The 144,179-nt window shown below is 38.4% G+C and overlaps 2 protein-coding genes across 2 annotated transcripts; both read right to left on the reverse strand.

The window, feature by feature from the left end:
• Positions 1-1,040: 1,040 nt before the first annotated feature.
• On the reverse strand, positions 1,041-115,929 carry CERKL (ceramide kinase like). The gene is made up of 13 exons (XM_058549362.1): positions 115,633-115,929; positions 68,933-69,175; positions 37,660-37,791; positions 31,272-31,335; positions 25,526-25,668; positions 19,745-19,819; positions 18,796-18,973; positions 18,653-18,712; positions 18,024-18,049; positions 17,820-17,928; positions 8,706-8,802; positions 2,935-3,113; positions 1,041-1,403 (listed from the first exon to the last, which is right to left on the reverse strand). Exons 1-13 carry the CDS (start codon positions 115,868-115,870, stop codon positions 1,322-1,324), a joined length of 1,626 nt encoding a protein of 541 aa, XP_058405345.1. The 5' UTR covers positions 115,871-115,929; the 3' UTR covers positions 1,041-1,321.
• Positions 115,930-132,755: 16,826 nt separating this feature from the next.
• Positions 132,756-133,826, reverse strand: NEUROD1 (neuronal differentiation 1). Its single transcript, XM_058548648.1, has one exon. The coding sequence runs from the start codon at positions 133,824-133,826 to the stop codon at positions 132,756-132,758; it is 1,071 nt and encodes a 356-aa protein (XP_058404631.1).
• Positions 133,827-144,179: the final 10,353 nt, after the last annotated feature.

The raw sequence follows: 144,179 nt of genomic DNA on the forward strand, positions 1-144,179 counted from the left end.
TATCTTTAAAGGCCTTTTCATTTGAAAATACAATCATTTTTTGTAATATTTATTCATGCATATGAACTAGATGCTGATAACTGCAGAATATAATTTCATCTGAGTTGTCTTATATCTGTCTTTATATGTATTAGAAAGTTGTGGCCAAATTTTGAAAATGTTATAGGAGGTGATCAAATAGGTAAATTAGAAGGCAGTCTTTACTATTACAGAAAAGATTTTTTTATATGAAGTTCCTGTCAACAGCTGTCTTCTTCAGACTGCCTAACTCCTGGCTGTTAGCCGTTCCCAAGCTTGCTGTGGGGGATTGGTGGCTGGAGAGTATGGAATGCACGGAGACTTGTGAAGGCATTTGAGCAGCAAAACATAATCACAAGGAGCATGAAACCTCCTGAACTTGCTGTGTACTAATAGAAATTAAATTTATATAATATTTTTAAAGAACTTTTTTTGAGCAAAAGATATTTTTATGTTTTCTCATTACAAAAAAAAAACAAGTAGCAAGATCTTTGGTGGAAAAATCAATCCCAAATTTAGAATCTTTCTAAAGATGATCCCTGAGGAACTTTAAATTTAGTTCTTTCCTATTTAGAAATGATGGCATTTCAGATTGCTGGATAATATGACTTTCAGGAGCAAGGGGAACACAGCTCCCTGTTGGGCCCAATTCTGCCCAGTTAGATATTTTGCATAGTTTAAATTAAATTTGTTATAAACTTTGAGATTACCTGTATTATGATTTTTAAAACCCTACCACTTTAATAAAATCAACTTTCAGAGAATATTCATAAAATTGGAACCATAACTTTAAAAAAAGTAAGGTTGGGTTTCTTTTTGGGCAAGTAGTCTAGGGTATTGGAGAAATTTTGAAAAAAAAAAGTTCTATTTCTGGTTATATCATTAACTAGCTGTGTAACTTTGAAATTTAATCTCACTGGATTAGGTACTTCCTCAGGAAAATCAGGGCATTCCTACATGAACTCTATGGTCTGTTTGTACCAGGCTATAGGAAATTTAACATTAGAATTGATAGACTCAAATCCTGAAAAAAATCAAAGAATCCAAATTATTTTATTTTGGAATTATCTAGCTAAATATTGATGATGTGTAAATTTTAAGTACATGAAACGTTTATTTTCAGTTCCAATAAATACCTTCTAAAAAACAAAATTTAAATTGTTTTGCGTATATTTCATATCTTTTTAGTAACATCAAAAATAGCAATTTTAATTTCTCTAAAAATAATTTTTTTCCTATTAGGATATCTGTTTAAAGCATGACTATATTCCTTCATATTAAACTTCTAGTTTGCATATTTCTTTCATAAACAATTACATGTTACTTTGGAATCATTACTTTCTTCCATGCTTCCTCCATAAAGATTGATAAGTCTTGGGTGCAATCTGTAAAGAATAATATGTATAACTGGTTATTTCATCAACCTATCATTCTGTTATTTTTCACACATACATGCATACACCTATTGAGTATGGTGCATAATACCAAATACAAATCTAACGATAGCCAACAAACATACATTCATGACAGACCTGCAATCAATTTAGCACCAGTAATTACTATAGAGCCTTCTTAATTGACTTCCTTGACTCATGTTCTCCATTGCCTCCGTCAGTTGTGCCTATACCCAGTCAGTTGTGCCTATAGAAAGCTCACATCTAATGAGCTACCTAGGGTGCCCCTGCACACTTCTACCCATTGAGTCATCATGTTTACCAAGAATGAGTTTGCATGTTGCTAAACCTGTTTATACCAATTGCTCTTGTTTTGTTGTTAGTGACGTGGAGTCTATTCCAACTCCTAGTGACCCTGTGTACAGCAGGGCGGAACCCTGCCCAGTCTTTGTGTCATTCTCTCACCTTCCTGAGCTATAGCAGACAATGCTCCACTGCTATTCATAGGGTTTTCTTTTTTTTTTTTTTTAATAATTTTATTTATTTATTTTTTCCCCCAAAGCCCCAGTAGATAGTTGTATGTCAGAGCTGCACATCCTTCTAGTTGCTGTATGTGGGACGCGGCCTCAGCATGGCCGGAGAAGCAGTGCGTCGGTGAGCGCCCGGGATCCAAACCCGGGCCGCCAGCAGCGGAGCATGCGCACTTAACTGCTAAGCCACGGGGCCGGCCCTCATAGGGTTTTCATGGCCAATTTTTTTAGAAGTGGGTGGCCAGGTCCTTCTTCCTAGTCTGTCTAGTCTGGAAGCTCTGCTGAAACCTGTCTACCATGGGTGAACCCTGCTGGTATTTGAAATCCCGGTGGCATAGCTTTCAGCATCACAGCAACATGCAGCCACCATAGTATGACACCTGACAGATGGGTGATGTGGTTCCCTGACTGGGAAACAAACCTGGGCCATGGGAGTGAGAGCGCCGAATCTTAACGACTAGACCACCTGTTGTGCTTGTTACCAAATTAAATAATATGCAAAATTGTTCCTATGTAAAGTAAGCTGAATGCTTTAGAAAGACATAATAAAAGCAAACTGCTGAACACAAGTGTTATGTACTAGTTATGGGTGAAAGGGTATTGTAAAAGACTGGGAAATTAAATTGTAACAATCTGCTACTCAGATGGCTTCACAAAGTTTAAGATCTTGGTCCATTTTTAAAAATCCAAAATGGAAATTGTAGACATGTATTATCTATATAGTTTATGAAGAACGGTAATTCAGAATGCCAATGTAGAGATTCATGATCAAAGAAAATGCTTTGGTTTTACATAACAATTAGTAAGTAAATGTAAAGTTATACCTTTTTATTTATTAAAATTGTACATATATCTTTCTCAGCTTCCCTGATTTACTAATTTTTAAAAAATTAGCCAACTGCCTGCTAGATAGTTACGAGAAAAAAAGCTTCCATTATACTATTAGTTTTGTGTCTACTGTGGACACAAAAGGTGATGAAATAATTACTTACCTAACATGGACCTCTGATGCAACTTCCATTAAATCACCATCTACATTCCAAGGAAAACTACTTTCTGAAGCAGTTTCATGCGGTCGATCCTGCTCCTCTGGATTATGTCCACTAGTATTATTCCTTGGGTGAACTTTTACTTCTTCAACAGTATAAGTCTCAATGAATGGAAAATTGAACTAAAGAAAACAAATGCAAATAATCATAGTACTTGCCTTATCCCTAACTGCTAATACAAATTAATAAAGTTCACTGTGCTGTCTCTTGCAAGTAAATATCAACATGTATGCTGATATTTTTATAGCTTTGAAACTATGACCAGGGATCCCTAATTTCTTTGGAAGCAGCCTCTTTTCTGAAGCTTTCCAGCTCATTTAGATCTAGCAGCTGGCAAACTTCTTTTATGACAAATAATACATGTCTATGAAATTGCATACAATAATGATATCATAGAACTTCCTATTAAAGACTGAATCTTTAATACTGTTCTGTTGATACAGAAGATTTCTATAATCCTGATTTGATTATTAACTTGTCAACTAGTTTAGCTGATGTAAAGCAAACTCTAGTGTAAGTTTCACAATTGGAATTTAATTAGGAAGATCCTAGGTCTAAACTTAGAAAGGTGAAAAGAAAAAGTCAATCAAATGTGACTTTCACAGGTGTTTGCCTGCCTCATCTCCACTTGAAAGATGGACACAAGTTGCAAGATGATTGTGTTGCCCTACTGACCACTCTAGAATGGTGCAACGTAACCTTCAAATTTCAATTTTTCTTATTTGCCTAGGAAAACTATAGTGAAAAAAGATGTATTCTCTGAAACAACTGAGCCGAATAACTTTTTAGTAGAAATGCACAATAATTACTCATTTGTTTTCAGATAAACAGCATGAGGTTTATTCCTAACGTATTATCTACATGTTTGTTCCCCCTTCTTCCACATATAAACCTCAATGAAGCACAGAATTTTAAAAGTTGACAGAAAACTAATATTTTCCCCAACACTCTTATTTTACATATGTGGAAATCAAGGTCCACAGATTTTAGTTTATACTCTATAATACACTGGGTTCCACAGTGGATCACGCTGGGTTATACAGAGGCACCAGCTGTTCTGACTGAGGTACAGAGTTAGAGGGCCCCATGCAGCATCCTGTGAAATTGCTTAACAGTCCCTGCGTTAGACTTCCCATCTCAGGTGTCAAGCCTTGGGGACATCTTCCATACTGTGCACTTACAAAAATTTCTATATAATAATTTATTGTAAAATTAATGTGTTTTAAATGAGTCATTGATAACTAGCTATTATGGGTTAAATTGTGTCCCCCATAAAGATACAAAACTCATAACTCCTAGTACCTGTGAATGTCACCTTTGGACATAGGGTCTTTACAGAGGTAATCAAGTTAAGATGAAGTCATTAGGATGGGCCCTCATCCAATATGACTGGTGTCCTTATAAGAGAGGAGAATGCCATGTGAAGACAGAGTCAGAGACTGGAGCGATGCAGTTACAAGCCAAGGAATGTTGAGAACGGATGGCCACCACCAACCAGCAAGTCTATTAAATCATCAGTTTTCATGTGCATACATCACAAAATGAAATCCATCCATCCACATAAATTTATTACCTATGAAGCCACAGACATTGTTAGAAGGGACTTTAGGGAGCCAAGAGCTTAATGTCATGTGTGAGGGTGTGTTTGGGGCATGAGGAAGAGAAGTAAACAGCTACAATTGTGATACATATAAGTGCCATGATGGTGTAAGCAGAGTTAAGTGAGAGAAAGGAGAAGAGGCAGAGAGGCTCAGGATGTTGGGTCAGCTTTCCATTTAAGCTGAATCTTAAAGAACACAGAAGAGAGCCTGGGAGAGAAGGGAAGAAGTTCTGGAGAGAAAAAACATTTGCAAAAGTACAGAGATATGTTACGGTCAAGAAACTACAAAAAATTCAGCATACTGTGATACTGATTGCAATACTGGTATTTTGGCATTTATTTTACAGAATATATAAATGCCTGAACTTAATTGTTAAAAATAGACATATATGAGGTACTGGCTGAATTGCATTCCCCTCTCCCCCCACAACAAAATTTCCTATGTTGAAGTTCTAATCTCCAGTACCTCAGAGTATAACCATATTTAGAGATAAAGTCTTTAAGAGGTGATTAAGTTAAAATAAGGTCTTTAGGGTAGGCCCTAATCCAGTATGACTGATGTCCTTATAAGAAGAGGAAACAGGGACATACAGAAAGATACCAGGGATGCTCACACACAGAGGAAAAACCATATGAGGACGCCGCCAGAAGGCAGCCATCTGCAAGCCAAGGAGAGAGGCCTCAAGAGAAAGCAAACCTTCCAACACCTTCTTGCACTTCTAGCCTTTGGAATTGTGAAAAAATAAATTTCTGTGTTTAAGGCTCCCAGTCTGTGGTATTTGTTATGGCAGCCCTAGAAAACTAACACATGACAAAAACACAGGAAATCTGGTAGAGGATGGCAAGAGGGGAGGCTGTGACATAGCAAGGGCCAGAAAACAAAGGGCCATGTATTCCACACTGAGGAATCAGATGTTACCCTGACAGCAATGAGAAAGACATTGATGAATTAAGCTGAAGAGAAATCAGATGTGTGTTTTAGAAAAATCCCTCTAGAAGGAGGTGTGGAAGACCAGACCAGAGAAAAGGAAGACCAGAAGGAGGCTATTGCAAGCAAGAAGAGATTAGGGTTTGAATTAAGATGAGGGAGAAATTTCAGAAACATTTAAGAGGAAAACCAATAGAACTGCTTAGTTGGATGGGTTGTGAGGAATGAGGGAGTGAGAAGAATACAGAGTAACTCCTGGGTGGGTACAGAGTGGTGCCATTGACTTGGGTAGGGAAACATGGAAGGAGTAGCTTGAGGGGGAAAGATGATAGGGTCAGCTATGGATATGCTGGACTCAAGATGCCTGTGAGTTTTATAACCTCCTCACACAGGAAGGCACAGGGGTCCTGCAGACCAGAAGAGAAGATAGAACCCTTGAAGTGTGCAAAGCTCAAATAGCAGTTCCAACAACCGGGGGGGGCAATGAGATCACCCAGGAGAAGTATCATGAGAAAACAAGAGGGCTGCAACCAATCCCTAGGGAAGCACTAACATCCATGGGCTTTAAACTTCCTACTAAAAATGATGGTCAAAGTGAATGTAGAAATGTATGGACAGTGAAAATAGAGGCCAGCTGCAGGATGGAATTTAAAGGACTTGAAAGGTAATTTTTTGTGTGTGTGTGAGGAAGATCGGCCCTGAGCTAACATCTGCCAATCCTCCTCTTTTATTTGCTGAGGAAGACTGGCCCTGGGCTAACATCAATGCCCATCTTCCTCCACTTTATATGGGACGCCGCCACAGCATGGCATGCCAAGCGGTGTGTCGGTGCACGCCAAGGATCCGAACCGGCGAACCCTGGGCCGCTGCAGCGGAGAGCACTTAACCACTTGCGCCACCGGGCCGGCCCAAAGGGTAATTTTTATCTGTTTTACACAGAGATGGGGAAGGCAAGATGAGTCACCCCACAAATGATTGTTTTCAATATGTCCTACAATTATTAAGACATATGAACATTCAGTTCAACCAGGTAAAGATGGTTCAGAGACCTAGAATGTTGCTTTCCTTAGGCTGAAGTTTTCCTTCCTGGACACCAGAACAGCTACTAATTAGATAGTAGATTATATAATCTTACAGTTATCTGGTCTTTATAATATTACACAATTTATATAAATTTACATTTTTGAAAATGTCAGCATGAAGAAGTATACACACACACATGTATATGTGTGTATGTGTGCCTATAAATTTTTAACAAATATATCAAATTAACATTGCTTGAAAGTAGTCACCTTGGAATCAATCTAACTATTCTTCATCTATACCATTATGCAAAACATTTTAGAATTTCTTCACAAGAAATTACAGAGCAACGGCATGGACTTTAATTTTTATAAAGAGCTAAGTCAATCAGAGTTAAGCCTAATGAACCACACAGACACACACACGTGTGCACACACACGCATGCGCACACACACAGAGGCAATATTTCCCTGCATCAAAAACAAGATGTAACTGGTAAAGTACATAGGAAAAATACGTTATAATATATCTTGCATAACATGATCTCATTTTTTAAAAACAATTATTTTCCTGTAGATATAGAATTATATTCACTAAGTCTTTATTTTATAGTAAGCAGCTACTACTTTTAAAATCAGAATAAAGCTATTTTCATATTGAAAAAAAGGAAGTCTACCAAAATTGCCTTAGAAATTTGCCCTTAGGCAATTCCAAAAGAGACCTTCCATAAATAATTTGTGCAATAGATACTTCCCTAGAATAAATATAGAGCTTCTCAGGGTAAGTACTTTAAGGTTAATATTCATTTCAGCTCTCATTTAATAGAAAATGATTAGGAAAAATTTCCACCAAAGTAAAATATGATTATCTCTTGGGATACGGAATTTTGCATGCCTTTTATGTTGTTTTTTTGTTTCTGTTTTCTTACTTAGAAAAAAATGAACATACACTACTTTTGGATTAAGCAATAAAGTCGGTTTTAATGTTTAAAACTTGAGTAACATCTGAAAAGGCATCCATTCCTTTAAAAATCAATAAATCACTATATTTCCCATAACACACACACATAAATTTATTACTTAGGCTCACAACCTACTTTTTAGTTGCTTTTGTCTACCACGTCTCCTTAGACACTTATATTGAAGGAAAGTGGGACTGTATCTAATTTTTATAATAAAATTTCCTAAACACTTCAGTTGGTTGCTCAATACACATTGATCAAATAATGTACTATGCAGTAGAGAAGTGAAACTTCATGAGGACTTCCCGAGAAAGTTTAAAATTATAAAGAGGCAAAAATGGGAACTTTGCGATAGCGAACTATGGAAGCAAGAAAGCTGCTAGTCATTGGCTAGATTTACTCTCCTCCTCCTCCCGTCTGGTCTCTCCCAACTACATCCAGCACCATTTTATACCTTTAAGAAGGTGTGAGACTTTAGGGTTTTACAACCATACTATGGACTTCAAGACTCACAATTTCGGAAATTCACATATTTCCAGCGTCAGTTTCCTAATAACTGGGTCAAAATATCTGCCAAAAGAATATCGCTTGTAATAATGGTTACTGCTGCTCTTTAAAACAAATCCTTTACGTAGAAACATTTTATCTATCTATCTCCATAAACATCACCACACATTCTAGTTTTGAATAAAATAATGTCTATATAAAAGTGGTGTATTTTTAAATATATATCTGCAACTCTATTTCAATCAACGAAGGTATGCAGATCTGTAAACAAACGGTAGGAAAATCTAAAGTTCATAACTAGAGAAAGTCTGCTGTCATAAAATCAAGAAGGCTAAATATCTCTGATTTAACTTTTCATTCTAAAGAACAGCTGAGTATGTAATTTTATCGTTAATTTACTTCATATTTCAATATAACACTACATTTTCTACTGTCTCTTTGTGCGTGCGCACACGCACACACACACATACACGCACAGAATGTATATAACCACCAACCCATTGTTCAAAAAAGACCAATTTATATTAATACTGATGGATACTTTCGAAAATTTGGAGAAAACACAAATTGAAAAAAAAAAATTAATGTATTCAGAAGAAAATAAAGTCTTCTTATGAGGCAGGGCTTGATGTCAACTTCTTCTCTCTCCATGACTAATAGCTTTGCATGTAAGTAACAAAAATAATTTACTATACCTGATTTTTAACACTGGCATATCTTTTCAGGTGTTTTATAAATTCTCGTCGAGAAGTGTTTCGCGCAATTATAAGAGCCATACTTCCATTATTTAATCTGAAATTAAATATTTGTATTTGACATTAAAAAGTTTAAGAGACTGCATCTGAAATTACCAGTATATCATTCTTTCTAACAAATATAATGTTTACCAGAAGTTTTAGGCAAGATAGATAAATTATCATCATCACATTAAATTTACCTAAAATTCTTACATCATATCTTGCTGTGCTGTTTTTTAAATGACACAGCCTTTCAAGTTAGTTTTATTAAACAATTGGCCTCCTTCTCAGCAAGCTCTTACATTAAGGGCTTTTTAAAAAACAAGCCATCATGCATCCTATTCACATATCAAGACACAATTTAAAATCCAATGTATTTAACTTAGGGATTCTAAATGGGAAATCATATATGTTTTTTAAAGATGTACTGTAAATAATAAATACAAATGGTATAACTAATTCAACACTTTCTAAAATCTAAAGTGTGATTTAAATATTCCTTTACGGGTAAGTCTAAGTGACACAGGAAACTAAATAAATCAAAGTGGCCCTTGGATAGATGAAATGGAATGAATAAATGCTGCCAAACATGTTCAGTTAAATGACCGAGTATTTTAATCATGCATAACTGTTCAGTTCAATATAAGAGACTGTAAATTTAGAGGTGTGATTTAGTGCCAAAAAAGCCACTCACAAATGCATCTAGTTTTAGAAGGTAGTTTGCAGAAATACGTGTAAATGACTTCTAGCTCGATTTCAGTCAAATATAAAGTTATTCCAAGAATAACAACAACAACATAAAGAAGAGCTCTTTAAATCTTAGGGAAGCTCAGGTTAGAGCTCTAAGGGACTATGGAGATTTTCCAGTCATTCACTCAGTCTATGTAGAAGGAAAAGACAACCCCAAGTTTAAGTGATTTGTTTAAAGGCACATGGAGAAAAACAAAATGCTCACTGGAACCAGAGCTCGTAATTCCCAGGGTCCAATGCTCCTTTTACCCATCATGCCACTTCTTCCCAACTGGAAATAAATGGTACCCAAATGTTCAGAGTAGTGTTTTGTGTGTCCTTTATTTTTACTGATAAACATAAAAAGCATTTCATATGTCTACTTTTCAATACTTATCAGTAATTGAAACATACCCTATGTGCCTGGCACTGTTCTAAACGTTTCACATATATTACTGCACTTAACGTTAGATAACTTAGAATATAAGAATATTAGCGCCTATCAGCAATCTGCACTAAGGTATTTTGAAGTAAATTATACCTTATTGTGAAAAAATAAATAAAGCTGAAAGTTGAAACTCTTGTGCAATTGTCGTGAGTCATGCAGAAGATAAATCTCTGAATATCTCTGGTCAGCTGAGGCCTGGTATAAAGGCCTTCGTAGAAATGGCATGACTGATTATTATCCATAGAAGAAATATCTAACTGGTTCTGAAAAATTCATAAATACTGATAAAACCTGGAGAGTAAGCATAGGAATTCAAGGCAAGCTGAAAAATGTATGGAGTGGCTTTGAAGGAAGCATGAATCAATGGTTTCTGGAAGAGCAGGCTGGCTCTCATGGAGGTCCTTGAGCAAACACAAGAGTAGGAGATGGAGTAGGGTTAGAGAAGCATTGTCGCAAGTCCTCAGAGCACAGCTCTAGTCCGCTAGCCAGGTCTTCCCTTTTACTGGGAGAAACTACCTTGGGGAGGCCCGCAGCTATCTAGGATTTCTGAGGGTTTGGTGAGGACACAATCAGGCTCCATTTCTAAATCACACAAGTTTCAAAAGATTCCTTTCAAGTTTCAGCACTAGAGATAATTAATGAGGACCCTGTCATCTGGATTTTTAATAACGTTTGTAGTTTCCCCTTTTTTCTCTAACTTTAGATACTTCCCTGTTTATTACCTTCATATCAATCGCCAAGAAAAAAACTTAAAATCAATCCCCTTTGCTAGCTGTTAATCACTCTGGTTAAATATTTTGCAGAGAAGTTGAAACTAATCATTAAAATGATGTTACAAATCATCAAAGTACATAAGTCATTTTTTTATTCCACTTTTGGGAAAAATCAAGATTTGACTATATTACACAACATTTATGATCCTTTCTTCTATGCTCTACAGGAATGGGAGAGAAATATTTTCAACCAATAACGGACAGCTGCTTGAAAAGAATGTGCAAGAGGCAGAATAGCTATATCTTGTGGATAAAATGATATATAAAGTGCCTCATGAAAATGTGGGCAGTAGAGTGACCTCAGCGTCATGGCAGAGTGAGCTTTTCCATAAACTCTTCCCCCATAAGATACAACAAAAGGAACAGTCACAGACCAACAATGGAATCCTAGACAGTGAAAAGCAAGATCGGAAAGATGCACACTGCCACACATCTGAGAGTGGAATGTGCTGGGCCCCCAGAGGAAGTGAGGAGAGGTAAGGAGAACTCCTCTCCCTCCTCATCAGATCAGTGATCCCGGTCTGCGTGGCTCCCAGAGATGGGGGAGGGGCGGCCCTCTGCGGGGAAACCGTAGCTCTTTGGGCTCTCTCAGTCAGTGGGAAACTCCCACACAGAGGACTCAGAACTGCTACGGGGTACCATCAACATCTGAGCACCCCAGAGAGCAGATAACGAGGGGCGAACGAGAAGCCCCCCACGCCAGGGACCCAGTGGGCAAAAGAGAGAGCCTCCCTCCCTCCCTGCAAACCGGACCCTGCAGCTCAGCCGACCAGACCAGACCAAGCCACCCACGGATCCCAGCGAAAAACCACAGCAGAGCGCAAGAGGCTAAGATTACACAGCCCTTTACCCCCACACAGTGGCTGCGGGTGGAAATTGCAACCAGAGATTTCCAGGATGAGGAAAAACAAAGCCAATACAGGAACCACAATGCAAAGATACATGAAACCACCAGACCAGAAGGAAAATGACAAGCACCCAGAAACCAACCCTGGAGACACAGAAATCCATAACCTAAATGACAGAGATTTCAAAATAGCTATCATAAAAACACTCAACAAAATACGAGACAACACAGACAAACAATTCAATGAGATTAGGAGTTTCTTCACAAAAGAGATTGAAATCACAAAGAAAAAACAATCAGTGCTGATAGAGATGAAGAACACAATGGAGGAGATAAAGGAGAATCTGGAATCTTTAAAGAACAGAGCTGACAATATGGAGGAAAGAATTAGCATTTTAGAGGATAGGAATACAGACATGCTCCAGATGGAGGAGGAGAGAGAACTAAGACTAAAAAGAAATGAAGAAAATCTCCGAGAAATATCTGACTCTATTAGGAAACGTAACATAAGAATTATAGGTATTCCTGAGGGAGAAGAAAGGGAAAGAGGAACAGAGAGCCTATTCAAGGAAATAATAGCTGAGAATTTCCAAAATCTGGGGAAGGAGCAGGAAATGTCAGTAAGCGAAGCCAACAGGTCACCTAAATATGTCAACAGGCAAAGGCCCTCTCCACGACACCTCGTGGTAAGGCTAGCCAGAGTCAATGACAAAGAAACAATATGAAGGGCAGCTAGGCAGAAACAAAAAGTAACGTACAAAGGAACTCCCATCAGGCTCTCAGCGGATTTCTCAACAGAAACTTTACAGGCTAGGAGAGACTGGAATGATATATTCAAAATACTAAAAGACAAAAACTTTCAGCCAAGAATACTCTATCCAGCAAAAATATCCTTCAAATATGATGGAGAAATAGTAACTCTCCCAGATAAACAAAAGCTAAGGGAGTTCATGGCCACGAGACCCCCACTACAAGAAATACTCAAGAAGGCCCTCAGGCCTGAAAAAAAGAAGAGAAAGGGAATACAAAGCTTGGAGCAAGGAGAAAAATAGGTAGACAAACTCATAAAAATAGTAGATCTTTATCGGAATAGGTTAGCAACCACTTAAATACCAAAATCAAAGATCGAAGGAAGGAATTCACCAAAAATAAATTTAACCTCATCACTGTAAACACACAACCACAACACAAGATAGAATAAGGTATAACAAGAACGACTTAGAAGGGGAAGAGGAAAGTGATTGAATTGACTTAGTATAAGGAAATAGGAGGCCATCAGATAATGGACTATCTCATACACAAGATTTTTAACACAAACCTCAAGGTAACCACTAAACAAATAATCAAAACAAAATCACATATGATAAACAAAGAGAAAACTAGAAAAGTCATAAGACAGAACAACCAAACTGAATTGGCAGTCCAAAACAAATGGGACAAGAAACAAAGGAAATGCAAAAGAACCATAAAATAAGCGACAAAATAGCAACATTAAGCCCTCATATATCAATAATTACCCTAAATGTAAATGGATTGAACTCTCCAATCAAAAGACACAGAGTGGCAGGATGGATTAAAAAGCAAGACCCAACAATGTGCTGCCTCCAGGAAACACATCTCAGCTCTAAAGACAAGTACAGGCTCAGAGTGAAAGGATGGAAGACAATACTCCAAGCTAATGGCAAACAAAAGAAAGCAGGTGTTGCCATACTCATATCAGACAAAGTAGACTTCAAGATAAAAAAGGTGAAGAAAGACAAAGAAGGAAAATATATAATGATAAAAGGGACACTCCACCAAGAAGATTTATCACTTTTAAATATATATGCACCCAACATAGGAGCACCAATGTACATAAAGCAACTATTAACAAACCTAAAAGGAGACATTAACAACAACACAATAATAGTAAGGGATCTTAATACCCCACTTACATCAATGGATAGATCATCCAGACAAAACATCAATAAAGAAATAATAGACTTAAATGAAAAATTGGACAAGATGGACCTAGTAGACATATACAGAGCACTCCATCCAAAAACAGCTGACTACACATTCTTCTCAAGCACACATGGAACATTCTCAAGGATAGAGCATATGTTGGGAAACAAAGCAAGCCTCAGTAAATTTAAGAAGATTGAAATCATAACAAGCATCTTTTCAGACCATAATGCTATGAAACTGGAAATGAACCATGAAAAAAAAACTGGGAAAGTGACAAAAATGTGGAGATTAAACAACATGCTACTGAACAACCAATGGATCATTGATGAAATTAAAGGAGAAATCAAAAACTATCTGGAAACAAACAAAAATGAAAATATGCCATACCAAACCACATGGGATGCAGCAAAAGTGGTCCTGAGAGGGAAATTCATAGCGATACAAGCCCACCTTAACAAATAAAAACAAGCCCAAATAAGCAACCTTAAATTACACCTAACAGAACTAGAAAAAGAAGAACAAACAAAGCCCAAAGCCCCAAAGTCAGCAGAAGGAAAGAAATAATAAAAATCAGAGCAGAAATAAATGAAATTGAGACCAAAAAATCAGTAGAAAGGATTGATGAAACAAAGAGTTGGTTCTTTGAGAAGATAAACAAAATTGACAAACCCTTAGCGAGGCTTACTAAGAAAAAAGAAGAAAAGGCTCAAGTAAATAAAATTAGAAATGAAAGAGGAGAAATTACAATGGATACCACGGAAATACAGAGGATTATAAAAGAATACTATGAGAAATTATATGCCAACAAATTGGACAATCTGGAAGAAAGGGATAAATTCTTAGACTCATACAACCTCCCAAAATTGAACCAAAAAGAAATGGAGAATCTGAATAGACCAATCGCAAGTAAAGAGATTGAATTTGTAATCAAAAACCTCCCAAAAAATAAAAGTCCAGGACCAGATGGCTTCTCCAGTGAATTTTACCAAACATTCAAAGAAAATTTAATACCCATCCTTCTCAAACTCTTCCAAAAAATAGAGGAAGATGGAACACTTCCTAAATCATTCTATGAGGCCAACATCACCTTGATACCAAAGCCAGACAAAGACAATACAAAGAAAGAAAATTACAGGCCAATATCGCTGATGAATATAGATGCAAAAATCCTCAATAAAATATTGGCAAACCAAATACAACAATACATTAAAAAGATCATACACCATGATCAAGTGGGATTTATACAAGGGACGCAGGGATGGTTCAACATCCGCAAATCAATCAACGTGATACATCACATCAACAAAACAAAGAAGAAAAACCACATGGTCATCTCAACAGACGCAGAGAAGGCATTTGACAAGATACAACATCCATTTATGATAAAAACTCTCAACAAAATGGGAATAGAAGGAAAGTACCTCAACATAATAAAGACTATTTATAACAAACCCACAGCCAACATCATACTCAACGGGGAAAGACTGAAAGCCATTCCTCTGAGAACAGGAACGAGGCAGGGCTGCCCACTCTCACCATTCCTGTTCAACATAGTACTGGAGGTTTTGGCCAGAGCAATTAGGCAAGAAAAAGGAATAAAAGGAATCCAAATAGGTAATGAAGAAGTGAAACTCTCACTATTTGCAGATGACATGATTTTATACATAGAAAATCGTAAAGAATCCATTGGAAAACTATTAGAAATAATCAACAACTACAGCAAAGTCGCAGGGTACAAAATCAATCTACAAAAATCAGTTGCATTTCTGTATGCTAATAATGAACTAACAGAAAGAAAGCTCAAAAAGATAATATCATTTACAATTGCATCAAAAAGAATAAAACACCTAGAAATAAATCTTACCAAGGAGGTGAATGACCTATACAATGAGAACTACAAGACATTATTGAAAGAAATTGATGATGACATAAAGGAATGGAAAGACATCCCATGCACGTGGACTGGAAGAATAAACATAGTTAAAATGTCTATATTACCTAAAGCAATCTACAGATTCAATGCAATCCCAATCAGAATCCCAATGACATTCTTCACGGAAATAGAAAAAAGAATACTAAAATTTATATGGGGCAACAAAAGACCCCGAATAGCTAAAGAAATCCTAAGAAAAAAGAACAAAGCAGGAGGCATCACAATCCCTGACTTCAAAACATACTACAAAGCAATAGTAATCAAAACAGCATGGTACTGGTACAAAAACAGACACACAGATCAATGGAACAGAATTGAAAGCCCAGAAATAAAACCACACATATACGGACAGCTAATTTTCCACAAAGGAGCCAAGAACATACAATGGAGAAAGGAAAGTCTCTTCAATAAATGGTGTTGGGAAAACTGGACAGCCACATGCAAAAGAATGAAAGTGGACCACCTGCTATTGCCATTCACAAAAATTAACTCAAAATGGATCAAAGACCTGAAGGTGAGACCTGAAACTATAAAACTCATAGAAGAAAATATAGGCAACACACTATTTGACATTAGTCATAAAGGAATCTTTTCAGATGACATGCCTACCCAGACTAGGGAAACTAAAGAAAAAATAAACAAGTGGGACTTTATCAGATTAAAGAGCTTCTACAAGACAAACAAAACCAGAATCAAGATGAACAGACAACCCACCAGCTGGGAGAGAATATCTGCAAAACATACATCTGACAAGTGGTTGATCTCCATAATATATAAAGAACTCACACAACTCAACAACAAAAAAACAAACAACCTGATGAAAAAATGGGCAGAGGAAATGAACAGACACTTCTCCAAGGAAGATATACAGATGGCCAATAGGCACATGAAAAGATGTTCAACATCACTAATCATCAGGGAAATGCAAATCAAAACAACACTAAGATACCACCTCACGCCCGTTAGAAAGGCTATAATCACCAAGAAAAAAAACAACAAATGTTGGAGAGGATGTGGAGAAACAGGAACCCTCATACACAGCTGGTGGGAATGCAAACTGGTGCAGCCTCTATGGAAAACGGTATGGAGATTCCTCAAAGAATTAAAAATAGAGATGCCCTATGATCCAGCCATCCCATTACTGGGAATCTATCCAACGAACCTGAAATCAACAATCCAAGGAGGCTTATGCACCCCTGTGTTCATTGCAGCATTATTCACCATAGCCAAGAAGTGGAAGCAACCTAAGTGTCCCTCGACTGACAACTGGATCAAGAAAATGTGGTGTATATATATATAAGGGAATACTACTCAGCCATAGAAAAAAGACAAAATCGTCCCATTTGCAACAACATGGATGGGCCTGGAGGGTATTATGTTAAGTGAAATAAGCCAGAAGGAGAAAGACAAACACCGTATGATCTCACTCATATGTGGAATATAAACCAACACATGGACAGAGAAAACTGTATTGTGGTTACCAGGGGCAATGGGGGTGGGGGGTGGGCACAAGGGGTGAAGGGAGTCATATATATGGTAATGGACAAACAAAAATGTACAACCCAAAATGTCACAATGTTAAAAACTATCAAAACATCAATAAAAAAATAAATAAATAAAATAAATAAATAAATGTGGGCAGTACATTCTTATGTAGCATTATTCACACTAAATATAACTGAAATGTTTCTTTTGACTAAAGGTATCATATATAGCCACATACACGCTTTTCATACTAAGGATATTTATGTCTGCATCAAAACTGGAAAGCAGAGACATTCATAAGAAATATCAGAATTAAATACAATGTTCCCAATAACTGGTAAACAAACATAAATAAATAAAGCAAGCAAGTAGGCATAAAATAACACAATAAAACCATGTCAATAAAACGCAAGGGATATTATTTTAACCTCAGTGATATTAAAAATCAGAGTAGGGGCCGGCCCAGTGGCACAGTGGTTAACTGTGCGTGCTCCGCTTCGGCAGCCCGGGGTTCGCAGGTTCAGATCCCAGGCGCACACTGATGCACCGCTTGTCAAGCCATGCTGTGGCAGCGTCCCATATAAAGTAGAGGAAGATGGGCACAGATGTGAGCCCAGGGCCAATCTTCCTCGGCAAAAAGATTAGGATTGGCATCAGATGTTAGCTCAGGGCTGATCTCACAAAAAAGAAAAGAAAAAAAAAAAATCGGAGTGATTGTCTGATAATTTTTCCAGTTTAACAGTTGTTCTTTACCTACTCTGATGACAAATACCTTAAAATCTCTAATATTATACAGTCAAAGAGAAAATATCTCTTAATATTCTAGCTAGCCAAGAATTAGGGGGGTTTTCTGAAAGAAAATTTTGTTTTATAGAAAAATACCAATGATTCAATAAAAAAGCTTACTAACCTGGTATTAGGTGCCAAGCCTCTAGGTGCCACTGAACATAGGCAAGGAATTGCCATAATGCTGATATTCAAGAACTGACCCTGGATCATTTGCCACTGTTCATTAGGGTCTAAAGGTAATGGAAGTGATGGGTTACTTTCCCTCACCAGAGCAAAATGTCAACAGAGCCTGGCTCAGTTCTCAAGGAGGTCTCTTTAGACTCACCAGATTTGGGAGCTTCCTGTGCCCTCCTAAAAGAAAACAAAACAAAGAAACAAAAACACATCACATAAAAAAGAGCATCTATTAAATATCAGAAAATTAGAGAACTCAACATTACATACATTAAATATTTTTAATTAGACAGTAAGTGAAAATATGTGAACAACGCTGCTACTGCATTTATGATGTTGATTCATTTAAAGGTAGCATCATCGATAACAATGATTTTCAATTTTTTTTTTTTAAAGACTAGAGCACTTCCTTTGTGTGGCTCTGATTAATATTTGTATTTCACACTAGACTGAAATTCTCATGACAGCAGAAACTATGAATTTTGTTTGTTAATTTTTGGGGCTTATTTTTGTATGCGAAGTGCTTGGCATATAGTAGGCACTCAATAAACAGCTGTTGAATGACTGGGTGGCTGGCTGGCTGGAGGGAATGGCTGTTTCTGAGGACATAAGCCAAACTACATGGCCTACTAGAATGTGTAGGACTCCACAATTCCATATTCTTCACTAGTATGTTAGAAAAACAACCAAAGATCTCGTCTAATAAATTGTTTATATCAAACTGTTTTATGCTTTAAAGAAAGATAAAGACGTCTAAAATACTTTGAGCTTTTTACCCACCTTTCTTGTAGATCCCGAGAGCTGTTAAATGGTAAAAATGATATTTCACAGTCCTCTGGCCTAAAATATAATGAAATTTGTTATTAACAGGTCATTGACTCTGGGATACAAAATATTTGGTTTAAGAAAAAAAAAAGACTTACTTAAGTTTTGCCAATGCCTTAATTACAGCAAAATCCCTCCGTTGGTTGGGGGACATCCACCGATGTTTTTCTGCCAGAGCCAAAGTCCTTCCACCAAAGCCAAACATGGCTGAGAATCCAAAGCGAAGAAGCTTGCCAGAGGTGCTGAAGGTGCAGACATCGACCGGTTGTACATGCCCTTGAATATCATATTCAATATTAGTCAATCAGTGAGAGAAGTAGGGCCAGTTGTCAAAATGGCAAAGATAGAGGAGCATATTTACTTATAGAAGAACTTTATACCACAATGAATATCCTTGCTTCCTTTCATCTCTCTTTACCTACTATTGCAATTGCTATTTGTGACTTTCTCAGGTACTAAGAGAAGAAACACAAAGCAGGAAATTCTTCAGCTTATTTCTAGGTCATATGAGACATGGTTAAGGAAGTGAAATTGAAGTACATGTGCAAAGTAAACTCAGATTTAACAGTAGTTTGGCATTCCATTTATCTGAGCTTACATACTTTCCATCAATTGGGATAATGAAAGGTCTAGTGGACCTGCTCTGGCTTAAAAATTTTTTCTTGTGTTTTATTTTAATAACATAATTATAGCCCTAGAGTCTTGGTACAGTCAAACAACAGTATCTGATACACTTAGTACACATGGATTTTCTTGATCTGGTTATAAAATTGTGATCTTGAACATCATTACAATATTTTTTTTTGCTGTCAAGATTAGAGTAAAATTTCATTTACTGCTCTTTATAGCAACTGTATTTTGAAAAGACAGGCAGTCCAAATAGTGAAGCTTTGCCCAACTGACTTTTGGTTTTCCGTCAAACATTTCTCTGTTTTGAGAGACAAGAACCTGTCTTTCCTTAGTCAAGTCTGACAAAAATAAAATAGCCTTCCTCATATAAATAAAACCTTCCTTATAAAACACAAATTTCTTTGCAAGACTTCTTACCCATTATAATGTGCAAAGTTGCAGTTACCACATGAGGGATTCCATGAAGAGAATGTGCCAATACGTTAGTAGAGCCTGCCAAATCAATTTTAAAACATGTACAATCAATGTAGTATATATTTTAAATTAACTATTTGCTCTTACTTTATACAGATGTCACTATGCAATGTTCAGATGTAAATTAATGGAAGTTTATAAGTTTTCATTCACAGTGTAGATGCACATCAAATGGTTGTTAAATTATTGTTTAATCTTTAAACAATTTAAAAATTAGAAAATATTTCATAGTATCTACTTGCTCCCAGCTTTTTCCATCATGAATATCTATTTTCTACCAAAAAATATTAGCTATATCAAAATCTACTCCATCCCACTTTAATGAATGAGCTTCTAACTTCTATACCAAAATGAGTACCAACAGAAGGGTGTCTCTGGTGAGCAGAGACAAATACATAAATAAATAATAAAAATCCAAATAACAACTAAGAAAGATTACAAATCACTATAAAGTACAAAAGACATGCTTTAAATACATTTAACGAATCTTAGAGATAAGCTTTCATCCAAACGAGTATTTCCCTCTATTATCTGACAAACGGTATCTTAGATGAAGAAAATACTTAATTCCATGGTATTTGCTATGGTATGAAAGTCTGTACTGGTACATTATAGATTTCTGATTTTCATAATCAATTAGGATAATTTAAGGGGCACATGAATTTTTCCCATCAGCCTCCAGAAGGAAAGAGCTCTCTCCAGTCAGGCCCCTGTAATATCTATGTGTCTCTGAGATCTTGGGGTAAAGGCTTGCTTCCCAAGGAGAAAATACCAGCTAGTGCCTCACATTCCCAGGAGGTAAAAAGGGTTTAAAATTAAGAAGCTACAATTTTTCTTGAATTAAAGAATATGACAAAGAAATCCAGTAACAGCCGAGAGCTGTAAAAGCATGGATGTGTTGTGTACTACAGATATCAAGGCAAAGGCTAGCCCCCTGGATTTGTTGGTCAGGAACATTCCTGTGTGGTCAGAGATAATCTCTTCAATTTGTGTCACTTTGAACAGATGTGTCCTTGGGTTGCTCAGTTGGAGAAGCTGAGGCAATTCAGACATTATCAACCAAGACTGTCACTAAAATAACAATAATTACTAGGAACCTAGCTAAGCATTAATGATTTCCAGACCTCTAGTAATAACAATACAAAGACAAGTTCACCTTAACCAATTGGTAAACTGGTTCTGACTCATCAAAAGACAAGTTATGGCCTGACCCTTGTTACTCAGAATATGGCCCACTGTCCAGCAGCAATGACAATACTTCGGTGATTTTTTTTTTTTTTTTTTTGCTGAGGAAGAGTCGCCCTGAGCTAATGTCTGTTGCCAATATTCCTCTTTTTGCTGAGGAAGATTTTCCCTGAGCTAATATCTGTTGCCCATATTCCTCTATTTTTTTTTTGTATATGAGCTTCCGTCATAGCATGGCCACTGAGACAAGTGGTGTACGTCCACGGCCAGGAACCAAACCTGGGCCGCTGAAGTGGAGTGTGCCAAACTTAACCACTAGGCCACCACGGCTGGCCTCCAGGGCGCTCATTAAAATGTTGACTCTCAGGCCCCACTCCACACTTACTGAGTCAGAGTCTGCATTTTATAAGAGCCTCAGGTTATGTGTATGTACAGTAACTTGGAGAGGCTCTCTTCTAGAATGTATGGTCCAGGAATCAGCAGTACCCGGGAGCTCGTTAAAAAGGCAAATTTCTGGGTTCCACCTCAAACCCATGGAATGGGAATGTCTGGGAGTGGGGCCCAAGCATCCAAGTTTCAGCAGGTTCTCAAGGTGATTCGTATGCACCCTAAGGTCTGAGAACAGGTGGTCCAGAAACCTGTTACTCAGTAGATCTTTACCTAGGAGTCAATTACCTAGGCCTTTCCAATTATCCTTTGACCCTCTAACAGCCTGCCCTTTGGCCATGTAATTGCTAATTAATCTGAAATGGGTGGGAGGAAAAAGAGGAAACAAATCAATCTACTTTGCTTCCCAGTCAGATTTATGGTAAAGGTTTCGGAAGAGGCCACATAATTAGAGTGAGATATTTAGGATTATCAATGGATTACAGTCCTCCATGAAACACATTTCCTCCATTACCATGGGTAATTAGGAGTAGACCATAAAAGCATTCCTCTAGAAAGGCTATTAAAAAACATAATGTAATGTTGTCATGTGCAATAGAGAATGACACATATCATGACTCAAGAAAATAAAGACCATTTATTCCCAGTGAGTTTGAAGTATGCTAAGCATGTCCAAGCACAAATCCTTTTAGAATGCTAGAGATCACTTTTTTTTTTAAAGCTCCCTTTTATTCTTTTTATTTATTTATTTTTTGGCTGGGAAAGATTCGCCCTGAGCTAACATTTGTTGCCAATCTTCCCCTCTCTTTTTTTTTTTTGCCTCATCAAAGCCCTTAGTACATAGTTGTATATTCTAGTTGTAAGTCCTTCTAGTTCTTCTATGTGAGCCGCCACCACAGCATGGCAACTGACAGACAAGTGGTGTGGTTCCGCAACCAGGAACTGAACCCAGGCCACTGAAGTGGTTAGAGCACCAAACTTTAACCACTAGACCATCAGGGCTGGCTCTAGAGATGACTTTTTAATTTTTATGTCTTTTCAGGCTTTGCAACAACTTTTCATTAATTCCATAGAACTTGGCAGTGATGATAGGCAGGACCAGAAGTCAGAAAATTACTGGAGTCATCTTCTACTCTGATTAACCTGTACCTCAGTCCTTAAGAACTATTGTTTACACTCTGAATTAAAAGGAAAGTTCATGAGGAAAGTGGATGTAAAATTGTAAAACTATAGGTTGCTCTTTTTGTTTGGATAATCTAAAAGATAGATTACAATTTCCTGAAACAAAATGTGATCCATCTGAAAAGACGTCTACGTGCCAAAAGAACATGCTGCTTGCATAAATAACAACCATGTAATTTTAGCATTCTCACAAAAGCTATAAATGTTCTACCTCAAGGTAAACATTTTAATTAGCCTGAAAAGTTATTTTTCCTAACACTACCAGCAACTTTGCTCACCACCACCTCCCCAGATCTGCTAAAACGTGCCAAATACAAAGAGTAAAGGACAGAAGTAGCAGTTCATGTAAAAAATGACTGATGAAAGTACTAGGTGGAAACTAGAGAGACCAAAAAAAAAAAAAAGGAAAGAAAAAAATTGTCCTTGGAAGTGCAAGCACTTCTGCAGAACAATTAACTTAATTAACCAGACATCATGAATATTCATAAGGCCGTTAATGTCTCCCACATCCAAACAGATAAATGTGATGTAATGACCTCCCAGTCAAGCATATCTAAAATTCTCATGGAAACTGCACCTACACTTTGGTTCTTTGCCTGAAATATCATAGAAATTAACAGTCCCTTGGCAATATTTTATTCTCCTCAAATTAATTGGAAAGCATGAATTTATTTATGTGAACTCTATAGGAATATATGGTTCGCAGCCATCAGTATGTGGATTGAGCCTTGTTTTACAACAACTCGATTGCTTTTTTATTTTTATGTCCTCTCTGGCTTTTTCCCCTGTCCTCCCCAATCCCTTTAATAGGAATCTCTCTGTATAGTTCCTTAGCACCAGTTCCCATAGCAACAAACACCACTGCTAATGGCCAGCAGTTCAAATACAGGCTTCCCCACATCTGATCCATCTGAGTCTGACCATAATTCAGCAGCTTAGTCTGTTGGCTCAGTGGAGTAATTTACTAAACACTCTCCCTCTGGGTGTCTCTCTCCAGGAGGCAAATGGCTTCAAAGGCAGACTATCTTCTGTGTTCAGCTTGGAAACTTCCTGCCTAGCTCTTGTTCCCATTCTCTATCAAAGCCTTGACTAGGCACAGAGTCCTCATATTAAACACATCCCGTACACGACTTCCTCCTCCTGTTAGATAGAGTTCATAAGCTGGAACTCCTACACAATGACCAGAGTTTTGGCAACAGGCTATACCTTCTAAACAAAAAGTATTCAAGTGGCATTTCTATATATCCACTGTATATAGAAAATGCTTTCAAAATCAGAGATATGCTTAAAAAGTATAATAATGATAAAACTCAATGCTATTCCTTCATAAAACCTGAGTTACAATTAAAAAGATAAGCGTAACCACCAGTTTTTCTAGCCAACTCTTCATTTTATGTTGAATGCCTACCTGTGGGGACAACCATGTTTCCATTTTTGATGCACGGCAGTTTATGAGTAACCTCGGGAGTGTAAGTACTGATGAAGAGAAACAGTGACCTACTTTGCATGGAGGGAAATGTTGAAAGAGTTGCACCATTATAGACAGAGCTACTTGAAAAGGTCAAAGTGGCTGGCCCCCAGTGCATCCTTTTTCCTTTTCGAGTTGAGGTTATTTTGTTCTCTTCTACTTAAAGACCATCACAGGTTTTTCTCTATACACTTTACAATTATCAGGATATATCTGGATATCCCTCCCTTCTTTTAAACTCTTGTTTTTATGAAAGCCTTTATACTTTAAAAAGGCATTTGTATATCTTTTCTTCTTTGTCAATTAACAATACTAAATATACTGAAATCCATACTAAATGAATGTGGTTATCAACTGGATAGAATGTTGAATTTTTGTCAACAATGTGCATTATTTTCTACTTTCATAGGAAAGAATAATTGTTTCTGCTTCTCTTGTCGAGATAAATGAAAAGAAATAATCACTTTCCTTCACTATCATTTGCTTAAATAATAATTTGGGAAGAGCAACTCCTATAACATAATAAACTTGTGACAGATGTTTTCCTCTTTTCTAGATCCCAGTGTTGCTTGAGGGGTACCTCCTGGCTCTGATCTCCACTTTTTCCTGCTCCCTTCCCCTAATCACAAATCCTCCTTGAAGCAGCTCCCAGCAGATTGCTCCCTTGCTTTAGACCTCCCATTGACCCTTACTGTTTATCAACTGCAATTCAGACCCCTTCCCGTGGCATCCAGAAGCCACCACGGTTGGAGCCTATTTTGACACCATTATCACCCAACAAATGGCTCATCTTCTATTCCTTAACACTCTTGGGTTTTGCCTTGGCATTTATCATTTTTTGCAGCCAAGAAAATAACTTATTCTTGTCTTTTTAGGCCAGATCCTGTCCATTTTATGGCCAAATTCAAGTGTCACTTACTCTGTAATGTTTTCTTGACATTCATTCACTTAATAAATTTTACTGAGCATCCCTGTGTCACAGCCTACTCTTTTCTAGCTTCTGGAAATACAGCAGTCAGAATGAATCCTTTTGGCATTCTTACGGTTACCTGCTTATACTTCGATTATGGTAGTTACCACATTTTACCTTATATGGAATTGTAAGCAGCTTGCCAGGAGTGGCCCTGTTTTGAAATTTCATATCTGGTACTGTGTGACCATTAGACCTTTATATGGGAAGGTAGAATAATAAGCAATCAATGAATGGGATTATTAACTATGTATTAAACCTTCCACATATACTATCTAATTTAATACTACAATAACCTTGAAATGAAGTGAATATTATGTGTGTTATCTTTTACAGATTAGAAAAAATGAGGCTCAAAGAAATTAAATAACTTGTCCAAAGTCTCACATTTGCTAGCCGTGATAGCAAGCTTGGGTCTTTCAGACTCAAAGTCTGTGCATTTAGCTCTGTGTTATACTATCTAGGTTAGGAAGTAAATAGGGAAAGATAGGAGGAGAACTGCCAGTTAGCAGATCCATGGCCACTCTCTTGCCTGCTGGTATTACACCAAGCGGAAGCTGTGCTCGCGCAGGAGTCAGGATGCTGTCTGTTTCCACCCCAGTATTCTTCTGGGCTCTAAGAAGCAAAGCATGGGCTACTTCACTGGCAGATCCATCTCCACCAACACAGACGACACTAGAAAACAAGAAATTAAGTAAAAGAATGCAAAACTTCAAAGTAATTGGTAATAATTCACGAAATCTAAACTTCAAAATATTAATCTTATATATTCTATGTGCATGATTGCTCTCACACACCTCAAAAATTTTAGTATGTGTCAGTGGATAAGAAGACACTAGCACTGCACTGGTAAAGTTTACTTCATAAATATAATACCAAGATGATATCCCACAAACAAAATATTTTTAAATGGTTTAAGAGGCATTAAAACATTTGAACATGTTAATTCACATCTGACTTGCATTTTGCTCTGTTAATATCCAAAAGCATATTATTCTCATTTTGTTTACATTAATAATAGTCATGGGCAATTTATTTAATTAATACAAACCAAAGACATAAAATCCTGCTCATTTTCAATATAGCTTAGAAAAGACAGACAGCAATAAAAATCATGTAAAATATGAAGCTTTAATTTAAGGAATTGCTAATTATCATTAGTATATGAATATAATAATTGCTAATGTGAACTGGTTTTCATCTCCTGCCACTATATGGCACTTTTAGAATTAGTGTCACTACACTTTGACCCTAGTTGGTACTGCTAATATTTTTTTTAGACCTCATGATAAGTAGACTATGGGAGAGCGGGGGTGGGAATCCATGAATATAATACATATCAGAAATTGGTTTCATAATCATTTGTATTAGAAGGATGCAAAATAATCTTATGTATCAAAATCACATCAATTTACCCAAGAAAGAGGAAGATTTTGCGTTATTGAAAGCAGGTGTCACAACTCAAGGCCTACAAGGGCCCAGCAGGAATGGAAGAGTACAGTCAGTCTAAAGGAGACGCAGCTTCTCAGCTCCAGCCCACTCACATCATCTGGGAGGCAGGCCTAGAGGACCACATCTTCTGATTTTTGTAGTGAAGCCACAGATCCTGATTTTTGGGTGAGTCTCCTAATTTGTAAATACTAGCAACTCGCATTTAATATAGTCATGTGACGCTTAACCACACGGACACGTTCTAAGAAGTGTGTCATTAGGCAATTTCGTTGTTGTGTGAACATCATAGGGTGTACTTACACAAACCTAGATGGTATAACCTATTGCACATCTAGGCCATAGGGTACTAACCTTACAGGACCACCATTGTATATGCAGTGCTTCATTGACTGAAATGTCATTATGCAGCGCATGACTGTATATTTAAAAAGTCTACGTGCCAAACAAAACAGTCTATGGGGCATAATCAGCAGGTGTTACTGGTTTCCTAAGATTAAAAAGCTCCAGAGGTTGATGAATCCAGAGGCTGAGGGTATTCTTTTCCATCAGCTCCCTCCACCTTGCTCTCAGCCTTCCAGCTCCTGCACCTAGCCGAGGTTCAGCTCTATGGGGGCACATAGTTAGAAGTGACTCCAGGATACGGCATATGACTCAGGTCCCACTTTTGGCTAGGGGTATTATTTCATGTCTGAATTGATTCCAGGGATTCATAAAGTGGCCACTGATTCAGAGAAAAACAGTTATATTTACTGAGGGCCAACTTTATGTCAGATAATACATTGGCTCTTTTCTATCAAATACTTAGAATTCTGTAAATAGGCTTTAGCCTCATCTTTATAAATGGGGAAGCCAAAGTTTGATTCGAACCTTCTCTGTATGATTTCAAAGCTCTCTATGAGCAAATTTCCAAACATTGTGTGAACTTAGTTATAACTCCCAGATCCATGCCTGTCTACCTGCTGTGGTGTGTGTCCCTAAAAGGAGCACATAAGTCAGCCAACAAAGGAACTAACTTAGCACCAAAGAACTTGACTCTTCCATAGAGTATGGCAGCATGTGACCCCTGGAATCCTGCATCCAGTTATAGCATCGTGGACATGTTAACCCACTGCTCGAGTTAGCAGAGATGGCCTGTCTATGAACATGCTCCGCTACAAAAACCCTTGAAATTTTGTCATAATACATGATGTGTTAAACATTTTGAAACTATAACAAATGATGATAATAAAGTAACATTTAGTGAATTACTGTACCAGGCACTGTACTCTGTATATTAACTCATTTAATTTGAACAATAACTGTATGCAATAGATACTTCTACCCTCAATTTACAGATTAGGAACCTAAGGCATAGAAAGATTAAGTAACTCTCCCAAGGTCGCACGATCATAAGTGATAGAATAAGGATCTGAAGCAAGACAACTGGCCTTAGAGATTGCACTCTATTCAATATATTATACTCCTTTCCTATATATGAACCCTAACGAAAATAGCCTTATGAGAGTTTTATTATTTTGAAAATCAGTTTACCAGTAGAACCAATGTGGAAGTGAATGAGTGAGGAAGGAATACATTTATTTTTGGTGACAACTACTAGGTCATTAAGATTATCTCCAGGTATAGTTATTCAATCTAGAAAATATACTTCATATAAACATATCACAAGTGTCTGGATGCTATAAGGTAAAAAAAAAAAAAAAAAAATTCCAGCTTTTATAATAAGTTAACTTAACCACACTTAAGAGTTACCCTAAAATATAAACTTCAGTGTAACTAATCCTTTGCACGTGGTATATCTTATGTTTTCAGAATAAGTAAACTCCTTCTTGCCATGACCCCATGTAGAATGATTCTGTCTAGAAAAGTACAACTAGGGGCTAATATCTCATTTCTCTTTATAAAAAGTGATTAAGAAAATTTTATGTGGGTGTTTATCTATCAACCAATATCATCTTTGAAATGTTTAATATATTATTGAATTTTTGATTTAAACTTTTCCTTTTTTGAAAAAGGACACTTTTTTTTTCAACCTTACTTAGTAATACAAATATCATGGTCAAGGTGATAAAATGTCAATGTTAGCCAAAAAATGTCTAGATTATTGTGGGTCTAGTTAACAATGAAATTAACAAAAGAAAAAAAAAAACTGTGTAAATCAACCAATTCAAATTTAAAAAACAGTGTGAAATAAGAAAGGAAAATATTAGTATATTTATAATTACATAAGAGCTATAGATGAACTTAACTGTATTCACACTTATAAATTCAACTGTTTCAAGTCTATGCACCTGCTATTACACTTTCTCTTGCCTTTACAAAACTTTTTGTTCATGCCCAGTATGTAGGAGGCAATATGGAAACTGATACTCCTACAAATTTTTGCAATGGATCTGAGAGTGTTTACTAGAACACACTGGAGTTGCACACCAACTGTCATGAGTACTGATATACTGTTCCTGTTGGCTTTAGAAATATGTCACAATATGTCTTCACAGAAACACATGTAACTCATTAAAAAACTCCAAGATCTTAACAAATAACATTTTTTAAACATTATTTACCTAATCATTTTGCCCTACTGAATAATGTACATAGAATCTTTCTTGGACCTTAACCTCTCTGGTGTGTCCAAAAACCTTTAGATGATTTTCTAATCACTCCCTATCAATAGCTCCACTAGAGTCAGGCAGAGATGCTTCAGGCTTGAGTCCTTGAAGGAATGTGAGCCCCTCTCTCATCCAACAGAATCTTGGGGTCACCTTATCCCATCCTTGAGTCTCTTGTATACACTTCTCAAAAAGTACTTCTATAGCCACTCTTTAAACAGATTCAAGTACAGGGAACTCAAGAATGCAGAGAATTTCATTTTCAAACAATTCTATTTGTTAGAGAATTGTTCTTTTGAAGTGCCTAAAGAACCAATGTTTCCATTGTTCTCCTCAAATATCTCTCTATGTAATTCTAAATAGAGTAACTTGAAATTACCATTTTATTAAGATAGTTATCCCCAACCACCATATCAGCTCCTACTCGAAAAACTGGGCCCGTGAAAATAAATGAACTATTTAAAGGATCTTAGAAAATACATGACTTTCAATAGAAATTTTAAACTATCATATGTCCTAAATACATTAGCATGCTAGAGTTCAGAAACAGTTAAGTCTTTGAAACTCAATTCATACAATGGTTAGGCCAAATTATTTGGTTAAAAAATATATGAGTAATAAGTCAGGGATCTATATATTACATAACTTTTAGTGCCACACTGCAAATAACAACACGTGCCACATGAAATAAACAAGAATTATGCTCAGATAAAGAGAAAAATATTACTACACTGCACTTGAGCAATCATCTTTCATCATTCTGCAAAGTTGTTCTTAATCCTTGCCATAGTATAATTACCAATAGAACGCATTTATAGATATCACATTTAGTGGAACATTTCATAATGTTGAAGGGCAAGACCAGGTCTCATACCTATGATATCTGTTATTCTCATTATTTATATAATTTTGCTTTGAAGCTAAGACTTATTTGCAACGCAGCCACCCTCATATAGTCAAAAGCTGTGGTTCAGGACTATGCATCATGTTAAGGTAGACAGCTGGTGGGCATGATTTCTCCAATGACTTTTCTCAAATTGTATACTTGCAAGATAATTTCCTAAGTGTAGCCTATGAATCAATTTGTCTAGCTCTAAGTATAAAGCTGTGAAGTAATCTCCTACCTCACACTCTTCAGCCTCAATATTTATATAATATTGCCATCTAGATCTACCCCCGCAATTAAATTCCTTTTTGAAAAATTGTTTTACTTACCAAACTTTCTTCTTCATCCACTATTATTTTTTCTCTCCAAAAAGTATTAAGTAGTTATGAAAAACAACCCTGCTAATGCTCCATTTTGATTGCGTCACTTTCCTCCCCAAAACATTCTAACAGCTCTTTGGGAAGAGTAAAGCCTTTCACTTCGGTTGAAAGACCCAACTGCCCTTCCTGATCTTGAGTCTTTTTTTGACCCCTGCCCAACACCATGTGACATGAATAATTCACATACTTGCCACCATTTAAAATTCTGAAATATCCACCCTTGCAACAATCCTTCCCTACAAGAATATGTTTTTGTCTTACACATTGATTCAGCACTATAGCAAATTGATTCACCTAATTTCTACAAATAGTATTAAAGGATATGTCACTTGCCTTGTTTCTAATGTTTGCATGCCAGTGAACAATTTCTACACACTCCAGCAATATATTGCAAACAACTGTGAAGAACACACTTATTTGGTAGCACTACATTATAGAAGATAATTAAAATTAGCATCTTTTATTCATTCTGAAAATAATATATTTATTTTTATAAAATATTTATCCTCTATCATAGCCAAATTAACCAGTGGGTAGCTATTAATACTATCAATAAATTTGCAAATGACAATCATAGTACAGTTATGCCATATGAACAATATAATATCTTCCATAAATGCTTTCCTAGCTACTCACATGGTTAAAGCCAGGAATTAAGGACTGTAGATGCAAATGTATGCACATCAGGAAGGCATAAGGTGGTATCCTGTGATTTGCCAGTACTTATAATTAGATCTCTCCTTTTGCTTTCCTACCCAATCCTGAGCGTGGATGACTATGCCATATTATCATTATTATCGTTAATTGTTATTACACAAGTATGAATGAAATAGAACCTAATTACATACATCACAATCTTTTAAGAATTATAGGTCCCAAATATGTGGCTAAAAACTAACGAAAACATTTAATAACATAAGCTATATGAAGATACAGATTAATAATATAACCTACCCATCAAATCCCTGTAGTTCACATTCCTTTAGCAGTGACAGAGCATGCCCTTCATATTGTGTTACTATTAAAAAAAAAAAAAACACAGAAAAGTGCAAGTTTTAAACAATAATCTACACTTTTTAACTTGGTTTGGCAAAATAATATGATAAACATATGGTCAGGTCATAAAACAACATTTATTCTTGAATATTTATATTTTAATCATGGGAAAGAGAATTAAGTGTTACTTGCCTGATGTGTTTTATGGCTTTATGTAAAACAGGGTTATATATTTGTTCCAACTACATAAGTCATTTGGGGATATCCCACACATAGCAGTTAGATCATTTATCTTGGTGCCTGTCTGTTTAGTGTTCCCTAAATAAGACACATTTCCTTTAAATCAGAAGCTTAAGAGCAGCAGTATTTTGAAAATAAGGCATATTAGCTGGCATCAAACAGTCAATGTTAAATTTCTTTGGCAACCTTACATGAATAAATTAGTTGAAAGGTTAGTGTAAGATTTACATACTAGAAGAATGTGTATCTGGAACTGCTAGACTAAAAAGAGGAGGAGTTGGATGTGAAAATATGAGGCAAAGCCAACACCAATGATAACAGACCCAACACCAAGGAGGAGGGTGGCACAGGCCCACCAGAGCCAGATCCTCTGAGGAAATGAATCTGTCACTCCCTATCGCTGTCTCTGCAGTTCTGATGCCCTATGCAGTATTGTAAATGCCAGTGAAGACGGGATAAACTGGCACACTGCAAATGGCACCAAGCATCCCAACCACATTTAGCATTTTCTAGAGCAACTCTGCCAGAAGAGACAGCCCAGCTGTATCCACCCATCAAAGATTTCTGCTGACTGACATGACACTGTAGATGGATTTTTTGTGTAAGAATGTGCATCATTATATGCAAGATTACATTAATCTTTCATGCCTGTCTGTCCCTGGTGCCAGCATGGTTCAAGCTTTTCCTACAATGTTTTTAGATATTGTTAAAAATTATTAGTCTTGGTGTCTGAAAGAATCATTCTGTATCCAGCAGCATTATACTGTAATTCTCCCATAGTTTATTCAAATGCCATCAATATTCACATGAATAAAACCTCTCTTTATTAAATTCTAATCAGAAGAAAGCTACAAAACTAAATATAAAATATTAATATTAATAAACTTGGAAGATTAAGTTATCATAAAGGATTGTGTACTGATCATTCATTTATAACCTCAGCAAGTAGTTGCAACTTTAAAAAGCAAAATAATCAAATGTCTTACATACATACATTAAAAATGATTAAGGCTATTATGGAGAAATATTTATGCTGAGAATCAGGATAAATTCTGATTTATCAAGTCTTGCTTTTATACCAAAGCTTACTTTGGTAAAGCTTTTTAAATCCAACACAAAATTAGCTTTAAAATTATGTTGCGGCTGAATGCTATTTTTATTTAGGAAAAATTTGAAATAGTTTATTTTTCCTCTTATACTGCAGGTGGAAACTGTCTATACATTGGTGCAAATTATCCAATAATAGTCATCTTATAAGTGACATTGTAAAAGTTAAATAAATGACTTATCTGGAGCAAAGAGTTAGAAAAGATGAAAGAAACCTGACCACAATATGTTAGGACAATGAACAAAATGAATAAAGTCCTTGGCCTCAGAAAGATTACATTCTGGAGACAGATAAAACACACTAATTTAAAAAAAGAGTGTACAATATAAAATAGTAATAAGTGATTATAAAGAAAAATAATGTAGGGAAAAAGGATAGAAAGTAATCTGGACCACTAGTTAGATATAGTAGAAGAAATCAAAATTTGTATTCAGATAGGATATAATGTGATCTGGAATCAGAAAGCCAGATTCAAATCATCCCACACTAGACAAACATGAAGAGTGAACTGCTGACAAATGCAGTTTCAAAAGAAAGTTACTAGCCTTTTCTTTCATCTACTTTCCTTTCCCAGTGAGATTGACATCTTATGTCCCTTTTAGGAGTTTCTATTATTTACAAGTCTTTGAACACACAGTTCTCACTGCTGGGACCCCCCACCCACCCCAACCTTCAGTTTAAATATTACTTTCTGAGGAAGACAAGACTGGAGGAGGGTAAAGTGTTGAGGTTGATATTGAATGTTGATGAAGAAATAGACTTAAGTAAAATCAGATGAGAATGTATGGGACATAGGAAACATTTCTTGGTCTGGTGATAAAATTCTCTAATGAGATAAGATATTAAGATGTCATTTTCTTTCCTGTCCTATAGGTACTTCAAACTTAGTAAGCTCAAAATGGAATCCATCACTTCCACCTTCACATATATCGCCTCTCAATTATATTGTTCTTTTTGTGTTCCATCATCCACTCCCCACTGCCCAAGACAAGAAAATGCCCTCTTCCTAGAGTAGCCTCTGGCAACCACCAATCTGTTCTCTGTATCTATGTGTTTGGTTTTTTTCTTTTTTGGTTTTTTAGACTCTACATATAAGTAAGATCATACAGTATTTATCTTTCTCTGACATTTCTAGCATAATACCCTCAAGGTCCACCTTTGTTGTCACAAATGGCAAGATTTGCTTCTTTTTTATGGCTGAATGATATTCTGGTGTGTGTGTGTGTGTATCACATCTTCTTTATCCATTCGTCCATCCATGGACACCTGTGTTGCTCCCACGTCTTGGCTATTGCATATAATGCTGTAGTGAACATGGGGGTGCAGATATCTTTTCAAGTTAGTGTTTTTGTTTCCTTCAGATAAATGCCCAGAAGTGAAGTTGGATCATACGGCAGTTCTGGTTTTAACTTTTTGAGGAACTTCCATAGTGTTTTCCACAGTGGCTGCACCAATTTGCATTCCCACCAAGAGTGCACAAGGGTTCCTTTTTCTCCATATCCTCACCAACACTTGTTATTTCTCGTCTTTTTGATAATAGCTATTCTAACAGGTGTGAGGTGATAGCTCACTATGGTTTTGATTTGCATTTCCCTGATGATTAGTGATGTGGAGCACCTTTTCATGTGCCTGTTGGCCATCTGTACGTCTTCTTTGGGAAACTGTCTATTCAGATTCTCTGCCTATTTTTTAATCAGATTGTTTATTTTTTTTGCTAGTCATTTTTAAAAGAAATTTATAGAAAAAAATTCTTTATAATGTATATATCTAGCTACAATTTTTCAAATCATGCCTCATTTGTATGGCACTATCTTCTAATGAATTCAACATCATATAGAATACATTATGTAATTCACACTCCTTTTGGATTCAGCAAGGCACATAAGATATATTAAAACAATGGTCACCCTGGACTTGCACAAAATATGTACTTTTTCTTCCTTAGTCTTTCATATAAGATATTTTTTCTTTTAAAATGTAAATTGAATCTTACTATTGCATAACTTATGAAAATGAAATGCACAGCAGCAGTACGACCATTTTTCTATAGTAATTTATAATATATAAGGTAGTTTCAAATATATTACCTTTTTCAAACTACAAAACTACACTGTGAGATATGAAGATTCTAAAATTTTTGAAGTATCCACATGTTTATTCAGTCCTTCACACAAATAGGAAATATTTTTTATATAAATATTTAGCCAATATACATACTAAAACGGTTTTATAAGCAAAAGATGTAATTTTATAATTTTGCCTGTAGGAGGAGTGTTAGGCAGCTAATAATTAGCCATTCTGCACAAATATATAAGTAAATTCTAAGTTTCCTTTACGTAATACTCCAATTTTATTTTATGTTAAACTAAATATAATATTCAATAACATTTACAGATTTAGGAAAAAAAAAGTCTTAGAACATATTTTTCTCTCCAGTACAAGTGTTTTAAGAAAGAAAGCACATTCCTATCATTTCCTCTGCCTTAGGTCAGGCCTCATGTACCAGTTTCCTTTCCTCCAATCTCTCTCTCTTCTTAATCGCTATTCTACTAGCAGATTCATCCTTGCTAAACCAGATTACAACACTACGATAAAAAATTTACACCAACTTGGGATCAATGAATGACGAGTAAACTCCTGAGTATAGCATAAAGATCCCTCCATAATCTGGACTCAAATTTCCTCTACTGTACATTGCTGGGAACCTTCCCAGTAGCCCTTCTGCCCTTTTTCCTCACTAAAAGAACACAAATTCAGTTCTGATATCCTCAGCCTTTAGGAAAAGGGGGTCGCACCCTCAGCCAGTGGAAAGGGTCTTGATAGTTAAGAGAGTGATTGCTCCAGACTGGGCATACCTCCTATATTAGTCAGACTGAAAGGAAGAAATATTAATCCCTGTTCAGGATTAGAGAATGTTGGGTCTCTCACATACACACACCTTTCCCCACCCCACTAGATTGGAATAAAGAAGGATCTGACCCACTGGCAGCCATTTTATGATGATGGAAAGGACCAGATTTAAGATGAAGTCAAAACTGAGGAAGGCAAAGCAAAGTTATGAAAGAACTCCCAAAACGTTATGGGTACGACACACACATACACACCCCACTTGTATGTGCCTGCTAGCTTGCCTTCTTTCCCTCACTTTTCTTCTGCTTTGAACAGAAAACCATTTTTTGCTTTCTCTGACTCTCCAAAACTGTCCAGTCCAAGTGTCCAGTTCAAATAATTTTCTTGAGTCTTCTGATCAAAATTAATATCATCCTCTGAGACACCAGAGTTCTTTTATGTATATCCAAAGTATATTTATTTCAAATATCTACAGTCATGCATCACATAATGATGTTTCAGTCAACAATAGATCGCTTATACAATCGTGTTGTTTTAAGATTAGTCCTATATAGCCTAGGTGTATAGTAGGCTGTACCATCTAGGTTTGCGTAAGTATACTCTATGACATTTTCACAACGATGAAATCACCTAACAAGGCATTTTTCAGAATGTATCCCCATTATTAAGCAACCCATGATTGTACTTGGATCCCTAATAAACTAAAGGTCACTCAAGAGCAGGCAGTACACCTTATTCACCTTGCATTCTGCATATTGTTTAACACAAAGCATTCAACAAGAGTTTCTTGAACTGAAGGATACATAGTAATATCCATGTAAAACTGTTCTGGATATTAAATCAATGAAACAAAATAATGTTATTGAGTTTGCCAGTAAGTTTATTCAATTTTTAATTATCTCATTATAATATGAATTTCGAACTTTTCCTTCCACCAATCTTTGAAAATCTTCAGTGGAAAGGAATGATAGATCTGAACTGTTTCTTTGTCTTATAAATCACCTCTAAGTAATCCAAAAATCACAAAGATGAAAGGTTAACTCCTCCACTACAATTTTATTTTAATTCAGAAATTCCTCTTGAGTTTTTCATGGTAGTTTCTTCGAACCTCCATTGTAGTAGATGCCTTTTGGGGTAGCTGACCTTCCCACAAAGATTGCCTTAAAAACTTTTTTTTTAGGAACTTCCTACTACCCTAATATATTAAGTCATGAAATATGGGCTTCAATGACTTTATTTATATAGTGAGACCCATCTCCCTTGGTTACAGCTGAGCAAAGCCAGGTCACTGAATCCCCTCCCCAGGAATTTATATTCGGGACTAGGAGATTCCAAGTGCACTCTGGTCTTGTCTCCTGAGTAGGCTTAATATGCAATACTCTTCATCAATTAAAATTTAATACAAATTTACACTGTGTGTCAGTGAAGCTACATAGAAATAAGACCAGAAAAATTGAGGGTGTGATTTTCGAAGGCATCAACTCTCCCTCTCAGTCCATCCCCCACGGGAAAAATTAGAGTCTCAAGGAAACAAAGAAATTTGGTCACCAAACTCAAAAATTGAAAAGGATTTTACTAATCTTCTATTAAATTTAGCATTAGCCAATTTCTATTTTCCTCAGAACAAACTTAAACACCTTTCTTATTTTAGACAATGAATTTAAGCTTCTGGCTTCTCTAAATTCATCTAAAACCAGCAGTTAAGTGCTTAGTTTTGACCTAACCAGCAGGGGTCAGAGTCAGAACAAAAACCTCCTAATGAAGGATTCCATGGAAAGGCATCAAACATTTAAGTGAGCAAAAAGCAACTCCTTGCCAAACTGCAGAAATACTGCGTAAATAGCAAACGTCTCAATGAAGATATCAAAAAGTGTGCAGCTCCCTTTAAAATGATACCTAATAATTTTTAAAGCCTGAAAAATGGTCTAAAGAGAAAAATATTGATATTCTAATAAAAATAACACAATAAAAAAGAAAACAAAATAATTAAATTATAATCCTGGAGTTGACTGCGGTTATGGAAGCACGTAAAAATGCTTTAGACATTACAAGCAGCTTCCGAAATTTGGATTAAGATAAATTCAGGTCATTTTGCTTCCTTAAGTATGATTTTTTAAGTGGCAAAATAATATTCTGAAAAGAACTTACTTGTTACATCAGTCTTTATTCCTGCAATTTTCAACAGTGGTTCAACCTTCTCATAATAGACCTGAGTAGCTTCTTTTTTGTGGCTTTGGGGGTTAAGGAGTATTTTTAATGACTTTGGTCTGTTTGAAAAACCTAAGAGGAAAACATAAAGAGAAAGTTATAAAGTCTCTGTTAGTACTTTTTCTTTCCCTTTAAAACCATACACTAAGTCCAGTTAGAATGCTCTACACCCATTTAAATAGCATTTGCTATTTTTATTTGAAATTCTTACAAGAGTTTTCCTGAATATACCACTATTTTAAAATATTTACATTTTCCTCACAGTGAGAAAGGTATATCCTTCTTAAAATAAATAATGAGTGATAACAAAACATTTAATTTATAAAGGAAGAAATGAATGAAAGCAACTTTGTGAATATTAGGCAATGTTTATATACTATTACCAAATCACAGATAATATACGAAATGTTCCTTTAGCATTTGTTTCTGGGGAAAAAAGCAATGGACTGTAACAAAGAGAGAGGTCCATATTCTCTCCTTAGATAAATGCCCTCATTATTGGAATTAGGCACTCCACTGACCCCAGGGCTACCCAGGCCTGACCTGCGGATGAGCCCAGGTTGCAGATGTGTAAGCAGGGCCGGGTCAGGGCCAGCACCCAGAGCAATGCATGCTGGGAGCTAAAAAGAGGGTTTAGGTTGGAGTTCAAGCCTGAAAAGGGGCCAGAGGAGAAAGGACTCTTCCCCTGGGAACTGGGAAAGCAACGCCTCTCAGCGGGGATTCGATGATAGTGCTGCCTCACAGTTGGGGCTGAGATTTGATACTACAATTTTCTGGGCTTGCAAGATGCTTATCACTTAGAACCCAGTTGGAGCAGGTGCAAAGCAAATTTTCTGTTGTTAGGAAGGGGCAGGAGGGCCAGAGGAGCCAAAAGAAAGCTGAGGACTGTTTCTTTCATGGTAAGCTGCTCTCACAGGGCCGAGTTGCAAGGTTAAAAAAGCAGTTACTAACATCCTTTTTTAATAAAACCATTAGGAAAGCCAAATGAAAAATGTCCATTACACCAAAGTCAGTTTTTTGTGCTTCAAGTAGAGATAATGTTTCATTTCTCACCACATTTGATACAATAAAATCTTTCAAGAGCACATTCTGTTTTGAATTCAGAGTAAGTACTGGGTGAGGAAGAGATAAGACCATGCTGAACTCTTTAAATTCTCTGTAATTGCCCCTGGGCTCCCTATTTTAGGTAGAAGCCTCTGTCAGTCTCCCCATTACCCAGTCTTGAAACCTCAAAACGGTGCTCAATTCCTTCCTTTTTTTCAATTCCTGCATTCAAATGAGTGCCCAAATTTGTGAGCTGGTAACTATTTGTTTCCATGCCTTCTGTCTTTTGTGGCTGTCGCCCTGTGGCTCAGCGTTCTCCGGGGCCACTGCACGGGCACCTCCCCTTCCGCCACACCCTCTGGCATCACAGCTCTGATGAGCCCTGCACCGTTCAAAAGCTGCCATGGCTCATCGCTGCGTGCACAGCAAGCCTGAATCCCTTCAAATGCCATTCAGAGCCCTCCTCCAACCAACACCAACCTACCCACTTCTCCTTCCTCTCTCTCACATATTCAAGAAACATTTATTGAGCATTTGTGCTGAGCACGGGAAAGAGGGGCAAAGCAATTAAGATGTGGTTCATGCTTTAAAGGAGGAAGATATAGCCACAAATACACACAGCACAAGGCAGAGTGACTTGTTAACAGAGAGGCGCAAGGTGCCATGGGAGTGTATAGAGGAGGGTGGTTAATTCTTATTAGGGAACTGGAAAAGGCTTCCTGGAGAAGGGAGTATTTGAGTGGGGCTTGTGGCTATGCTGTTTTCACTTAGAATTCACTCCTCACACCTCATCCTACCTCTTAGCAAAACAGCAAGGATGGAGTGAGCAAGGAAATTATAAGCAGTGAGACCAGCATGGGCAAAAGCACGAAGCTAAGTGCAGAGGTTTCCGTTCACATTTCAGCTTCCCCACCATGCTCCGGCCCCACTGTATTACTTGCCAAATACCGGGAATACCAGGCCTTTCTTTGTTCAGACGGTTTTCCCTTTCCACTCTACCTTATTGCTATTTCTGTGAAAATTCTACCCTTTTTTCAAAGCTCACTTTAAATACTGCTTTCTCACTGAAGCCTTTCCTAATCACCAACAGAATTCCCCTCTCCAGCTTCTCACCCCCACTTTCCTCTATGTGCCTCTATTAACTATTTTTTTTATATCATTTATACATAAAAACTCTGATGAAGGATCCAATATCTTGGGACACCCGCTGGCCAAACCTGGGACAATACAAAATGGAATAAAGACAGTAATATATCATACTAAAGGGCAGAAGGGAAAATTCTGTCTTATGGAAGAATGACTACTAATAAAAATGTGAGAAATTACAGAGTTAGAAAAATCACTATTTTCAACCATCATAAGAACAATGGATTCAGGCAAGAATCAGCAATAGATGCTAAAACCATCAGTGACAGTCACTTGGGAAACAAAATATTTACTTATTCTTAAATTCTGTCCCTGCTTACTGCTCTCATTACAAATGGTAAAAAGAGACATTTACTGTAAGGGAAACCCAGCAGACACGACCTTAGTCACGTGATCAAAGTTAACAATACCCTGAATGGTACAAATGGATGCATGGGCCTCGTGATATGTGATCCACAGCACCGAGAAGGACACACACGTTCCAGGTATTCCTGCCCAAAGTGTGTAACATGCATCTAACATGATGAAACATGCAGACAAACCTGAGCTGAGAGGCATTTTAAACTCCTCAAAAATGTCAAGGCCATGAAAGTTAAAGAAAAGCTGAGCTACTGTTCAGATTAAAATAGACTAAAAAGATGACAACTAAACGCACTGTGTGATTCTGGATCAGGTTAAAAAAAAAACCTGGGGGCCAGCCTGGTGGTATAGTGGTTAAGTTCCTATGCTTCGCTTCTGCAGCCCGGGGTTCACGGGTCGGATCCCGGGTGCGGACCTATGCACCGCTTATCAAGTCATGCTGTGACAGCGTCCCGCTTATAAAAATAATAATAATAGAGGAGGATTGGCACAGATGTTAACTCAGGGCCAGTCTTCCTCAAGCAAAAAGAGGAGGATTGGCAACAGGTGTGTTAGCTCAGGGCCGATCTTCCTCACCAAAAAAAACCCAAAAAACTGCCATAAGGTATTATTGTCCTTTAATCAGGAAAGACTAAGCAGATAAATCTAGGGCTCACTTTCATTAAAACATGACCAGGACAAGAAACTTATTCTAAACCCCAGAGCCCAAGACACACTAAATATCCAAATTAGGTTTACCTCACCTGGTAAATTTACTGGAATCCCGTGCTTCATTTCCCAAGCAGGGGCAGATCCAGTACGGAAGGAGTCTAGGCCCTGAATGGCAGTCCCCAAATGTTGTTACCAAAAAAACCAACTTTTATTTCCCCTCTTCCTACACCATGACCATGTGGGGATAGCAGAAGTTTGTGGAAAGGAGAAACCGTCATTTGGGGCGTGTGAGGGTAAACACCTTGTAGTTGAAGGCTTGTTGGCTTCAAACATATATATATAAAAGGGCATCATTTGTCCTTACAGGTCCATTCACTTCCCAATCCTGATTCTCACACTGCTGTAATTTTACATCTATTTATTTGTTTTTTCCTATTGGACTGGAAACTCTCTGGAATTCTTCTCTGTGTACTATCTCCTAAGTGCAGGGCACATAATAGATGATCAAATATTTGATGAATGAATAAAAGGGTGATGCTAGCCTTAGTCCATATAGATAACAACGACATCCATTCATTTATTCACAAATAACTGCATGCCTGCTATTTGCCAGGCAGGGTTCTAGAAGCTGAGGCTCTATCAGTAAACAAGAAAGCCTCTGACCTCACGAAGCTTCCATTCCAATAGTGGGAGACAGAAATAAGCAAGAGAATTCAGAGTATGTCAAGTGGTAATAAAATCTAATGATAAACATACAGCTCAGTAGTGGGAGAGAGAAAGGATAAAGGCAGAAGAAATGACTTTCTCGCCAGGGAGGGTCAGATCACCCAGAGCCTTGTAGGGATTTATATGGACTTCGGCTTCTGTTCTGAGAGGAGAAGCATGGAGAATTCTGAGCAGTGCAGCAAAATAACCTTGGGTATTAAAAGGATCACTCTAGCTGCTGTGTGGAAAGTAGATACAGTAAGGGCAAGGATTGACAAAGCAAGAACAGTTGCCATATTCTGATGGGAAATGATTTTGCTTAGACTGGAGTGGTTGAAGTGGAGGTTATAAGAAAAGTCAGATTCTAGATATATTTTGAAGGGAGAGCTGACAAGATTTGTTTACTTGCTGGATATGGTATGTGAAAGAGAACAAAGAATAGTCAAATGTGTGGCTGGATAAGGGGAAAGTGAGGACATGAGGGGTAAGGACTAGTGAAAAAGTGGTAGAATCAATAAATTGTGGTCTCAATGGGGTTGAAGAATCTAGGAGTTGGGAGAGTAGATCAGGTGAGCTATGAAGACAGAAGTCAGTAGACACATGGAGGGCAGGATGCTTGAAATTGAGACTGGAGAGTTATTGTTAATCACAATCACAAGATCTGATGAATTTTCACATTCATCAGAATTACCTGAAGTGCTTCTTAAAACAGATTTAGGGATCCCAGCCCCAGAGTTTCGGACTCAATAGTCTGGGGTGGGGTCTGACAATTCATATTTATAACATGTTCCCAGGTAATACTGACGATATTGGTCCAGGGACCACATTTTGAGAACCACTGCTCTATAAATAGGATTATGGGAAGTGGGTGAAGTAAAGCATAGATCAAGATCTTTGGAGGAGAAGAGGTCGAAAACTGAGAGAAATCTAGAAAACACAGAATTATGACAGCAGTAGTGTTGGAAGGAGTAACAGTGAGATAGGAGCTCAAGTCTTCAAGAACTGGGAGAAGGATGCAGTATTCTGTACAGGATTACAAGTAGTGCTAGCTAGTTGTTCTGATGGATTGAGCGTCACTGCTGAGGATTTTTATGAGTATGCTGAGAAAATGGTCCCGAAATAGCAGTGAGATGCAAGGAAGACATGAAGACATTGACAACACCTCTAGGACCAGTTGTATGAAATGTATGGCAGAGAAAATAGCCACCACTTGAAAGGACTTCAGGGGAAGCTATAAGCTCCTGGAAGAGTTGTGTCTCTCTACTAAAGCAAGAAAGTGAGGGGAATGTTTGGAAAAGTGGTTGAAAATATTGGAGATTTTGCTAATGATGGGTATTCATTCCACAAGGCAGAATAAAATGGTGTCTAGAGTTAAAAAGAGTAGGGGATGGGGTCAGGTTAGGGGGTACACAGAGAGAGCCTTAGAGGGATGGGAGTCCAGGTGATGAAGGGCCTTAGGCAGAGATGTGGTGTGAAAGAGATAAGAATTGTTTGCAGCAGTTGGGGTTAGAGATTAGGAGGGAGGCGAGTGGAGTCTTACCCCAGGCACATGGAGCTCTATGAATTTTGTCTTCCCTCCAGCCAATGTCAAAGCTGGGGAAGGAGCAAAATTGCCTGGAGCTGGAGTTGCTCCAAAGCCCCTTTCCCTCTCAGTCAGCATTGGAATCTGAACCCACGTCTGTCTGAGACACTAGGTTATGCTCTTTACCAAATGACCTCAGTGCAAATGTTCTATATTTGAGAACCACGTGCTTAGTCGTTTTCTTTACAGATTAAAACATACACATGGTACGGGGCTCAAAATCTCCTTATTCAAGGGCTGACTCTGTGGCATAGTGGTGAAGTTCAGCATGCTCTGCTTCAGCAGCCCAGGATCACGGATTTGGATCCTGGGTGCAGACCTATACCACTCTTCAGCCATGCTGTGGTAGCAATCCACATGCAAAATAGAGGAAGATTAGCACAATGTTAGCTAAGGGCTAATCTTCCTCTCTCACACTCACTCACACACACACACACACACACACACACACAAATCTCCTTATTCAACTCACTCCCTGATATCCAGCTCCCCTCCTGGGAGAAACTACTGGTATCACTTTGAGAATCTATTGTATGCATATACAGCTATGCGCCACATAACAACATTTCGGTCAACGATGGACCATATATATGACAGTGGTCTCATGAGTACCATATAGCCTAAATGTACAGTCAGCTATATTATCTAGCTTTATGCAAGTACACTCTATGATATTCACACAAGGACAAAATAGCCTAGCAATGCATTTCTCAGAACATATCCCAGTCGGGAAGTCATGCATATCTGCCTATGTTCTGTGAGTTTGTACGTAGACGGCAGCATCCCCACCTGCTAATTCCGTACCTTGCTTTTCCTCTTACAATGTTTTGGAGAAGATTCCATATCACTACATAGAGTGCCATCTCACTTTATTTAAAGCTGCTGTGTGGAAAGTAGATACCGTAAGGGCAAGGACTGATAAGCGAGAACAGTTGCCATATTCTGATGGGAAATGATTTTGCTTAGACTGGAGTGGTTGAAGTTGAGGTTATAAGAAAAGTCAGATTCTAGATATATTTTGAAAGGAGAGCTGACAAGATTTGTTTACTTGTTGGATACAGTATGTGAAACAGAACAGTCAAAGAGTAGTCAAATGTGTGAAAAAGTGGCAGAATCAATAAATTGTGGTCTTCGTATGGATGAAACTCAGTTTAATTAACTAGTCCCCTGGGGATGGATATTTAGGTTGTTTCCGATCTTCCTTTATTGCAAATAATGCTGCAACGAATGTCATTTTGCATCTATTCTCGTAAACCCGCAGGACAAACTTCTAGAAGTAGAATCACTGGATCAAAGGATACGTGCTCTTGAAAGTTTATATTGCCAAATTACCTGCCACAGAACCAATTTAGTGTTGTCACCAAAAAAAAAGTGGATGCTAAAGTAAAAGTAATTGGTCTTAAGTCTTGGCTGTTCCATTTACCACCTGTGTGACGTTGAGTTACTGTCTAACTTCTCTGTTCTTCAATTTCCTCATCTGTAACATGGGGATAAGAGTACTTCTCGCAAAGGGTAATTGTGATGATTAAATAATTAAACGTAAAGTGCTTAGAAAAGCGCATGGCACATAGTAAGTGTTCAATTAGTTTACCTATTATTATTTCTACCAATTTACACTCCACCAGGAACTTAGAGTATCTGTTTTCTTACAGCCTTATAAATCCAGGATGTTTTCAAACTTTCTGATCTTTGACAATCTGAGAGGTGAAAAACTGCATCTCACTCTAATTGCAATTTACATTTCTCTTATTATGAGAGAGGCTGGGAAACTTTGCAAATGTTTAAGAGCTACTTTTATTTTTCCATCAACTGTGAGTTTATATCATTAGCCAATTCTTTTTTGTCTTTGTCATGTTAATTACAGCAGTGCTTCATACAGTAAGCAAATTAAACTTTTGTTTGTTATAAGAGTTACAAATACTTTTCCCAGTGTGTGATTTAGTGCCTTTAATTTTATTTATGCTGCTTTCTTTATGCTGAAAGTTTTAATTTTTATGTACCTATAGTTGAATTTATCTATCATTTCTTTTATGGCTTATGGGTTTTGTGTCATATTTAAAAGTGTCCTTTTGTGACCAAAAAAAATCTATATTTTTCTTCTCATAATTTTATAATGTCAATTTTGTATTTTATTTAATCCTACCTGAAATTTATTTTGAGAGAAGGTTTAAAGTTGGGATTTGACTTTCCTTTTCTAAATGGCTAACTGTCCCGACATCACACAATGGGTAATCCTTCCTTCTCTCACAGGTTCCAAATGCCACTTTTAGATATATTAAATTTCTCAATGTGTTTGATCTCTTCTGAATTGTCTAGTCTGGGATCTACTGATCTATTCATATGCCAGTACCATAATGTTTTAAATGTTATAGTTTTACAATATGACTTAATAGTTTGTAGGGTTGGTGTCTCATTACTTTTAAGAATTTTCATGTCTATTTTTGATTACTTTTACACGTGATCTTTTTTTTGTGTGTGTGAGGAAGATCAGCCCTGAGCTAACATCCATGCTAATCCTCCCCTTTTTGCTGAGGAAGACCGGCTCTGAGCTAACATCTATTGTAAATCCTCCTTTTTTTTTCCCCAGTAGATAGTTGTATGTCATAGTTGCACATCCTTCTAGTTGCTGTATGTGGGATGCAGCCTCAGGATGGCCGGAGAAGCGGTGCGTCGGTGCGCACCCGGATCTGAACCCGGGCCGCCAGTAGCGGAGCGCGCGCACTTACCTGCTAAGCCACGGGGCCGGCCCACACATGATCTTTAAAATCAATTTGTCTAGTATAAAAAAATTCTCTATTTTATTGGAATTTCATTGAATATAAATTATCTTAAAGAAAATAACACTTTTATGAGATTCAATCTTTCTGTATAGAAACATGGTATAATTTTCTATATTAAATCTCCTTTGTCTCACCGTACATGTTAAACATTTTTCAGATAAACACTGAACACTAGCTTTTTTATCTTTTCTGTTGCTGCTGTCAATATGTTCCTAATTCCATCTCCTAATTGACTTTTGACTGCATATATCAAGACTATCAATTTCTACACCTATCATTTCCCTCAATTTCTCATTGTTCATCATAGATTTTCCCTTTATCCTCTTGGATTTCCCTGGATAACAATTATTTCATCTACAAATAACGGTAATTTTACTTTCCCCTTTTCAATTGTCATATAAATTCATTTTCTACTCTAGTCTACTTGCATTGGTTGGTTCCACCAGAGGAATGCTACTAACAGTGCTGATCAAGGATACTCTTGTCAGTTCTAGAATTTAATGGAAATATCTCAAATGCTTCTTCATGTAGGCTTTAAAATGAGATATATATTTATTATGTTGATAACATATCTACTTTTTTTTTTTTTGGTGAGGAAGATTGGCCCTTAGCTAACATCTGTTACCAATCTTCCGCTTTTTGCTGAGGAAGATTGGCTCTGAGCTAACATCTGTGCCCATCTTCCTCTATTTTGTATGTGGGACACCACCACAGCATGGCTTGATGAGTGGTGTGTCAGTCTGCACCCAGGATTTAAATCTGCGAAACCCAGGCCAGCCCCCATATCCATCTATTCTTATTAAGAGTTTCTTGACACTCATAAGTAAGACTCATCTATAGTTTTCCTTTTTTGGACTTACATTGTCAGATGTTGGTATCACTTTCATGCAAGCTCTCTAAATAAAATCTGGGAGTTTCCCTTCTTTTCCTATGCTCTATAATAGTTTAAATAGTATTGGAGTTTCCTGTTCTTTAAAGGTATGGTAGATGTCTCTGTGAAAATATCAGAGCTGGTGCCATTTTTAGGAGTACCAAAAAAATTTGTTTCTTTGGTGCTAATTGGTCTATTTAGATTTTCTATGTCGTCCGGAGTCAGTTTGGCCATTTCTATTTTCCTAGACAATGTACTCATTCATTTCAGCGTGCTCCTAGGAAGCAGCTCAAATTGTCTGCTGGGTTCTAGACATCATCCTCCTACTGAGTAGCAAGAGCAACACTATTTCCCCCTGATAATCAGAATTGATCACCTTTGCCAGTATAGCAACTTAATTATTATTTTTCTTCATTTGTTGGTCAGTCATATGGTTCAATATCATGGCCAGGTATTTCTCAGTGTCCAATTCAGTTGAACCATTGTCATGTTCCCATGTGAAAGTATTCTTCTCCCATTCTAAAACCTCCAAATCAGCAGAGTTCAAAGTTGTAGAGGCAGGAAGCAAAAACATTATGAGTGGATCACTGGAGGTGAAGGTAAGAGTTTACACTTCTACCTTCACTCCTTGGTTCATAGACCCATGTATTCTGATTATGGAACTAAAAATACTTTAATATCACAATATTTTATCTCCCAAGTGGAATACAATGTAATACAATGGGAAACACAGTGAGACTAGTGAATTCCACAGTTGTCAGCTAATTGCCTCACTTCTTTTGATGTAAATGAGTCCTTTGATCAAAAGCAATATTGTATAGGATGTACATTCACTGAACAAGGCATTTAGTAGGGCCAAATATGGTAGTGTTGGTAGAAACATGGTGGACAGGAAAATACAAATCCATACCTAAAGTAAACATTCATAGCAATGAGGCCAAACCCCTGACCTTCCACAACTGAGGGGATCCAATATAATGAACCTGCCACCAAGTGGTTGACTGGTTGCTCTGGGATATGGGGCCATATCCCAGGCTCAAGGCTGATCTGTTTGCAGGTAGAGTACTCAGCAATGGTGGTCAAGTCAGCCTTGGTGAGCAGAAGTGCTTGCTGTTAAACCCATATATTTTTCCCATCCCTGCTTGACGGCCACTTGGTTTATGTGTTCATTGTGAAAGCCCTGGGGTTGCTCTGAGAAGATGCTGATGGACATCTACAGAATGGGGCATCTTGCCTACTTGGTTATTTCCTCTTCCAGAATAAATTCTCTTTGGTAAGCATTTACATAAAACACAAATCTCATATTCTGTTCTTATTCTGTGATAGTCATCCGTATACTTCTGCCTCATACATTCTTGTCACCAACCTCCCAATCCTTTTCTTCCAAGTTCCTTACTATCTGCCTAAGCTCTTAACCACTGTCCATGCATTGATATACATCAATCCCTCTGGCCATCACTCCTTAACAACTAGTGTCAATTGTTGGAAGTTCTGCCCATCAGAAGGATTTCCCTTCCCTGTTATCTTTTAGGAACACTCTTGAGAGCGGCTGTAATGCTTCAGTAGCTCACTTTTATTATGTCATGCAGAACCATCACTAAAGTAGGCCCCATTTATTTCTTCCAGTCACAGAAAATGTCTCATGAGACCACATAGGTGGGATGAAGAGAGAAAAGGAAAGCAGCAACAGCAGTAGGCCACCAGCATATTCGATGTACTAGGTCCTTCTCCTCTAGTCCTTTCATAATATTATCTGTACAAAACAGCTCTCTATTTAAAATAGCTAGAATATTTTATGTTTTAGACAACTGAACTCTGATCAATACAGCTGTCTAAAAAACATCTCAAAGTTAACATATTCAAAATTGAAATTCTGATTTTCCCCACCAAATCTGGTCTATCTACCCACAGTCTTTCTTAACTCACTTAATGACAATTTCATCCTTCCACTTGCTCCAATCAGAAACTTCACCTTTCTCTGAAAATTGGTAATTAAAAATAACTCATTAAGCATTTATCTTATACTTTTGATAAGCACTACACTTCGGGATAACCAAATAGTACCAGTTACGGAAGCAACATCCTTTTTTTATAAAAGAATATCACTAATTTAGAAAGAATGATTGAAATAGAAAATCTCTATGATCTACCCCTAATTAAATGATTAGTTCAGACAAGGATAATCAATGCATGCTGAAACAGTTAGATGAAGTATTTATTGAGAACTAGATATTCCCCTGGTCCCTGAGTACCACACAACAAATTATCTTCTAGTTTCAAATAGAAACATTACAATGGAGGAATCAAGCTGTCACCTCCTTGACTCAGAGATCAATCTCAGTTGTGGGAATCCATCTCAGTCTCGTTAATAGCAGGATAGTCAGACGTTATGTACGACCTGAGATGATGAAATATGAAGTACACAGTACCACTTATGAAGTGTTCTTGCCCAAAATTTCCAACATGAATCTATTAAGCTTTTAGATTAAAAATCCAGTTTAGTGGCCAGCCCCATAGCCTAGTGGTTAAGTTTGGTGTGCTCCGCTTCAGCAGCCTGGGTTCGGTTCCCAGGTGCAGACCTACACCACTCGTTGGCAGCCATGCTGTGGTGGTGACCCATCTACAAAACAGAGGAAGATTGGCACAGATGTTAGCTCAGGGCTAATCTTCCTCAAGCAAAAAGAAGAAGATGGGCAACAGATATTCACTCAGGGTGAATCTTCCTCAGCAAAAGAAAAAAAAATTCAGTTTATAGGAAATACAGGGAATAGAAGAACAAATTAAATGATAACATCAAGAAGCAATCAGATAGTGGTACAGCAGTGCCAAAGTACTCAAAGCGTGGTCTCCAGAATGACAGCCCAGCATCATCTAGCAGCTCATCATTAGAAAGGTCCACACCAGATCCACTGAATCAGAATTTCTGGGAGTGGAGACCAATAATCCATGTTTAAATAGGTTCTCTAAGTGTCCTTATGCACACTAAAATGTCTACAGGACAAATAATCTAGTCTCTTCCATAAGTCAATGTCAGAGAGAATAAAAAAGACAAGGAGAGGAATGTTGCAGTGTTGTTGTTTAAATATGTTTAATTCAATGAAAGATCTTTGACTGAACACTGGTTGGTACAAATCAGCTATAAAAGACACTTTGGAAAAGATGGAAATTTCAATATGAACGAGTTATTATATGATAATAAGCAACTATTGTTCATTCATTTGGTAGGATAATGATATTTGGTTACTTGTAAAATGTGTGTTTTTAGAGATGCATGCTAAACTATTTCTGGGATAAATGTCATGATGTCTATAACTTACTTTAAAATACATTGACAGAATAAAATTTTTGAAGCAAATGTGGAAAAATGTTAAGAACTATAGAATCTAAGTCACAGAAAGGTAGGTGCCCATTATAATGTTCTTTATATTTTCTATGTTTGACATTTTTTCCCTAATAAAGTAAAAAACATCTTGGTGTCATCCTTGACTTTTTCTCTCTTAATATCCCCCATACCCACTAAGTCAGCGAATCCAGCCAGCTCTGTCTTCAAAAACAAATCCAAAGTCTGAGTACTCAACACCACCTCTCCTGCTCCTACCCTGATTTAAGTCACCGTCTCTCGCCTGGATTATACCCAATTAACTGGTCTCCTGCTTCAACCCTGTCACCCATTCACATAGTCCACTCTCCACTCAGCAGGCAGAATACCCATTTTAAAAGTAAGTTATATCATGTCACTCTTCTGCTTAAAACTCCCAGATGGCTCCCCATTTTTCTAGAATAAAAGTGGAAAACCATACAAAGCTTGCAAGACTCTTCATGCTCTACCCCCGGCTGCCTCTGTGACCTCATTTCCCACTACTTTGCTCCCTGCTGACTCTACTCTGCACATGACTTTCTGCTCAACCTTTTACACTTACTGTTCCCTCTGCTTGGAACATTTTCCCCTCTGAGATCCATTTGGCTCCCTTTCTCCATTGCTTTCAGCTCTTCTAAGACTTCACAGACAATGCAGCCTTCTTTGACCACCCTGCATACAATAGTAAATACTTCCGTCTCATTGCCCGGTAGTACATATCATCGCTTGATGTCATAGAAATGTATTTGTTTTTTTCAATTCTTCCTTCTCATGGACTAAATGTTTGTGCCCCCTCCTCCTCCATCAAATTCATATGTTGACATCCTAATCTCTAATATGTGGTATTAAGAAGTAGGGCCTGTGGGAGGCAATTAGGTGATGAGGGGTGAGCCCTCACGAATGGGATTAGTATTCTTATAAGAGACCCCAGAGGGCTCTCTAGCTCTCTTTGTGGCATGTGAAGACACAACAAGAAGAGGGCTTTCACCGGAATCCGACCACACTGGCACCCTGAGCTCAGACTTCCAGCCTCCAGGACTGTGAGAAATAAATTTTTGTTATTTAAAAGCCACCCAGTCTATGGCACTTTGTTATAGCAGCCTGAACAGACTAACACACCCCACTATCGCTAGCATATAAACTACTCGAGGTCAAAGACCTTGTGATTCTGCTCTCTGCTGTATTACTAGTTCCTAGAACAGTATCTGGCACACAGTAGATGCCCAATAAATATATATATACTGAATTATATTATTTTTAAAAGTAAACCAAAGATTAAAGAAAAAATAAATTGTAAAACGACAATTCCAATTGCATTAAAGAAAAAAGATCAACACTGCAAAACAATTATTTAAGCAAAAATCTTTCCTTTTTAAATTGCTATGATATAAACTAAGTCCAGAAATGTAACCATTTATATTAATTCCTAAAATAAAACAAAAAGGCTAAGGCAAATACAAAGACCCAAAGATTTATCAAAAGTAGGTTTTGCAATAGACATCTAAACATTTAGAAAGAAACATTTAGCACAGCAAAGCTAACAACTTCTTATTGCTGCCAAGTTAAGCTTTTAAAAAATAAAAAGGAATTCAATTCCTATCTCATACTTACTCACTATATCTACAAACTTAAAACCAGTAAAGAATTATGTTTAAGAGCTGGTGAAATCTTTTCTAAATTAAATTTTATAGCAGCAATGAAAATAAATACTGACCCTTTTGCTCAGAATCTAAAATAAATCAGTTTGCCTTTTAGAAACAAATCATCAGTTATAATGAAAATCAGAGATTGGACTTGAAAGAAACTGCCTTTAGTCCACAGGGCACTAGTTGGATTTGAAAAGTAACTTCAATTGTCTCATCCAAGGCTTAGATTCAGAGTGCCGCCCCTCAGCCCCATCAGGGCAATTGTGCCTCATCATCTCACAAGAGAAAGAAAAATGCAGAGAAGTAGGTGGCCGAAGGGATGGCACCGTGAATGAAGATGAAGCCCAGACAAAATTCACCAGTTGAGACCGCCAAATGATTTGGTAAAACTATCTTTCATAAAAAGAACTATAGCAATATGAAAAGCACTTAGACGCTTTGAAAACTAGATTAGGAAGGTAAGAAAGAAGAGAAAGTTCTTTAAATTTTAACAAATTTAATTTATTTCTTAAATAAAAAGGAGACAGTTTAATTTTGTTTGTAAGAAAACAGACATGTGCCCTCTTGCCCAAACAATAAATATGTTCATATTACCATAGAAATATAATGCACTGTAAAGATTTATGTAAAATCACTGGCTACAAAGAACTCAATGAAAAACATTTTTAGAATGCGACAATACAACCCATCAGGCACTCATGACCTTAGTCTTCTCTCATCCAATTATGACAAACTGTTTAATATGAAATTTATACTGAGACACATAAATCCCCTGAACTCCTTGAAAAAATGAATCTCAAAGTGATAATTATCATTTATTCATAATTTTACAACAGTATTAGCATCTCCCAAACAGAAAATCCAAGATTAAAATATAGATATGTTTCAACATTAATATGCAAGTGACTTGGCTCTCAGTCCTCTGGTAACCTCTCAATTCATACTCTAGAGTATAGACCTTTTTAACACGCCAGTTTGCAATGAACCAGCAATGTAAAACAGAATGGCCAACTGTTCCTCTGTTAGTAACAAATGTGCTAATATGTACTAGTTTAAACTTGATCTATCAGTGAGTCAATGAACCATGAAGGGTGGAGGTTAATCAGGGTGTTCTCCAAACAAAGGCTCATGAGAGCAGTGGGGACGCCACTCCCAGACTCACATCTGTGCTGTTTTGAGTGCAGCATGATGGAAATGGCATGGTGCTCATCAAAGTTAAGAGCCCAGAACCTTGTCATAGTCTTGTGTATACTCACAACCAGTTTATACAGAAAAGCAGCCAAATTGTTGCAAAGAAACAACTCAAACACAGGAAATAAAGACCTCAGTTAGCCACACTTCTCAGGAGCTATTAATATTAAACCATGCCCAGTTAATGTGTAACAGTAATGGTAAAAGCCTTTCATACATAAGATTTGACAACTTCCCAGCAGAGCTCAGAGTTGGAGATATTATATTAGGTAATTTATTTTAAAATGCATCAATTTTACTTTATTATCAGCAAAAGTTTATTGATGTGCATCTTTACGCACACAGATGAAAATAATCTCAATGCTATAGTCAACTTAAAAGAACAAGCAAGCCCAATAACTTCTAAATTCACACGCAGCCTACACAATGTAAACATATCTCTATTTCTAACAGCTGAAACTGACTGAACAGCAATTAGCAGAAAGAATCACCTGCTGCCAAGAATAATCACCTCAATACTTTAGGATTTAAATAATAAAGAAGTCAAGACTGCGTAGATAGAGAAAGAGTGAACAAGCAGAAAGGAGAGCAAAGAGAGAGAAAAAAAAAAGAAAATTTAACCAAATATATCATCCATTTATTTTTACCAGATTTTTATAATAATGATAAAATGAATTTTTATTGATTTTGGAAGATGCAATAGAGTAGACCTATTTCAGTACATCACTTTCCCCAATTAAAAATCCAGACTGAAAAGAAATATACATTACTGGCTTTAGGAAAGTTTTTTTTCCCTGTTCTGCCTAGAAGTCAACCACAGAATTAGTTAAAATAATTAGCATTTAAGTACGATTAACTTTATAAAAATCCAATTTGATGAAATAATTGTACATTTAATCCTTCACAAACTATGAAATCACCAAAAAATAGAGAATAATTTCATGAACATGTTTTAATTCAATGATTTTTATCAGTTAGACAGCTTTTCAAAAGTATTCTCTCTGGATCATACATAAGTAATTAGGTGTGACTTTTAAGAGAGTTTTCAGTTATGTGCAGGGCCTCAACAAAAAAAAAATTGCAGTTTTAAGTATTCCAAGAACCGATATTCCATTGTAAAAATAAAGATTCTTGAAAAAGTTTATACACTGTAATATATGTTGTCAAAGAAAAACCTGGGCTGGACAGTAGTTAAAGCAGTAAAAATAGATTTTATTCAGGATATTGCAATAGGAGGAAAGAGACCTCCATATAAAACTGGGCTCAATTCAGAATACAGCACAGCAACTGGGAATTTATAGCCAAGGAGCAGGGTGGGGGTCAGTGGATGGAAAATTACTAAGAGGAAACACCAAGGGTAAAGGGGATTCTGGTTAAACCTACCTAACAGGATTCTTTGCTGAACACAGGCCAGGGTGATTGGATATCATTTGGCGGGTCGGGGTGAGGGGGGTGGCTAATGATGGTGGAGGATGAAGAACCTGATCAGATATTGAGGGTGATCAGATATGGAAGGTGAAGGGTTCTAGTTAAAGTGACTCAGCAGGGTTCTTGCTATAAATGGATTTCGTAAGGAAGTGCACAGATGGGCCTAGGAAAAGCTTCAGGAGCCTGATACTTACATAAAATTAGCCCTGCATTATACAAGATAACGTGTTTCCAAAAGCCCAACAATTTAGTATAAGGAAACTGAGAATGAATTCTGAGGGATATGCTCCACCAAAATGATACTGCTTTGGGATCATTTTTGAAGATGATGGCAGCTGCCTGAAACCAAATTTCGCCACACCAGTTCCGATCCAAGATATCAGTTCTCCCTAAGCTTATTTATAAATGTAATGTGCTCTCCACAAAAATACCAAGTTTTTTTTCCAGATCTAGATAAGTTGATACTAAAGTATATATCTAAATATTAACCTGAAAAAATAGGTAGAAAACTCTGGGGAAAAAAAAAAAGATCTATGAGAGGAACTAGTCCTACCAAATATTGAAACATACGACAAAGCCTCTTTGAGCAAAACACTGACACGTGAATAGACAGACCAATGAAATAGAACAGAAAGCCCAGAAACACATATGGAAATTTAGTATATGATAAAGGTGGTATCTCAGAACTCCAGGATAAAGACTTTTTAGTAAATGGTGTTGGAACAACTGGATAACTATTTGGGAAAAAGGTAAGGTCGATAACTTCTACTACACACAAAATAAACCCCAAATGGATTTGTTATTAGTGTCATTAAAATAGTGACCCTGTGGACAGCAGAGCAGAACCCCGCGTGGTCTTTTTGCACCATCCTCTCATCTTCCGGTGCTACATCAGACAGTGCTCCACTGCTATTCAGAGGGTTTTCATGGCCAATTTTTTCAGAAGTGAGTGGCCAGGTCCTTCTTCCTAGTCTGTCTTAGTCTGGAAGCTCCGCTGAAACCTGTCCACCATGGGCGACCCTGGTATTTGAAACACCGGTGGCATAGCTTTCAGCATCGCAGCAACTCACAGCCACCAGAGTATGACAACTGACAGATGAGAGGTGTGGTTCCCTGACAGGGAAACAACCTTGTGCTGTGGCAGTGAGAGCGCCGAATCTTAACCACTAGCTCACCAGGGCTGGCTCCAAATGGAATTAGAGATAGAAAATTAAACTACACAAGTATTAGAAAAAAACATGGACGAATCTCACTATAATCTGGGTGTCAAGAAAGGCTTTCTACTATGACTCAAATACCAGATGCAATAAAGAAAAAGAGTGGCAAATTTAACTACACAAAAATTTTAAAATAAAAACTTCGAATGGCAAAAGCACTGTAAGAAAAGTCAAGAGATCAACTGTATACCAGGAGAAAAATATTTGCAACACATATCACAGAAAAGGGCTAATACCCCTAATATATGAAGAACTTTTAAAAGTTGAGGGGAAAAAAGACCAAAAGTATTATGGAAAAATGGGCAAACGCTATGAAGACAATTCATTAGGTATTAAAATGGCCCTTGGACATATGAAAAGATGTTCAACTTTACTCATAGTTTTGAAAAAATGGAAATTAAAACTATATTAACACATCATTTCTCACCTATCACATTGGAAAAATTCTAAAGCATGAAAGTACAATCTGTTGGTGAGGCTGTGAGGAAACAGACACCTCCATATATTGCTGGTAAACATGAAAAATAGTACAAATCCTATGAAAGAGAACTTGTCAATGTCTAACAAAACTACACATGCACTTAGCCTTAAACCCAGAAGTCTACTTCTATAAAGTTACCCTCAAGATGCAATATGCACAAAATTATTTATTGCAGCATTATTTGTAGATATTAGAAACAATCAAAATGCCCAAACATGAGAAAATATTGAATAAAATATGGTACAAACCACATAATGGAGTCTTATATAGCTGTTAAAAAAATAATAACGAGCTCTCTATGAAGTGATATGCAGTGATTTTCAATATATGTAGGTAGGTGAAAAAAGCAAAACATGAAAGAGTTTATATGTTACTTTTTGTGTAAGAAGAGAAATTTAAAAATATACACATATCTGGTAATTTTGCAAAAAAGAAATATAAGTAACATAAACCATAAACCAGTGGAATTGATCCCCTGTAAGAGTGAAGTGGAAAGGATACAGGAAGAGGTGTTTTTTCTTTTAGAAACATGTTAACATCCTACATATTCAAAAAATATAATTAAATCAATGAAGATGATGGAGAAAAAAACCTAAAACTGAATACAAACAGAAACAAAGCCAATTGTATTTCAAATGAAGAACTTAACTATTATGAAGGAAAGACAAAGCTAATCCATTTAACTTTTGAACACAATACTTGAAATATATACCTTCAGTCTAGAGGGCCAAAAAAAAGAACTGCCAACAAATCTTGAACTCATTTTAGAAGGTTTATTTTTCACAGTGGTATGAAATACCACCGCAGCTATTCTGAAATTATTTTGTGTATATAATATGATTGAGCAAATGGACAAATGTGTTACTGCTGGGAGTCAGAGTTCTTACTATGGAAGAAGGGAGATACAGATATGGAAAGAAGAAAACAAGCAAGAACCTTGTACGACTGGATTGGAATTAGAGTTATCGATACAAACTCCCGATTTCTAATGAATATTTCCTAGCTCTGTCTGCTCCAAGAGCCATCTGCAGACCCAGATCTCAGTTTCCCAATACCATTCCCCACCAAAAGGAACCACAACTCCTTAGAGAAATGGCTGATTCCTGGGCTGGGCAGGGAAGGTATGAGATAAGCCTGAAATATGCCGTTGTGCCAAAAAGTGAAGAAATGCTCCCAAATTGGTGCAAGCAGGTTGAAAGAACACAGAAACCAGCTTTAACAGGCTCCTGTATCATCTATCTCTCTCTCTCGATTCAGCTGATTTCATGACATAAACATTTTAATTTTTTTCTCTCATCTCCTGGGTGTGACAGATCTAAAATTGCCAGATAAATTTCAATCATTACTTGTGGATACACTAGTCAACGACATGAAAATGTTAGCAACTGCATGACATTGGCATGAGCAGAGCTTATAATTGCTTTAACTAAAAGTCAAATATAGAATGATATTTTAGAACGAACCAGCCCTCAAACATATAGAACACAGATTACATATGTATAAACTGTAAATAACTATTTTGTTGGCATCCATCACTTTTTGAGTATTTATATATTTGATGTCCAATGACATATGCAGCCAAGAAAGGAGTTATAAGGAGAGCAGGATCTGACCAATACATCAAAGACAGCAGCTAATAGACTTCACCAGGTTAAAATTAGATTCTCTTTGAAGCAACATTACAGACTATGGAATAAACCCTCTAACTTTTAAAGTGTCAGAATAGCATGGTGTGCTAAGAACACGGGCTGTGGAGCCAAATTGCCTGTGTTTGAATGCTAGTTCCATAACTTAACAGTTTTGTGATCTTGTGCAAATTCTCTACCCCTCTGTTCCTTTTCCCCATCTGTAAAATGGTAATGATGTCCTAGGAATGTTGTGAAAATGAACATCAGTTCATACGTGAAACACTTACATTCCCTGGCACACCAAGAAATCATCATGATGATGATGGTGATAATGATGAATTCTATTGATATATTAGTGTACACTCTATTAGGAAACTGACAGTCCCTCTCATCCACCCCTCTGCAAAGCCGATGACTACACCTAGCCTTGGAGGGCTAAAGGGTTTGGCACTGAGAATTCTAAAGAAACACAATAAAAACTTGGAGAGCTATGTGATAATAAGAAGAGCTCCTCTTTATTGAGTTCCCCCTGTTTTACACGCATTACATATTTAAGTATCTTAATAACCTAGCAAGACTGGCATTATCAACATCATTTTACAGATAGGAGGCCAAAGGCTCAGAGGAGACATGAAGATAAGGTACACAGCTAGTGGCAAAACCAGGAAGCCAACCTAGATTATGCAAATAAAGATCCCATCAGTCACAATGACTCATTCATAGACCCAGCAATGAAAGATTTTTCCATTTATTTAAGTAAGAGGATGAAAAAAAGAGGACTCAGCTGTGCTATCCAAGGGTGACCATCCTTCTCACCCATCTGGTGGGTCAGGGCTAAATAAATCACCCTATTTCTGACATATTTATTAATATCTGGGGTGAGCAGTTTAAAAAGTCTCAAAACAACCATTTGAGGAGCTCAAACTTGGAAGTCTTTTGATTTTTCACGTATGGTAAAATGGAAATCTTTATTTTTGATAGGACATTCAAACAATTCAGAAGTGTCTAAAGAATAAGGCTTTCCTTTCGGAAAGGAAATCACCGGTAAAGGCTGGGCATTTATGCTGTCAGGCTGTTTTGAGCCTTCTAGTCTTAAAGCTCCAAACTCGGGGAACAGGAAAGCCCTGTCCTCTTAAATTTCAGAGGGACTCTCTCCTTTGCCAATATCAAGGCTTCAGCACTAGCTGGCTTTCCTAGCTAACCAATTTCATCAGCTTCTCTTCTTCCAGAAATTCCTCAACCTGCATGGCCTCTTGATGGTATCCTTTCCAGTGCTGCCACAAACTTTTTTAAAAAAATATACTTGACAGTAATATATTTAGTTCCACATACATATCACAGTCAGGTATATTCTGCCTTTCAAGAAACCAATGCTACTCTTCTTTAAAAAATACTAAGGTTAAATCTTTCCATTGGGAGCCATTGTGGTGTAGTGAAAAACAGGTGGTTTTTTTGAGTTGGAAAACCCTGGATTTCAATCTTATTCCACTACTTTACAACTTTGTGACTGAGGACAGGTCAATCAACCTCTCAGAGTTCCTTAGCTATCTGTGGGAATTAAAAAGAAATCTTGGGGCCGGCCAGTGGCATAGCGGTTAAGTTCTCACACTCTGCTTCAGCAGCCCGGGGTTTCACAGGTTCGGATCCCAGTCGCAGACCTACGCACTGCTTATCAAGCCATGCTGTGGTGGCATCCCATATACAAAATGGAGGAAGATGGGCACAGATATTAGCTCAGGGCTAATCTTCCTCACCAAAATGAATAAATAAATAAATAAAAATAAAATCTTGACCACAATTAAAGTGTTGTGACAAGATTTCACTGAGTTAGTTTATGTTAAAAGCAGCTAGGACAATGCCTAACACATACCAGACAAGCAATATATTCAGTTCACTTCACCAAAATTTACTGACCTAGACACTGTGGCAAGTGTTAGAAATAAAATAATAACAACAAACATTTATTGAATACTTTCTATATGTGAAACCCTATTCCAGACTTAAAAAATCTCTGTTCTCAAGAGAGCTTGCAGTCTGATCAGGTATCACCTATACAAGCCAACAATTAGAATGTAAGAGACCTTGTGTCCCATCAGAGGTCTGAGAAGCGCTACCAAACCTAAAAGGAAGTGCCTGATGTTGCTGTGTGGTTCAGCTTTGCAGAAGATTTGCTGGTTACACCAGACCCTGAACCACAAACTGAACCTCACTGGGCAAACAAGAGATGAGGAGCATTCTAAACAGAAAGAAGTTCCTAGCTTTGCCACTTAGCACGCGGGAAGTCCCTGAGGTACGACAGAACACGGCCCGGCATTAGATACTGGAGAGAGCACAGGAACCTGAGCACACACATAGGCTTCACCCTCCCCATCTCTTCTCTTTTCTCTAGGTAAAGTGCGTAACTAGGAGAAACAGAAAATGCACTTTTTCAAAATACAAAATTTTCCACTCAAGGTAATTTTTCAAAGAATAAAAAATAGACGTTTTCTCTTTAATGATGATAAATAAGAAAAAAACGGTTGATTTGAAAATGTTATCACAATGTTTCAACATGTAGTCATTGCAAATATCCACCTACCTGCCTCAAATAGCAACAAATATATTCACACAAGATTATAATAAAATTCCTGGAGTTACATATAATATCTACATAAATACCACACAATTTCATTACCATTAATGGTAATCTAATGAATGCCAGGGGGCTTAATAATAACTTGTCACTTAACATGAAATATTATGTATTTCCTACTTACGCATACTGTGCGAATGCTGCTTTATTACTTTTTACTTCATTTCTTTCCAGTGAAAAAGTTGTTAAATGACAATCCATTATACTCTCATCTAAGGACTGATCCAACTTTTAATCTCTCCTGTAGGCTTATAGCATTTGTGATTTGCTTAGGAAACACTGCTTAACATAAAGCCTGGAAATCAGTCATAAACCAGTACATTTATATGTATTTTTAAAATTCCTTTAAGCTAATAAAAGAACTGTCTACCTTCTTTTTCATAGTGTATGCCCAATTCATTCCAAGGCATTTGAGAAATCTCGATTAATCATGGTGACGGTCATGAGGAGGAATTTTATTAAGGATTGAGAAATGCATTAGAACATTACTGCTCACCTTAAATGTTGAGGGGGAGCTTTAGAACCCCAAGAATCAAGAGTTCTGCATCACAATGTTTGGAAAAGAACACTAGAAAGGGAAAACTTCAAACACGATGTTGTAGCTTCTTTCTAACAAGAAAAGTGTTTGAAGTCCTTTTTTCAGGATAGAGTCTAAACTGTACAGCAAATATCCTTAAGAAGAATTGTAGAGTGTACCACTGACCTGGTAGACAACAGCATGTCGGTTAACGGCTCATGCTGCAGATTCAGAAAGATATGGATTCGTTCCCAGCCCCTCCACCACGTACTAGCTGTTTAACCTCAGATTAGCAAATTTTTAAACTATTTTAAGCCTTAGTTTTCTCATGTATAAACTAAAAAGTGAGTATAATAATAAAAATAATTTACTTAATGCTACTATTTTCTAACTCATGCATTATTTTAATTCTTCAAACCTCACAACAAAACTCAGAAAATAAGTAATATTATTCCCCTTTTTACACAAGAACATATTTGGAGTTCTTGATGCATTATGAGAATTTAATGAGATGATAAAAATTGCTTACAGAAGTGGCACATGGTAAATGCTTAATAAATGTCAGCTATTATCATTAAGATTTAAAATTTTAAAATAATGACTTCTCTATAATTTAGTAAAGGAAAAAATATTAACTAATTTATTTAACAGCATGAAAAGTTAATTCCATATTTTACTGGCTCTATTTAGCCTTTTGAATATAATCACATGATAAAATGTGACAAAGCATACCTAAATTTTTTTGCAGAGAAGAAACTTAATTACACAAAAGACATAGTCAAAAAGACTACCAAAAGAATTTGAAGTATATCAGAAATAACTTGAGAATGAATATACCTCTTAACTCCTATTCTCAAGGTACTCTGTCTGAGACTGAAGCAGGAATATAATTTTCTTCTATAAAATGCCAATTAATTGTTTTTAAATATAATTATAATCAATTACATGCAAAAATATATCCCTCCCTTAGGATAAAAATGCTCTAGAAGCCAGTGAGAAGCCCTTGGGAAGACGGCCTTGTGTCACTCATCCCAAGTATAAACAGCATTAATAGCTTCTAAAGAGCTAATTCTAGCTTGCCTTCAGCTGAAAGCGTAATGGCTATGAGATGGAGCTGATGCTAGTAAGAAAAGAAACGTAGAGGGACAGGAGAAACCCTTGAGGCCTCAGTCAGTCTTTACCAGGCTCTTGTGAACCAGCCCCAAGGTAATACTCTTGAAAAATAAGTGATAACCTTACATGACTCAGGAGCGGATAACTGGCTAATATTTAAGAATATTTAACATAACAACAGGAATATAGACTATACCTATAATTAATCCCTGCAAAGATACCTTTGGTAAGTGTGGAGTGCAGAGTTTTACATACGTTCATTAAATTAAACTTGTGTTGTTCAAATCTTTGACATTTGTGGTTCTCGGCCCTGGCAACACATTAGAACCACTGAAGGGACTTCTCAAGAAACTCATGCCTGGGTTCACCCAGACCTATTTAATCAGAACCTCTGAATTCTCAGGAACAGCAAGTCCTAAGGAGGATGAAATTTTTAAAAATGAAATTCATACACACATACGTCATAGCAAAAATGCTATCCTTTTTGATTGCACCCTATTCTTTTACTTTTACGATTTCTCTTTTGTTTGACCATTTTAAATACATTTATTTCACCGTCTCTGCTTGTTCTATTATGTGAAGTTCTTAGGGGTCTGACACTCTAGTTTGGTATGTCTGCAGACTCCTATGGCAATTTTTCACGCTGCTAATTGCTGGAGTGGAAACGGCTCAAAGTGTCAAAGTGGCACTCTGCAGGTTCAAGATAAACAGTATTTTTCCCTACTCTTTATTCAGCAAATTTTGCATGATGTTTCAATACACTTACATTTTCAGTTACAAATTTGCTAAAATTAGAGGTTTGGTTTAACAAGATTTTCTTTTTAGTATGTTAATAGCCTTTGAAAAGCTAAGCAGTGCTATTCGTCATTGAGAATTTAATAGAAACTAGTTTAATTTCACTGTTTTCCTCTGAATGTCCAGCTTAGAAAGCAATAGAAGGTTCAAGGAAGAGAAAAAAATCAAAACTTTCAAGTAAACTTATTTTGTAACTCGATTTCAATAGTTGGTTTGATAAAATATATTTTTCTTATATTTGAATTGATTTGTAACCAATATCTTACAAAGTTATAGAAAGAAAAAATACATTGAAATATATTCAATAAGTAACTTTTATTGAAAAGAATAAAATTACATGGACATTCTCTGATAGCTCAAAATCTGTGGTTGCCATAGTCAGAGTATACTTGGGTAGCTAAAAACTATCATGAGGTCTCCGTTTGCCTGGAGGTGAGCAAGAAAGGCAGGACAGGTTAAATATTTGAATAGGCTATCATCCCTAGGATGACAAATCAGAGATATTCAAATGTTATAGTTTTGGAAGCTTTGTTCAAACAAAGCTTTATTCAGAACTACTAAACAAAACATATCGATTAGGAGTTAGACTTGCTCAAGAGTGAGTGACAGGTGCAGATTCCATCCAGTGAGGCAGGTCTTGGGGGATGGGGTGGTGACACTCCACAGAGCCCAGTTTGAAACCACTACAGGAGGCACACATCACATGACCTTCATTGGACAGAGTACTTCAAGTGGGACTGGACTTTGATGTTTACCTTTAAAGTTTCTACATTATTTTACTATATATTGGTAGTAAAACATATTCAAAAGTGACATGCATGATTTTAACGTCCAACTCAACTGGTCATAAAACAAAGTCTTAAAAATCCCATTTTTAGTGCTTCAAAAAAACTGCTCATATTTTAGACATAATGTCCTTGCAGAAAATAACTTGTCCCTAAGGAGACAAGTGTTGCCAATTCAAATAGTGCACAACCAAATGTCTGAAGCTATCATACTTTTGACATATAACGACTGCTCATTTTTAAATAATCATTATAATGTTGATTTCCAGCTTATTTTTCCTTATACGTACATCACTTGGCAGCAAATCCAAGTAAAACTTCACATTGTTCTGTTCTCCCAAGAAAATTTCTGCCTAGTTCATGATAATATAATTGATGATATAGCTTAGATTAAAAAAAAAGCCCAAATACACATTTCATCATGACTTTCTTATACAAGGCAACATAAATATTAAACAGAATCAATGTTTTAAGAAGCTCTGGTTTTTGCTATCAAGGAAAGCATCCTATGAAGACTAACATTACCACCATATGGGAAACAGGTTTGAAATCCAGTGGGAAACTAGGAAAAATTGTTGTTCTTAGGGATAAAAAAAAAAAATATTTAAGGAATTTTTCCATTTTCTTTATTTTTCACAGCTTAAAACTGAGTGAGACTGTTGAAATAGAAGCTAAGAGCAGACTACATTACAAGGACAAAATATATCAAATATGGTTCATCTATATTTGCCTACTTCATGAAATTAACATTTACAAATGAAACAGAAAAATATATCAGAAGTAACAATCAGATATGCGCTAAAAATGCCTTTGTTAGTTATCTCAGGGTAACTATTAAATATTACAAGTAAATTAGCAAACCTAAATATAACAACAAAATTCAATAGTCCTATGCTAGAAGAGTTCTTATGTATATTTTTTTGACAATTCTTTCTATTTTTTAGTTCTGGCTTTTGTCTTCTCTGCCTATTTTAATATATGGGTATCCTCCAAGTCTGTATTCAGCCCTCTGCTTTTGTTTTTCTAACTCTATGCTACTTCCTTGCAAGCTTTCATCTGTTCCCATCACAACAACTCTTTTTCACCTGTTCATGTATTCCTCTCAAAAATGCCAGCCTGCTAAATGCCTCCAACAGGATATTGTAATATATCTCAAATGTGTCTAAAACAGAATGTCTTTCCTTCAGATCAACCAGTGTCCTGATTTCACTACATCTGTTAATGACATTACCATTTTCCAAGTTACTTGGGCATAAGGTTTTAGAGGTTTTCGGTTTTATTTTTGTTTTGTTTCCCTTTTTCTTCTCTTCCACAGCCTTCTGCTAAATCCTCCACGGGAGATCAGCCAGTTCAACTCCTATAAAATCTTTCAGTTTATAGCAGCCCTGAATATCACCTGAGGGCTACTTTGTTTTGTCCTCCTGTAGAGGGTACCTGTCTGAAAGCTTATGAATATGCTTTAAAGTATAGGTTATGGTTGCTAGAGAAAAGGTTGGTTCAGGGCCAGAGATGCTCGCAATTCACCATTTCCATGAAACCCAAATGTGCAGAAACTAGACTACACTCTAATTGAATAAAAATTAACATATTTAGTGCACACATGTGCTATATTTAAAGTTATGTAGGTTTATCTTTGCATCACAGGTAAAAAGAAAAAGCAAAAAAGACTGTGTTAAATGACTTGCACCACAATAACTACATATCAGGCTTATCACTGACTACATATCAGCCTTATCACTGACTACATATCAGCCTTAATCAACCACATGTTTTAAAGATTTGAATTTCTGAATTAATGAGCAATTGTTATGAGCCCTATTAGTCTGTTTGAATCTTCATTGTGGCCCTTAACACATTTATAATACGAATTTTCTTGTCTGTCTCTCAGGGCAAGAGTGTTCTACACAGGATTACATCTCATTCAGTTTTGTATTCCCAGCACTTAACACAATGTCTGATACAAGACGTGTGTTGGATCAATTAACCTATACTGTCTATTAGTCAATAAATTTAAAGTGACTTTTCTATTACTAAGAATAAAAAAGATACTGGGCTCAACTGTGTTAAAAAAATTTGAGATGTAAAAGGATTGAACTTATTTTCAAATAAAAATTGAAACAGTTCTAATACTCCTTGTTTACATTTATAAACGCACTTTAATCTGGTCATTCTTTCTCAACTAGTCTTAAAACTTCAAGTATTTGCAAGTTGCCTTATTCATCCTTCTAGTGCTGCCAATTTGTTCTTTCCTCAAAAATTCATCGTATCTTATTCATGTGCACATTTGAAAATAACTCAATACCCAAATATACTAAAATTATAATTGCTAGACTAATTAGACTAAAAGACCAACTAGTTGAGGCTTTTAATGTCTTTTTAATATTTTTCTTAACAGAAGAAAAAAAGGAGATAAAGATGAAAAAGGTTGGCAGGAAAAAATTCCATTTGCTGATTAGAGACAACATTCAAAATAAATCAATGCAAAAATATTTTTTAAAAAAATCTGGTGTTGCCACAGAACTAGATAAAAACAAGGCCTTTGGATTTAAAATAGTGATGTCTAATATTCAAATGTAAGTCATTTATATCGTTGTGATGTAAATTTGTATCTATCACCCCTCAAACTTAAGTCAAGTCTGCTTCAAACACGAATTCCTTGGGTGGGGACTTTTAAAAATTTTTTTGGAAACCAATAAACAATCACCATCTGCCAAACCTGATGCAGTATAGCCCAGAATAGGGACAGTGGATGTGAGACAGGAAGATAATCCACAAATAGACCTAACTCCATGGAAATCAGAGCCAGAGAAGACCAGGAAAAAGTAAGCAATTACTCCTACTCCAGAAAGACTGGGAAAGACACAGGCCCCCTGCACTTGTAGAATAAGGCTTGAGTCAATTGAAGTATTTGACTCTCAGATGATAGGCACTTTAATGAACACACGGATCACATGGATTTGAAAGTGAAAGAAACATCAAGAAAAATGTTCTACGATTGTAACTTTAAAAAGGAAAAGTCAGTGCAATATAATGTTTGGTAGAGAGCTTTGGAGCCTCGACCATTCAATTATGTATGACGAAGCTGACCCAGAACCGTCTTTGTAGGGGGACAAGGAGGAGTTGGCTCTTCCTACAGGACTTGCTGAGCCCACTTGGGGTCAGAGATGGAGCAGTTATTCACTCAGACGATCTTGGTTATGTTCCTTCATTTTTACTAGATGATTTCAATCCTGTTTTGTTTGCATTGGTTGATTTCAAACATCAATCTATTTGCTTTTAATCAGCAAAATCACTCTAGATTCCAGGACCATGCCAGAGAACATATCCCCATATATTTTACTGCCTCCAACTCTTATCAAAATCAAAGGTACAAAGAGTAACATTCCCAGAGGACAATAGCCTACAAAGATATGTAGTTTATTCATCTCTGTAATTTGCCTATGTTTTAAGCCTAAACCAAATCAAAACATTATCCATTAAGCTGAAAAAATATTTGGACAGTGTTTTTTTGTTTTTGTGCGTGTGTTTTGAACAAGTCCCTCTACTCCTATAAAATTGTTTTTACTAAATTGAGCTCTGTTGTGATGTCCTCTGCTTATTCACTATTGGTTTTATGGGTGAGACACACTGAGGAAATTGCCTCTCACATCTCTCAGCCAGCCCTTCATGAGCCCCGTGGGAGAAGATTTCCTCAGACGTTCAGGGCAAGGAAGAGCTTTGCTTCTCCTAATCAAATGACACATTCTTATTTTATAGACCATGCAAGTCTCATGAGCACCTGCCCATGTAAGGAAATTTAATTCAACTGAACTTATTAATTTTTCATTTTTATTTTAACTTTTTTTAATCTCATCACATGACTTTAAAATAAGGATACCATAAAACACACTGTTAAAGTGAAATGTTTTTAGTTAAATATGTATATTCTCTGTGTTTCCAGAGAGATGAACTAAACTATGGCCTCTGTAGTTTCCTGCCTTCTTGAAAGAATCAAGTCTCCTTGAAGGTCTCAGTGGGGCTAACAAGGAAGCATGGGGCCACTTAGTAACAGGATCTTCTAGTTTTAATATGTCATTTCAGCTCCTCTTCTATGGGCATGACCTTATCAGCTTGGCCACTCTTGATCAATTTGTGTCCTCAGTTTTGTTGACCAATGATGCGTAGCCTGAAACTTTCTAACATCACCACATGCTTGCACTTTGTCTGGCACCCATCTCTGTCCTGTGTCATCCTACCCCAAACTGTGCCACCAACTACACCAGCTGTCTCTACCCTGATCAATCTGGCAAACAGGAAGAAATGAGCTAAAAACCAAGCAAGCAAGATTTAAAAATCTATGAGGAAAAAAAAATCAATCTTAAAATTTAGTTTGATTACATTTTAACTGGATACCTTCCAGAAATCCAAATTGCATTGTATTTGAATTCACCTATTTTATTTAGTATGTAAAATATAAATTCCATTTAGAAATTTCAGATACACTAAATTCATTAGGAGATACCATGCTGATAAATATAGTCTCTTTTCTCTGGCTATTAACCTTTAGAAAAATCTACCCTGAAATAGACAACTTAAATATTATCTTCAAAAAACTTATTCTCAAGCTACCCAGTACATATATGTACTTTCCATCAATGTTTAGGTGGAAAGAAAATAAATTCTAATATAAACTCAAGGGAGACATTAACAGAAAAATAAATATGCTTTCAAAAACAACTCTCAAGTGAACAAAATTATTTAAGAACTGTGTTATTTCAGATTATCAAAGCTTCTTTATCGAAGTGGTCATTCAAGAGTTACTTCCTAACTCATTCCATGAGACCAACACTATCCTGATATCAAAGCCAGACAGAGATACTACAAGGAAAAAAAAAAAAAACTACAGACCAAATCTCTTACAAATATTAATGTAAAAATCCTCAACAAAAGACCAGGAAACCAAAGTCAATAACATGTTAAAAGGATTATATACCATGACCAAGTGGGATTTATTCTCACTTGGAATGCAAGGATGGTTCAACATTTGAAAATCAGTCAATGTAACACACCACATTAACAGAATGAAGGAAAAAAATTATATGATCATCTCAATTAATGTAGAAAAAGCATGTGACAAAATTCAACACTCTTTTATGATTAAAACATTCAACAAGCTAGGAACAGAAGGAAACTACCTCAAAATAATCAAGGGTAGCTGTATTCATAAATACAATATCATGTTTAGATTAATAAACTACATAAAGGAAACTAGAGTTATTAAAAATTCTCATAAGGAGTACTTACCTGCCAAAATTTTCTTGAACTGTCTAAACCATACATCACAGTGGTCTTCACTTAAATTAATAAGATCAAGTGTAGAATCTTTTAATTTATTTTGTTCCGTTTTCAAACATATGAAGAGTGTGATACCTAACAAAGTACCACTTCTCTGCTGTTTTGCAGAATAACGTCGCTTCAGTTTGACAGAGAATATGTCCTTCAGTTCAATAAATTCTTCTTTACATAGTAAATCATACTTGAAATCACCTGAAAAGAAATTAAATTTTCCAATCAAAATCACTGTGTCCATCTTATATGTTTGAATCATCAATAGAGAAAACCCAGAAAATCCTCATCATTGTAATTTTACTGATTGTGCTTTATGTCAGTCCCTGTATGAGATGGGTGGTAAGTAAAGAAAAATTAGGTCTATTTTCCCAAGAATGAAAAAATAGAAAAATGAAAGAAAGTCCCTGCCATACAAGGCCTAGGACATTCAGAATCTGAAGTTATTCAATATATGAAGAATTACAAGAACATAAACAAAGCAACATTTCAGTAATAAATTAGTATCACACAAGAATCTCCTTGGTACTAATAGAGACAGAGTCAAGTAATGGAAAAAACAGAATTCATTAACAGAAGTGAGTTTAGGGAACACGTAAAGGAAAGGCAGTGTACATTCCAGGTTGAGTAACACACGTGCAAAAAGAAGCAAAGTAAGATTACTATGAGTAGGAAACATGAATTCCTGCCAATCTAGAAAGAAAGATCCACCTGAATCTTACCACAGTCAGACTTTATTTTATACAGATCTTCCTTGACTTACGATGGAGTTACATTCTGATAAGCCCATTGTAAGTTGAAAATATTGTAAGTCAAACTGCATTTAATACACCTAACCTACCAAACATCATAAGCTTAGCTGAGCGTATCTTAAACATGCTCAGAACACTTACATTAGCCTACAGCTGGGCAAAATCATCTAACACAAAGCCTATTTTATAATAAAGCGTTGAACATCTCATGTCATTTATCGAGTCCTGAAAGTAAAGAACAGAATGGTTGTATGAGTACAGAGTGCCTACAAGTGTATTGGTTGTTTATCCTCATGATCGCAAGGCTGACTGGGAGCTGCGGCTCACTGCCGCTGCCCAGAATCACGAGGGAATACTGAACCTCACATTGTTAGCCTGAGAAAAGATCAAAATTCAAAGTATGGTTTCTACTGAATGTGCATTGCTTTAAGCATATGATTTCATCATAAAGTTGAAAAAATCATAAGTCAAACACTGTTGAGTTGAGGGACCACCTGTAGTGGCATGAAATCTTATTGGTTATGTTAAGCTACAGGCCAGAAAATAACTGTTGTGGTGAAGGTCCATTTCAACTGACCCTCAAAGTAGGAGTGTTTTATACTTTTCAAAAAGTACTTCCAAAACTTCCACTCTGGCCAATATGGATTAACAAGGACTGGTTTTACATTCTGCCTGAAATAACTAAAAGAGCACACAAGATATATGAAACATCAGTTTTCAGATATCGGACATCAGGTAGCACAGGACAGTGATCCCTGAGAGAGGAGAACACAGGAGCTATATGACTGCCCCCATCCACTGCCTGGAGAGGGCTTCCTAGCCACAGTGCAGGGAGGGAAATCTGATGGAGCCTGGTTGTCTCTCTGAGTTGAGGGGGAGTTAGGAGGCCAGGAAAGCCAAGAAGACTAGAGTTCACTGGACAAATTACTGGAGAGGAGAGAGCTACAGAGAGAGGTAGATCTGCTGAGGTCCTCCTTGATCCTTCAGCTAAGTACGGACCAGCACATGTGCGAGGCCAGGGAAAGAGCTACCCAAAGGATTAAAGAGAATGATGTTCAGAGCTCACACAGGTGTTCCCACCAGCCAAAGTGGAAAAATACTAAAATTCAGGGGACACTGGGGAAAGTACCTAGAAGAGTATTGTCTCATTAGTGAGCTGACTAAAGACCACTCTGATTACACCTAACAAAGTAAAAGCAAGCCGCAAAAGGATTAAACTGTTTCCAAGTAACTTAAATATTTATAAGAACATAAAAATATTCAGCTACTCTATAAATTAACAATATCTATCATTCAAAAATTTCTACCCATGTAGAAAAGCAGAAAAATATGACCCATGATAGAAATAATCAATAAAAACAAATGCAGAAGTGACACCAGCGCTAAAACAGCCACAGGAAGCCAAGGTCCTCTCTCAGCTTCCTTAGCCCTTAAATAGGAACAATGATATTCTCAGATCAGCGCAAGGACTCTCAGGTGCTTTGAGAAGTTCCTTCTCTGCATTCTCAGGGAGTTGTTTTGTTCTCTCCCAACTGTTCAGCAAACTATAGCCCAATTGCTCACAAAGCACATGAACCACTAAAAAACAAACCAAAAAAGAAGCCCTTTTCTCAATGTTTATAGCGGTGGGATAGGGTGAACCCAAAGTCAGTTTTTCAGGCCTGTCATTTCCTCAGAAGTCTAGGCTTCAGGTCTGGGTATAGTCCTCTTCTATTGTCACCCAGCGACCTAGGATTCAATACCCTCAAAGTATCCATTCAACAGTAAATATGTCTATGTTTTAGAAAACAAACCGTCATCACTATTACTACAATTATCATTTAAATTAATCAATAGACTGAAAGTACTGTATTATTATAAGCCAAAATATTCCATACGCTTTAATGAACTGAATGATTCACCTCACCCCTTTGCTGTAAATACTCATGGATTAACCTATGTTGGTAAGATTGACTTTTCTCTAGTACAATGATTCTCAAACTCTTTGGTCTCAGAACGTGTTTACATTCTTAAAGATTGAGGACCCCAAATAACTTTTGTTTATGTAGGTTATCTCTATGGATATTTACTGTATTAGACATTAAAATTGAGACTTTTTAAAACACAAGAATACAAAGCACATACTCCATCAGTGCAAGGATGTCACCACATATCTCATAGCCTCTGGAAAATTCCACTGTATCCTTGGGAGACAATGAGAGTGAAAATGGCAAATAAGTTCTTAGTAATATTATGAAAACAGCTTTGACCTCACTAACTCCCTGAAAGGGTCCTAGACCACACTTTGAAAATGATGCTTTAGCATATTTTAGATTGTTTGTTCCCTTTGGTCATATAATGAATTTATGACCTTTTACAGACTTACCTTTTCAATTAACTAAAATTCTTGTTTCCATTTTAATACTCTCAATTGTCACAGACTGACCAGTGAAAATTCCTCCAGTCAGCCTCTTTTGTTACTCCAGATGTCTCTGAAAATAACCTTTCTTTCTTATAACAGCATAATGTTTCAAGCTCATCTGGACTCCTCAAGGAGCCCTGATTCCTTTTAGGGAAGAATACATTAGAAACTAAAAGCTTGGGACCGGCTCCGTGGCCTAGTGGTTAACTGCGCGCGCTCTGCTGCTGGCGGCCCGGGGTTAGGATCCCGGGTGCACACCAATGCACTGCTTCTCTGGCCATGCTGAGACCGCATCCCACGTACAGCAACTAGAAAGATGTGCAGCTATGACGTACAACTACCTACTGGAGCTTTGGGGGAAAATAAATTAATTAATTAAAAATAAAAAAGAAAAGAAAAGAAACTAAAAGCTTGATAGTATGTATTATACACAAGGGAAACCAAGCTTTCGCACAGTAAATCATCAGTAACGTACTTGCGCCTGGTAAGCTTATTACTAGTTATCTGCACTTGTTGAGCAGGTAGGCATATGGCCTACCTGGATCTCTAGAACACTTGGGAGTGACCAGGGAGATCTTACATCCTTCTTCTACCTTCAAGAATGAAGCAGGCTTGTCAAAGGCCCTGACAAATCCTCTCCTTACAGGATATAATGGACTGTATAGTAAATGGTGACCCGTGAACCATCAAGAAGCTTGCCTTTCTTATAGAGGTGCTGCTGGGTATCTGCTCCATACAGCTGAATGTGTACAGATGAGTTGTATCACTTACCTACCTTAAAGGAATTTGTATCCTTGCTTATATCTGTGAGTACTTTCCCAAAAATCAGTTAGTCAAACAATTAATAAAGTTGAACATCTTTTCATTTATTTATTTTTCATTTGTATCTCTTAAAAGAGTTGCCTCTACACACGTATTTTCCTATTTCTATGTAGTTGCTTGTCTATTTGTCACTAATTTGTAAGAGTGCTTCAGATATTCTTGAAATTAGTCCTTTAGCATATATGTATGCACTTATGTATGTATATGTCGTAAATAACTTCTTCCAGGCTAATCTTATAATATTGGCTATGACTTGTGTTTCATGTAATTTTTCTTTATGTAGTCAAACATACAACAAATAAGAGCTCCAAGGAAGGGACAGAGGGAGGAAAGAAGAAAAGAAACAAAGAACCATTGAGAGAAAGAAAAAATAAAAGGGATAAAATAAACTCTTCTTTTCACCTGAAGTCCTGTATTGTAGTCTGAATTCTTTACCCTGAGTGCTTCACTTTGGCAGTAAACAACTCAATGACTAATCCAATTTAAAACCTCTTGTAAATTGCAAATTTAAAGACACTAAACCAACAGCCAAGATCAAACTTAGCAGAGAAAACCAGAAGAATTTCTGGAAACAAGGCAAGAATACCTATTATTACTCTTCCTATTTCCAAGTATTCTGGACATTCTGGCCAATACCATACATAAGGAAAATAAAATCCAGTACAACAATTGGTGGTGGAAGGGACAGAGGGGGAGCTGAAACTATAGCTATTTACAGATGAAACACAATGTATTTGCAAAATCCAAAAGAATCAACTTAAAATCATTTGAACTAATAAGAGTACCCAGTAAGGAAGCTGGTATACTGATAAATATATCAATACCCAGGAAGAAGGCATAATGGGATAAAGAGATCCCATGCCAATTAGCATTTTATACCTAAGAATAAATTTACCAAAATGATCCTAGACTTGTGGGGGGGTGGGGGGGGTGGGAGGGGGAAGCCATTCAAAATACACTGAGAGACAAAGAATTGAATAAATGGAGACATACCAAGTTCCAAGATAACATATTTTCTATGCCAGTATTATCATTATTAATAACTACTTATAATGCAATCTCAATCAAAATCTCAATGGTATTTTCTTTGATGTAAGGGGCAAGGAGCCTAATCAATGATTTGTAAATTTTCTTAGAATAAATATATTACACTAATGAAGAAAATGATTTAAAAATACAGTAATGGGGGGGTAATGTTTAATAATTAAAACATCTGGGAATAGATAAATAAATGGTCCAAAGAAACTTTGTATACAGTTAAAAAGTCACTAATGTGATAATGGTGGCATCTAAGTACAGTGGGAAATATTCAGAAAAGGTGATTTAGAATTGGTTCATCTTTTGAAAAAGAAAAGAAAAAATAGAGCCCTGTCTCATAATATACACCAATATTTCTAGATTAGAAAGAACTTTACATAACCATAAATTAGTAAAGCCCTAAGCATGACAGTAAAGGCAGGCATACAGAGATACTTAATGCAAAAATTATTTAATGCCTATAAAGTCCTAAAGACCCATAAACAGAAGTCACAAGCAAAGGCCAATTGGGCAGAAATATTTGCAACATGTGACAGTTAATCTATTTACTCAAGAAAAGAAACACTTTAGTGGAAAAGTACATAAAAGACCCAAGCAGGCATTTCACAAAAGAAGAAATGCAAATTGATCAATGAACATATGAGAAAGTTCAAGCTAATTAGTAATCAAAGAAATGCAAATTAAAACAACAAGATACCATTTTTTGCCTTTTAGATTGGCATGAGATCAAAAATAATTCTCAATGATGTTGTGGCTAAAGAGAAACAGCCCCAGTGCTGGTGGGAATGCAAAGATGGTGACTGCTGGAGAACAAGTTGGGAATATGTATCAAAAGATTTTAAAATGTTAATTGCAGCAGTATTTATAATAGCAAAAATATTTGAAGCAATATTCATTTCTTCAATAGGAGAATGCTTGAATCTTAGTCTTCTGCAGCTCATCAATGAGTAATTAGATCTCTGTGTTCTGATCTGGAAAGACATTCATGTTAAGAGTTATGAATAAGCGGAATAAAAGCAAGTTGCAAGTTACAAAGTAATCTGAAGGGTTTGATCTCACTTTCATTAAACAGAGAAAAAAAAGAAACCCAAGTGGAAAAGACACAGCAAACTTAACACTGGTTACCTATTAAAAGAGAGATGAGGTAGGGAGTATGAGGTTAATTTTTTCTTATATACCTCTGTAATCTTCTCTTCTTATAATCAGCATTACATTTTTATAATTTTTAAAAATGTAGAAAAGGGAAAATGCTTTGAAATATACATATTTTTGTTCCAGCAATTTAATTCCAGGAATTTACCCTAAGGGAATAAATAATATGCACAATTTAGCTAAAAGAACGCTTATCTGAGCATTATTTGAGTGAAACTTAGAAACAACCTAAATGTGCAATAATAGAGTATTGGTTTTGTAAAATAAAGTATATTCATGTAACAGAATGCTATTCAGCCATTAAAATGTAGAAATCTGACTAGGAAAGTGTCTAAAATAGTACAGCATATTCCATTACTGTTTTGTATATATTTATTGAATATATAATGGATGTGTAATATACTTTCATATGTACATATATATGAATATGCATATGACAACTGGGAAGGATAGGGAGATTGTGATTTAGTTTGCATACATGAATTTCTAATTTTTCTACAACGAAAATATTTCTGTAATTAATTGCAAAAGATTGTTTCCTTTGCTCATCCTAAAATAGTTCCTGATCATATTACTTGTTTTAACTTTTAAAATTTCATTCCCTTAAAAGGGAAGCTAATATTTAATGAGCATGTGCTATATGCCAGACGTCACCTTAAGCACTTTACATGTATCATCTCATTTAATTTTGACAACCACCCTATGAAGTAGATGCTTTTTCCTAAAAGAGGAGAAATTCAGGGCAGAGAGGTTAAGTAACTTGTCCATGGTCCTACATCCAGCAGAGGGCAGATTCAAGATCTAAATCCAAGCACTCTGGCTGGTCTTCACCATAACCCCTTACCAATGCTGGACCAATGTAAGGATCTTCTTCAAGGAAACACTCTCATCTGACCCTATGGATCTGTTTTTCAACCTGGTTAAACTTAACCCAGTAGGTGAACCACTGTTCTGTCTCTAACTAGTCCTCAGGAAAGCAGCAGGACAACAAATGTGTCAGTCAATTGAGTAGCGTATCATCAGAGACTGAGGTGACATTCAAGGAGCTGGGAGGTTAGACTGTAGCAACCAAGAGCTTGCAGAAGTGAGAATTCTGAAAATCCCTCTCTCTGAGCGGTATCTCCTGCTTTCCCTGCTCAGGCCTCCAATCCTTTTTCCTGCATTTGCCCACAGATTCAAATGTGGGGTTGTCATATGAATGGTCTCTTTGCCAACACTACAGAAAGAGACTAAGAGGAAGAACTACAGATTTAGAACAAACATTTCATTTTCTTTTGAAAGGAAAATAAGGATAATTGATCTGTGAATAAAATGGGTTTTTTGGTTTTTTTTACAAATTTCTAATAGGTGAATGTTCTTCAGCACTATATTTTTTCAGCAGCAATATAAGTCTCTCAGGTGCCAATTCCCTAAGTACAAATTCCTGATATTTCTGCAATGTTAATCATTTACATGACATGAGTATGTAGAACATGCCCAGTTCTAATCATAGGATTCACTTGCTTTTGAATGTAATTGTTTCCTAAACATATGTGAAGATGTGTATTAGTTTTACTGAAAATTGTTTTCTCATTCTGAATACAGTCTTCAGGAATAAAATTTATTAGAATTCTGTGAACTTGAATTTAAAATGGGTTTATTTAAAGGCTTGGAACTAACAATTGTTTAATCATCATCAGATTAGGTGGTGCTTTTTTATGTCTGTTTTGTTTTTCAAGTTCTTAAGATATGAGCAGTGGAGCAGCTGGCTCTGTGGGGCAGCAGGACATTGGTTTCCTAGGCTTGAAAGAGAGCTAAGGCCAAAGGTTCCTCAGGTTTCTAGGTGGAAAACCCTCAGGCTAACTCCCAGTGAAGGTTGAAGGTTCTAGAGATCATCTGTTAGGATAAGCTAAAAATCTAAGGTCATTGTTTCTCCTCAACTCCCACTTCAAAACACTCTTTGGGATCCACCTAGAATGCACAAATATTTATGAGAAACAAGGTTACAGAGAAAAAAGAAAATAAACCATATTCATAGACAAGACTATTGGTTTGAGTCTATAAAAATTGACCACTTATCTACACCCCTTTGTAGGTACCTTAAGAGTGACTCACACTCACTTGATTCTCCACATAAACCAGAAAAGTACTGCTTTTGATATATAAACTCCTTTATTTATAAATTTATAAATGCTGAAAAAAATTTAGGTCTTATATCTCTGCTTAAATTTTCATCTATAAGATAGCCACTTTGACACCCTGTTTGTAACCACCTCTGTTATAGTACAACCAGTTTCTGCCACAAATAAAAGCAAATATTTCATAATTATATGCAAAAGCCACATTTCCATGCACAACCTAACCCATGCAGACAGTATGTTAAAAGGGAAGTTAAAAAAACATAAAGAACATACTTTAGGGCATGTATTTTAAATATATCTTTAATTTTCCCTTAACATTAAAACATACTTTTATTGGTGAAAAATATGAACTAAAACTTTATCCATAAATTGATCTTTGATAAAGTAGATAAAATGTGGAAATCATCTATAGACTTTTTTTTGCAGGTTATGAGAATTAAAACCTTACAGATGATATCTAATTTTTCTTTGTGGCATGTGGTTTATTATTTGAAATCTATTGGTTCATTAGGATCATATTGGTTATAGCTAGTTGTTTCAGAACATTAACTGTCCTCTCACATTACTTACAGAGATACTGGGGACCATCTGTTCTTGCCAGGGATTTAAGTATATGTCTATTGGATATCATGCTATTTATTTAATTCAGCACCCACTTCCTATTGTTGTATTTTCTTGGGGGGACAAGCCAATTTAATTACAGGGAATAAAGATAACCTCTCCTGGCAGGTGACCCTGTCACCATGAGAGCAAAGCAGGACCTGCTTAAAGTAGGTTACAGTGGTTGACAAGAATAATAATACCAACAACACTTAAGAATATTTAGCAAAGGTTTAACAAAAATAGAACAGTGAATGGCACTTTTAAAAATATTACTGTAAGCCTAGGGCTTGTCTAAATCAATCTTGGCACATCTGTCTGATGCAGACCGTAAACAGGATTAGAGCGGGATTTATCTGCTTGGCGCTAATTGTGCTCACAGTTTCTGCACATGTCCACTCTTTAAAATACAGCCTGAAAAACAAGCCTGCCTGATAGATGGCTCCCACAACATCGTGTATACACACACTTAGGGTATATGAGATGGTTAAGCAATGTGATGCCTCACAATTTTTTTTTTTGGCTCTTCAGAATTACTTATCTAATCCCCTAATTAAAAATACAAAATTCTGTTTGAATACACCACATACTGAGATAAATCTGTGAAGCAAGGGACCAATAAATTTGAATACACTTTAATTGTAAGAAGAAAACACAATTTAATTGTTAATAATCAGGTTAAACCAGGGTTTAAACAAATAGGGCTGCTCCTGTAGTTTACAGAAAAACCATCACAAGCATTACTATCCTCAAGAATTATAGTATTTGTTAGCAGAAAAGTTGAAGTTCCTAAATACATACACATTATCAAGAGTGACAAGAAATAGCATTCTCATCTAGTAAAAGAGTCATAGGGGAAATTTTAAACTTATCATTTACAGAGAGAAATAGACAGATGCAAATTGCCAAATCCAACACCCAAATTTCACATTTTTATCACACCGAATAAAAAATTAATGCTCAATTTCTATCTGCAATTTTTTCCACTTAGTTATTTCTATCATGTATAAACAGCTTAGATACTTAAGAATTTAAGTACTTGCAGATATATAGGTATTTTTGCATCAGGTCCAAAATGAATTAATCAAAAAATTTTTAACATTATCCTTTGGTTTGGGGATTTGAAATACAGACCATAAACATGTGATTCTTTACTCAAAACATTTAATGCCTATGATACAAAGTGATATTAACCATTTTAAATTACATAGTCTTTAATTAATCACAAATACCACATAAAATTGATATTTTAAAAAACATAGTATAATTGAAAATTTAGGCTGACTTCTAATCATTGACAACCTTCTGTTCTAAAGCTTTTTTCTTGATATATATTTTATTCATGTTCTAAATATCTTGGCGAGCTCTTAGAAATCAGGGTTTTTTCCCCCTAAATCTCTACCATTAATAAAAGGTATGTCTATATTTACACAGTTGTTTTATATAGACAAATAATCAGGAGAAATTGGCAAATTAAGTCAATCATTTAATACTTAAACCAAAACACCTTCACCAGCAGTTCTCAATGTGTAGTCTCAGAGGATATGCAGGGTCAACATGATTTTTATAATAATACTAAAGATGTTACTTGCCTTTTTCACCGTGTTGACATTCGCACCGATGGTGCAAAGGCAATAGTGGTTAAAACTCCTGGTGTCAGCATGAATTAAGGAGTGACACCAAATTTTCCTAATAATTGGTGCATTCTTCACCACCTCAAACTCACAGTTGGGGAAAAAAAAAGCCAGATTCACTTAACTGTCCCTGATGAAACAGTAACACTTTAATTTTTTAAAATCTCTACCTTTTGTACACTTCTCTTTGATATTATGTATGACAAAGTGGGAAATATGCATAAAGTATCTCTGCTACAAACGAAAGTGATGGTTCTCTCGCCGAGAAGTGCTTACACGATTTGAGTTGCAGCTGAACTAGCCGATTTTTATGGAAGATCATTTTTACTTGAAAGATCAACTGACAGACTATGGTACTCAGACATGAGTATTTAGCAAACATTTTCTGGGAAATGAGCAAAGTGAGCCAGTCAATCAAAAAAAACAGAGAATGTTTGTTGTCAACATTAAATCCAAGCTTTCGAGCAAAAATTAGAATTTTGTAAAACTTGTATCTGCCACAATGAGCTTGACGGCTTCCCAATACTTAAAGAATTTTCTGATGAGAATAGTGGATATTAATGTATCTGATATTTTAAAATACTGCATAATAAGATGTGTCAACATTTGGAATCTCTGAATAACTCAGTACACCAAATTTTCCAGATAGCCAATGCAGGATGTTATAAAATCATGCATGAGTAAAAGATTCATTCAAAGTGCAACTCAGACCAATAAATTTTCAAATAGCAGACTACAAAAGGTTCATTGATATATCTTCAGATTCTGCCTTGTAACTAATCTTTAAGAAATTAGCACTTAAGTTTTGCTGTAGTATCAAAGAAGGATATCCATAATTATCTAAAAACATTAAAATACTTTTTCTTTTCCAAACGCACATCTGTGTAAACTGGATTTTCCTTATATACTTTAACCAAAACAACATATTCACAACAGGTTGAATGCAGAAGCAATCTTGAGAATTCAGCTGTCTTCTATTAAGCGTTCTATTAAAGAAGGCTATGTCTTTTATTAAAGAGAATTGGCAAAAATGTAAAATAGTGAAGAAAGTGGAATTGCTTTTTTTTGATCCTCATTTTGGAAAAGTTATTTTTAATGAAAATATTATTTATGTTAAAATGCAATTAACTTATTACTGTTATTTTTAATGAATAAATATTTTAACTAATTTCTAATATAATAAATATAAATGGGTGTAACATATAAACAAAAGCTCTTTGTGGTTTTAAATAATTTCAGAATGTGAAGAAGTCCCAAGACCAAAAAGCTTGAGAACCCCTGACCCACAGTGTTGTGAACATAGGCCCAACCTTAAGAAAATGCAGCCTAAGGACGGCAAGATTCATGCATTTTCTGTTTCATCACCTTGAATCAAACAACCGTAAGATTTTATTATTAAATTACTTCTTAGACAATGCAACAAGTCCGTATTACATCTGAAATCTAGTAAAAGAATTCAAAATTTCATATTCTATATTTCATGTTCATATTTCACATTCTATCACATGACTTTATCATGCAATGTAATCAGGTTTTGTTGTTTTCACTTCAGCAAAGCACTAATGTGTTCCTTCTATTGGGACTGTTTTTTCCATGATTTTACCATCTACTTACATAGTTGGCGCTATCATTTTATATGTCCACTTCCATCTCAACTCCTTAGGAAAAACATATATAAAGGGGGAGTCTCTGAGAATGGCACCAATGGAAAATATGGCCTTGATTGATTCATCTTAATCTTATAATCCAGTCATTTTTTTTGCCACTATCAGTTCAGGTATGTATATCAGTTCATATATGATACACAGTTCATATATATCATACCAGATGGCTTCATGCAGATTTCTCATGAACCTCAGAAGTATGGTAATTGGTCTTTCCTTTTCTAGTTTCTCAGCAATTCGTTTCAACAATATCTTCATCGTCCTCCTCCTCATCTCTAATCTCTGTATCCCAGCAGCTAGCTCAAAGCTTCTAACACAGGCTACACTTCCAATAAAAGTTTGTTATTGACTGTATTTACCATCAATCAGATAATATCTTAATAATACCTTATGCATTTCACCCTCTGAACCTTTGCTCCTTCATTTCCCAGCAAATGGAAGGTCTTCTTGACTCCAGTCTTTTAAAACATTGACCATCTGTCAAAACACATTAAGCTCCTCCTCCAAGAAACATTCTTCATTTCCCAGTCGCTCTGAACTCCTAAAGCCCAGTACTACTCAGTCAAGATTTAGTCACATATCAAAAGTTCCTAGGTTACCAGAGGGTCTTAGGCACAAAGGTCTTGTCTGGGTATGGGCTTCCTGCTTGGTCAAGGCCCTTACATCTCACAGTCCAAGCCCATTCACTGACACTCTTCTTCTGAGGTCCTCAAAGATAGTCATATCAACTTTGCTTTCACCTCCACCATTACTATCAATCAATATCCCGCCTGTGCAGGACAGATCCCCCCTCACCCTAGAGTAGTCACAGTGAAGACATCACACAGTCCTTCAGATAATCTAAAGGGTTTTGCTACTGATGGACACTAAGAGGCTCGCTTTTATACCACTCTTATTCAGCTTTCTCCTCAAGACTGTCGTTATTTGCTCTTAAGAAGATAAGCAAGTATTTAGAATAACTATGCAAAGTCCAAGGTATTTGAAGTTAGCACATGCAGGTCTGTGTTGTTGGAAGGGAACAGAACCATGACATGAGAGTCTAAGGAAGTAGCAATTTTTACTTGATGAAGACCGGTCCTAGTACCAGAAAGGAAGAAGTTCATCTGAGAAGCCCAGACAGCTAGGAACAGAATGCCCCAATCCTGACCACCCAGAAATGGACTGGAAGAGATTCACCTAATCAGACTGAAGGACACCTGAACTTATCATCAGTCACCTTCCTGATGCCCGAGACATCAAGCGTGGTCAAGGAATCACTGTGTTTGTGTATGTAAGAGGAGAAGGGAGTAGGCAGGATGCAGAGAAATTGCCAGAAGCTACATATACTGAACATACAAAAGTAAACTTAAAACAAATACACATATTTACAATAGCCAAGATAGGGAAACAACATAAGTGTCCATCAATGGATGAATGGATAAAGAAAATGTGGTGTATGTGTATACATATATATATATGTATGTATATATATGTATGTGTATATATATATATAGACACACACTCATACACAGCGGAATATTATTTAGCCATAAAAAGAAGGAAAACTTGCCATTTGCAACAGCATAGATGGATCCTGAAAGCATTATGCTAAGTGAAATGTCAGAAAAAGACAAGTACCATTATGATCCCACTTATATGTGGAATCTAAAAAAAAAAACCTGAGCTCATAAATAGAGAATAGATTGGTGATTGCCAGAGGAGGGATGGGGTGGGCAAAATGAGTGAAGGGGGTCAAAAGGTATAAACTTCCAGTTATAAAATAACTGGAATATAAATATACATATACATAAATATATAAATAAGTCATGGGGATACAATGTACGGCATGGTGACTACAGTTAATAATACTGAACTGCATGTTTGAAAGTTGCTGAGAGTAGATCTTAAAAGTTCTTATCACAAAAAGATTTTTGCAATCATTTAAGGTGATGGATGTTAACTAGACCTATTGTGGTGATCATTTTGCAGTATATACAAATCAAATCATTATGCTGTACATCTGAAACTAATATAATGCTATATGTCAATTATACTTCAATAAAAAATACACATAATTTTAAATGTTCTAAAAAATATTTGTAAACCTTTATTTACTCATTTGATGAGGATTTGCAGGCCCAGACTTAGTGGAGGCAAAGGAAAAGTGGTAAACAATTTTAATAAAGCTTATCATGGTTTTATTAAAAAATCCAACTTAGGGGCCGACCCGGTGGCGCAAGCGGTTAAGTGCGTGCGCTCCGCTGTGGCGGCCCGGGGTTCGCTGGTTCGGATCCCGGGCGCGCACCGACGCACTGCTTGGCAAGCCATGCTGTGGCGGCGCCCCATACAGGGTGGAGGAAGATGGGCACAGATGTTAGCCCAGGGTCATCTTCCTCAGCAAAAAAAAAGAGGAGGATTGGCGGATGTTAGCACAGGGCTGATCTCCTCACAAAAAAAAAAAAAAAAAATCCAACTTAATAACGTTCAAGACAAAGTTCATGTTTATTTTTAATATGCTAGGCACATGGGGGATATGGGCCTTTATTTCATTTCCACCATTAAAAGCATACACTTGACAAACATGTTCGGTTTCTGTTTTGTTTTTGGCATTCAAAAACTCTAGCTAAGTAAATCCAGTGAGAATTAATTCACTAAGAAAGAAAAATTACAATGAAATTACCTATAAAATGTTGTCAAATTTCCAAACTCCAATTTATTTTCAGTTAGACTTAGGCAAAATGTAAAGAAAAGACTTGTCTTAATAAACACAAACACACACACACACAAACATTATAAATTACGCTAGTTGGTTGATACCGTTAAGGCTCCTATTCACACAAAATACGATCCTCTACCTATATATTCGAAGTGAAACAAAATTTTAAAAGCCACTTTGGAGTATGAATTAGAGGAAGTTATTCTTTTTCTGAAAAAGCCTTAAATTGATTCAAAGAATCTGATACGAAAATAAGCTCAATTTTGACCTTGGTATTCTACATATATGGTATTTATACAAGTTTGTTCCCAACTAAAAGGAGTTTTAAAATAACAGTTTCTTCTCCATGCTTTTCATCATAAAATAATTTCTACCACATAGTTGTACTATGATACAAGGACAAAATTAAAAGTAAGAAAGTGTTACTTAATAATGTGAAAATTCTAGAGCAAACCTAAACATTCTAGATCAAGTATATTATATATTTAGCTACACTATACAACATAATAAAAAAAATAGCTTATAGGATTACAGCAAGCCATCTTCTCTGTGCTGTAATACTACTGTCAGTTTTTTTTAGAAAGATAAATTTGATATCAATACGATGTGACACAACTGCTTCAAACCTTAATTTCACTCACAGTAAGAAGTCACAGGATTAAATAACACTGTGCAGTCTTTTAGAAAAGTTTATTGCTTCCAGATGGATTCAAGTTTCCTTTCAGCCCTGATTACATCTAATATGCACAGGGTGCCAACATTATAAAGGAGAGAGTCAAAAATATCATTTATATGGATAGTAAGGGGTGGGGTGGAGGAACTTGCACTTCTAAATAGGTTGTGCTAGTCAGGTCTTTACTATTTTTAAGAAATTATAATAAATAGTTAATAAAAAACAAACACTGTACTATGTAAATGTCTGGAATAATGGCTGTTCCACAGAAAAACACAAATCTACAGCAAAGTATCCATAAAATGACTCCTAGCTCAAGCTGCATGCTCTCTGCCCCCATGTTGGGTTGTGCCATGTGTCACACCGCATGAGGCTTGCTACCAAGATGTCCACCTGTGCCTCTGCGGCAGAAGAGGCATCCATGTTTATTTTTGTTTAATGGCACTCTTGAATATAAGTCATTGTGATCAGATATAAAGACTTTCAAAAGTACTACTTAAGACCATGTTTGCTAAGTTTAAGACTGCAAGTAAATCACTGCTTGTATGTAAAATAGCACTTTCTTATGCCACTGAAGTATCGCTACAATAAATAAAATCCTTTCCATAAAACCAAAGAAAGCTCTCCCAATAATGTGAATTAAAAAATAAAAACACATCTGCTTTATCTAGTCTATGAGAGAAAAGCAATAAAAAATCATAATTGAAGAATTTCAGTCTGTGGATCAGAAGCCAACTTTTAAAAATGCAGTAGAATTATAACACTTCCATTTTCTCATTTTCTTAAATTTTTCAAATGTTCTGAAAAAGCTACACAAATTATAAATGTGGTTGAACATAAATATTAAACAATTTATCATGTATCCTTCAAAAGAGATTAGCAATTTAAATACAATTATGGTCTCAGTGCTCAAAATAATAGAAAAATGATTAATTTTTGGAAGAACATAAAATCCTGCTTGCTGGAGAACCATTGGGAAAAGCGGTACTACAATGATTCTTACTAGTGCCTAACTTTCTCCTGTAGATATTCAACCAAAACTAAAACAAATATCATTATGGCGTTTTATTGCTCACATTTTCTTTAAAGAGAAATAAGTTCCTTTATGCAAGGAATACAAATAAATGTTAAAATTTCAGATGATTTTTATGTTTTTCACTTTTTTTTTTTTTCAATTTTTATTTATTTATTTTTTCCCCAAAGCCCCAGTAGATAGTTGTATGTCATAGCTGCACATCCTTCTAGTTGCTGTATGTGGGACGCGGCCTCAGCATGTCTGGAGCAGCGGTGGTGCATCGGTGGGTGCCCGGGATCCGAACCCAGGCCGCCAGCAGCGGAGCGCGCACGCTTAACCGCTAAGCCACAGGGCCGGCCCATGTTTTTCACTTTTATTTTCAATTAATTTTATAAGTGATCTTAAAATAGATACGAGTATTAAAAATTTTAATTTCAAGTAGATTAAAATAGTGACAATATCCTTGATCAATTGCTTGAAAATGCTCAAAGACACAGGGCGATCAAAAAAGGATCACATTATAGTAAAAAGCGACTTCGAGTTACATGCTTAATCAATAACAGGTCAATGACACAGAGTCCAACCGGTTAGGCTACCGGGCACTAAAGTAGATAATGGGTTTTGTGTCAGCAGATGACTCATCCATTAAGTACTTCTGATATGCCAAATACTAATAAGTCTTTGAGTTAACTATCACTAATCAAATAGTACTTTGTTTTCAATAATGGTTAACTATTCTTAAACTGGTCACACTGTCTTCTAAATAACACATATTTGAGTGAAAATGATTTGAGCTTCATTCCTTCTTTCTCTAATTGTTCACTGAACACTTTCCACATGCCCGACTTCTCTACAGAGAGAAGCCTTTTAGATAGAGATCTTCCCTGACTACCCAATAATCATTCATGGAACAAAGATTGGAAAAAAAAAAAATAAGGGAGCAAGTCATGTAGTTACAGGTTCAGAGTCTCTCATCTGCAATGCCCAAGTTCCCAAAGCTCTGAATATTGTACATTTTTTCTTAAATCATTTGGTGGCAAAACCTGAGCTGACCTCATCGTGCAGCATTTTGGACCTGAACTGACAATGCAATTTTAAGTCTATTTATTTCACTCAGCATGGATATTCTTAATGTTTCATTCAGAAATACTAAGGTTTGAATATAGGATGCTACCCGAAGCTAGTTGTGGGTGTTACATACACATATAATGTATGCCCCATATTAATTTTCTAAAATCAGTAAATATCTGAATTTCAACACACAGCTGGTTCCAAGGGTTTCTAGGCAGAGGGAACAGTAAGTGTAAACGCTCTGTGGTAACAGCATACTCAGTGTACGCAAGGAACAGCAAGATGTGGCTGGAGCTAGTGAGAAATGGGGAGAGGGGTAAGACCTGAGAAGAGAAAGGTCAGAAGCAATTAGACCATGTAGAAGTTATATAGACTATAATAAGGACTTTGGATTTAGCCTGAATAAGATATGAAGTTGCTGGAAGCTTTTGAGCAGAAGAATGATCTGACATATAGTTTAAAAATAACATTCTATCTGCTACATAAAGAACAGACTGATGGGAGACATGGTTAGAGATAGAGAGACCAGTAAGAAGGCTTACACAGCACTCCAGGTAAGAAATGATGGTGTCTCATATGAAGATGGTGGCAGTGAGGCTATCAATTTTGGACATACTTCAAAAGAAGAGGCAACAGGATTTGTTGATGGATTGGATGTAGGGTGAGAGAAAAAGTGGAATCTAGCAGATCTCCAAGTGTTTTTGGCTTGGGCAATTAGAAGGATGAAATCTCTATGTACCGAAATGGGAAAATCCATAGGAACTAAAGAGTTGAAAGTTGCAGGAGGGAATGTGGAGTTTATTTTAGAACATGATAAGTTTGAGAAAACCATTAGACCTCTAAGTTTATATTTAAGTAGGCAGTTAGATTTATAAATCTGGAATTCAGAGGAGAGGTCTGGACTAGAGATATACATTTGAAGGTCATCAGCATTTAGGTAGTATTCGAAGCAAGAAACTAGAGGAGGTTCAACCAGAGAGAGAATGGAAACAGACTCAAGAAGTCAGAGGATAGACATGGCAAAACTAGGATTGCCAAGAGACAACTGACAAGGAGCAGGCCAGTGGGTAGGAGGAGAACCAAAAGAGTGACATCCTAGAAGGTAAGTCGAGGAGCACAGTGTGATTAACTGTCAAACTCTGTTCACAGGTCAAGTCAGATGAGGACTTAGCTTGACAAGTGAGCTGTGGAGTAGTGGGAATCCAAAGCTTGATCATAGAAGATTCAAGAAAGAATGAGAAAAAAAAAATGAAGACAGAATGTATAATAAGTCTGGCTAGAAAGCTGGGAGGAGGGGGAGGCAAACAAATGTAACCAAGTGCTCTACACGGATTATCTCAATTAATCCCCATAATATTTCTATAAGGTACAAATTATCTCACTTTACAGTCGAGGATGTAGAAATTAAGGTAAGCCGTGTGCCAATGATTTTAATAAGAAAGCTAGAACTTGATTCCAACCATCTTATTATCAAAGCTCATTCTCTTTATACTACTATACAGTTTCCTATGAATTTACCATACAAAATAAACAAATATTGAGAAAATGGCATAGTCTTCCTAGAAAGAACATTAGTGTGGGAGTTAGGAGACCTTAGTTTTAGCTCTAGCTCTGCACCCATCTTGAGGAAAATGCCTTATCTTTTGAGCTTGATAGCTCCTTCCTAAAATAAGGGGATTGGAATAGATTCATTCATTCACTCATTCAACAAATATTTACTGAGTCCTTCTTTGCTGGACACTATTCTAGGTGTTAAAGAAACATTGATGAAAAAAGCAAGAACTCACTCTTTAGTAAGAAAGATGACAAATATTCAATCTAATATATAGTTTCTTTCAGCTTTAAAATGCTATAATTGTTGTTTAATAAACATTAATAATAGACAAGTCTATTCTAGGCTACCACAAAGAGGTTTAGATTTGTCACTGAAACCTCGCAACACTGGAGGCTGAGTGCCATTATTACACCTCATTTTACAGATGGGGTGGGGGGAATAAGCTTAGAGCTTAAATAGCTTGCCTCACAGTCACACAGGAAGTGGTAAAGCCCAAATTCTAACAGATAGTACGAATCCAGAAACCATCCTTCAATCACTCTCAATAGAATAGCAAGTTGCTGTCATATCTCATTTCACTTTGTTTAACTCTTATTTCCTGTTATTTTACTTTTCCTGATGGGTCTCTGAATGTTCAAAATGGGAAACAGGGAGGAGTAAGAGACAAACAGAAAAGAAAAATAATGATGAGAAACTGTCGAAGTAGACGTGAATAATGATATAAAGGAAAAAAAAATCAAGAAAACCAAAGAAAATAAAAGCAGTATAATAACAGAAACAAAACCGAGGTCTGAGGAGGCACACCTGGGAAGGAGAACAACAGCCTTCAAGACGGTGGCTCGGGTCAGTGACCCACCAGGTGCCACGTGCCTAACTGTACAGGACAATCGGCTGGTCAACTACAGCTCCACCAGAGTTGCTCTAACAGGCTTCTCCCATTCTCTCCCCAAATCGTTCAAACATGTTGTCCATTTATCAACCCCACTGAGAATCGAAATTTCTAATGAGACTAATACAGTAAATATGCTCTCTAAATATTTCAGATAGGAGTGCTAGATACTTATACTTTTTGGTACAACCATGTTAAAATGAAAAGCAGGTCTTCAGGGTTAAGAAGTGAAATCCTCACAGAAATCAGAGAAAGGGAAAGGAGGCCGAGATGAGTCCCTTGTCTTCCTATCACTGAGGTCACCCCCTCATTTTCAGCAGAAGGCCAGGATGTGGCTCCTTCCTTTTCGTCAGGCATCTCCAGCCAGAACCAGGTACACAGGGACCCTCACTGGCTGGGAGCCACTTTATCTTCCCTAGCTTTCAACAGAGAATGGTGATACTGAGAGTAACTGGATTTTTCATTTTAAAGAACCATTCTTATAGCTAGCATTTTCCCCTAGTATTCTAGGATTATTTGGAGATCATAATGCTTTACAAATTGTAAACACAAGAAATGTATCTTCTATCAATAATCTATTTAGTTTCAAAATTTGAGCGCCTGCTATATGCCAGGTGTTTTCTGACGTAAATACCGCGGATTTAAGGATGATTAAATATGGTTCTTTCCCTGTAGCAGTTCAGTATATTGGGGAGTGGAAGCACACTGGGTAGTTAACCATCAAGTAGAACATCACCAGATTCTTATTTCCAAATTACCGCTTCACAAAAGGACACTGGGACCCATCAGAGATTTCAAGAAACCTGTTTCACTATTCATCATTCTAGTTTTCCACCTAGAACACCTTTTCAACTAGATTTAGATTCATTCACGTGCTCAGTGGGCCTCTTTTTAAAAATGGTCCAGCATTAAAAGGTCAAAGTAGAACTTAAATTTCCCTCTGAGAAACATGCTTTTATTTATATTTTCTTTTACCTACTTGTCTCTATTCGCTGAATTTCTACATTGAGTACAATTTACTTACATAATCGGAAAATAACACCAACATTTCAAACCTGTAGTTTTTACCTTGCCTGAAATTAGTTCTCTACTCCTACTGTTTCCTTCCTTCATTAACTTCCATTAAGCAGCTAAGAATGACTGACTAGAGAGGAAAATATGGTATTCAGCAGCTCAGTTATTTCCCAAGTGCTCACTAGGAATCAAGTTAATTCTAAGTAATAAAACTTCCCTTTATTTATTTTCCAAATTACCTTACCGTAAATGTATTCCATTAATGTGCCACCCACCCTTCAAAGAAGCAGCTGGTTTAATGGCAAGGTAGAGAAATACAGAGAATGGAGATGAGGACAAAGTCCTGCCAAGCTAGGCACTAAATCAGACACTTAATCTCATTTAACTCTAAATTGTCTTCAGGTTATGGTGAGAATTAAAGGAGTAGGGCATCCCTGTTTCTTGACTTTAGAGAAGACCAAACAAATCCTCAGAGAAGTGAAGGGGCTTATCAGTTACAGATGTAAATGGCAGAGCCTTAGTTGCAACATAAGACTGGACTTTAGAGCTCATACCCTTTTCCTCGGTTCTATAGGCTAGACTGATTTACAAAGGACCACCCTGTAATTACAAATGTATGATTATACGCTTTATAATTAGGCTTTGAGAGGATTTGGTTCATTCCATAGAATGGGTTCACATCTCAGCATCTTTTGCTGTCTTTCTGAAATCCCAAGTTAAAAGCAGCACTTCAGTTTCTATTAAGAAAAAGGTACCAAACAGAAGCAGCAGAGATTAGTAATTAAACGCATGGCCTCTTATGAAAGGGGTTGGACTCCAGGCTCTGCCTCTTACTATCCATGTGACCCTGGAGAAGTTAAAGTCGTCTTCTTCAGTTTTCTCATCCAGAAAATGGGAATGATAATGGCCTCTACCTCCCAGGATTGTTGTAAAGATTCAGTGAGTTAATATGTAAGACACTTGTAACCATTCCTGGCACATATAATGTGCTATATAATTGTTTCCTATTATTGTTGCTGCTGTTGTTATCATTATCTGAACTAATTCCTGCAAACCATCCACCGTCACCACATCAGTACCTGAATCAGATAAACCAGGAAAGTAGCATGTATTATGGAATAGTAACAGGCAGGAATGACTTGAGTAGTCTTCTAGCTTACACTTAGAATACAAAAAATGCTTTGGCCTTGTTTCAAATTGATAAAGGTAGCTCTTATTAGCAGGGGGCATCCTGAATGCCTTCCCTAAAGCAGACTAGGGAACCCCCCTTTATTCAGAGTCTACTAAGAAAATTATTGACTAGATTAGAAGGAGAAAAGTAGAAATTGAGAGAGTATAGAAAACAATGGGAACATAAATTAGAAATAATAGTAAGAGGAAAAAATTACCAGATGTTGACTCATGTGCTACTACTGCTATCCCTGGTTCTAGTTAAGCACAAATATTCTCCCAAATATTTTGGGAAATGTATCAAGTTCAGTTTGTATTCATCCTGGAAGGGTTTATGTGTCCCACTCACAATGCAAAGTTCTTTACCAATTCCACCCCAGGATGGGACAATGCTTTTGACAAAACACTAATGATTCTGTAGCATGGAACAGAAATTTGATCACAATCACCTGGTTTCATCACCTTGTGGTTTTTGTTTAGATCCCGGATTTTGTTATGGAAATATACAGACTGTGCTGAGGAGGAAAACCTTTTACACTCCGTGACTGGAAGGCAACACTGCATACATCACTGCCCTGAGTACTGAAACGCTAGATGCTGTGAGAGCACACCAGCCCTGAAGTGCGTGCCCTTCTCCTTATTCACCATCTCAGCCTCTCAGCAGATGTGAAAACTAGGCCATAGCAACAGTTTACAGGGGAAGGAGTTGCTAAGAATTGGAGACTAGGTGATGGTATATCTCTAAGCTCATCAACAGTAACAACAAAAATACCTGCTAAGCAGCTATGATATACAAAATAAGATCCACAGCACAATTATTTCAGAATATTCTCAAAGTATACTGTCTTGTCCTGCAGGTTCCATTTGCCTTCAACATCTTTTTGTGACAAAAAAAAAAAAATTGTAAACAACTCTACATTTTAGATAACATTGGTGCTCACTGGCTGTTAGACCACAACCGTTGACAAACTCTTATTTAAAAGCTGCAGACTCCAAAAACCAACACCTTCAACTTCAGGAATTTTTGTAAGGGCCTCCACAGCTTTGTAGCTACCCATTCAAGAAAGAGTTTATGCAGTGGTTCTCAAACCGACCTCCAGATAGTTCTAGACCTTCCATGACACGGGCCTAAGTAGCTGTGCTTTGCTTTATTGTTTAGGGGAGGGGAGAGAGGGTGCTTTAGGATGCCCTCAGAATGAAAAGATCAAAACTACCACTGCTTTAGCACAGTTGCTGGTACAAATAACTAGGAATCTCACAGTGCCCAATTTGTTTCAGAGAGTTAGATGCTTGAAGATCAGAGATCAGTTCATTTGTTTAAAATGCTCTATTTTCAGTGAGAATAAAAAAGAAAAAGGCAGTAACCTACAGAGACATGGTCGAAAGCCATATATCAGTATATAAGGATTTGGAATCCTGGAAACCTTTTCCAAAAAGCTGTTGAAAGAACTCTCCAAAAAAATAAAATTGAGGGCTTTTTCTGCTCTTTAAAGGGATTGATGAGCTAAAGTATACACAAGTTCATTTTCCTTTTAATGTATTTTGGAATTATATTATTTTTCCAATATATGCATGCAGTTACCACTTACACAAGATTATTGTAATCTATCCCAGGTAGTTACTGCTGAGATCAGCAATTTAATGCCCTTTGTTTGCCAAATTTTTGTTTTCCCAAGAACCAATCCCACTCTATAAAGATGTGTTTCCAGGATACATGTAATTATGCTGGGTATAACATCTGTTGCTTTGCATGTTCAGAGCCTTACCAAGCCAAGGTAAGGACACACTTCTATGTCGACTTTGGGAGAATGGCTGAAGTATTAAAAGCTTAAATACTCAGAAGATCTTTTTTTTTAAAAAAAAAGCAATATGCATCAAAAGTAAAAGCTAATTCTAATTTAAATATTTCCAAATAGAATTAACTCATTTCAGTCTTTATTTAGATAAATTTTAACATGCTTATTATATCATTTTTTCAATATCATTACTCGATAATCCTGAGAATTATCTTCACTATGATTTCATATAGGAATCTTAGTGAATTTTCTACTTCAGTTATCTTTCAGAAGCAGACTGTCCAACACTAAAAGCAACCTACGATCAAGGACAACAGAAAAAATAATCCTAGTGACCTCTTTTCTATATTTGCCCCTTTAATAGTACAGTGGATTTAGATAACAGGATAGTGTTGCACTTTTAAATGTAGGTCAGTATTTTGATTGCACCACAAAAGTGAATTGTTCAGACTTGAATAAAGCAGAGCGATATTGACCCAAATCACTTCTCTGCATGGCCTTTTAAAATTGCCCCAACAATCTGACAGTCCTAAGAACTTCCCAATAGACAAGATAATTATTTATTGGCAAGAATTAACAAGAAGATATAGAGATAACTGAACACTGATTTCAGTACCAAAACACGAAATAAGCCCTTAATAAATGGGCGTGGGGGGGGGCGTGGGGGGGGGTGGAATCAGAGACGGTAGTCCCTCACCAATCATTAGTAATCATAGACAAAAAAATTGAAGTTATGAGTTTATCATGCTTTCAGAAAACTTTATAAGGACAATCAAACTCGTGACAGTGTTAGTGATATTCAAATGTATTTCACTATCTTTGAGAGCTGCTATTGCTGCTATTTCTCAAGCCCATATAACTAGAAGGTTGCTGTTTGGGCTGCATTTAGACTGATTAGATTGCCCAAGTTCACAGAGATTTAGCATTAAGGAAATCTACTTAAAATGTAAAAATAACCCATCTTTCCAAACTATTTTTATATGTTTTAGCTCACCAGACTCTCCTAACAATTCTTATTTCTTAGTGTTATATATAATTGGAAAGTAAGTAACCATACGTTAATCATTATATTAAAAACCAAAAAGAAACAAAAATCCTCACCTCACTGTTAACAGGAATTTGGGGGAGGGGGGTAAAACCCACTTTCAGGGTTGGAAAAGATTTAGCTAAAGGAGTACTGTAGCAAATCCACCTGTGAATTGTCTCCCCAAAACTCATATGTTGAAGTCCTAACTCCTAAAGTGACCATAGTTGGAGACAAGGTCTTTACGGAGTAATTAAGGTTAAATTAGGTCATAAGGGTGGTGTCCTAATACAATAGGACTGGTGTCCTTATAAGAAAAGGAAGCAACGCCAGAGATCTCTATCTCTCTCTCTCTCTGTGTGCACAGAGGAAAGGTCACGTGAGGGCACAGGGAGAAGGCAGCTGTCTGCAAGCCAAGGAGAGAGCTTCCACCAGAAACCAACTCTGATGGCACCTTGACCTTGGACTTCTAGTCTCCAGAACAATGGGAAAATTAACAGATTTCTGTTGTTTAAGCCACCCAGTCTGTGGTATTTTGTTATGGCAGCCCTAGCAGACTAATATACCATCCTTCTTTGCTTTCAATTTATTCTTTAGAATCTCTGAATTTTCTACACTGAGTGACCTATTATCTTATCACCATATCAAGCAAAATATGGCAAACAAAAAAACTAATCATTTCCCTCCTATGTTCCAATATTTGCAAATATGAACGGTGAAAGATATTTAACACCAAAAGGAGAAAAAAACTTTAAATAATTGCATGGTTTATATTAATTAGAATGCTACAGTTATATTGGGAGGACACTAAATTATTTCAGGTGGGAATTAATTGAGACAGCAAAGGATGCAATCCAGCGTAGAGGGGACAGATGAAGGTAATTGAGAACCTTGTGTAAGATTTGAGAGTATCATTTGCAATATTTCTCACATTGTCTTCCCACAGGATCAAAGAGAAAATCTCTCAGAAGCCCTTGATATTTTTGCTCCCACTGGTTCTTAAACATCTTGTACTGAAACTAGAACCAGTGCCTCCTCGAGCTTCCACACCCCGGAGGACTCAGCACAGCTATGTCTGGAAAGTTGAGGGTCAAGACTGGCCCAGGATTAAGTGGAGAAACAGGTCAGTTGGAAAAGGTTCATGAAAGCCTAGAAGTGACCAACTAGAAAAATGGCCCTTCATCTACCCCCACACCTCACTCCCCCTGCCCCCGGCTAACGCAGTTCCTAACACAGCCTCTTCTCCGGGAGCTCGAGTTCTGATTTAAGGGGCTGAAGGGGGAGTTTTAAGAAGGTCCCATATGGAGGAAGACTTTGCCTCAAGCAAAACACTCCCCTCCCCCACCCCCCCTAACGCTCGTCCTCTCCCGCACTCACAGTGATTTAAAGGTCTCAGAAGAGGGCTCTGGAGAATGGAGACAAAAAAAGAAAAGAGAAAGAAAGGCAAACAGACTTTATTGTTTTTTTAAAAGTAACAACAGTACCAGACATTTACATTTTGTTGTCTCCTATATCATTTTAACCCTAATCATTTTTAAGCTAAACCATCTGCAGACACTAAAAACCATTTCTGGAGAACATTTATCTGACAAGAAATATATAGTATTAAATTTAGTATTTTGAGGGCAGGCTTAAATAAAATTATGCAAATAATAAATTTACTTATACTTTTGAATAATTTATTGCTAAGATAAATACATCATCATTTAAAAAGAGTGCTTTCACAGCTTCTGTTGTTCTTAACCAGTTTCTGTACCTTGGCCTTTCGCAAATCTAAAATAAGTTCCCGACCTTGTATTATTTTCTATGTTATCATTCATAAACTTTGAGAGGCACTATTAAAATTCAGCGGTTAAGAGAATTATTTAATCTGGAAATATTTATTATCCTAAGATACTATTAGATTTATTCTCATATACAGGGATCAGGGAAACAAAGGAAAGAAATCCAATTATTTAAAACAGTAATCTCTTAACACTGGGATTTTGTTTTAATTATAAAGAGTGTGTCTTATTAAAAACAAAACAAAGCCTTGTCCTTTAAGGGAGAAACCCCACGTTTCTCTAGTGAACATGCATGCAAGATTTCCTAAAGAATGCTTCAACAAATTAATTTTGTTATTCTTCAATTTCCCATGATATAATTGACTTCTTAAAAAGAGCATCAAGTAAACAATTACGGGCCCACCTGTTCGTGGAATCATACCAGGCACCATACAAAGTTAATGGAAATATATTTTGTTCTGTTTCCCGCACCCTCCCCCCACCCCACCATGATAATACAGAAAAAATTCCCTGTACTAAAAACTAACAACAGAAAGTGTAAGCAATAATAGGTATCAAATGAAAATTGCCAGTCTTTTATACTTCAAATATTACTCCAGATGTACCCAGTATCTGAAGACCCTTTTCATGAATGTTCTCCCCATCCCTATGGTTCCTCCAGTGTCTTGGATTGGGTAGGGGAGACAACGAAATGGGAAGCTATGACTGAAAGTAAATGGCCTGCTCTATGAGAGGCAAGAAAAGTCACTGGGGACGTCCCTTATTGGTCCTCCTCCCATCAGACACAGAAGGAAACTAAACCACAATCTGAGGGAATTACACTCCCCTTTGGGTCCAGCCCACTAGCCCACTTAAATGGTTGAGCGTTTGGCCCAGAAGGCTAAGGGAAATCCCTCTTTCTCAAGGGACCTTGAGGCCCTGGATCTCCTATTTCAGGCCTAAACAAAAACTACTTAGGCACTGAACACAGTCTAGCTCAGGTTTTATCCCTGAAACTAAAGCTTTCAATAACCCTGTCACCCCTCACAGAAGTGAGTTATGGAGTGGAAGGCACACAGACATCACCGAGGCCAAAACTGAACCATAGCAGGTCTAGCACCTGAGGTAACTGGCAAGGGCCTCAGCTCAGTTTCAGCCAAGTGATGGCAAGCAGGGGACAGAAGGTTGTCCTATGACATAAGTCACCCAGGGGACAGAGGGAGAACAAGAGCAGCAAGGGCGATTGAATGAGCATGGAGCTGTAAATGATGACATGCTCAGAGTCTGAAGGGGTCCAACAGCTAAGGCATAGAAAACAAACAAGCAGAAAATAAACGTAAACTGTCCTAGTTATCATCTTAACAATATAGGTATATACTGTGATTAAGAACTATACCTCGTACGTACATTTACTTTATGGGTTTAGATTTGGTATCAAGTGTGTATGTAATATAAAATGTTACAGATTATGTCCTCTAATAAAATAGAGTTGGAAAGAATCTATTTATATATTTTCCACTGGCAAATATGGACAAATATTGCTATTCAAAGGAAGTTTTATTTTTCATTTTGTTGATGTTCCAGGTTTAAGTACCATAAATATACAGTTACGTTGCTTTATTTGTATAAATAGCTGTCTTTAAAAAAAATTAGGGGAAACAGGAAAGTAGAAAAGAAAAGAATATGCCAGACAGTGGAAATCTGTGATCATTGCTTCTTAGTCAAGGGCACACCAAAGCAAGCAAAAGGGATCCCACCTACAATATATCAATGGCCTCTGTTCTACAGAAGGTTTTCCAGTCTCCTAGAGCAAAGATTACACAACTTTATAGAAACTTCACTTCCTTTTCCTCCGCCTGCCCTTAAACACCCATCGAGATACTCAGAAAGATTAGCAATTAGCACAGGATATGAACTGACCAATGATACACCACAATTGCTACACACTTTTGTAAAATTCAAAAGGTAATTTCAGAATGAGAAAGCAAATTTGGAGCTAAAATTTTGGATCCTAAAGGATCCATTAAAAAGGCACGTTTCTATTTTAAAGTATCAATGACAAAAACAATTAAAAGCACAATCATGAAAAGATATTTTTAAAATAATGTGCACAGGCAGCTTCAATTTCTCTGAATTACGCCATAAAATAGACTCAAAATTTTGTTAATAAATATCAATAGCATAAGAACCAGAAATTGAGTCTGCTCTAATGAAATACTGTAGATCCACATTAAAAAGTGACCAACAGGTCAAATTCTAAAAAAGATATAGTAGATACCATTACAAAACTAGCAGATGTTTCTTAGGGTCATTTGTACAAAAACATAAGCATATGTTAAAGAAATCCGACACTACCATGGAATCAGTTGGTGTCTAAAATAATAGTAGCTCCTTATGGCAATATGGTAATATCTGTATCAAATGCACAACACATTATGTTGCAACAGTATGTGCAGACAAAAGAGCATCAGTGGCAGCAATAATGACCAGTGCCTTCACTAAAGCGAAAAAATAAAGTTAGATGGTTATATCCAGGGCACAGTATTGTTTAACAGTAAATTGAACATGACAGACAGTATGTCGAATTTTCAGAGTTTGCATTTAACTGATTATATTGAGCCTCTCATAAAGGCAGAATGTTAACCAAATAAGGATACTGTAGTTTGTATAGGGACCTTCAAAGTCAGTTTTCTGATTTCTTCAGTCTATCAAGAATAATGGCAAAGACAGTTGTTATTTTCAAAGCTTATGATGATACTGGGTTAGTTTAGGATATGAACAAAGAATTCTTCACTTCAAAAGCAATGGCTTCAACCTGAGGTCCTATAACTCAGTAGTTAAGCAATAGGTAACTGCTGAATCATCATTTTAATGGAAAGCAGCACATAATTTAGTAAATGTATTATCAACCTCAACCCCAGAAGTCTGAGATCCTCTAGAATATTTCTTTGGAACTAGTCATATCACCCCAAGGTACATAACGGATGCTAATTAAACGTTATTGACTGAAGGTCTTTGAAAAGTCAAAGCCAAAAGGCATTCCATAGCTTTCCATACTAATTACCGGGACTCACATTATACTCTAGAAAAGTAAAATTGGAAAAAAGCACTTAGAATTTCAATGCACATATTTTTCCATGCAGAAGAATTGGATACAAGATGAGTCTGACGTGCACCTAACAAAGTGTTCAAGTACCAGGAAGATTTGAGTAAAATTAGCTTCACTCATAAGATGTTTCCGCGGCATGAAGCGCAATAACAGAGTAGGTTTGGTCCCAGTATAAAATACGCAAACCACCTGGAAAATAATAGATTTGTCTTACCTTCAGAAGCTAGGGTACCAAGACATATTTTTTTTTTTTTTTCCCCACATATGAAAAATACTAATTCAAAGAAATGGGAGTATAATTGAGAAAAATTTATTTCTACTTTTAAAGTAAGAGCTTTTTATAAATCAAATCCCATGACAAAAATGTATCCACATTATTTAGTCTGCTCTAAATATTTAAATGAAATATTATCTAAAATAAGTGGGCTATGAATGGGACTTTAAAAATGCATTACATTCACCAAGATTTTAACTGTAATAAGTTTTCATCTGTATAATGAAAACCACAACAAAACATATACCATCTTCCCTTTACACTTTCAATACATGAAAACATACCTAAAATATAAGGAAACCAATACATGCTAACAGCTGCTCGATTTTATTGACCTTATTCCTCCTGCACAGATGGACACTAGAAAGTGCTTTGAATCATGTGTTGGTAACATTTGCTAAACTTAAAAGTTTAATTTGAAATATATATTACTGTATTAGACAAAAAAAATGGAGATTCTATGAAGTAAATGAATTTTTCCTGTTTAAAATTATATATAAACAGTTCTTTTCTTCATATAAAAATTGACATTTAAAATTATTTCACTGACTTGTTATATTTCAATAATACCCAAATACTATGGCTGTACAAAGGTCATAACTTTATTTACCAATATTTAATGAATAATGTTTTCTGACAATAGCTTTAAACTCCTTTTTTAAAGCAACCTCAAGCTGATAAGAAACAGGACACAGGAGAAAACACAGATCTTAAGCTTGATAGGGTTCAATTTACAACCCTTCAGGAGGGATTTCTCCAGCTTATGTATTTTTCAAGCTCTCAATTTCCCTTCTGTTTGGGCATTTTGCTAGTCACTGGTGTATCTGATGCTTAGTAGAATACATTTCAAATAAGATAATCCTCATTTTGCTGATCTGAGAATTAATTTTAGCAGTGTCCACTAACCATTCCATTGCCCAAGCTAAAAATCCCACTGTTGTTCCTTCCCTCTCCCTCAGGGTCCACACCCTCCAGATTCTATCTTGAACAATATCCCTTACATCTAGCCTCACTTCTCCATACTCCCTGCCACATACACACCACCTTCTGAATCTTCTGGTATACTGGCCACTGAAATGGCCTCCTTAATGTGGAGCCCATTTACAATCCTGCCCCCATGGCTGCCTTTCTAAAACCCAAACTCACTTATTTTAAAAAACGAAAACTTGGTATCCTCTGACACTCAGACTTTGCCACCTCTTACTCAATCCACAGGTAAAACGCCAACTTCCTGGCATAACATTCAAGGCCCTATCACAAAGCACTATCATCTCCCCCTATTAACGTACACTTTCCCCACATACTAATGTCTTATTTTCCAAATAGGTCAAAGCATTCTCTCCTGAGATTTTTAGTTTTCCAAAATATTATTTTGGAAATGGTCTCCTTACTCCTTTGTGTTGTCAACTCCTAATCATGCTTCAAGGCCCACATTCAAGTTTACCCTCATATTTTTCGGTAGCTTTCTCTGACCTCCCCCTCTGCTCACTCCAACAAAATGACTTTCCCCTGTAGCTACATTTCCATAGTCGTTTATAATGCCCTGTAAGTAATACCTCAATTGCACATAAAACAGATCACCTAGTTATTTTGCTGATAAGTCTCCCTGCAGATTGTAAATACTTTGAAGCAGAAATTGTGTCAAATTGACTATAGCATCCCTGGACCCTATCAGAGACCCTAGCACATAATAGGTGCTGCCTAATGTTAGGAAGAATAAACTAAAAACATTCATGATTAAATGAGAAAAACGCAAATTAAAACTATGCTGAGACACCATTTCTCATCTATCGGATTGGTTTTTAAGAAAAAGTTTGACAGTATACTCTTTTGGAGAAACTGTACAGAAACAGGTGCCCTCATACAATGACAGGAATGCAAAATGGCACAATCCTTTTGAGGGAATTTGGAAATACAGAGCAAAATTCAATAGGCAGGCAGGGGTATACATGAAATCTTTGAACCTTCTGCTCAATTAACTGCTCTGAAAATTAAAGTCTATTAAAAATTATATAGGCATTTTTTCTTTGAGTCATCAATCCCACTTCTAGGAATCTATTCCAAAAATATACTGAAAAAGATACAAGAGGACACATGATAAGGTTGTTCAGTACACCACTATTTGCAATAGCAAAAATGACCAGAAAAAACAAAATCCTTCAACAGAGAGCTGCTTCAATAAACTATAGTACACAGTGGATTATTGTGCAGACGTAAAAGGAAATGAGGAGTCTCGTGATATACCTCTATAGAGTGATATGCTGGCTATACTGTTAATTTAAAAAGAAATCAAAGTGGAAAAAAGCATATATGGTATGCCACCATGCATTTAAGAAGGTGGGTAGGAGTGGGGTAAGGAGAAAAATATATGTACATATTTGCTTATATTTAAAAAATAAGAGGAGAAACCAAAAACTTGAAAAAACAAAGAGGCTTACCTATAATAGGAAGGAAAGAAAAGGGTAGAAAGGACACAAATAAAAGTTATATTTCCCAGAGGATCGCTTGTTTGGTAGATTTGACCTTGGAATCATATAAATATTTACATAGTTACAAAACAAAGTTGGATTTTAAAAAAAGCAATGACCAAAAATCAAAAGCAAAATGAAACAAATAATTCTGCATATGGGGTTGAGAAGACAACATCACAGAGAGAAATGACTCCAAGTGTCTTTAAAACACAGTAATTTGACTACACATATATATTCTAAGTGGTATGTACTCCAAGAGCAACAACAAAAAATTACCAAATAATCTTAAACAGCTTTCAGTAACTGCATTGTTGACAGCAGCACTGCTGTTGTTATTCTGTGATGTACACGTATTGCAGGACAAAGCAAATGAGAAATGACATTGTTGCAGTTAGGAATTGGGATTTTTAAGGGTAAGAGAAAGGAGAGGAAGTAAAAACCTTTTAGTCTTGAACTGGAAGCACCAGCATAATTCTATGACGCATTTTCTCTTTAGAAAAAAAAACTTACTTCCTAGCTCTGTTTTTTGAAAAACTTAGGAAACAAGCCCATATAAGGGAAGTATTAGAATGAGCACACCTGGTGCTCAATTTGTGGTCTCTAAATACCATTCCCCAATAAAAGGAACTAGGCCTCCTTGATGATAGGATTGATGCCATGTCTGAGGCATGAAATGTTCAAGATGAGCCTGGAATATCTTGCCTCTCCAGAAAGCAAGGAAGCTATCAGAGACAGCTGAAGGAATGTCGAAAGGACTCAGAAATCAACTTGAAGGGGTTCCCATTGGCCCAAAAATCCAGAATTGGGACAATTTGAGAATTAGTAATAATAGTCATTGCCGTGGATTGAAGTATTTTTAATATGTTTAAATACCTGAGTTCATAATGACGATAATAATAAACCTCACTGGTCACTGTGGCTGCTGGGATCTCCCTTTGAGGAAGAACTTGCTTTACCACTGCAAGGAGTGCAGTTAGCTGACAGCCTCCCGCTGTTGGTACCCTCAGGATCCACCTCAACTTTGGAGCTGAAGTCACACGCCTCCCAGGCAGCCCCCAGCCCCTGACTGAACACAGCTAAGGGTTGGCCATTTCTGCCCAAGGTAGGACTCCTACTGGGCAGTCTGTTCTTCCAAGCTCTCACCATAGGCAAGCATCTTTATCAGATATGCATCATGGGCAAGTCTCTTCCTGCCCCTGCCGCATCATCCCCCTTTTACAGGGTCAGATTGACATCATAGTCTAAAGGTTATCCCTCCAACCTGCTTCCTCCCCCTTTTATCTTTCACATTTTTCCTCAATAAACTTTTCATAGTCCTATGGGAAAGCATAGGCCAGACAACCTGATTTGTTCAGAAAATAAATTGCAAGAAAAAAAAAAGAGGAAGAGGAATCTATGGATTAGAAGATACAAGAGGCATAGCAACCAACTGCAATATGGACCTTATTTTAATGTTGATTATTTTAAAAAGAGAGAAACAAGGGAATCTGAACACTCACTGGATATTTAAGAATATAGAGGATTATTTTAAATTAGAATAGCGGTATTGTGATTATATTGTGTACTATATTTTTAAATCCATAGCTCTTAGAGACATATGCTGAGATGTTTACAGATGCAATTATATGACGTCTAGGAATTGCTTCCAACTATTCCAGAGGAAGAAAGGAAACGGGTAGAGCATAGATGAAACAAGACTGGCTTTAGAAACTGTTTAAACTCAATAACGCATTTCATAAAGCCTCACCCCTCATTGGGTTGAACATGGAGGCTTATTATATTATTCTTTCTACATTTAGGTATGTTTGATGTTTTCCATAATAAAATATTGGGTTTATTTTAAAAAATTAAATTTCCAGTTCTTTCTACTATTTTCATCATTTACTCTGAAATTGGAAGCGGCCCGAGAAATGGAACATGCTCTCTCTGATGGAACTGTCTTCAAGACCTGAAAGAAGTCAGATGATACTGCTGTTTTAAAGGTTTTAGATTTTGATTTGGACCATGATGTTTCACTACCACTAACTCGGACATTAGCCAGACTCCTGAAGGCACTGGGGAATTCTTTCTTGCTTGCTTGAGGAAGCAGCATAACCTATGGGTAGAGTGTGGGCTCTGGAGTCAGGCTGCTCGGCTCTGAATCCCAGCAACTCCACTACTACTATGACCTTGTGCAAGTTATTTAACATCTCTGGGCCCCAGGGATAAAAATCCTATCTAGATTACATAGTCTTGTTGGGAAGATTAAAGAAGATAAGATACTTAGCACAGGACCTGGCCGAGGAAACACCAATAAACGTTTCCTATTTTCAGTCAAACACTGGACACTGTTGTGTAGCAGTAGTTTCCAGAACACAGTTTCTGATGAAAATCTTGGAATGTACACAGGAATTCCCTGATGCCAGCTGCTACATTATTTTAGACTTATCTTTAGGCTTACCATAAGTCCACAGCACTCTGCAAATTTTTTTTTGTATACATACCTGCCTGCCTGCTTGCCTGCCTCCCTTCCTCTGGATTCAGTCATCCATTACGCTGAGGGTCCTCAACTTCAGGTTCTCAGGCCGAAAGTTAGCATAAGGTTTAGTTTCCTCCAAACTCCATTTCCCTTCCCTCATTTTCCTTTTCCCACCCCCAGCTCATACTGATTTTTGGAAAATACAAGAGCACATAAAGAGCCGTGGGTACTAAGTGTTCCTTCCATTTGCTCACCAAACACACCACACACCTACCCACACACACCCAAAATTCACCTGCTCAGCATCTACTGCCCTCATCATCAGCACACTACTTCTAAAACTTGGGCAGGAATACAGTCATATAAAAGGACTTAGAGAGGCCTTTGATGATATCTGTAGATTTGTCAATGTTTGAAATGAAACCTAATAACTTAGTCAAGTAATAGACTATGCAGGATAACAAGCAATAAGGTTCACAATGAGTATTCTAGTACTAAGATCACACAACTGCAATGAGTTTCAGCTACATCCCTGGCCCTTTAAATAACCGTGATCCACTTCCCCAAATTACAGAGGGCACAAAAACGCCCAGTCTAGACAATAGTGTTTTCCTGCGTACCCAACTGATCTGTTGTTCCCTATATCCACTGCCATGGTTCTTTGATTCTTTAGCTTCATCATGCTTAGACTTCTGCAATTCACCTCAGTTCCTCTTGCTTTGGAGAATCCATCTGGATCAACCTCTCTGGGTTACTGACCTTGATCCAGCCCATCTGACTCTCAATTTACACGTCCCTTGGCTTCAATGCAAGTACTGTTGCCCGCTCATAGGAAAATATTTCTGTGCCAGTTCCAGCCCCAAAGACTCCCACAAGCGGAAGGGGCAAGAGCAAGGGGGACACAAAAGTAGATTAGTTTTAAAAAATACTTGCCTTCAGGTGGTGCCACATGGTTGTGGCATAGGTAGGAACATCATTAGTATACAGGCTGGGACAGTTATCATTTTGAATATACTAATCCTATAGTAACAAACAGATGAAGTTTGCCAAATTTCAGTTTAAACAATCACAGTGACCATGAGGAATAATACAATGATTTTTATAGACAAAACTTCAACTTCACTATTGACCAATTAATTCACAATAATAAATAAGAGCTTTTTTTTTACACTCACAAAATATGTTAAAGGGCTTTGCCACTTTGGCATCTCTGGACTTAGCTACTTTATCTCTTTATCTTTAAATCAGCAGCTCACATTGTATGACCATATCAGTCCTACATTGAGATTAATTATTTGAAAACTTTACCCTCTTGTAGAAATAAAGATTAAAACCTATGCCTGGAAATAAAGGGAATAAACATTTTCAACTCTCCATGCATTAGAGCTCTGTTGTCCCATGGGATCACCACTAGCCGCATGTGGCTATTAAAATTAATTTAAATTAAATAAAATTAAAAATTTAGTTCCTCAGTCACGTGAGTCACATTTCAGGTGCTCAACAGTATTGGACGGTTCAGGTACACAGCATTCCATTGTCGCAGAGAGTTGAACTGAACAGTCATGCTTTAGAGATTTACTCGACATTTGTTTTTCTGCGTGGACCAATTTACTTTAATAAAAAGCTAATATTTATACAATGTGAGCTTTATACAATATTTAGACTATAGGCTAATAGACCTGTCAAAGCATTTAAAAACTTCATCAACAGTACATGCAATTACTCGGTAAGCTTGATTTTTCACATGGGTCTTTTTAAAATTCCTTCAAATTTGACAGCTTAGGAACATATTAACAAATTTTTTTAAAGAAGCATTTTCTTCTTAATATGTAGACTGATGAATCAAAGCATCATGATTTACTGAGTAATTAGTCCTTCAATAATTCACGTGAGGAATGGGTCATTCCGGGGTTTAACCCCTGCCTCCATTATTTCTGACCACACGGTCTGCCGACAGATGTCTCACTCTGGATGTACACAACAGAAGACTGGGATCTGTTTCACGTACATCTGTCCCCAAACAGCTTAGGCAGATTAATACTTAGAATGTACCCTGCTCTGCTAAGTCCCACATAATCACTAACTCCTTTTGTTTTAAAATTGATTGTTTTTTTTCTCATTTTCACATTTTTCCACATCACCTTTCACATTGCTAAGTTTCCAGCAAATAAATGTTTATATAAACTTAAAGCACAAGAAAATCATTTTAACTCTTTTATAAAAGAAACACTTTTAAGATCTTATTTTGAAGCCCAGCTTTGTCAGATTTTCTGGTTACTGCCCTAATTCAGCTGAGCTCAGAGTTGTGGTACGAATAACCCTTTGAAAAAACATAACATGCAATTGTGTAACCTGAGGTAGTAAGTCCATGAAAAATACAGAATTGTAAACCATAATTAAGATTTGAAGCCCTCATTTTATTTTTTAAAACATTTGAAACATAATATTCTAATTCTAATCAAACATATTATAAAATCCTTGCTCAGAAATTTGGCTCGAGGATACAGGAAATGAAACAGAATGAAGAAAAGACAAACTAGTCCTTTTGTCCATCATGAAAAATCTGCTTACAACTAGCCTCAACCAACAATTTTCTATCAGAAGATGGTTTCTTCCTTTCCAAAGGCAGGACCTGTGCTGAGAGCCCACCTCTCAGCATTGTGCCCTGAAGCTGGGGAAGGGTAGGAAGGGGCTTGGCTCATATTTCTATGTGGTTCTTCTAATTAGAAATTCATTAGGGCTGCAAAGCTCCGCTGTATAATACAACACTCCTCCACACACACCAGACGGTTGACCCCATTGATCGTTCAAACTTTACTCCGACTTACTGAATTGATTAAAATGTCCTAATGCCTAAAGTCTAGAGAAACAAATATTTTCTGTAAAACGCAACTTCACAGAGTTGATGATACTTAGCGATAATATAATATAAATCCTTCATTTTGTAGGTGAATAAACTGTAACTCACAGGAGTTAAATGACTTACCCCAAGTCAATTACACACCTTGTTAGTTGCAGAGACAAGAACCCAGGTCCTTTGGTGCCCACTCCTGAAACCTTCCCTATACCGCAGATGGGAGCAGATGACAGACACCTGGAGCAGGAAGCCTGTAAAGACTCTGTAGTGCTTTTCATACTTCAAGGTGCTATCCATTAGTACACGATGATGTTCCCAGCGCAAGACAACCGAGAGAGATCTGTGGGCATTTGGCATTCCTGTCACAGAGATCTCTAAACTGATCGTTCTTAAATGTACTAAAATATGAGTTTAATATAGTCTAAGCCTACCCGTTACTAACTCTCCCCATCAGCAGCTTTTCCTTTATGGGAAACAGATAAAAACACTGTACCCAGTCACACAGTAAACAGATCCTCTTTGGGGGAGGCACAAAAATGCTTGTGTCTTCTGCTTCAATCTAACATTTCAAATAGAACTCAGTAAGCACACATTCCTAGAAGTTTGTCCTTGATTGAGATTTAGAACAATACCAACAGGCAATCGGTGATGCTTTTGAAAATACTGAACTCTGAAAATATCTGATCCAGTAATAGCACAAGCTAAGGGCTAAATTACAAAATATGCAAAATGGTCTGTGGCATCTCCCTATGTCCCCTTTCTGAGCTCTTTTCTCGATTTTTGACACCTCACACACAGTCCCTGGCAACCCACACTGTAGCACTACCCTCGACCCGCTCTGCCAGGGCAGGGTTCCATGACCCAGACTTATCTGACCTTTCTCAATTGACCTCAAAGAACTCACCTGATCCCTCTCCCATTTCTTCAGGATTTTGCTCCTTCCTAGGTCACAGACAGCTAACTTGATAATCACTCTATATTAATATGAATAAACTCATGCATGATTCCACAAGTGAATTGGCCATAATTTGAGATTCCAACAGAAAGATCATTAGGCACCACTGCAGGCAGTAAAGAACATATTTTATAAACAGATGATACTCCTTTGTGTACACAGTTTACATTATAGTGGTGGCATCCTGGTCAGTCTATGCCCCGGCCAGTGCTTTCTACCTTGCAGCTGAGTAAGATGGAACCTTCTGGCCATGACACTCACAGTGGAGAAGTGGACCAACATTAGCTTAACAATATTTTTTTAAAAAGAGGTCTGATGCTTTAAAAAAAAAAAAAAAAAAGAGGACGGCATACTCTCTTGCAGGTGATGAGGAGTCACTATTAAGTAGGAGCGTAGTAATCAGATTACAACGCAATAGGCAAAATCAAAGTTCATGAGACCCATTAATAAATTCATTCATTCAACAAATATTGACTGTGTGTCAGCCACTCTTCAAGGTTCTGACAAGTAAATAAAAAAGATATTCTGATTATCTCCCCTTTTCCCCAAACAGATCCAATCTCCATCCTGTCCCCCATGCTCTGTGCCCAAGGGGATCATACTGTATGGCCTACATCGTGTGGTCCCCTTGCCCGTTGGCTTTGGACTGCAGTAAGGGCCAGAAAAGAGGGACCTTGGGTACTGAGTCCCCGCCTCCCTCCCTGGAGGATTGGCGGAGGAAATCAGCCAAGCTGAGGCAAAGGCCACATCTCCCGCCTAGTGACCCTCTCCCCTAGTCTCTCTGAATCCAGGCTTAGGCAATGCTCCCTCTCCTCGCCTTTTTGGGCCTAAGAACCTGTCCCTCTATTACTAGTCCCAAGAGTACTTCATTATGGCTGCCTCCTGACAACACCTTCATGAATACTGCCTTTTAAAACTTTTATCAAGTTATCCTAACGTGAATGGGCCATTTGTTCACTATTAGGACCCTCAATAATATAATAGACAAATATCCTTGCCCTCTTGAAGTAAGGTGGTGGGGGGGAAGACAGAGAGTAAATATTATATAGTATATAAGAATATACATGCCGGAGCTGGCGTGGTGGTGCAGTGGTTAAGTGCGCGCACTCCGCTTCGGTGGCCCAGGGTTCGCAGGTTCAGATCCCAGGTGCGCACCCACACACCACTTGTCAAGCCATGCTGTGGCGGCGTCCCATATAAAGTAGAGGAAGATGGGCATGGATGTTAGCCCAGGGCCAATCTTCCTCAGCAAAAAAGAGGAGGATGGGCATCAGATGTTAGCTCAGGGCTGATCTTCCTCACACACAAAAAAGAATATACACGCCCTTGAAGAATGTAAGGCAGTAAAGGGAGCCAGGAAGTGTGCAGGAGAAGGGAATTTCAAACTGGTGATCAGGAAAAGCCTTACCGAAAAAGTAACGTTTAAGCACAGACTCAAGGGAGGTGATGGAATGGGCCAATAAAAGATTATAACGGCCTGAGCTAGGCCTGAGCTAGGGTAGTGATCGGCAGACAGAGAAAGAAGGTAGCAAACAGAGTGGGCAGGATTGGTGAGATTAGAAGTAGTGAGTGAGGGGCAGAGAGGCTGGGCTTACCTTCAGAATCCTGGCTTAGACGACATTCCAGACAGCCTCCTAAATGCCCCTTCACATATTAAGCCAGCATGTTGACTACTTGTATATGCAATCCTATGATCCATCCAACATAAGCTTCAGGGAATTCTAGCCCTCATTTTACTCATCGTACCATAACTTACACCTAAAAACAAAAGTTAAATATTCTGACAACTGACCGATTAATTAGTGAGTTCCAAAACTGTGATAGGGAATAGAAGATCAGGAGATATTTTAAGGAACAAGAAAATTTGCTTTTCTTATAGACTTATTAAATTTGTGGGACTCCTAAATTCATGTGTCCAGGAAGTATTTGAGGTCAGGACTAAAGACAGAGATTTGAATGTTAAGCCTGAGAGTAGACGAGAACAACAGTGGACAACACTACCCAGAGAGCACATGACGAGTGACAACAGTTGGCCCAGACCAGACTCCCTGGGAACACTAAAATTTGGCAGGCAGACAGAACAAAGAGACTAATACACGAGGTGCTAGTGGTATCACAGAAATCGGGGGAGCAGAGTCAAGGTCAAAGGAAGGAGAAATCCAAAAAGGTAAGGGCTGAAATCTGTCCATTTCACTGGGCAATTAGAAGGCCACTAACCTTTCATCAAGCAGTTTCAACAGAGTGAGAGAACAAAGCCAGGTCTCAGATGGCTGAGGACTAATTGAGAGGTGAATTAATGGAGTCAGTGAGAGTAAACTAATTTTTCTAAGAGCATATGAAAGAAAGTAAGAGAACAGGCAGGGTAGCAGCTAGAGAGGGAAGCTTACAGGATCAAGGCAGGGGGCGGTTAGGATGGGAGAGTTCTGAACACACCACTATGCTTAAGAGAAAGAACTGGCAGAGAGCAAGGGCTGAAAACCTAAGAAAGAGGGTGTAACAGATGAGAGAAATTCCTAGATGACGATGAGGAGATGGGATGGGCTGGTCTTGAAAAGAGATAACAAACATCTCTGGTGTGGCCACGGGTAGAGGAAAATGACATGGAATGAAGGTGAAAGTCACTACAATGGAAGAGGTCCAGCAATTCTGAAGCTTTAATACTGATTGTGATATGACTATCACCAATGGCAGGACTTGGGAAAGAGAGGGACACTGTGAGCTAGATGACATAGCTTTAAATAAATATAAGGGAAAAAAAAAGTTCATACTTTCTACTAAATAAAACCCGAGTTCTTTACCTTTGTCTTCAGGTCTCTCTCCATCTGGCCTCTATTTTTCTGTAAATTATTCTCTTCCTGCTACACTTTGACAATGACCTGCCATTTTCTGCTTTCATTTCACTCCCCTAACCTAGAATTTTTCTCCCATTCCCATTACACCTGTAGTGGGTTGAAGAGTGACCACCCCCTGCCCCTCCCAAAAAATATTCGGGTCCACCTGGAACCTCAGAATGTGATCGTATTTGGAAATAGGGTCTTTGCAGAGGCAATTAATTAAGGATCTCAAGATGAGATCATCCTAGACCTAAGATAGATCTTAAATCTAATGACTTTGTCCCTATAAAAGGAGAGGACACACAGAAGGGCAGGCCATGTGAAGACAGAGGCAGATTGGAGTTACACTGCCACAAGCCAAGCAATGCCAGAAGCCACCAGAAGCTGAAAGAGGTGGGGCAGGATTCTCTCCTAGAGCCCTCAGAGGCAGCATGGCCCTACTGACACCTTGATTTCTGAATTCTGGCCTCTAAAACTGTGAGAGAATAAATTTCTGTTGTTTTAAGCTGTCAAGTTCGTGGTGATTTATTACCATAGCCCTAGAAAATTAACACAATATCTTAACCTCTTACTCTTGACTATTTAACTTGAGTTCTTTTTGGAAGTGAAGATTTAAACAAGACGACTGATCCTCCATGAAGAAATTCCTGTCAAAAATAGATGTCTCCTTCCTCTGAACACACAGAAATCCTTAAAGGCAGGGCCCATATCTTACCGATCTGTATATCACTGCACAAAGCAGATATTAGTTGCTTAATGTTTGACGAATGACTTTTTGGTGACATACAGTCTTATAGTTTGGAGTTATATGTCTTTCAAAAACGTAAAATCTCCTTGGATGACAGATCAGGTCACCATTTTCATAGCATCTAATAAAGTGTCCCAGCATGAAGTTAGCATCAAAATATTTAAGGTAATTTGTTAAGGGGATAACTACTAATCAGATGAATATCTCGAGTGACGATATCTAATATACTAAACTGAAAACATTTCTTCCATCAAAAAAAGACCAAAAAAAAAAAAAAAAGTACTGGTGCTTTTGTGCCTCCCATCCTGACTTACAGGCATTCCTCACAGCCCCCACTTCTACAGGAAAGGGTAACACAACCATATCCCAAGTCACCCTTGAACCCAATAAAGAGAATCACAATCACTATGGTCAAACTCATTTGCCCTGGCAACAAGACCATCAATCAGTCACATTTTGGCAGCGATAGCCCTCATAAAATACATTAGTGCCTTTCCTCACTACTCAAGATGGAAAATTAGGAAAAGATCACATGATATTTTATTTCACTAGTGAGAACAATTAAGGCTAGGGGAAAATATTTGCAAAAGATGCACCTGATACAGGATTATTATCCAAAATATACAAAGAACTCTTAAAAGCCCTAGAAAACTAATACAATTAATAACAATTAATAACAACCAGATTAAAAAATGGGCTAAAGATCTTAATAGACACTTCACAAACAAAATATACAGAGGGCAAATATACATACAAAACAATGCTCCACATCATGTCATCAGGGGAATGCAAATTAAAATGAGATACCACTACACATCTATCAAAATGGCCAGAATCTGGGATGCTGACACCACCAAATGCTGAGAGGAATGTGGAGCAATAGGAACTCATTCACTGCTGGTGGGAATGCAAAACCATACAGCCACCTTAGGAGACAGTTGGAGCATTTTTTTATAAAACTAAACATACTTTTCCCATACAATCCTTCAATCATGGTCCTTGGTATTTACCCAAAGGAGCTGAAAACTATTTACACACAAAAACCTACACATGGGTGTTATAGCAGCTTTATTCACAATTGCCAAAAGTTGGAAGCAAACAAGATGTCCTTGAGTAGATGAACGGATCAATAAACTGTGTTCCATCCAGACAATGGAATATTACTCAACACGAAAAAGAAATGAGCCATCAAGCATGAAAAGACATGGAGGAACCATAAATATGTATTACTAAGCAAAACAAGCTAATCTGAAAAGGCTAATACTGTATTATTCCAACCATATGACATTCTGGAAAAGGCAAAACTATGGAAACAGTAAAAAGATTAGTGGTTGCCAGGGGTGAGAGGGGCAAGAAGGACGAACAGGCAGAGCACAGAAGATTTTTAGTCATAATGAAACTACTCTGTCTGATACTATAATAGTGGATACATATTGTGATGGTTAATTTTGTGTGTCAACTTGACTGGGCTAAGGGATGCCCAGATAGCTGGGAAAACACTATTCTGGGTGTATGAGCGTTTGAACCAGTAGACTGAGTCAAGAAGATCTGCCCTCACCAATGTGGGCGGGCATGATTTAACCTGTTAAAGGCCTGAATAGAACAAAAAGGCAGAGGAAGCGCGGATTCTCCCTCTCTCTGAGCTAGGACGTCCATCTTCTCCTGCGTTCAGACATTAGAGCTCCTGGTTTTCAAGCTAGGACTTACTTCAGTGCACACCCCCACCCCTGGTCACCAGTTCTCAGGCCTCTGGTAGTTACTCCATCAGCTTGCCTGGTTCTCAGGCAAAGCTGATTCAAACTTAGTCTGAATTATACCACTGGCTTTCCTGGTTCTCCAGCTTGCAGATAGCATACAGTGGCATAGCTCAGCCTTCGCCATCCCATAATAAATCTCCAATTCCTACAATAAATCTCCTCGAGTATATCTATTATAGTCTATTGGTTCTGTTTCTCTGGAGAACCCTAATACACGTTATTATAAATTTGCCAAAACCTATAGCATATACAACACCAAGAGTGAACCCTAATGTAAACTATGGCCTCTAAGTGATAATGACGTGTCAGTGGAGGTTCATCAGTTGTAACAAAGGTACCACTCTGGTGGAGTACTTTGATAATGGGGGAGGCTGTGCATATGTGGGGCAGGGAGTACATGGGAAATCTCTGTACCTTCTACTAAATTTTGCTGTGAACCTAAAACTGCTCTAAAAAATAAAGTCCACCTAAAAAATGAAAAACAGTTACTTAGGCACTATGAGGTTTAAAAACTGAGTGACCTTGCAAACATCTCCTATGTATGATCTAATAATGCCCAGTGACCCCACCCCACCCTCACCCTTTCCTGGAACAGCCAGTCAGTGGCCAACTAGCAATGGACATCGGTATCCCCACTACATCCTCCCCCACCATGTCCTCCTAAGTGTGGTGACCTTGACGTAGTTTTTCCTCCATTTTCTGGACCAATTTCTTTTGTCTTTCATTATTCACTTCTAAGCTAATTCCATATTAGGCAGTATTTCTCACATTTAATCATATGGCCTCTTAATACCTTGTTTTCTTTTCTCACTCTGATTAGTTTACTAAGTAAAACATCTCTTAGTTTCTTCTATAAATAGAAGTGCTAAGCTTGTGTACCTCCAATTTTAGGAGCCCAAAGTGGTTTGCATACCAGGTGTTAGTTACAAAGAAAAATTGGTGTACCTAGATTTAAAAAAAACAACAACATAGGGTTTTAGGGCTAATTTATAAAGAATCAACACTTGCAACCTTTGGAGTTATAACTGTCGAGATGTCCTTTTTGAATTCTACCACCAGGAATGCTAATTAAGCCTACTCAATATAAAACAGCATTTCTTTTTCACGTCATTATTTGTTTTTGTGTACCAGCCTTGCAACACTGATTTGTATGACCTCACTTTGCACAATGTCTCATTTTAATTCTATAGTATTTCAGCTTCATTGTAGGTTAAATCAGTTCTGGTAGGCTAATCTAAGCTGTAATTGTAAACTTCTATATCCTCAACATTCAAACTGTTTAAAAACTAAACAGAATAATTCTATGTCCATTTCCCTAGCTTTTAACTCAAAGGTTCAAGAATATAGTCCACCTTGGTTTCCAAAACACCTGAAAACATTTTAACTAAAGTCAAAGGTAGTTGAGTGAGCACGGCGCCTGCAGCAGAATCCACACTCATAACCAGCTCTGGGTTCTTGACTAGTCGGTTTCGTTTTGTTAGACTTTTCTAAGAGAAACTTCACAACAGTGACTTTTTCTGTTCTTTAATATAAATGACACATTGTATCTTGTTTTCCAAAAGGGGAAGGCAATTTTTTAATTTCATAAGTTTGTTTTTAGCCAGAAGAGACTGTGTACCACATCCAAGGCTTTTCCCTACATCATCTCTAGACTAAGACTTGAAATAGTTCTACTGTAAAGTGCAGCATTATAACACTTTCTAAGTACCTAAAGTTGAACGTCAATAAAAGGCAAATGCAAGTAAACAGCATGATGATGATTCTAAACTCAACATGAAAAATCAGAAATTCCTAGACTGAGCCTGAAGAAAGCTTGATTCTAGGCAATGACAAGGAATGTGAGGGATAGAAAAGTCCAGAGAGACTCCAAAGCATCGGGGTTAAACTTTCAGAAGTCAGCAAAATGAGAGCTGGACTTAGAACCCACGTGTAGGTATATTCTGTAAAATGCTTACGCTTGCAGTGTACCATCAGAGGTTGACGGATTAAAACTTCATCAACGTGGAGGGGAGGAGTAAGTGAGCTTCCCGCGTTTGGAAAACATCGCCCCTCTGGGGCTCAATTCTTTCTTCTGCGTCGCGGAGCAGAGGCTGAGTGTGACGTTGGTCCGGGGAATGCACCGGAGGCGGGCAGCCAGGCGGGCGGGGGCAGGTAGCGGGAGGCCCCTGGGGGAGGCTCGGGTTCTCCCTAGTTGGGGAGGAGGAGGCGGTGGCTTCGGGACGCGGTAGCCTGCTGGGGCAGAGGAGGAGCTTGCGGAGGGCGGGGAGGAAGCGCCGGGATGGAGGGTGTGGGGCGGGGGAGAGGGAGGAGGCGCAGGCGCCAGGACCTTCCCACAGGGACCACTCACCTGCCGGGCGCTCGGGCTGGATGGGCCGCCACCTTAGGGCCCGCTCGCTCAGCACCACGTCGCAGCTGTCCCTCCCGATATTGAAGATGCCCCGGAGCAGAATCTGCTCGGCCGCCGCCTCGGGCTGCAGCTGCGACGCCCACGACACTGAGGGCACAGCAGCCGCCCCCGGGGGCGCCTCTTCCTCCGGGCCGCCCTCCAGGGCGCTCACCCGGCCGCCGCGCCTCCCCCGGGGCATGGCGGAGCCGCAGGCTGGGCCCGAGCCAGGGGTCTGGGGAGGCCTCGGGAAGAGGAGGTGGAGGCGGTGGCAGCCAGGACTCTAGCTGCGTCCGGCGCTGCCACAGCAACGGCGCGCGGGGCAGAGACCCAGGAGGGAGGCGGGGCGGGCAGGCGGGGCCGCCCTGACCTGGGCCTGCGCCTGGCCCGCCAGCCTCCGCTCTCTGCAACTCACTACAAAACAGACCCCGTCCAGGAAGAGGAATAAGTGGCTCCCTCCGCCAGGTCCCTACGGTTCCAGGGGATTTAGCGCCTTGCGTCCCCAGCAGTTGTATAAACCCCCGCTTCTCAAACTTTGACTTGCATACGCACTCCTGAGTCATCTTGTTAAAACTCAGATTCTTACTGAATAGGTCTGAGATGAGGCCCAAAATACTGTAGTTTTAAGAAGCTCCCAGGTGATGCTGACGCCAATGCCGCTGGTTTGTGGAACACACTTTCAGTTGCAAGCCGCTGTTTTTCCACCTCCTTTCCAGTGGGCTCTCGTGGAGAGCAAGGGTGGTGTTTTATAACCCTGCTCAGATACCATCCATAGTTAACTGAGCTTTGTGCAGCTGGTATAGAGAGCTCCGTTCCCAAAAGCTCTGAGAGGAAGCCAAAATAAGTCCCTAGTTTACATGGATTCCCTTCTGGCAAATTTAGTGTTAAAGGGAGGTGCCTCCGTGCTGTATTGAGGGTCCTACTTGCTCCCAAGATAGCTCCTCTGCAGTCTGGTCCTTGCCTGGATCTGGCACTCCCTGGAGAGAGATTACAAGCTGTCGGGCTTGTTCTCCTGGAGGCTGCTGCTGTAATATAGTGTTACCTGGAAATGGAGAGAGCCCTAGGGCGTTCATCCTTCACTTTCTCCTGATAACTAAGAGTCGTGAAATGAGCTGATTGTTAATTTGGAAAGCTCAGAGTCTGAAGGCCAGTGGTTCTCAATCGTGGCTGCACATTAGAGTTACTTGGGGAGTTTTAAAAATTCAGATGCCCAGGCTACAGGGCAGCGATTCTCAGCCTAGGCTGAACGTTGGAATCACCTGGGAAGCTTTGAAAAAACTCCTGAAGTCTGGGTCCCATCCCCAGGGATTCCAATTTAATTGTCTTTGAGTGTAGCCTGGGGATCTGGATTTTTAAAACTCCCCAGGTAACCCTAATGTACAGCCACAATTGAGAACCACTGGCCTCCAGACTCCGTGCTTTCCAAGTTATTAGGCAGCTGACAACTTGTGATGGTGAGACGGTCAGGGGGAGGCGAGTTCTCAGGAAGAAGATCCGAGTGGGAGGTAAATTGGCAGGTTTCTTACAAGATCAGAATAACTGTATTGAGAAAAAGTTAGGGGTGAGAGGGTTAAAGAGGAAATCAAACTCATAGAGTGAATTTAGTTCCAGTGTGCTAGTGTCTAACCAGCAACTTCAGATAGGCAGCCACTTCTCATTCTGTCCTCCTCCCTGGTCACACTGCAAAGTCAGACAGAAGAGCTAATGGTAGCAGGCGTGTCTCAAGGTTCTCTGGTCTAACTTGGATTTCAAAAAACCAGGCAGGGAAACTGTAGGCCTAGCCACTCCCTTTCAGACAGAAAGCACCTGTGTGCCAGTTAAGCTAGGACTCTTACTGTTTAATGCTCTGAAAACAAATACCCAAGCTTCCCGGCAAAACAGGGGAGAGCCTCAGTTTGATCTGATTGCAGCGAGCTGTTTCTTGGAGCAGAAGTGCAGCTGCTGCTAAGCCCCACGCAGGCTTCAGGTGGCCTGGCTCAGCAGTCATTAGCGGGAAGGCTGGTGCCCTCCGCGGATTGAGTGCAGTTCTGGAGTCAGCATCTTGTATTCACAGCTGTCAGGCAATCAACACAATTAGAGCTCATTGGCATTTTAAAAGCTCACTGAGCGCCAGGGCAAATAGGCCAAGGCCGTGGCTATTTCCTAGGACCTTTGCAGCGGGCAAGTTGCCATTTTTCAAGCTTCAGTCGGGCTAGACGGTCAAAAATATTGGCTTTGCGTTTCTTGAGGATAAAAGTACTGGCTGTGCTCCGTTCTTTCCCTTTGATGACTTGACATCTTCAGGGCTCTACAGGTTGCCGTGCCCTGGGGCTCCATCCTCAGGATCTGTCTACACAGGCGTGGTGCCATGGCTGCACATACTATTCAGGGCTCCTCAAGCGATGTCGCCAGCCCCGAGCACTCCCCTGAACTTCAGGCACTATGTCTGTCCAGCCGTCTACCTGACATCTCTGGTTGGCTGTCCAATAAAAAACTGAAACATAGCATATCTAACACCAGGCTCATGGGGGCCTGGCCCGTGGCCTAGCGGTTGAGTTCGGTGAGCTCCACTTGGCAGCCCAGGTTCAGTTCCTGGGCACAGACCTATACCACTTGCCGGCGGCCGTGCTGTGGCAGCAACCCACATACAAAATAAAGGAAGATTGGCACAGGTGTTAGCTCAGGGTGAAACTTCCTCAGCAAAAAACAAAACAAAAAAACCCCCAAAAAACATGATTTCTCATCACAAACCTGTTCCTCCCAGAATGTTCCAAATCTCAGCATATAGTGTCATCAAAATCCTTGACGTCATCCTTGTCTCCTCTCTTTGTCTTTTGTCTCACATCCAGTCTATCGGCAAATCCTGTTAATTCCATCTGCAAAATAGACTCCTTTCGGCCTGCTCTCGTCCCAGTTTGCGCCCCTGCACCTGTCACTTAGACAACTTCAGTAGTCTCCCAACCATCTCTTTGCTTTCCCCCTCCCCTGGACTGCCTCCTCCAGCCCAGAGGCTATTTCCCACCTAGCAGTCACATTGCTCCTTTTAAAAGTGACAAGATCTTATCACTTCCTGCTCACAGCCTTCCTATGATCTCCCAGCACTCTTGGAATAAAATCAAAATGCTTAGTAAGGCTACAGGGCCCTGCATAATCTGGCACCTGGCTACCTCTCCAAGGTCCCCTTTCTCGCTCACACAAGCCTTCTTACTAGGCCTCAAACACAGTGAGACTAGTCCCCTCTCAGAGCGTTTGCCTTGATGTTCCCTCCGGCTGGAATGCTTTTCCAGCTGGCCAAACAGATGGCTCCCTCCTTCACTTCATTCACTTTTCTGCTTAAAGATCATCTCCTCTAAGAGGGCATCCTCCATAATTCACCATCCTGTAACTCTGTGTATTAGTTTCCTATTGCTGCTGTAACAAATTACCACAAACTTAGTGATTTAGAGCAACACAAATGTATTATCTTACACTCCTGGAGGACAGAAGTCCAAACTCAGTTTCCCTGGCCTACAATCAAGGCATCAACAGGCCTGCATTCTCCTGGAAGCTCTAGGGGAGCATTCATTTCCTTGCCTTTTCCAGCTTCTAGAGATTGCCTGTATTTCTTAGCTCATGGCCCCTTCTTCCTTCTTTAAAGCCAGCAGCATAGCATTTTCTCTCTGCCTCCATCCTCACATCTTGTGTCTCTGACTCTGACTGTCCCTCCCTCTTATAAAGACCCATGTGATTACGTTGGGCCTGCCCAGATAATCCTTAACTACATCTGCAAATTCCCTTTTGCTATGTAAGGTAACATATTCACAGGTTCTGGGGATTAGGACATAAACATCTTCAGGCCACCATTAATCTCTCCACCATACCCTGCTTTATTTTTCTTTACATCCCTTATTATTACCTCTTATTATACATTTATTTATTTGTTTATTGTCTAGGTTCCCCATTGAATGAGCTAATACACTTAGTAACAGTGATGGAATATAAGAAACACTTAATAAATGTTAAGAGTGATTATTGTTGTTAGAATAAAAGTTCCTTGATGACAGGGAATTTATTTTGTTCTCCATTGAATTCTCAGTGTCTTGCACAGTGCGTAGCACATAGTAAGTGCTCCAGAAATGTCTGAAAGAATAAATGAACTCCTTTAACATTTATCTGTAACAATGATACCAAGTCACCCCAATAGTTTTTCCCCCTATTTCCTGAGGATCAATTGCCCCATACGTGATTCATATATATAATACACTAATGCATGAAAATTGCTCTCTGAAAATTTTCAGGAAGCTTCCTGAACGTTGCTTTCCCTGCTTGGCTGAAGCTTAGGTATTTGTTTTCAGAACATTAAACAGCAAGAGTTCTAGCTTAACAGTCACATGGTTGCTTTATGTTTGGAAGGCATTTGGCTAGGTCTAGAAACACAGTCTCCATCCCTGGGGTTTTTTTTTGGTGAGGAAGATTGTCCCTGAGCTAACATCTGTGCCAATCTTCCTCTATTTTGTATGTGGGACACCACCACAGCATGGCTTAATGAGTGGTGTGTAGGTCCTCACCCAGGATCCAAACCCGCAAACCCAGGGCCGCCAACGTGGAGCATTTGAACTTAACCACTACACCACTGGGCCGGCCCCCATCCCTGGTTTTTGAGAAATCCATGTCTGAGCAGAAGACCTGGAAAAACTCTCTGCTATTGTTAATATTGTTTTCAGGAGGCCATTAAGTATCTGGGCAAATCCCAGGGCTATAGGCCTGATGGGACAGCCTCCTGAAGTCAGGGCCACCTTCTCAACACCAAAAATGGAGCTGGTGAAATCACAGCTAATAGAGACATTCAGATCTACTGCATCAAGGGCAGGGGGCAAGGAATTCTAATGCCTGAGCTTTGGCCAGTGGGTAATCCTATGTCACTCTCTTTGATCTCCCAAAGTCTCTGCTGGCTTCAAAGTTTGGAGTTTGTGTGACAAATGATTGAGTGCCTATGTTATCATATTACCATCAACATAGTCCTTTTTCAAACTACAGTTTACTTCACAGAATATTTTTTGTTAAGGACTGCTCAGTGCAAGTGGAATAACTCCACCATGACCTCCGAGACCCCGTGTGATCCGACTCCTGCCCCTCTGCTCAAACCCCATCTCCTATCATTTTTCTTCCATTCGTGCTATTCTTACGTCCAACCTCACTGGCTTTCTGTCTGTTCCTCAAATAAACCAACTTCATTCCTCGTTCAGGGCCTCTCCTGTTGGCTACTCTGCCTGGAACAATTTTCACCACGGCATGGCTTTGCATGGTGCCCAAATCATCTTTTTTTTTTTTTTTTTTTGTAAGGAAGATCAGCCCTAAGCTAACATCCGTGCTAATCCTCCTCTTTTTGCTGAGGAAGATCAGCTCTGAGCTAACATCTATTCCAATCCTCCTACTTTTTTTCCCCTAAAGCCCCAGTAGATAGTTGTATGTCATAGTTGCACATCCTTCTAGTTGCTGTATGTGGGACACGGCCTCAGCATGGCCGGAGAAGCAGTGCATCGGTGCGCGCTGGGATGCAAACCCCGACCACCAATATCAGAATGTGCACACCTAACCGCTACGCCATGGGGCTGGCCCCCAAATCATCTTAATATGACCTTCTCAGAGGGTCTTCTCTGGCCAGTCAATCAAACGTTGACCCTTATTCAATGTTTTTTTCTTCACTACATTCGTACTTTCTAAAAGTATGTAGTTGATTTATTCGTTTACTTATTTCTTCTGTCTCCCCTCTCTGATCAGATGGGTACCTCAATGACAGCAGTGACCTAGTCTGCTTGTTTGTGGCTCTATCTCTTGTGCCTAAAACAGTGCTTTTAGCATAACAGATATTCTGTAAATGTATTGAAAGCATGGATGAATAAGTTAACTTTTTAAACTGAGTTCCTATATTAATTTCCGATATTATTAAACATGTTACATATCATCAGTGAGAAAAAAAGAAAGATTCATGACAGCCATCCATATTTAATTTCTTCACGTCAACATATATTTTGGGTGAAGTGAGCTTTAGTTGCATCCCTCTCTTAGTCATTTCTGATGCTAAATGGGCACGTTGTCAATGTCAAGGGGACTGTTTCCCTCTCACACTGAGCGGAGATTTTGTCAGAATGTTCCTGCTACTCTGGTTCCTGCTCCTAAAAGGTAGAGGGCCATATGTCCCTACAACAATTACAGAGAAAATAGAAAAAATTCTCGAATCCTACCAAGTCAGAGTATCACATTTTCTTCATGTGCCAGTTTTTTGCACTCGGGTTGAAATTCTGTTTAAAATGAATTGCTCAGCTGTGTTCTAGGGCACATCTCACCCGAGGATGTGATGCCATGACCATGTGACCTCTAGCCTCTCAATAAACAGCTCTCTGATTCATTGTTCTCAGCAGCTCTTTGCTCCAGCCTCTGGGCTCTGGTTCTGCCCTCCATACCTTCTTCTTTTCAGCAAGAAATGGCCCGTGATGGCAGCTGAGTAGTTTTTCCGCCTTTATTCTAACCATAAAAAGTTGGAGGTCCAGAATTTCTTTTAATTTTGACCTGTTTTTGTCTCTTTTAGTCTAAATGGATATAAGTCCTTTAGAAACTTTGTGAGCTTTCTTTATGTAGTTCACCTATAATACATATATCATGTATGTGATATATATGATATGTGATATATGTGTGTGTGTATACGCACACACACATACACACATATACATTTAGAAGTCCTTTTGTCTGAGTAGACTGTGTCTATCAGTCACACATTTGATTGGCACTTGACCTAAGGACGTGTTTAACAACAAGCAGCCTACATGTCATCTTTGCTTTGAGACCATTTCTTGCGTTAGAATATTTTTTTAGCCAGAGTATCTGTCCTGGTCCCCTCTAAATTATGCTTGTAAAACCCTATTTTATGTGGCTAAAAGAAGCCAATCAGCTCTTACAATATTCTGCCAAAAATCTCCTTAGCCAGATTGACATGTTCATTAGGTACTTTTTCTATCTTTCAATTAGTGCAGAATTGTTGGGGCCCATCTTTGCCCACCCACCAGATGGATTCACTATCTGCTCTCCTGCACCCCATGGTGCATCACTTCAACTTCTCCCTTATCAGCACCTTCAGCTCTCATATCCAAATGTCACAAACACATGCAACTCTCTCCTGGTCCCACTCTGAAATGTAGGCTATTGAGATATTTCTACTGAAGCCTATGGGTTGAGGCTACCACAAACTACTACAATATCATGGTCTCAGACTTTGCTTATATTGGTTAGTCTTGATGGAGCTTCCTCGTCTTATCTCCACAGAGGCAATTTTAAATCTTCAGTTTTCTCCTTCAATCCCCTCTCACTTAGAGGGTCATCATGCCTCCATCTTCACATAAAAGAACCTAGTAAGAATAAACTCCCACTACTCTCTTACCCTAACTTCTAGAATTCTCTTTCTCTACCCTGACTCAGATCTCTGGAAAGAAGTATCCCTCTGCCCAAAGAAATTTTTTGCCTATGTTCTAAATCTCCTACTCTGCACTCTGACCATCACCTTCCTCTATCAAACATACCCACATCTTATTCAATTTCACCTTCACTATATCCAGAGTTTTCTCCATCTTAATGTATAAAAATGACCAAGCAATAACAAAAATCACAGTTTCTCTTGTATCAGGTAATTCTCTAGTGTGGCAGAAAACCCAACTCAAACTGGCTTAAAAAAATAAAACCCCATTGAGGAATAAAAATCACATGATCAACTCAATGATGCATAGAAAGCATTGGACAAGATCCACCATCAATTTTTGATTAAAAAAACTCTCAATAAAATGGGTATAGAAGGGAAGTACCTCAACATAATAAAGACCATATGTGACAAACCCATGTTATACTTAACTCTGAAAAACTGAAATCCATCCCTCTGAGAACAGGAACAAGACAAGGGTTCCCACTGTCACCACTTTTATTCAACATAGTACTGGAGATTTTGGCCCGAGCAATTAGGCAGGAAAAAGAAATAAAAGGGATCCAAATTGGAAAGAAAGAAGTGAAACTCTCGCTGTTTGCAGACGATGTGATTCTATATACAGAAAACCCTAAAGAATCTACCAGAAAACTATTAGAAATAATCAACAACTACAGCAAAGTTGCAGGGTACAAAATCAACTTACAAAAATCTCTTGCATTTCTATATGATAACAACAAACTAGCAGAAAAAGTCAAGAATACAATCCCATTTACAATCACAACAAAAAGAATAAAATATCTAGGAATAAATAAAATAATTGAAAAAAATAAAAAATAAAACCTCGTTTGACATGCAGGGATAGCTAACAGAGAGAATAATCCAGTGGCTGCAATGATACAGTGCAAGAACCAGTTCCTCTCCCTTTCTTCACCCTGTCTTCCCTAGTGTAAGCCGCATCCTCTGCTCTATGTAGATCCTACTACCCCTCTTTAACTCTCTCCTCCAAGAAGCCAAATGGCTGCCACAACCCAGACCTCTAATTCACATACGACCTTTGTCAGAAGAGGAGCGTATGTCTGTGTTGATATTTTCCCAGTAAACAAGGGACATTTCTCTTTTCCAGAAGTCACAGTAAACTGTTCTTGCATATCATTTTGTCTTAATAAGTTAACATTTTTATCAGTCAGCAGAGGCAGGGTTACGATGCGGTTTTTAAAAATAAACTCAGTAGCATAAAACAATAAAGGTTTACTTCTTACCACATGAGTAAGAGTAGGCAGGAAACTAAAAAGAGAGCAAGCGTAAGAGACAATAACCATCCAAAAATAAAAAGAAAAGAAACAGATTAAAAACAAGATAGCATCCCAGATCTACAGAAACTAAAACTGCTGAACTGCTGTATGTCAATTTTATCCCAATAAAATTGGGGGAAAAAAACAACTAACTAGTATTTTGAGCAATCAAAGTCAAATAATGAGGTGTATAGCCCTATGTCACTAAGGTTGGAGTCTTAGCCCCTGAGTTTTACCCTTCAAGAGAATACTGGGTTAAGGCCCTATAGAACCTGGAATAGACAGAGCTTTTAGAATTCATGGCACTCAAATTCGTTTGGACCACAATCATTAAAAAAAAATACTTATGTAATTTTGTACATTGTAAAATAATGTGTTAAATGAATATTAGTGAAACTAGGGAAAATGCTGTATTTGTTTTTTCAGAGGTCTATTTATTCGTATACATGCCCTAGAAATGGGATAAATATGGCATTTTTCACATGAAGAATAAATAATATTTTATATTTCATGCTTTTTATAAATTCTAGGATAAGGCTTTTAAACAAAATTACCCTTAGTTTATTGGGTGGGGCCATTCACACTTCACTAAATCTAGATGTCTGTTTAAGTTAATTCACACGAATAAAAACGAATAAAACTTTTGCATAATTCAGATGCATATTAAATAGCTATTATCTATCAACTTGTTCAAATATCAAACCTGGTACTAACTAAAATATCCTGGTAGTTATATATTATGTCACTAAAACTTCATGGTGATGTTTTCAGAAGAATTTAAATGAACTCTCCTATATTTATGTATACTTAACATATCAATTAATTATAGGCTTTAGCACATGTGTTAGTTTCCAAGGACTGCCATAAAAAGTTACCACAAACTGGTAGCTTAAAATAACAGAAATGTACAGTTTACAGTTCTGGAGACCAGAAGTTTGAAATCAAAGTGTCTACGGAGTTGGTTCCTTCTTGGGGACTTAGAGGGAAAACCTGTTCCATGCCTCTTTCCCAGCTTCTGGTGGTTGCTGGCAATTCTTGCAGTCCCTTGGCTTATACGCACCCAATCTCTGCCTACATCTTCATTCTCCCTGTGTGCTCTGTCTGTGCGTCCTGTCCTCTCGTTATAAGGACATCAGTCCTCTTCTTATAAAGACCACTCGAATCCAGCATGACTTCATCTTAATTTACATCTTACATTTTAAGATGTATTATTTGGACACTATTTCCAAATAAGATCACACTCTGAGATTCTGGCTGGACATGAATTTTCAGGAGTGGGGGGAGGGTGCTATTCAACCCAGTACAGCATATATATACATATTATTCTCCTTGACAATATATTTTAAATAAGATAAATGCATTGTTAATTAATTAGGCAAAAATGAAACCTTGGGAAGCAAAATATCTCTTTACTTAGCATTTTTAATATGCTGGTCAGGGTCGAGGAAACATTAAAATAGAGTATCTGTATCCCAAAATTTCATGTTGGGATTTAAAAATATATAAATGACTAGACTTGCCTCTATTAACTAAGAAATTCTTTTAGTAAAGAAATATTTTAATAAATATCCCTACTTAGAGTCTAGTTATAACTTATATGCATTTGTTACTATTATTTATTTATTGTTTTTTGTGTATGTAATCATTGGCTGGAATAAAAATCATTCAGTTATCTGTTAACAATGACAAATGATGTTGTCCCAAGTCTCCTTTTCAGAAAACTATATTATCCTCTCTATTCTTGGATGTGAACATTCCTTGGTCACGTACCTGCAACCTTCTACAGATTATAAATTTATAATTCCCTGCTGGAAGTAGACAAGCACTACAATTGTTGGTGACACCAGTGGTAAGGAATTAACAGTTCTCTTAAGCAGTGTAATACCCCTTCATTGACGTCACCGAAAGTGACGATGATCTCCTGACTGACATCAGTGAGAGAGAACACTGAAGAAATATTATTGATGTGCTAAGTTTATACAATGAACATGTTAAGGTAGAAATTATAGGTTAGGTAATTCAGCAGCATTTCTCTCAACCAATAACACATACTGTGTATAAATATGATTATTATAAAGAACGTTAGTTATTCTTCAGTGTTCAGTGACTTTATACTAAATCACCTTCCAAGAATACTGACCCTTCCAATGCTTCTGTACCCTAAGCAGCTCTCCTAATAAATCATGTTGAGTGCTAAAGTGAGTATCTGATGTTGCTGAAAATAATAACTCTATTTTCCTCTTTAACTGTGTTGTATTGAAAAAGAAGATCATATTCCCCCATGAACTTACCACTTTTCTATTCTAATTGATAGTTTGGAGGAAGATGAATTTAACTAACAACTATTGTGACTATAAACTACTCTTACATTGGGAATTTCTATTTCTGTGCTATCATCTACCTATCGATAGCCTATTTTTACTTTTTAATTTGTCGAATGCTACTCAAATTCTCAGACTCATTTCTGGAGTACATAATTGTTATGGGTTAGATTCTGATCTGCTATAACCAAAACGCTTCAATAATAAGGAAGTTTGGGACAGTTATCCGTTAACACTAACAATAGAACAAGAACAATTGCTGAAAGAATGATGAATAGAAAGGAAAAAGTAGCATGCATTCAAGTTCTTAATGAATGTAAAAAAATGGCAGGGTCTGAAAAGAGCCTATAATATTTTAGTCTCTCTTTTATTCCAATTCCAGATCGTATTTAAGCAATTGATATCAATAAAAAGAAAAGATGACTGATAACTCATGGTTACTGATCCTCCAAAGGAGTGGAGGGAAGTGTGTGGTGCCACGCTATGTCATAAGAAATTAGTGTCAATTCTTCCTTTTGTTAAAGAATTAATGCTTATAACTTTTACTGGGCTAAGAATCATTTGTGGTCCTCTCCACTCTCAACTGACTTGATTTGTAGCATAGTGGCTAAGGCAACAGGCTTTGGCATCAGATTAGTGTGATTTGATTCCCTTTGAATGTTAATGTTTATTGAGGATCTCCTAGGTCTTCTAAGCACCAGAGAAACAGCAAGAAACAAGAGGCAAGGTTTGTGTTTTAACGAAGCCCACATTCTACTGCGGGAGATAGATAATTTAAAATAAGGTAAACAAATAAACAAGCAAGATATCAAATAAATGCTCCAAAAAAGGTGAGGGGCAATATAGTAGTGATTTTGGTGGAGTTGAAGGTGGTTGCTATTTTCCATGGGGATCAGGAAAGCCTTCTTAGAGGAAGTGATACTGGAACTAGAACCTGAATGAAGAAAGGAAACCAGTAATGCAAGTATCTAGGTATCCCAGCTTCCTGCTGTTTCTCCATCTGTAAAATAAGGCACAGGGCTGCTTTGATGATGCAATGTATGCATGAACAAAAAGCACTTAGCACTGACCCAGTAAGCTTGTGAGGCCATCTTTTTTGGCTATCTGTCCTTAAGACATCAAAACCCAAAGCAAGGTTAGCTTTTAGGCTTGTTAACAGCAAAGTAAGTTACCAAATTACCTCATATGTGTGAGATTAAACTTCTTCTCTTATCTCTAGATGTAATTTCACAAGTAGATCCATCCCTTTGGATTGCTCCGTACCTGGGAATCTATAAAGATGGTTATTGTCACTATCCATAGATGGCCAAATCCACACTTAACACATCTGAAGATTTAGTCCAGCATTAACATAATGCTCTTCATTTTAAGATACTTTAAAATTAGCAATTTAAACAGAAGTTCCCAGAGGCTGTAGCCTTGTCTTGTTGATGCCACTGGTTTGGTTACACAGCTAATTCCATCAGTCATTGAACCAAGTGTTAGTGTGTGTGAAGAGAGTCCATGAGTCAATTGCCAGCACGGAATTCTTCCTGACATGGGAAGGCAGATGATCTCAACTTTTGAGTGCATACAGTGCAGATTTCTAGTTGAATGGTTCTTGACAATAGTGTCCTCTGAAACATAATGCCTGGACAGGAGCCAACGATTAGGCCACCATACAAATCACTGTGCATCTGACGCCAGAATGCCTCTGTGCAATGGTAACAACAAGAGTTCTCAGTCCTGGTGTTCCACAAGATGTTGCATTGGCTCTTTTATTCTCTATCAGACTTTGGAATTAAAGATTTTATTTAGATAGTTTTCAGGAAATAAGTGGTGGTGGAGGGAGAGGAAAAGAGAAGAGAGGAGATTTTAGTGTAATTTAAGAACAGCTTTACTATTTTACAGTTCCCATTAGGACAAAATCAGCCTGTTTTCAAACCTAGTTTTATTAATTGTTTAATAGATATTTTCACTTTAAATCTCTTGTTTAATTATAGAACTAAAACAGCTTGGTTCAAACTGTTAGCTAATGATCCATATATCATTTTAGTAATTGCTAGCTTCTTTCAGAAATGCATTAATTTTGTAAGAATGATAGACTTTCAAATGTGAAAACATAGCGAGTTTTTTAAGAGTAATAAATTAGAACACTTATAGTTTGTTTCAAATATTATTTTACTGTAACATATTATAAACCTAAAATTGGTAGAACGTTCTTAAGATTTTATAATCCTCCATTTTCATTTGCAATTAATTGTCTTTTTTAGGAGTAAAAGTAGATAGATCATACTGTATAAATGCAATTGATGATATAAATGAATTCTAAGTTATGAAGTGTTCTATTCAAAAGGAATTATGTACCAGTTAAAATATTTAGCCAAATTTTATCTCCAATTATGAAATTGTCTGCTGATTCTAAATACCAGCATTTTCTGGAAATGACTCTTCAGAGCATTTTCACATTAAATAAGTAGATCTAAGCATCTTATTTGATGGGAATAGTAATTGCTCAAAATGAGGGAACAAATGGAACCCTAAATATTACTCATAACAAGCAATATACAACAACAGTAGGGAAATACTTTTCCCAAGGAAGCCAAAGTTGTCAGTATTTCTTCTTTTCGGTTGGTTTTCACTTAGTAAAACATTTTCTTTTCTTGTGAGCTAAATATAGGCATTAGCCAATTATGAAAACTGCAAGAGTCTCTTTTAAATATGGGTAGTAATTCAAAAAGAAGAGAAAGAAATAATTGAAAAGATTTCTTGTGGTTTAAAAATGCCTTCCAAATATTCATTAAACATTTAAGTGAGTAAATTTGTAGAATATGTTTCTGACATTGGCACTGGTTCTGTGGTATTTCTCTGATCAGATGGAAGTGCTGTGTGTTATGCAGAGTGCATTCGGTTCATTCATGCATAAACAATATCATTTTCATAAATTAAAACCTCCCCTGCAGAAGGAACATCTGTGCCTGCCTTTGAATAAAAGATGGTGGCATGTGAGTTACTCCTTGACTGACTGAAAGAATCCTTATGTTTTAGAATGAAGTTATATAGACAAAATGGAAAAAAAAAAAATCAGACCTAACTTGCAGTCTTCACTTCTACCTTACAAAAAAATATCCACCGTATAGATCTCCCCGCTTGCTGTTTTAAAAGCTGGAATTCTTCAAGTGCTCTTGTTATTTCTTCTGTTCACTGCAGCAACAGTTTTTAGTTTGCATGAAGATGTCTAATTTTAATTACAGGTGAAATTGAGCTGCTGAAGAGATCACATCAGGTCTGAATGTGCACTTCATGGTCTCCTAGGCTGGCAGGCTGACCGTGTTCAGATATGGTATCAGTATCATCTCTCTTAAAGTAAGAACAGGGAGAGGAATCCTGGATATAGGAAGCAACAGCTTGATTCCAACATAACAACTCTGATTCACTTGGAATGAGATTATTGCATTTCAGATAAAGTTGGGACTAACTTAAAACTATTTCTGTCATGTGATGAAGGCTGATGGAAAACATGTTAAAATGATATATTTTAAATTGCACTCAAACATTTTTTTAGTGTTGAAATACTCCTTACTGTTACTGTCACAGCTTGACATAGCCCCATTGGCAATGTTATTAGTATGGCTAATTGTTCCCATCCATTAGATTACTCACATTTTTCTGGAGCAGCTTGCTAAATGAGGTCAGCTTTCTGGAACCCCTAAATCACCAATGAGAAGGAGATTAAAGGAACAAGCTTGGGAAGGGAAGTATTCATCCAATGTGGCATCCGAATCAGAGGAGGAACAATGGAGTTACTAATGACAGTAATCAGAGCACCACGGTAGCGCCAGGGCACAAGTGCCAGAATGCTGTTCCCTAGGAATCGTGCCTGTCAGTCAATACATCCAGAGGAAGACAAATGCCAAACTTTTTTTTAGTGGACTTAACAATGGACAGAATCATCTGTAAGTTTTTTCCAGTGAGTTCTGTTTATGAAACAACGGAATATTGCTCCAAAGGAAGAGGGGAAACAATTATACTTTCCTAAAATATTTTATAGTACAAATAGTATATTCTTGAGTACAAATAATTCATTACCTTTTTTTCCAGAAATAATTGAAATCATCACAAGACGTTTATAGAACAATTATAAAATGTTACTTCCTGGATTCTTTAAATTAATTAAATCATTTCCCCCTGGCATTTACTAAAGGTATATAACTTTCTCTTTGGGATAGTACTGGTTTGCAGTAGAAAACATTTCAGTTCGGGAAAATATCCGGATAACAAAGCACCAAGGAAATGGTAAAGTTTTCTTATATGTTTTTAAATGTGTAGACAAACTAAGTTAGGGTACTTGTTTGTGTCTGCTTGTTAATAATTAACTAAATCTTCCTTTAAAAAAAATAGAAGAAAACATAATATAATCATTTCAAAGGATGGAAACCAAAAAGCTAAAGTTGAAGACACTTAAAACAAAGAAAAACAAAACACAACTGTTTGTCTCTCCACCTCTACTCCCCACCCCTAGCCTCCTATTCCAAGTAATGAAATATCAGTTAGGTCCTTTCATTATCTACAAAGAGCTGGTGACTCCCTAAGCAATATAAACAGACTAAAGAGTATGCGTTATAACGTAAACTTTTCTCTTTTATTTTATTTTACAAATAGCGTTTAGTATTTTTTGTTTCAACTCAGCAAATAAAGTAACTATTCCACTTAGGAATTATTTATACTTTAAAAAACTACTTTAAGAAGAAATGCAACAATTTTTCAGATTTTCAATACTATTTTATTGCAACTGGATGAGTGTTTTCTAAATTGTGCATTACACCAAAATATACAGGATTACAAACAAGATAACAGTACAGATCGATCCAGTGGTACCAGTATCACATCTCAAACAGCACTTATTCTGGACTGCATTTTACATGCAATAGCTATTGTTCTAATTATGAATTAAATGGTTTGAATTTATTTAAGCTACTGTACTAATTGACTACAATAGGTATAAATCCCAACATTAACAACCTGATTAGATTTAGGCTCAGATTCATTACATGAATATATGACAAACCACCATTTGTGTGACTATGTATAAAATCATGCATTTATATTTTCTGGAAACATCAATAGCTTCAGATTCTCTGTGAAATCATGGAATGCAAAGGAGTAAAAGACTAAAAAGAAACAGTGCAAATTGTATGTGATAGTCAAGCAGCTTTTGATTTAAAGAAGGGTATGTTGGCATTTGTTTATAGTATGTATATACAAGCTTGTGCAAGTAATGTATTGAATTGATATGTTTTGAAAGGGAATACAACTCTTGTTTTTTTTCACCCTCTTGAGAGTTATGAATCTGGTTTTCATTTTAAGGAGAGGGAAAGACTTTAAAGTGAAGTGAATTGCTCAAATTGTGCAATTTTTCTTTTTACAATTAGAGAGAAAAGAAGTGCTAAGGCAACACAACAACTTTCTAAGCACTTTTCTGCTGGTTTAAATTAGTTAAATTATTTTGTATAAATTAGATATAATTCTACTTTTCTGATATGTATAAAAATTGATGAAGCTGCATGGTTTTAAAATAGGAAATCCACATTATAAAAAGTCATTAAAAATTCTGTACAAAATCACAACAAAATAATTCAGCATGGGAAAGGTAACAAGTAGTAAAATGCTGGTTGAAAAATATATATTTATATATATTTTAATTGGCCCATTACTAGTTTAAAAATTGCATAGATCCTAATTATTGCTTGTGATTTTGTTATCCCGATCAGATAATTAATATGATCTGAATACAGCTACACCAAATTTGTGGTGCATTTTTTTTTTACTTCACTGTATTATTTTTTTAAAATAGAAGAGCTATAGAAAATAATACATAAGGTGAACAGGAACTTTGATCCCCTGTTTCTTCCAAAGGCAGTAACGACAATAAATACATATATCACTTGAAGCTTGGAGTATTTGCACTTTGCAGCAGTAGTACCCAAAGGGCTGCCTTTTGTAAACACCACAGTCACTGTAAGCACAGTGGGCTCGTTTCCCAGGGATGGTGAAACTGATGTGCCTCTAATCGTGAAAGATGGCATTGAGCTGGGCACTCATGACTCGCTCATGATGTGAATGGCTATCAAAGGACATAATATTGTCTATAGGGATCTCACAACGAGGGGCAGCGGCGCCCGAGAAGATTGATCCGTGGCTTTGGGCCCCTGCCAGGGTCGCTGCAGGATAGTGCATGGTAAAGGCATAATTTTTCTCAAACTCGGCGGACGGTTCGTGTTTGAAAGAGAAGTTGCCATTGATGCTGAGCGGCGGGCTGAGGGGTCCATCAAAGGAAGGGCTGGTGCAATCAGTCAGGGGGCTTTCAAAAAAGGGCTCTAGCGCAGCGCTGTAGGCGTGCGGCGGCGGCTTGACGTGGAAGACGTGGGAGCTGTCCATGGTACCGTAGGGCGGGCTGGGCAGACCCGGAGACTGGTAGGAATAGGGGTGCACCGGGAAGGAAGCGCTGGCTGTAGGCAGATGCGGGGGCATGTCCTGGTTCTGCTCAGGCAAAAAAGTCCGGGGATTGAGCTGCAGACAGCCTGCAACCAGGTTGGTAGTGGGCTGGGATAAGCCCTTGCAGAGCGTCTGCACGAAGGAGACCAGATCAGGGCTTTTGCCGGAACGCAGGATCTCCGATAGAGCCCAGATGTAGTTCTTGGCCAAGCGTAGGGTCTCTATTTTGGACAGCTTCTGCGTCTTGGAGTAGCAGGGCACCACTTTGCGCAGGTTGTCCAGTGCCGCGTTCAGCCCGTGCATGCGGTTCCGCTCCCGGGCGTTGGCCTTCATGCGCCTCAGCTTAAAACGCTCCAGGCGAGCCTTGGTCATCTTCTTCTTTTTGGGGCCACGTCTCTTGGGCTTTTGATCATCGTCCTCCTCTTCCTCTTCTTCCTCCTCTTCCAGGTCCTCGTCTTCGTCCTCCTCCTCTCCCCCGTTCCTCAGTGAGTCCTCTTCCGCGTTCATGGCTTCGAGGTCGTCCTCTTTCTTGTCTGCCTCGTGCTCCTCGTCCTGAGAACTGAGACATTCGTCTGTCCAGCTTGGAGGACCCTGGGGCTGAGGCTCGCCCATCAGCCCACTCTCGCTGTACGATTTGGTCATATTTCGGTTTCCTACATTCAATAGAGGAGAGAGGAAAACAGAAAGAAAAGAAGAAAAGTGCTACATTCAAAAACTACATGTCGTTTCCCACTCCCTAACCCTGTAGAAATGGATGTGAGGAGAAATACCGGCTCATTACAAAATGGATGCCCCTAAGGAAAAGTTAAATACAGTGTTTTATAATCTCCTGTGTGTGCCTCGCTGATACGTAGGAGACAGGACAGGGCTGGGGGTGGGGGAGAGAGTGAATATGTGTATATGTATACTTAGTGTGTATGTTTTCTAGTGATTAAGTGTGTTTATGGTGATTACCCGACAGGATAATATGTGTGAAAGAAAGCGTACATTTCTGCGACTTCATGTTTACCTGCAGGAGTTCAAAGTCACTCACAACTCCACAAAAGTGATGAGTCTGAAAATCGCAATTCTGTTCCCATCTCTGGCCTGGCGTCTCGGTACTTAGCGATTCAAGTTGAAGAGCCGTTACGTAATTTACTAACGCTGGCAGTGATTTTTAAGAAGATTATACTAGCCGGAGATTGAAGAGCAAATGCATGGCAGAGGAAAAGTAGTTTCCACCAAATTATTTCAGCATCAACGAAACATTTGGTAACACAAGTGGGCACGGGTCTTCCATCCCACCCTTGCCTTTCTTTTCTCACCTCCCGCCCCTCGCCCTCTGCTGAATTTCCACCCTCTATAAAAGCGCTCGCTACACGGCTGGGGCTGGGGGTGCGGCGCAGAGCCCTCTTCCACGCGCTGGGGATCAGGTGCGGAAGGCTCCTCTCTAATAAACAGCCCATTGAAAGGGCCGCCCGTTCTTTATTGGGGCTTTTCAAAGTTCGCCTCAAACCTCCCTTTAAAAGATGAGTAATTATAATGGTCAGCGATTGGCAATGGCGAAGTTGCCGCTTCTAATAAGGAAAATAAAAAGCCTTTAGTGAGACGACTGAATTTCTGGCTTCTGCCAGCCAGTGGCTTCTGGGGACTTGGCCGCCTCTGGAGCAGTAACAGGTAGCAAGAGTAGGGTCGTCTCCCTTTCTCCACATTTTTTCCCCCTCTCAACTAAACTATCTCTCAATCCGATTTATTTTCCGGGGTGTGTCTACTCAAGGTATCGCTATCCCTTTCATTCACTGAAAAAATATCTTTGCCCTTCCAATGTGCATAAAATACATGCACACAAAGTAAATCTTGGTAACAAGGTTTTTTTCCCCCTGACTGAAGAAGTGAGAAAGTGAAGTAGTTGTTTGCTTTCAGGACTCTCAAATCACCACTAGCAAATAATCCTAGAGTTGCTGTGCATTATAAAAAATCCAAAGATGCTCCTAATACTTCAAAAAACAAAAAAATTAAAACAATTTTTTTTAATTAGAAAGCCTGCAGTGGGTGTTTGAGTGATGCAAGTCAAAATGTGTGCGTACTTGCCTGCAATTATAAGGAGGAATGTCTCACATACACACGCTCACAAACGCTCACATACAGAATATGTAGGTACATCGAGTCTAATTTCAATTACTGCTTTTATCCCTGAGCAAAAATGAAAGGATTGTAATTACCTGTAGTTGTTAGTAGGTCCTGAGCAGTGATGGTCTCATAACCCTGGGGCCTCCGGACGCCGTACCTTCTGCGTGGGGAGAATTCCTCGTGTCCCAGCCGCGCGGGCGCTCAGGTTATATAGCCGAGTTGGTGATGCTGAGTGCGGGCGGGGCCGGGAGCTGAGCCGCTAGCAGGTCCCTGTGCCCTGCGCCTGCGCACGCGTCCAGGCTGTGCGCTGCCCCCCGCATTCCCCCCACCCCCATCCCCCAGCTAGTTCAGCCTTGCTCCTCTCCCACCCTCCTCCGACTCCAGCTCCCCTCTCCTCCACCCCTACCCCCGCCCCTTCTCCTTCCTCCCCGGCATGCGCCATATGGTCCTCCTGGTCTAGCCAGGAGCCGGGAGCCACGTGACCTGCCCATTTGTATGCCGCAGAGCGCTCCATTCCGGCCCCTTTGTGGCCAGAAGAAAGTGGCCCATCTGTCGCCAGTTAGAGACTCCGCGGACCTGTTTTTACCCGCAGGAGAGATTAACCCTTTCAGGCGGCATAAGGGAGAGGGGGCGAGAGGGCGGGGGGAAGAGGGAAGAGATTTGAGGGAAGGGAGCGGGAAAGCTAACGTTGACTGGGATTAGATCAGAGTGAGTGGCCCGCGGTGGGGCGGGAAGTAGGGCAGAGATGAAGGAGGCAGTAGCGGGGAGACTGAGGCGCGCAGTGAAGCCTTCTAACTCCTCTCGATTCCTAGCCCAGACACTGGCCTCCTGGGCACGAAGACTCCCTGCCCTCTCCGACGTGCCCATCTCTTGGCTTCTCCCGGTTGGCAGACGCTTTGCTCATTGGCGCCAAAGGGTGGCTTCTCCTAATTTCCAACAGCCCCTTAAGCAAACATATACGCCATATAAAAACGACTTCATCTGTAAACGCAGCTTCGAGACTAGTCCTCCAGCCTCCTTGACTGGATCGCCCACTTCCAGCCCCTCCAGAATAGAAAGTTTGTACCTGTCACTCTACCCGCCCCCCCCCCCATACAGGCAGCCTGGCGTGCCCTGACCGTCAGGTACCCCTGTCCCTGGAGACCTTCACTACGTCGGTTCCCCTTCCCCCCAGAGGACCTTGTCCTCAAAGCGACCAGTCCCTGCGCTCAGGCCTTGGCTCCATTGGCCTCGGAGCTCTCTTGCGTGAGAGCTGGGGGACGTCTCCGCGGCTTGGATTCTGTCTTTTAACCAAGGCCATTAGATTGTTGCAAAGGATGCCCTCATCCAGAAGCCCCTGGTTCCCTGCCTCAGGCTGCCTTGCCCCTTTAGTCCCCACTCTCGGGCTTGTAAATAGGTACCTGGTTCAGACAAGCCCTTTCAAGGGGAGGATGCAACGAGCCTGTACTAAATGGATCTCTTCGCTCCTCTTTCGAGAAAGGCCATTAGCATAACTCTGGGAAGGGCTGACGGCCACCACTCCTCCAGACCTCAAAGATTCTGACTTGCTCGACCTCCACCTGCGGGTCAAGCAAAAACTACAGAGCTTCCCGACTAATTCCGAAGGAGCCATACTTGTGTTTAAATGGCCGTTCTTTATTCACTCATTCCCACCAAGGCATGTTCCAGAATGACACATTAAAAAAAAAAAAGTTAGCCTGATCCCTTCCTTGTTCACTCTATCTCCGCCAGCTTCGCCTCTAATCCTCCGTTAACTAACCCCTTATCCCTTTCCAGACCCATAGCATTTTGCAACGAATACTTCTAACTTGAATTGCTTATTTAAAGGCAATTTCTCTAAAAGCCCCTTGAGTTTGCAAACAGTGTCAGGGCTGAGCGGCTGGAGCTGGATGCATCTGGGAACCGGAGCGGGGGATGCAGTGGGGAGGGAGAGAGGGTCCTAACGAGATCGCTGGTGTCTAGAAGGCGTCGGACAAAGTCTTCCCCGTCCAGCGCAAATCTGAAAGGAGAAGAAAGGGGTATATGACTCGACCCATTGCCCAAAGCCTGACGTGAATCGTGCTGAGTTTCCAGAGCAGAACTGCACGGAGTTTTTGCTTTTTGTGGTCACTCGTCGGTGTACAGAGAGTGTAGAGGAGGATAAAAGAATTCACCCAGGGGCTTGTTCTCAGTTTTTACCCCTGTACAATCTATATCTTCAGTGATGGGTTAAAACTCGAGGGGCATCGAAGTAATAGTCTGCAGAGGCCGGTCCATAACTCGAAGGTCTGAGCACACTTGCGGCAGGGCCAGACTTAGTGCTGCCGCTCTCCCAGCAGCCGTCCCGACCGGCTAGCCCACCGTGCAGCCGGGATGTGGAACTGTCCCTGGCTCATTTCTCAGTCTTAGGGGAGATGTTGGGGACGGAGTGGAAGAGGGCTCCAGCTACCTGAAGGCCCGGGGGTGGCCTAGCTCCTCCACCACCCCCCCGCCCGAGAAGCGGAAACGTCCCCAGTTTGCCACATCCTGTGGAATACAGGAGATTCTTCTTGAGCCAGACGTTCCTGGGGAGGGAAGGAACTCCGGGTGTTTCTCCAGCCGAGACTCAAATGCGCCAAGTGCGGGAATTATTAGACCCGTTCTCTCCCTGTCCTTCTGATAAATTCACCCCTAATCCCACTGCCCATCGTTCCCCCAGGCCTGGAGATTTGTACAAAGAAAAGGCCATTCCGGGATGTTCCAGAGACCTGGCGAGGTTCGGTCACGCCGTGGCTCATTGAGCCTCCCCGCCCGCAGCTCTCGGGTACGGACGCGCGCGGGGACTGTCTACCCCACAGCGCGGGCATCCCGACGCGCAGAGAGTGCCCGCGGGACTCTGGGAGGCCGCAGCCGCGTAGTCAGGCCCGGAAAGGAGGCGTCCAGACGAGGCCTAGACTGAGGCGCTTTTTGTTGGAAGAGGGACTGGGCGAGAAAGTGAGGCCAGAGGACGCCGGCGACCAGAACGCTGGGAGAGAATGGACTGCAGGCGCAGCAGGGCTCAGTACAGAGGACTGTCGCCGCGGCCCCGCCCCGCCTCCTTATTTTCTTCTTCTTCTTTGGACTTTGTTTCGACGGTTGCACGCTTTTCCCCTCCCGATTCCCTAAATTCTCTCGCTCTCTCTCTGCGCCCGCTGCCCGTTAGCGGTACTCCTCCAGCTCCGGGCCCCACTGGGCGCTGCACGCTGCTGAGCGGCACGCGAACCGCACGCGCGGGCAACAAAAGCCTCTTTCATGACTCACTGCCCTCGAGCAATGCCCCAAATCTGTCGCCCCCCGGGTCCCCGCTCGGAGCGCGCGGCGCGGGCCGGGCGGTCCCGGCCGTTACAGCGGCAGCCGGAGCGCCGGCGGGAAGGGGGACGGGAGGAGGCGTGTGGTCGGGGGTGAGGGGAGTGTCGCCTGGGCGGGGAGGATGGGGGGAAGGAGGCGTGTGGCACAGTGTGTGTGCGTAGGGGTGGAGGGATGGAGGCGTGTGGCCGGGACCTAGGGGGTGGAAAGCGTGTAGCTGGCGGGGGGCAGCGGTGTCGACGCTTTCACAGGGCCAAGATAAAGAGCAGGGGCCAGGCAGGCGTCCCTGGCGGTGACCTGTTTCTCGGGGAAACAGATGCTCGCTCTTGCAAAGGGAGGCTTGCGCTCAATGAAAGAATCGAGTGTGGCCGGGGCGGCCCCACCGACCTCGAGCGGCGCCCGCGTCCTGTCCCTGCCCCTCCCGGAAGGGGGGTGTCCTGGTCTGGGCATGTTCCAGAAGCGGGGAAGTGGTGGAGAACTAAGGGGCGGGAGAGACCGTAGGGCGCTGGGGCCACAAGATCCTAGAGGGGAGAGCTGTAGATCCCTCATAGGCCCCGCAGCTCAGAGACCCTTGGGAGACCGGAGGGGGTTGTTGCCAGTTCCGTCCGACCGCGAGCTGGGCGCCGGGTTTGTGCCTCCGCCTCCAGGGAGGCCACTGGGCGCCTGGGTCCTACCAGAGGCTGGAGCTGCCCGGGCTCGACAGGCAGGCGGCGGGGGAGAGCTGGGAGCAAGAGAGAAGCTATTAAAATGCCTCGCCGTCGCCCTGAGCGCAAAACCCGTCCTCCCCAAATCTCTTGGGCTTGCGGCATAATCTTAATTAAGATAATTGATTCATATTGCACCTGCGAGAACAGAAAAAAAAAATTGATTCCAACCCCCAACCCCACAAATCGCTTAGAGCTATTGGATAGAGCACAACGCGGCTGTGATTTGGGGAGTGATTTAGCACCGGGCTTCCCCAGCCTGGCCTGCCTGGGCTCTTTTATTTATTATTTACGTCCTTCTGGTCCCTCCGGGGCCTGGGTGGCTCGCCTCTTGGCGCCTACAGGCCTCAGAGGGACTTAGTCTCTGATTCCTGGTCAGAAGTAAGGTACTTTCCTTAAACTATCCAAAACACGTATCAACAACGTAAAATCAACACAGCTCAGAGCATCATGGCAGGCGCGGGTCACTAACACGGTTATCCAAGGCCCTGTGCATTAGACGAGCTGTGTGTGAGTGTGCTTAACTGTAAAAGTGTGTGTGAATCTGAGTGTGAGTGTGTGAGATTGAATGGGAGTGTGTATGTGAATGTATGAGCACGTGTGATTGTTAGTATGTATGTGAATGTGTATGTGATTTGTGTCAGTGAGTGTGGGTGTGAGTTGTGAGTGTTCATAAATGAGTGTGTCTTCGTGGGCGCTCCTGCTCTCAAATGAGGAGCGAAAACGGAGGGCGCGAGCCTGTTTCGCGAGCATTGAGGAACAGCTTGCTGTCTGAAGGGGACCGCAGGGCCAGGTAACTGACAAGTGCCCGGTGTTTGCCAACCTTTGCCTTATCAGAAAGCAACAAGCAAACAAAAATCCCCAGTAGCTGGGCGTAGCTGCGGGTGTGGAGAGCAGAGACACCGACGGCGCCCGAGTATCCCCCAAACAATGGCTGCTGCAGGGTTCGGGGAGGAAACCCGGCAAGTTCCTAGAGCACGAGAAGCCAGGAGCCAGGTTTAGAGCCACCGGCAGCTTGTAGGAGAAATGGCTTCCTCAAGGTATCAGCACCGTGGACAACTCCCACTTCACTGGCCCTGAAATTCGCAGTGTTAAGATTCAGCCAAACCACTCCCCTTCCAGCAGCTTTCGCTTCTTCCTGTTCACTTTCTTTCGCAAAACCACTGACCACCACATCTGAACTTTTAATCAGAGAGCCCTGTAAATCTGCATTTAATTAGCCACCTTCTTTTCAGAATGGGTTTCCTGGAAAACTAGATATCCAGCTTTAGGGGAGGGGGAAGGGCTTAAACTATAATTTGAGCTAGCGAGTCTGAAACAAAGAAATGATATATTGAATAACTTTCAGAAAAACTGTCATTGTTCTAATATTTGCACTTATTTGCCACACAGCTTCAAAACAAAAATGAACTCTTATTTGCTGTCCACAGAAATAATAAAATATCTAAAATTGTTTTTGATGCTGCTTGTTTTATGGAGCATACATTTTATTGATTATAAATCTTTTTCCATCACCATAATCCTATCAACTCTCTAGTTATTTCATATTATAAACATTTCTATTAAATTAATGGGAAATAAACCAACTAAAGTTAAATGGCATTCTTTGCTCAGATTTGGTGAGCCACACAATTATCTAAATCAAAGTAGATTTAGAATATCACATCTTAATATACATGGCATCCAAAATATACTGGAAAAAGTCCAGTAGTGATGTGACTCTGAGAAGAGCAAGCACCTTTGTTAACTTAAACATATTAGCAACATACACTATACACCCCCGTCCCTACAGTTACTGATGTAATTTTCAAATGTCATTATTATTAGCAATCAGAATCCTTATAAAATATTATTCAGACTTTGCCGAAGTGGAAAATATAATCATTTTTGATTCAAGAATTCACTCTTAGAGTCTATCTTCTTTAAATAAAATGTTTTATTTCCTCTTTAACAAATACATTTTCACGTAAATTAAATATTGATAATTTGACCTTTTATGTCTTTAACTAATCAAAGGGGGAAAATTCCAAATGTGGATCTCAGAGTTCGGCCCTGGTGGGTCTTTCCACTTGAGTAGGCACTGAGATTAAAGGAGTTGAACTTCCTCTTTTCACTGCTCTCTCCTTGCACTAATTGCTTATGCAAAAAATGCAGATTTGTATTAATTAGTAACTCCACTGATTAGTTCTGTGGTATTTTCACATAATAAATCATGCTGCAGACATGAATTTTGGCACACCACCCAGTCGTGGCTCAGGCTGCAATATGGATTTCATATTAAAACAAAATATCTGACTAAATCTACGTTTCTGATGCAGGTACTGTGAGCAGCCACCTGCTGGGTGCACCTGCCATGGGAAATTACTTTCACTCAGTGAAAAGCCACTTTGGGGGCCCAAACAGGACAATCTGATTATGAGGTTAGGCTCTAATAATAAACAAATAAATAGTTAAATACACACATACGTACCTAAATAACACAATCGTGCCTAAGCTCTAGGCATTTCGCAGACAGTGATGTTATAACAGAAGATCTACTGGTAATAGGACTAGATTTTAGAAACAACTTCCCAGTTGATGGATAAATACCTCAGTCTATTTTCCTCCGGTGAAATCTTTGCTCCTTTGTGAGCTAGTCTGATAGTCTGAGACTCTTTCTCCACTCATACTCATTGACTTTTCCTCTCACTAGGCAGCCAAGCTAGTTCTGGAAGAAAGAGAGGGACCAGAAAAGAATTGGGGGAGGAGTATGAATGCCAAGAGCCATCTCGAAGGGAATTGGCCACCCCTGTGATCCTAGCATATGGTGAGAAGCTGTGAGGTCAGGCACCCACAGTTGCCTGATGTGAGACAAACTCTCCTCTCCCCATTGGTAACTATATGAGCCTTTACACGACTCCTTTTCTTTTCCTTGAATACTATTTAATTGGATGAGACAGATTACAGCCAATGTTGCCAAGATTATAAATTAGACCCAGGTGTCTTCTGTGCCCCCCACCAACCCTTTACATGCCCCTGTTTTCTTGCCACCCGTGACACCTTTCCAAGTCCCCTCAGGTGCTCTCAGCACGTTTACGCTCTTTCTAGTCCATGCCTACTGTTGAAAGGAATCTTCAAGTTCATACATATTAAGAGGTTAAAAGAGAGAGAGAGAGAAAGATGATGCTTAATCTGATGCCCCTACCTGGAATGCTTGCAAAGTCAGGGCACAAAGAAAAAGGAATGAGTACTTAATATTGACATTTAGAGACCAATAAAGGCTAAGGGAGGTATATTTTGGATGGAGGCTGGGGCACCATGCTCTGCTGCAGTTGTACTATGTAGGTTGCCATCTCCCTGCCTACCTTCAAGACTGGTCCTGAGGCAGTGGTGTATGTGGCGAAGGGGAGGGGAGGGTGCAGCCTCTAGAGAGGCTCTCTCTCTAGCCATCATTTACTGAACATTTCAGATGCTTTGATGGTGAAAGGAAAAGGTCATGCATTTTGTGGTCTTTTTATCTATTTACCTTAGATGTGGAGAACTTTTTCGAGGAACTAAAAAAAAAAAGTCGGGAGAGGAGATATAATTTAAAAGCAGCCCTTTATTAAGTCAAATATGATTTTTTTCCTACTTCTAATTCAATCCTGGATCCCACTTAATTCAGCTTGACATGGACAAGATTGATCATCTTGGATGGGAAAAAAAATCCTGTATCTTCATGTTGGTCCACAGTGCTGGGGTGTAGAGGCTACGTAGAGAGCTACGGTCAGGCATAAGCAGAGGATCCAAAGTTGCTTCAGTTTATTTTTGGAGAGCTTGTCTCTGCATTCCCCTCCTTTCAGAAACCACCTGCTTCACTGAGTAATAAATATATTCAGCAAATCTGTATTGAGCGACACTATGTGCCAGGGGTTATGATGGTAGGTGCTAGGTGTACAGGAGTAAATAGAAACAGACATTAGTCACTGCTTTCTCAAAGCTTGCTATTGATAAAAGAGATAGACTTTAGTAGGATTCACTCACAAGTGAGTGTGCACCCATCTGACTTGAGATAAGGACAGGAAAGGAAAACAAATCCCACCAGTCCCTAAAAAGCGAGGACAAACCTGGCAAAGCCTGGTGTGGGAGGGCTCTCAAGGTAAGTGGAGCTCTAAGGTAATGAGAAGGGAGTTACCCAGGGAAAGGGGCTTGCCTGGGGAGTCCTCTAGGCAGTGAGAAGAACATATGTAAAGGGCATGAGGCAAGAGGAGCTTGGGAAGTTTGAGAACCTGAAAAACATCCAGCATATCACTAAGACAAGGAGGGATAATGGTAAGAGGTGATGTAGCAAAAAGGAAGACAGGACCCAGAAACTGTTTCCCGTTGAAGAGCTTTGAGCTAGCTCTTAGAAGGAGAGTGAACAAGACTTGAGTAAGATTTATATTTTTAGAAGATCATTTTAACTACCATATAGAAATCTGATTGCAGAGCGAGTGAGTTGGGTAAAGGGAGGCTGTTGCAGTTTTCCCAGCAAGAGATGATGTTACTTAGAATACGCTGGTTGTAGGGGAGATGAACAAAGCTAGAGAACATATTTCAAGAGCTTTAGAAAGATTACCCTGAAACCACAGCCTAGTTTCACATAAATGTGAATGTTATTGGTTTCCTCAGAAGTAGCATGCTGAATTTAAGTTAAATCAACAATGACTTGTTAACCCATAACAAAACTACAATCTACAAACATTGCCTACTTTGCAACACAGGTAATATAATAACAACAGCACACCTTTACTGAGCACTTAAGACATTCCAAGTGCGCTCAAGTAACAATTATGATTATTCTCATTTGACAAGTGAGGGAAATTAGGTTTCTGCAGATCAAGTCATATGCCCAATGTCACCCAGCTAATTAGTGGCAGAA

The sequence above is a fragment of the Diceros bicornis genome, chromosome 10 (assembly GCF_020826845.1).
Source record: "Diceros bicornis minor isolate mBicDic1 chromosome 10, mDicBic1.mat.cur, whole genome shotgun sequence".
Classification (NCBI taxonomy): domain Eukaryota; kingdom Metazoa; phylum Chordata; class Mammalia; order Perissodactyla; family Rhinocerotidae; genus Diceros; species Diceros bicornis.

Coding starts and splice junctions, on each gene's coding strand:
- CERKL (XM_058549362.1), bottom strand. CDS start 115,870: ATGCCCCGGGGGAGGCGCGGCGGCCGGGTGAGCGCCCTGGAGGGCGGC. Junction 18,050..18,652: donor TCTCGGGATCTACAAGAAAG/GTGGGTAAAAAG, acceptor GTTTTCTTTTAG/GAGGGCACAGGAAGCTCCCA. Junction 3,114..8,705: donor ATGCCAGTGTTAAAAATCAG/GTATAGTAAATT, acceptor TGTTTTCTTTAG/TTCAATTTTCCATTCATTGA.
- NEUROD1 (XM_058548648.1), bottom strand. CDS start 133,826: ATGACCAAATCGTACAGCGAGAGTGGGCTGATGGGCGAGCCTCAGCCC.